The 105,044-nt window shown below is 50.4% G+C and overlaps 21 protein-coding genes across 25 annotated transcripts; 9 read left to right on the top strand and 12 right to left on the bottom strand.

Moving 5' to 3' along the window:
- Nucleotides 1-1,775: 1,775 nt before the first annotated feature.
- On the top strand, nucleotides 1,776-6,901 carry PV10_05308 (uncharacterized protein). The gene is made up of 2 exons (XM_016369960.1): nucleotides 1,776-5,955; nucleotides 6,006-6,901. Exons 1-2 carry the CDS (start codon nucleotides 2,951-2,953, stop codon nucleotides 6,256-6,258), a joined length of 3,258 nt encoding a protein of 1,085 aa, XP_016222253.1. The 5' UTR covers nucleotides 1,776-2,950; the 3' UTR covers nucleotides 6,259-6,901.
- A 305-nt stretch (nucleotides 6,902-7,206) lies between these two features.
- Nucleotides 7,207-8,454, top strand: PV10_05307 (uncharacterized protein). The gene has a single exon (XM_016369959.1). It carries the CDS (start codon nucleotides 7,307-7,309, stop codon nucleotides 8,237-8,239), a length of 933 nt encoding a protein of 310 aa, XP_016222252.1. The 5' UTR covers nucleotides 7,207-7,306; the 3' UTR covers nucleotides 8,240-8,454.
- PV10_05306 (uncharacterized protein) lies at nucleotides 7,662-10,012 on the bottom strand. The gene is made up of 3 exons (XM_016369958.1): nucleotides 9,642-10,012; nucleotides 8,482-9,541; nucleotides 7,662-8,429 (listed from the first exon to the last, which is right to left on the bottom strand). The coding sequence occupies exons 1-3, from the start codon at nucleotides 9,693-9,695 to the stop codon at nucleotides 8,398-8,400; spliced, it is 1,146 nt and encodes a 381-aa protein (XP_016222251.1). The 5' UTR covers nucleotides 9,696-10,012; the 3' UTR covers nucleotides 7,662-8,397.
- Nucleotides 10,013-10,733: 721 nt separating this feature from the next.
- On the bottom strand, nucleotides 10,734-13,952 carry PV10_05305. 4 transcript variants are annotated; one of them, XM_016369955.1, is made up of 5 exons: nucleotides 13,535-13,952; nucleotides 13,289-13,478; nucleotides 12,673-13,234; nucleotides 12,102-12,614; nucleotides 10,734-12,027 (listed from the first exon to the last, which is right to left on the bottom strand). In XM_016369955.1, the coding sequence occupies exons 2-5, from the start codon at nucleotides 13,353-13,355 to the stop codon at nucleotides 11,346-11,348; spliced, it is 1,824 nt and encodes a 607-aa protein (XP_016222248.1). In that variant the 5' UTR covers nucleotides 13,356-13,478; nucleotides 13,535-13,952; the 3' UTR covers nucleotides 10,734-11,345. The 4 variants fall into 4 exon arrangements, with proteins under 4 accessions (XP_016222248.1, XP_016222247.1, XP_016222249.1 ...); XM_016369954.1 differs by having other exon boundaries at nucleotides 13,289-13,952; XM_016369956.1 differs by having other exon boundaries at nucleotides 12,673-13,952.
- A 1,067-nt stretch (nucleotides 13,953-15,019) lies between these two features.
- On the bottom strand, nucleotides 15,020-18,107 carry PV10_05304 (5-methyltetrahydropteroyltriglutamate-homocysteine S-methyltransferase). Its single transcript, XM_016369953.1, has 3 exons — nucleotides 17,875-18,107; nucleotides 17,469-17,808; nucleotides 15,020-17,413 (listed from the first exon to the last, which is right to left on the bottom strand). Exons 1-3 carry the CDS (start codon nucleotides 17,883-17,885, stop codon nucleotides 15,440-15,442), a joined length of 2,325 nt encoding a protein of 774 aa, XP_016222246.1. The 5' UTR covers nucleotides 17,886-18,107; the 3' UTR covers nucleotides 15,020-15,439.
- A 463-nt stretch (nucleotides 18,108-18,570) lies between these two features.
- On the bottom strand, nucleotides 18,571-19,407 carry PV10_05303 (uncharacterized protein; the record flags this gene model as incomplete). Its single annotated transcript, XM_016369952.1, has 1 exon — nucleotides 18,571-19,407. The coding sequence occupies exon 1, from the start codon at nucleotides 19,363-19,365 to the stop codon at nucleotides 18,571-18,573; it is 795 nt and encodes a 264-aa protein (XP_016222245.1). The 5' UTR covers nucleotides 19,366-19,407.
- Nucleotides 19,408-19,802: 395 nt separating this feature from the next.
- Nucleotides 19,803-21,451, bottom strand: PV10_05302 (acetolactate synthase, small subunit). Its single transcript, XM_016369951.1, has 2 exons — nucleotides 20,437-21,451; nucleotides 19,803-20,383 (listed from the first exon to the last, which is right to left on the bottom strand). Exons 1-2 carry the CDS (start codon nucleotides 21,315-21,317, stop codon nucleotides 20,206-20,208), a joined length of 1,059 nt encoding a protein of 352 aa, XP_016222244.1. The 5' UTR covers nucleotides 21,318-21,451; the 3' UTR covers nucleotides 19,803-20,205.
- Nucleotides 21,452-38,840: 17,389 nt separating this feature from the next.
- On the bottom strand, nucleotides 38,841-40,625 carry PV10_05301 (uncharacterized protein; the record flags this gene model as incomplete). Its single annotated transcript, XM_016369950.1, has 4 exons — nucleotides 38,841-39,425; nucleotides 39,478-39,607; nucleotides 40,264-40,526; nucleotides 40,578-40,625. The coding sequence occupies 4 exons, from the start codon at nucleotides 40,623-40,625 to the stop codon at nucleotides 38,841-38,843; spliced, it is 1,026 nt and encodes a 341-aa protein (XP_016222243.1).
- Nucleotides 40,626-42,542: 1,917 nt separating this feature from the next.
- Nucleotides 42,543-45,699, bottom strand: PV10_05300 (uncharacterized protein). Its single transcript, XM_016369949.1, has 3 exons — nucleotides 42,976-45,699; nucleotides 42,844-42,920; nucleotides 42,543-42,790 (listed from the first exon to the last, which is right to left on the bottom strand). The coding sequence occupies exons 1-3, from the start codon at nucleotides 45,406-45,408 to the stop codon at nucleotides 42,664-42,666; spliced, it is 2,637 nt and encodes an 878-aa protein (XP_016222242.1). The 5' UTR covers nucleotides 45,409-45,699; the 3' UTR covers nucleotides 42,543-42,663.
- A 316-nt stretch (nucleotides 45,700-46,015) lies between these two features.
- PV10_05299 (uncharacterized protein) lies at nucleotides 46,016-61,883 on the bottom strand. Its single transcript, XM_016369948.1, has 2 exons — nucleotides 47,927-61,883; nucleotides 46,016-47,848 (listed from the first exon to the last, which is right to left on the bottom strand). The coding sequence occupies exons 1-2, from the start codon at nucleotides 61,610-61,612 to the stop codon at nucleotides 46,310-46,312; spliced, it is 15,225 nt and encodes a 5,074-aa protein (XP_016222241.1). The 5' UTR covers nucleotides 61,613-61,883; the 3' UTR covers nucleotides 46,016-46,309.
- Nucleotides 61,884-63,021: 1,138 nt separating this feature from the next.
- PV10_05298 (uncharacterized protein) lies at nucleotides 63,022-65,605 on the top strand (the record flags this gene model as incomplete). Its single annotated transcript, XM_016369947.1, has 5 exons — nucleotides 63,022-63,132; nucleotides 63,186-64,351; nucleotides 64,421-64,563; nucleotides 64,719-64,997; nucleotides 65,055-65,605. The coding sequence occupies 5 exons, from the start codon at nucleotides 63,022-63,024 to the stop codon at nucleotides 65,603-65,605; spliced, it is 2,250 nt and encodes a 749-aa protein (XP_016222240.1).
- A 223-nt stretch (nucleotides 65,606-65,828) lies between these two features.
- PV10_05297 (uncharacterized protein) lies at nucleotides 65,829-67,955 on the top strand. The gene is made up of 5 exons (XM_016369946.1): nucleotides 65,829-66,384; nucleotides 66,443-66,617; nucleotides 66,668-66,797; nucleotides 66,851-67,475; nucleotides 67,528-67,955. The coding sequence occupies exons 1-5, from the start codon at nucleotides 66,071-66,073 to the stop codon at nucleotides 67,706-67,708; spliced, it is 1,425 nt and encodes a 474-aa protein (XP_016222239.1). The 5' UTR covers nucleotides 65,829-66,070; the 3' UTR covers nucleotides 67,709-67,955.
- Nucleotides 67,956-68,248: 293 nt separating this feature from the next.
- PV10_05296 (uncharacterized protein) lies at nucleotides 68,249-70,223 on the top strand. The gene is made up of 3 exons (XM_016369945.1): nucleotides 68,249-68,785; nucleotides 68,840-69,326; nucleotides 69,378-70,223. The coding sequence occupies exons 1-3, from the start codon at nucleotides 68,416-68,418 to the stop codon at nucleotides 70,084-70,086; spliced, it is 1,566 nt and encodes a 521-aa protein (XP_016222238.1). The 5' UTR covers nucleotides 68,249-68,415; the 3' UTR covers nucleotides 70,087-70,223.
- Nucleotides 70,224-70,559: 336 nt separating this feature from the next.
- On the top strand, nucleotides 70,560-72,122 carry PV10_05295 (uncharacterized protein; the record flags this gene model as incomplete). Its single annotated transcript, XM_016369944.1, has 3 exons — nucleotides 70,560-71,321; nucleotides 71,372-71,555; nucleotides 71,623-72,122. 3 exons carry the CDS (start codon nucleotides 70,560-70,562, stop codon nucleotides 72,120-72,122), a joined length of 1,446 nt encoding a protein of 481 aa, XP_016222237.1.
- A 255-nt stretch (nucleotides 72,123-72,377) lies between these two features.
- PV10_05294 (uncharacterized protein) lies at nucleotides 72,378-73,517 on the top strand. Its single transcript, XM_016369943.1, has one exon. It carries the CDS (start codon nucleotides 72,471-72,473, stop codon nucleotides 73,389-73,391), a length of 921 nt encoding a protein of 306 aa, XP_016222236.1. The 5' UTR covers nucleotides 72,378-72,470; the 3' UTR covers nucleotides 73,392-73,517.
- Nucleotides 73,518-74,013: 496 nt separating this feature from the next.
- On the top strand, nucleotides 74,014-75,585 carry PV10_05293 (uncharacterized protein; the record flags this gene model as incomplete). Its single annotated transcript, XM_016369942.1, has 1 exon — nucleotides 74,014-75,585. One exon carries the CDS (start codon nucleotides 74,014-74,016, stop codon nucleotides 75,583-75,585), a length of 1,572 nt encoding a protein of 523 aa, XP_016222235.1.
- Nucleotides 75,586-76,712: 1,127 nt separating this feature from the next.
- On the bottom strand, nucleotides 76,713-78,632 carry PV10_05292 (uncharacterized protein). Its single transcript, XM_016369941.1, has 3 exons — nucleotides 77,924-78,632; nucleotides 77,310-77,875; nucleotides 76,713-77,254 (listed from the first exon to the last, which is right to left on the bottom strand). The coding sequence occupies exons 1-3, from the start codon at nucleotides 78,493-78,495 to the stop codon at nucleotides 77,217-77,219; spliced, it is 1,176 nt and encodes a 391-aa protein (XP_016222234.1). The 5' UTR covers nucleotides 78,496-78,632; the 3' UTR covers nucleotides 76,713-77,216.
- Nucleotides 78,633-88,457: 9,825 nt separating this feature from the next.
- Nucleotides 88,458-89,359, bottom strand: PV10_05291 (uncharacterized protein; the record flags this gene model as incomplete). The annotated part of the gene is made up of 4 exons (XM_016369940.1): nucleotides 88,458-88,487; nucleotides 88,536-88,692; nucleotides 88,747-89,047; nucleotides 89,110-89,359. The coding sequence occupies 4 exons, from the start codon at nucleotides 89,357-89,359 to the stop codon at nucleotides 88,458-88,460; spliced, it is 738 nt and encodes a 245-aa protein (XP_016222233.1).
- An 8,558-nt stretch (nucleotides 89,360-97,917) lies between these two features.
- Nucleotides 97,918-100,388, bottom strand: PV10_05290. Of its 2 annotated transcripts, XM_016369939.1 has the most exons (5): nucleotides 100,224-100,388; nucleotides 99,830-100,115; nucleotides 99,624-99,780; nucleotides 99,440-99,570; nucleotides 97,918-99,382 (listed from the first exon to the last, which is right to left on the bottom strand). In XM_016369939.1, the coding sequence occupies exons 2-5, from the start codon at nucleotides 100,099-100,101 to the stop codon at nucleotides 98,110-98,112; spliced, it is 1,833 nt and encodes a 610-aa protein (XP_016222232.1). In that variant the 5' UTR covers nucleotides 100,102-100,115; nucleotides 100,224-100,388; the 3' UTR covers nucleotides 97,918-98,109. The 2 variants fall into 2 exon arrangements, with proteins under 2 accessions (XP_016222232.1, XP_016222231.1); XM_016369938.1 differs by having other exon boundaries at nucleotides 99,830-100,388.
- A 510-nt stretch (nucleotides 100,389-100,898) lies between these two features.
- PV10_05289 (uncharacterized protein) lies at nucleotides 100,899-101,523 on the top strand. Its single transcript, XM_016369937.1, has one exon. The coding sequence runs from the start codon at nucleotides 101,132-101,134 to the stop codon at nucleotides 101,459-101,461; it is 330 nt and encodes a 109-aa protein (XP_016222230.1). The 5' UTR covers nucleotides 100,899-101,131; the 3' UTR covers nucleotides 101,462-101,523.
- Nucleotides 101,524-104,497: 2,974 nt separating this feature from the next.
- On the bottom strand, nucleotides 104,498-104,884 carry PV10_05288 (uncharacterized protein; the record flags this gene model as incomplete). The annotated part of the gene is made up of 1 exon (XM_016369936.1): nucleotides 104,498-104,884. The coding sequence occupies one exon, from the start codon at nucleotides 104,882-104,884 to the stop codon at nucleotides 104,498-104,500; it is 387 nt and encodes a 128-aa protein (XP_016222229.1).
- Nucleotides 104,885-105,044: the final 160 nt, after the last annotated feature.

The raw sequence follows: 105,044 nt of genomic DNA, 5'->3' as shown, positions 1-105,044 counted from the left end.
CGAGGAGTTGCGCATAGAATCACCACATTCGATTACATTCGATTCGAGGTCATGCCTGTCCTGTCTAAAGGCGCCAGTACAATACTGTGCTCCTCCCATGACAATGGATAGGTGGATAGATGCAACGGTCCTGGACCCCAGATGACCCTCCACCATCTAGCCCTTAGCCATCAATCCTACACCATATGCTACACCTCTTGCATCTCAAATCAACAATAAACGCAGAGGCCTATGTGTGTCGTTGACCAATTGAACCTGTTCGGTAGTACCTGTGTTGTGTTGTGTGTACACTGTGGCGATAGATACACGCACATACATGGAGGCGATGATGCCACAGCAAACTCCAATACATACTCCGTAGTACCTACCGACTTCTTTGCATCATCAAAATCTGGGACGTTGGAGGTGGACCATGGGAAAGCCTTGTAAGCCACCCGGTGACCTGGCCTCTGGCTCCTTCACTCCCTAGCTCCCCTCGCAGCTGCAGCTAGCATAGGCTAGCGTTCCTCAAAGTCCAGGGCATAGCCCACACGGACAGCACTAATAAGATAATCATCAGCAGGACCTGGGCCGCCTCGGGCCCTGGGCCCTGGGCGTTGAGCCCGCAAGGCGAGACGGGCCCCACGCCGGCCATTTCTCCACCAGGACCCTCGTCTTCGGGGCCACTGGGGCCTGACGATGCAGGCGAGTCCCCACTATACCTACCTACCTAACGCATATCGTCCGCACAGTTGGACTGTCGTGACTGTCCATCATCCATGGCCCACACCCGTTACGGCAGTATTTACATGAGTGGGCAGCATTGAGCAACTGGACCGCCGAGCACCGGGCACCCTGGGTCTCCGGGCCACTGCTGGTATTCACAGCTACGACTGTTCGGCTTTGGAGTCTTTGACCAAACGACCCAGGCACGCCAGGGACCAAGTGGTGACCTTAACTTCCATACCCGCGTTGACCCTAGATCAGGTAGGTACCTACAGAGAAGGAGAGGTAGTCAGCGTCAAAAGGATTCAGAGGACGACCTGGACGTTGAGTGGGCGCGGGTGCGGGCGTGGGCGGTCCTTTTTCTCTGAGTGAGGTACCAAGGTACCCTCCACTTCAAAGTGCTTGGTTAGGTACCCACGCAGCCACGGAATTGAACGCATAAGGAGTACTACCTACCTTGACACTTTGTGCTCGACCATCGCTTCGAGTCGACTCGAGTCGAATCGTATCGTATCGTAGTAGTGCCGACATTTGGTGCTCCAGGCTCCCAGGTCCTCCCGTAGCCAGTCGCCATCCCTGCTCCGTGCCTGTCCACAACCTGGTCCAGGCGTTTTCCGCCTCCCGGCGAGCTGGCTGCTCCCGCCTACCCACCATTCATCAGTGCCACCATTACCGCATCTACCCATCTCTCTACTCCGTTAGTCTGACTGTCTGAGTTTGCTCTGGAACCAACCTTTTCTGGGGCAATAAAAATAACAAGTCCCTAGTAGTGAAAACGTGACAGACAGCATCATCTGGCTTTTCTGGGACCCAATTGAATTCATCCATTCTCACCCATCAACCGGCTCCAATGCTCCAATGCTCCATCGCCCTGTCTTTGTCCCCCATCCCATCCCAGCCCTGTTCTGCCCTGTCCTAAGTTACTCTACTCGTACAAGTTACAGGATTGGCAACTGTTCGCCGCCCAGACCCAGCTTATAGTACCAGCTCGACCCGACTTTTCCACCAGACCCTAGACTCGGACTCCATTCTCCATTGCTCCATTGTCCCTCCTACGGAGTACTCCTGGTCCCTCTTGTCCCCTAGCCCTCTAGCCCTCTAGCCCTCTAAGTTAGCCCTGGCTCTTCTCCGTCCTTACTCCGAATCTTCATTATTCCGACTCTTATCGACCCATTCGTATTCTCTTGTGCCTTTCGTGCCTCTCTCCCTCTCTCTCCCACTCTCCCACTCTCCCACTCTCCCCCGTCGCTGGCGATCGACATCACTTGTCTCCCACTACAGCCTCGGTGACTCCCTCGCCTCACAGTCCTTTGCCCACCGACGATCATCTCCTGAATTAGCCAACTTTGGGCACTCATATCTGCCTTTGATCTCCAGGTACCACCGTGGGCTGCGTCGCTTCCCCACCACCGCCTCTGGGTCAAATTCGACCTTGGCCGACTACAAACTCGACCCTCGTTCTCCAAAACACCTCGAATTTCTTGCTGCAAACAGACCCTCTCGATTTTATCTTAGCTTCAGTCTCAGACCAACTTGCTGCCCAAACCTCGTCCTGCATTCAAGCGCCAGATGCGCCTTGACTTTTAATTCTCTTCTTCTTCCTCTCCTTCTCTGTCATCGACGGCGTCGCATTCGAGCCCCGCGGGTTCTGAGTCGACGGCTTCACCGGCCTGGGCCTGTCTTTGACAACCTTCCTCATCTTCTGGAACCCTGGATCCAGCATCTACACCGCACTCGAGCTTCCTTCCACCACTTACTTAATAGGATTTTTGGGCGGTTGTTTGTTCTACCTAGTTGTCTACCTGGTTGTTTGTCTCGACTTGGACTCGTCGCAATCACCATCACTCGACCCTAGCAGCGGCATTCTCCCATCGTCCTCTTGAAATTCCAACCACCTGGGCCATCCGATTGGCACCCACTCAGCCTCTCAGTCCTGGTCATAATACTGCGTCCCAAGCAATCCGCCATCTCTGCGCCCACTCCGCCCTGCACCTCTCGCGCGACCACATTTTTGAACCGACCGCATTCAATTCTTCACCTCCCTCTCCCGGTCCTGGCCACACGTGAGTTGGCGACCCATCGACCTTCCACCGAACGTGTTGCGTCGCCATTTGCCATGACCGTGTTCTTTGCAAAGGCACCCTTCTCTCTGTACAGGTCATGCTTGATTCCCTCATCGGCGCTTTGGGAATAGAGACGGAAGTATTGGCTTTGATCTCGCGGTTTCGCTCCATCTGGGTCCGGTATGGAGAACATCAGTGACGTGGATGCAAAGCACGACCGGACCAACCATTACGACCATCCACCATTTAATCCTGTCCATCAGCTGCCACCAACCGAGACCTCGACGTTACACCAGTATCCTCCCCGCCCAGGTCCCACCATGCCACCTCCAGCCCAGGCGTGGAACCCCGCCCCATCGCCCTACGTTGAATCTCCCGACCCTCGGGTTCATCACCACGATATGGCGCATCAGCAGCATTATCCTCCACCACCACCGCCGCCACCGCCGCCGCCGCATCCTGCTTCACAGCCATATCAACCACCGCCAACCCGAGAGAGCCAGCCCTACCCTCCACCTCCCGAGCCCTACGGCAGACCAGGAAGTGTGTCAGGTCCTACTAGATCTCCCGCTGAGTCCCAACATCCTTCCTATCATTCTACTCCACATGAACCTTCCTATTATCCTCCAACGCCGGGCGACTATAGAGCGCGACATTCGTATCCTGGCCCTGACAGCCAGTCTAACGGGTCCCATCAGCCCCCGCTGCACGTCGTCACCGGGCATGATATGATGCAGGCTCAATCTCCCGCTCAGGCTCCTCCTTATGGCCATCCTCATTCTGCCGGGCCGCAACCTCAGTCTTCATACCCTTACTACGCCCATCCGGATTATGCTGCTGGCCAGCGGAGGAAGCCTGTGAGAGCGACACAGGCTTGCGACTCGTGTCGACAACGCAAGGCCAAATGCGACGAGGGAAGGCCCGTGTGCCAGCATTGCAAAGACAACAACCTCAAGTGCTTCTATCGTGATATTCCCCCTCAAAAGTCCGAGAAGCAAGCCCTCGCCATCACTGCCCAGCTTGAAGCCATCGCAGCGCAACTCGAAGCCAACAGCAACAACATCAAGATTTTGATGGATCTCCAAAATGCCCAGGGCAAAAAGATCGAGGAGCTTTGGCAAGAGAGACACAGGACCGTACAAGATCCGTCTTATGCGACCCACCAATCAACTCCCAACGAGCAGAAGGATATCTTCCCTGCGGAAAAGCCCACGCTGATGACCCAATCATCGCAGTCCAGCCTCCGTCGAGAAGGCACCTTGGACATGCCACAACCCGGTCCCTCACAACAGCCTTCCTCCGAACAGCCGTCCCGCACAGGCCACGCCTCTGGTCGAGCCACACACCATTCTAATCAAGGCGCCCCTCTCACCACCAGCGCTCCCAAGGCCAGGAGTGCCGAGCCTGAAATGTTTGAACTTTCCCTACCCGTTAAACATACCACAGCGGCGCAAAATCTGGTTCTCTGGCCATCCATCAGACGCTTGATCCCGGCAGGAATCACACCCTCGTACGTCAAGGATTCGGAAATTGAACGCGGCCTCCTCCGCCTGTACGGTTGTGGTGAAGGGGATGACAAAGGTGATGGCCGCGAAGCCGCCGCCAGTCCCGCCGGCAGTGCTTCCTCCGAAGGCCGACGACTGGACGACGATAGTGCAGGATCGCCTCATGGAGTCTGGGGCAATGGATCTTTGTATACACCAGCGGGGCTCAACCCAAGCTCGCACCACCCTGCCCGCGAGCATCCGGGAGGCATTAGTCCATTGGGTGGCTTGATGCTAGAAACAGATGCCATCGATCGCTATTTCCGAAGTTACATGGACAACATTCATATTCTACATCCCTTTCTGGAATCCAAGGTGCTGCGCGCCATGATTCACACCTTTAAGAAGACATATAGCTGGGATTATCGACCAACACAGACCATCATAGGCGCTGGGGTCAAGAGAAAGCGGGAGACGGACTCGCCAGGTGGACTAGAGGAGCAGAATGGTACAACACAGCAGCTGCGGGGACATGCGCGCCCTGGTCACCTCGCCAGTCCCCCGATCGAGCACAGTATTGGCAATGCCATTGTCTTGCTGGTAATTGCTCTCGGAAAAGTCACCAGTCACCGTGATCCCTTGCCTGGTGTGCCATCATCGAGCTTTCTCCGTACCTCAACGCCACACAGCGCCATGTACTCGGACTTGCCCATGGCTCCCACCTCAGCACCACCCTCGCCGTTCAACAACCAGATCCACCTGAATGGAGGTCATCAAATCCACATCTCGAGCCCGGCAAACCCACAAGGCAAGAACATCGACACCGTCCCGGGACTTGCGTACTTCACAAAGGCTGCAGACATTATCGGCGAGCAAACGGGCGGCACAGGCCTCGCCCACGTGCAGGCAAACCTGTTGGCCGGACTTTATATGGGACAGTTGGCTCGCATCGTCCCGAGCTACCACTACATTCACAACGCCTGCATAGCGGTCCAGGTCCTCATTGACTCTACAGAGTACGTCGAGGGCAACATGAACATGTCAACCCGCAACTTGATCAACTTTGCGTTTTGGTCGTGTCTACAGCTCGAAAGCGACATTGCGGCAGAAATGGATCTCCCACCTAGTGGCATCACCCGATACGAAAGTGCACAACACAAAGAAATGCCGACCGAATTCACGCTCGAGCGGGGCTTCAACAAGTCTGGCAATGGTGACCTCCTCCGATTCTATTCGTATCAGATCCAGTTGCGAGTGACCATCAACAGCATCCACTCTACCCTTTATCGGGTGTCCAAGAACCCGGAAACGAGGTCGAGTGACACGATGATGTCCATCCTTGACGAGAATCTCGAGAATTGGCGGGACATGTTGAATGATTGGAACTGGAGCGATGATGACCACGAGAGCCCCGATATCAACGTGGCCCGAATCCGCGGCAAGTATTATGGAGCCAAATACATCATCTGGCGGCCAGCCCTGCATCATGCACTTTTGCAGGTGGGCGAAGGCTCTGTCAAGGGTTCGCGATCTGAGTCACCGAGCGACTATGAGGTGTCGTTGGGAAAGACGGTGCCATATCTGAGTGAAGCGCAGCTCCGAGGGGCCAAGATCTGCGTGAATGCAGCCGTGCGCAGCACCACCTGCTTCGATAAAGTGCCTCGGCGATGGATTGTGACCAACATTTTTGGCACGGCGCACGCGTGAGTATTACAGACAGGATGACTGAGGAGTCGGCTAACTTGTGGTGTAGGCAATTCGGCAATATGCTCGTCTTGTACGCGGCCTATACGGCGCCACATCCTGCATTGAGCTCTTTGATCGACCGGGACACGTTGTTGAGACTCCATAATCGCACTATTAGCATTTTGAAGGAGAACGAAGCGATCTCGCCCATCTTGGCCAAAGACCTCAAGATCCTCGAACATGTGCGAAATCGAGTATTTTCGTACATGACTTCGAATCCATCAGCCAGTCAATCATCCAGTTTTTCGAGCCGAGTCTGAGAAATCATTGAACAAAGAGAATAAGCCGCACAAGCTCAGGTCTGTGCGCACGAGACCAAGTCATTTAACGGCCATGTAGAATTTGTGTCGGGAGAAGAGGGCAGCATCCGGGGCGGTTGGGGTCATTTTTTTTGTTTATTTTCAGCATTACTTCTCAGACAAGTACATGGAGTTTACGAAGTTTCACGGCCGATTGGGTGGTTTACATTCTTGATTTTGCCCAAAGCAGCGCCCACCACGCGAGGATACCATTTGTTTCGGTTACAGGACTCGAGGTGGGGAGATGGACTTGCCTCGACGGTCCGCACCAGCGATAGAGGCCCTGATCGACGGCAGCTGGGATGCGTCATGTATCACCAGAAGAAAAGGAGCGTGCAATTCTAGATCACGGCAGAGGTTGAGGAATAGCCGAAGGAAAGTTGTCAGCCTGAGCAGAGTCGGGTGTGAGAGGGCGATGAGGAGGTGGACAAGGGCGATTGAATATGTGAGATGGTTGGTCTCTGGAGACATGGTTTGATTAATGGACAAAGTGTACAATACCAACCGCAGCAATGGCAAGTTTGTGAGAGAAGGACTACCTCTCTGTGTGCAAATAGAAACCAGCCAATAGTTGTCTAGTTTATGAAATGATTGATCAGTTGGCGGTCAGATATGTATAGTACCTAGGATAGACATCCTGGTCACTGTGAAATCTGTACAAGAAGAATTACCGAGTACTTGTAAGTTGTTAATAATTGTCGATGGTTTGAAGACGCGAAACGTGAACGCGCGTCAACAAGATCAGGTGACTTGGCGTTAGTCACGTGATATAAATCGAGGCGTGGACGCGGTCGCTCTTGCCTTGCTAGCAACGCCCGCCAACGAAAATGATGATGCGTCGTTATTGCCCACTTGGACCAAGGAAGTCGCCCTGACAGTCCAATAACACCCACTTCGCCCTCCTTTCCTCCTCTTTTCTTGTCTTTGCATCGCTCACATCTAATTCCAGAAAGCTCTCCCATGGCTATTGTGAGTGAAGAAGCCCTAGATCTGTATTGTCGTCATCGAGATGCCCTCTCATAACCCACAACTCCCTCCTCCGCCACAGCCCACCAGAGTCTTCTTTGATCCCTTCAACTCTTCATCCACTGGCCACCAACGCGCAGAGAACCGGTTGTCTGGCAGCACATCATGGCGTGAATCTCGCAACTACAAGCTCTCACATCAGTTTCGAGACTCGTCCGGCGCTGGAGGTTCAATGCACCTCTCTGATCTTGTCGGTGCGGGCAGTGAAAACTATGGCAAAGATGGCAGGAAGGACAACGGGGACTGGGAGAAGGGTGCACCTGGATTGAGGGAGGAAGGGTGGCAAGATATTCGGACACTGATGACTGGATGCCGCAAGAGAAGGGTCAACGATGACTGCGACAGTATGAAACGGGCAAAGAAGTTGGAAAAAGGTGACCAACACAACAGTCCCCACAACCTCCATCAGGCGCACAGCAAAGACTCCATCACATCGTTGAATAACAAACATGACTTGAAGGTAGCGACGACCACAATGACTTTGGACGACGACGACAAATTTCAACTCATAACAACTACACCTCCCATCCCACCACCACCACCACCACAGATCTTCCGAAACCTGACCTTCTATTTAAACGGTTCCACCGCCCCCTTGGTATCTGATCATAAGATCAAACAGCTATTTGTCCAGCACGGGGGCAACGCCTCTTTCGCCCTAGGTCGACGAACTGTTACCCATGTGATCTTGGGCAATACGTGTGGGGGCGGCCTGGCATCCGGAAAGCTCAACAAAGAGATCACCACTATTGGTGGTAAAGGGATCAAATACGTGACCGCCCAGTGGGTGTTGGACAGCGTCGCCAAGGGTATACGACAGCCAGAGGCGAGATATGCGCCCAAAGCGCTTGATGGCAGGATCGGTGGGAGTCGGCAGGGGAGTGTCAGAAACATGTTTGCACGCTCCGCCAAATGACCAAAACGCCTAATATAATTACGACCGTCACGATAATGACATATGCCTCGATTCGCACCAAAGAGCCTAACCAAGAGGCCAGACGAAAATACCTACCAACGAATAGACAAGCCAGAGTGTGCATCTGCACTATGCGAATAATTGTAATTCGGCAGAGTTTACTTGTTGTTGGTGCTGAGATTAGGCCATTCTGAAATGCTTGTCAGTTTCCACGGCTGGAACAACTTGAAAAAGAAACGTACCAAACTCGGTCCTGTCGGTGTTTCTTCGCGCGACTTGAACCTCGTCGCCAACTGCAATGTCAATTGCCTCCTTCCCCGGGCCGAGTTTGGCAAGGAATCCATATCTACCAAAGACAGGACTCCACTTCAAGCCGGGGTCGACCCTCCTGTCGCTGTTCAATTTTTTCAGGATCTTGCCGGCCTCTCCTTTGCCAACTTGACCCGTCTCGTAGTCGACGTTTAGGCTGTTACACCTGGCACAATTTTGCGTCAGGACAAACTTGGCGTTCTGTTCTCCAACAACAAGCTCAGCCCAGAAATCCTCCTCCCATTCTGCTTCAGCCCCTTCGACGATAATATTCGGTCGGAACTTGGAAATGTCGAGAAGCTCCCCTGTACCGTCCAGACGACGCTGGGCATTCTCCCAGCTTGTTGAGCTGATGACCAGGTATGGAGCCACATCGGCAAACGAGATGCCGTGGTCTTCACCCTCATACTGTTTGCCCATGACAGAAGTCAACAAAGAATTGGCGGTAGACGTGATACTCCCCAACCATGAGCCAGCAGGTTTTGCTTCTGCAGATGCAGAGCCAGTGCGCAAGCCATCTCGCTGTTGCCCAGCCACAGTCGGTGACACATTTCCCAAGACCTTGCGGGTGCTTGAACCAATATAAAGCAGTTTGACTTCGTGACCAAACCTCAAAGAAAACCAATCATTGACTTGTTTGCCCATATCGTAAGCCACAACAGGACTCGAATGCATCGTGATTTCAAATGGGGCCAAGACCTGCGTGTCTGGCGCAAGATCTATTTCGAGAGAATCACGGCCATCATCGATCTTGACCTCGGGACGGGCAAAAGCATAGTCCTTGGCGTAACTAACGAGCAACTTGGTCGGGGCCGCATTGTCATCGAACTGAGTAGTAAACAAACACATTTCGGTAAACATGGCAATGTGCATGTTTTGGTTCTTGGAGACGGAATACAGCATGAAATGTCGATCGTGGGGGAACCCCTTGTAGGTAGCGGACAGTGAGGGCAGCGAGATGCCACGAATAGATTTGATTGGGTACGTGTAGACCTAGGAAGAGATGGCGGCTTAGTTCAACCAAGTTGAAGTAGATGGTGTCGGGGACGAAGTTGCATATCAGATACCGATAAATGTCCAAGGACATACGTACCTCTTTGACCCGCATTTGGCCCCGCGATCCTCCTTTGCTATCGTCGCCAGTCATGATTTCCCCAAAAAAAAGGACGAACCCCGCGCCTCGTGTTGACGGGCGATTGAAAGGGATTGAAAGAGGTTCAACGACGGAGAGCGTTGATAGAAGAGTAAGACTGGGCACTGGTCAAGGGAGATAAGTGTGGTCTGTCGTCAGGTCGCGATTTTAGACGACTTCAGGAGGTGTGAATTCGTTACAGGTAGCTAGTATCTCCAGGAGTGAGCGATTGGGTCAGTAAAGACTGATTCAGAGAGGAGTTCAAGAAGTATCAAGTCCTAAGAACCTCCATTTGGAAATAATAGACGTTGCGGGATAGATTGGATAACGGGAGGGATTATTATTGGTCTTATTGGGATTTCTACCTGATATACCTAGGCACAGATGCTGGATATTTTTAAGCTTCAATGACTGTCGGACTTGGACGCCTTTCTGTCCTCACATTCTTTTGTCTCGGCAACCTTAGCCGTGAATGTGGAATTACAATAATCAAAGTTTAGGACCTGAAGTTGCAACCTCGGGTTATGGCGGCACTCATCATAAGGATGATGGAAGGAGCAACGCCACTAAGCGAGAGAGAGGGAAATATATGTATATATATTTATACAATCAATGTCATATAACGAGTGACCTTTTGATGTCATCCCTGCGCTGTCAGTACGAGCATGATCTGTCAATCTACGTATACCTGCAGAAACAATCTGATAACCAGGCCTCATTTTCAGGACTCGATGACTCGAGACACGAGACGTGTTTGTTGTTGGCAGGAACTGACCTTCTTATCTCCTTCCTAAAGTCTATACCAAATGTCCTTCGCCCCTGCGGGTATCTAGCCTAGGAAGAGCAGGAAGAGCCTCCTCCTCCTCATCCTCATCCTCATCCTCATCCTCTTTTCTCTCTCTTTTAGCTATTAGACAGATAATAATATTTGGTAATTCTCAGACTCTACCGATTTAATAACTCTTATAAAGATGTAATAAGCTCTCTAGGAATACAAGGCTTTACTTAAATTAGTACTACCCGGGAATAGTATTATATTTATTCTAATTAGGGGTTGTGTTGAGCAGGAGCTGAGCTCCTCATAAAATAATAATCAAATATTGAGCATCCCCTTCAGCCTTTGTCAGAGTATTATATGATAGATCGCTACAAATTACAACCGTGAACTCGACTCGCATCATCGATATTCTGATAGCCTCGCGGTTCTGTCAATCGACCCAAAAGTCCTAGGGGCATCAAGATGACTGTCGTCAGTCAATCTTGTCTTGGTTTTCTCAACCAATGTCCTTCAAAATCACTAGGAACACAGTCATTAGTCAAATTCATCCAACATGAGCCATTCCATCGTGTGTAATCGTCCAATGGTTACATCGCCCGTCATTGTTAAATGCCAACAGGGGGAATATATCTCTGAATACTCAAATCATCAACTTCGTGTCATGTTCGTCATTATTTCCATTGTGCCGTATGCCATGATAAATGTTCCTGCCCAGTCCTCCTCGAAATGCCCAAAGGGTGAAAAATATGCAGATCAACCAGTATGATTGGTCCTCTTGCTCAACAGCAATGATTTGATTGCGCCGATGCAGCCACAAAAGAGCAAGAATAGATTATAAGTCGTGTTCAAGGGTCGTCGTCCCGTTCAGTCGTCAACACCCAGCCAATCTAACTTTGGGATGACGGTCGGGGAATGAACTCGGGCTTTCTCAACTTGGAGACCAGAGGTGGCGGCGGCAAGTCGTCGTAGTCAGGGTACGGCGGTCGATGACCTTGAGACCCATTCAGACGACCATTCTGTGGACGCCCAAGAGGGTAAACAGGTTCGTTGATTGGAGTCTTGGGAGGTCGAGGAGGCGGCTCCGAAGGGTTGTATGGAGAGTTTGGAGGGGGCTGATACTGGTAGAGCAAGCGGTCCTCGTCACGCCGCCGGTACGGTAAGTCGCCTGAAACTCGTGATGAATTCGAGTCTCCCGAGACCACCGAATACTTGTCTTGTCCGGCCGAGGTCTGGTCAATGGGATACGGTGGATTTCCCGGGCTTCTGTGAGGGGGTAGTACTTGTGCCACGGGCGGCAAATGCATACTTTCTTCGACCGGTAGTTCGACAACCCCAGAAGGGACCGATGGAATGGGAGAGCCGTCGACCAAGACAGACTCGTCTCGATAGCCCCAGCTCGAGTCTCGGCTGTGAATGTTGGACATGCCTTGACGGCCTTGTCGACGCTTCAGAATTTCAATCTTTGCCATTCGAGTGGCCGAGTCTCGAAGAAGGTCTTGCACCTCGGGCTTTTGGAGATATTTGCGGGTATTGGTGGTGACGACAGACAAAGCTGCCCATTCATTGGTGCTGAATTTACCATGTTAGTACATACGAGGAAGAGGGTAAGCGGACAGGCATGCCCAGAGCAACAAAGCACTTACCCAACCTGATTCGCCAACCCGGTGTCGACGTTCAGCCGAAAGTAGTTTTCAATAGGCACGCCCCGCTTGGTGAGCTCAGTTTTGAGCATTTTCTGATGCTCTTTCTCACAGTCTTCAATCTTCTGGATTAGACGACGTCTCGCTTCGGCAAACATTCCGAGGCTTCCACCAAGGAAGCCTTCCCACCATTCACTCTCGGTGGTGGTGCTGCTCTCGGGGCGCTTGCCCGTTCCGACACTGACAAACACGCCAACTTCTCTTGCTGGCCATTCATTGTTGGCTTCCCCCAAGATTTGAACGGCAGGGTTGTATTTGCCGGCGCCCTCGTCGGTGAAGACGCTCTGGCCTATCTGGATGGGTTTGAATGCCAAACCAGTCGCACAGGTGGCTCGCCCGGCTTGCCAGATGGTGCAGTTGAATTCAGGCGCAGGTTCTTTGCGTGAGTCGTAGCTTCGCAGCAGAATGGAGCTTCCAGTGCGGGGGTTGGTCCCTTTGTACACGGCGGTTACAGCCCTGTCGCATATTAGACTTGCCAAGCAGTAGCATTCGTGGCTATTGCATGAACTCTTACGTCTTGGTCCTGGTCTCCCTTCCATCGTACAAAGTGGCATTGGAGTTACCAAAGCCAGGGAAGTTGGGAGCAACTAGAGAGTGTCGAGCTGGGGGGGTTGCGATAGATGTTGAACTCCTCATGGACATTGACCGTCGCACAGCCAAATCGCTGGTGGCGCTCACAGGGCTTGTCAGATCGTGGAAATCGCGGGCTCTCCCATCGTAGCCTTCGTCGTCGTAGACAGTGTGCTGGGCGACGCATTCTCGAATTGCTTCTTCGAGCTTGGAGGCTTTGAAGAGAGTATGTTTGTAAGGAATTCCGGCGAATGTTTTGTCTGTTTCAAAGACTCTTCTGGTCATTTTGACATAGACATCCATGCAAGTCTCGAGATCTAGACGCAGTCTGCCGAGCATTATGGCAATCAAGCCGCCCGTACCAGTACCACCTATCAGGTCGAAATAATCGCAGGGTTTTGGGGTGGCGTCTCGACTGGGAGGTTTGCCTTCGCTTTCGACATAGAGCCTGTGCATGAGTTCCTGGAGGATTAAAAGCATCGAGTAGCCACGAACTCCTCCGCCATCTGCGACTGTCAGTCAAGGGCCCTGGGGAAACTGGGGGGAATTGCATGACTTGCCCAATGAGAGAACTCGCAAGGGCGGGCCTCTTGTGGTGTCTTTGCGCCGCAGATCTCTGGATTCCATTGTGGACACGTCGATGCTGAATGAGGGAGAATGTGAGGAGTAAGGGAGGAGGCGCAGATTTCGAGGAAAATCACGGCAGGTCAGGAGCAGCTGCCTGAGTGCAAGGCGTCTGAGTGTTTTTGTCTGTGGGATGTCGAAATGAGAAGCTGGTCGTTGGAAAAAGAGAGCAGTTGGGGTACTTGTGGTTCTCGTTCAACCAAATTGCTCAAAGAGTTCGGAGGAGGGTCGATTTAGAGCGACAGCATGCTCGACAGTGGGAGAAACATGAATCAAAGTCAGGCGGAAAGAGGAGAATAGAAACGAAAGTCTGGGTCGAGAACGCAAGAACGATAGGCGGCGATTGTACGACTCCTCGTATGGCCGGGGTGGATGAGAATGATGGGAGTCTGACTGGTGGAGGCTGGGAAGCGACGAGGTTCGCAGGCTACATGTAGGCGGCGGCAATTGGGTATCTTGCAGAGCCCAGAGAGACCAAGGCAGAGCAGACTGGCCAAAGATGAGTGATTCGTTGCAAGCTGTTTGTGGAGAAGAACCAACTCGTGCCAACTGTAAGGTTCGCATACGTATGACGAAGGCTGATGGCGTCGAGGCTGGGCAAAAAAGTCCCAAGTGAGTGTTGGTAATGGTGAAGTGAAATAATGAGGCACTGAGGTGAGGTGAACCCCTCAAGCCCAAGGGCATCCCTAGTGGCCCGAGGCGCCCCTCGGCCCCTCCAACTGCGTCGCCGTTTAAAGTGGATTGGAAATGTCACAGATTTTGTCAGACTGACTCCGGCGTCTGCCAGTGGCCTTAATTGCCACCCCAAGAGTTTGCCTACGTGCCTACTTTTCAGTTAGACCGTGTCAGACTTGGGTGAGTATATTATTGTCTACGAGGTGTGTCATTTTGTTCCAGGGTGTTGTTTGGGGGCTTTTTCTCTACATACATACTGCAGGCACGACCTACATAATGTCGTGAAGGTCGGAAGGCACCTCGGGTTTCAGTAGTAGGGAGGAAGGTACCACCACTACTCCGTAGGTACTGAGGTTGGATCGTGGCTTCCTCATGTTTCCAGGCTAGCAATTGCCACAATTCGCCACTTCTGCCCACTCGAGTCAAGCCACAAGCACTACTTGGGACACTACTTACTCGTATCTTGTCATGCCTACCTTAGGTACTGAGGCAACAGGATACTATTCTTACACCCAGTCACGCCAGTCCTACTGAAGTCCACTAATCATGCGTCTCCAGAAGTACCTGCATCACATCTTGCGTCCGTTGCATGGTGTACAGTTGATCATCGCCCTAACCGATCATAACCCTTGGCCTCGCTTGGGAACGCCGAACCTGATCTCACCATTCACCGTCGCGACCGTCTCACTCGGTACTTCGTAGGTACTTTGACAGATACACCTCTCTAGTGACTAACCGCCTCCCCTCCTCACCTGTGGCGATACAAGTCACCACTTGATTTCGTCCTCTACCGCTTCTGGACTTGCCGTTTTGTTCCCCTACAATCTTGAGATATGCATGACCACTTCGAGACCGCCCTTTGCATGTATACCTGGTTGTGGCTGAGAGCTTCTTGCTACGTCATGTGTCCTTGGACCATGTGACCTACAAGTTGGTCTCAACACCAGCGATCACTAAAATGTCAATGTCACGTCTCACACAAGGGCTCGTCATATAGTAGACTTAAGATCATTCACATTGTGCAAAGCAATCGGTCTTCCGATCGCCTTATCGCTCTGAAAAACCAAGTCAGGGTCCCTAACGACCTAAATGGGACATGCAACTTGTTGAATCGTCACCAGCCAGGAGCCTCGAAGCACAACCCAGTACTCTAAATTCATCTCATCAACCCATGTCCTTTCCGCCCGAGCCTGTTGTCTAGGGCAAGCTTAAAACGCCGATGTTAAGATCGACTTTTGCCCGCCCTCGTACGATCGTGGTATCATGTTGAAAAAACACTTTTTGAACTTCTCGTCATTCATTCGTCCTGTTGCCTGGACGCCATGTCTCTAGCTTTGATCAGGTTGATTGATTCAAAGCCATGTTGCGGGCATCCGGTCCTTCCACCGATATGCCCCTTCACCGTGTCACCACTACTTTGTGTACTGAGCACGGAACGCCTTGGCTGCGTTGACCATGTTGGTGAGCGCTGCCTTGGTTTCCTTCCATTGTCGTGTCTTGAGCCCGCAGTCGGGGTCGATCCACAACTGTTCAGGCTTCAAGTACTGCAACATCTCCTGGATTCGGTCGTGGATTTCTTGCTGCGAAGGAACCCGCGGTGAGTGGATGTCGTAGACTCCGGGCCCGATGTGGCGTGGATATGCCTCATCCACAAACACCTTGAGCAACTTGGCGTCCGACTTGCTGTTTTCGATCGACAGCACATCGGCGTCGAGAGCTGCAATGGCATAGAAAAAGTCTTGAAACTCCGAGTAACAGAAGTGGCTGTGAATCTGGGTACCATCTTCGACACCCGCAGTTGCCAGACGGAAAGCATCAACCGCCCACTTGAGGTAGTCGGTTCGTTCCTTGCCCTTGCGAAGGGGGAGACCTTCACGGAGCGCGGGTTCGTCAACCTGAATCACATACACGCCGCCCTGCTCAAGGTCGACGACCTCGTCGCGGAGGGCGAGAGCCAGCTGTTGAGCCTGGACCGATTGATGCACGTCGTCGCGAGGGAATGACCATCTCAAACAGGTGATGGGCCCGGTGAGCATGCCCTTCATTGGCTTCTTGGAGATGGAGGCCGCGTACTTGGATTCCTTGACCGTCATTGGAGCAGGGCGAGAGATGTCTCCCACCACAATTGGAGGTCGCACGCATCGAGAGCCATATGACTGCACCCATCCATTGGTCGTGAATGCGTACCCATTCAGGCGTTCTCCAAAATATTGCACCATGTCATTTCGCTCGGGCTCACCATGCACAAAGACATCAAGACCCAATTCCTCCTGGATCTTGACAACATCCTGGATCTCCTTTTCAATGAACTTTTCGTATTCGGCTGCACTGATTTCGCCCTTGGTGAACTTGTTGCGCTGAATACGGATCTCCTTGGTCTGAGGGAAGGAGCCAATGGTCGTGGTAGGAAACAGGGGTAGATTGAGGCGCTTCTGTTGCGCAGCAATACGGACAGGGAACTCAGACTTGCGATTGTGTTGTTCAGGGGTGACGTTTTGTTGGCGCTCCTTGACAGCCTGGTCATTGGTGCGCTTGGACGAGGCGCGAGCTTGCTGCGACTTGGCATTAGCCTCGAGCGCCTCTCGAACTGAAGCAGGGCCTTCAGTAACAGCTTTGGCAATGGTGGCAATTTCAACAGTCTTCTCCGAGGCAAAGCTGAACCAGTCTGCGATTTCAGGGTCGAGGTTCTTCTCGCTCTTGAGAGTATGGGGTGTGTGAAGCAGGGAGCTGGAGCTAGCAACAATGACTCTGTCCTTGCCGAGTTTCTGCACGGCGGCCTCGACCTTCTCAATGGCCTTTTGGAAGTTGGTCTTCCAGATGTTGCGGCCATCGACGACACCGGCTGAAAGAATCTGATTGGGGCCGAGCGCGGCGAGGACGGTGTCGAGTTGCTCGGGGTTGCGGACGAGATCAATGTGGATGGCGTAGAGGCTCTTCAGGTTCTCCAGGACATCAATGTTGTGGACAATGTCTCCAAAATAGGTCGCAAGGACAATCTTGGGTGCGGAAGAGCCAAGGCTGCCCAGTTTCTCATAGGCGGGCTTGAAAGCTGCCTTGACTTTTTCAGGTAGATCGTACACAAGAATGGGCTCGTCGATTTGAACTGTTTCGGCACCTGCGTCCTTGAGTTGTTTGAGGAGGTCGGAGTACAATGGCAGGAGCTTGTCAAGAGCGTCGATGGGGTCGATGGATTGTCCACGATCAGGCTTGCCCAGGTGCAGGAAGGACACGGGTCCGAGAAGGACGGGGCGAGTGATAATGCCGGCTTCCTTGGCCTCGAGGAACTCCACCACTGGCTTGGGGTTGGAATCAAGCTTGAAAGACTGGTTATCTTGGAGGGTAGGCTTGACATAATGGTAGTTGGAGTCAAACCATTTGACCATTTCCTGGTGCGGTCAGTACGAGTTGGCTCATGGGATACTAGGATCACTGGGGACCTACCAAGGCAGGAACATCGACTGCAGGCTTGTCTCCGTCGGCAGGTCTCTGCAGACCTCGACCCATTGCAAAGTACTCATCAATGGGGTCGAGGTTATATTTTGTGTAACGTTCAGGCACGACACCAAAGAGCTGGATTTGGCTCAAGACTTGATCGTAGAAGGCAAAGTCATTGCTGGGGATGATGTCGATGCCGGCATCTTTCTGGATTTTCCAATGCTCAAGTCGAAGTCTTTTTCCTTCGTTCAAAAGCTCTTCCTTTGTGGTCTTTCCTGCCCAGTATGCTTCGGTTGCCTTCTTCAGCTCGCGGTTGGCACCCATGCGGGGGAAGCCCAAGACAGAACTGGAACGTAATTAGCCAAAATTTCTCACCATATGAATCAAAGAGGTGTGATGGGGGTTGACTCACGATTGCACCATTTTGGCGAATGGTTTGAAAAAAGTCTGGGGGATCCTAATAACGATGGGACTTCTGTTGATATTCTGAGAGAAGAGAGAGATCAACGAAGAAGTCGGGGAAGGAAAATTAAGGGATAGCGAGATGGGAAGAGAAGAAAGGAAATGTGAGGGCGGTGAGAAAAGTGTGGTGCAGTCAGGAAAGGGAAATTTTGCTGAGCTCCGACATTATTGCGTGAGCGGGAGCGGGAGGAGGAGGGGGAGGGATGTCTTTCGTGAACAGGCATGGCGGGCGGGCGAAAACGCGAAAATACGTGTTTCACAGGGCAATGGATGCTTGATAGGGTAGGTGGGGTGGTAAATCCGTCAGACAGAATGGGCCACACCCGCACATACCTTCTGCCACGCATTCTTTTTTAGACGGGACACGATGGATACCTAGGTAAGAAGGACACAAGTGTACTCGTACTGCACCTTCCCACGTACATACGAGTACTGGAACTATAGGAACAAAAAACCTTAACCGTAGGAAATTCTTTGCACTATAAGCATAGATACCTACTAGTGGTGCTAGCGTCTAAATAATTTACAGTGGGCTGTTGAGCCGAAAACGCAGCATTTTCGGGCGGACCATGCGAGTTATAGATGCTGACCATGTTGCTACTGCTCCATATTCCAATTGTATCTAGTAATATTTACCCAGCACAAATTATAAATTCAACCAAGGTATTACCCCTGCGCGGCCAGAGACAGCACGCTTACCGAACTTTTGCTCGTACCATTGACGGCCACTGACTGTTCGTGGGAGCATGGTGGCGAACTCCACAATAACAAACCAGAGTGCAGCGCTCTCATACCCCCAGCCCAAGCCCCATGAGCCTCCTAAGATGTAGAATCCAGTCCATTCCAGCCATTCAAAAGCGTAATGAGGGTACAAGATGTGTTTGAACATGCCTTGTGCCGGGGGAATGACATAGACCTTGTCATATGTAATGAGTGCCTTGCCTTCCGACTTTGCTTTGCGTTTCGCCGCCCCCCGCCTGAGGTCAAATAGTCTTGCATCTGCTCGAACATTGCCGACGAAGCCCGTGAAGAAGACAGCTAACCCAAAGACCGCGCCCATTGAGAAGATAGGAGTTTCTTTGAAGTCTATTGCGAGGCTGGTGTAGATAAGCCAACACGCGAGGTTACTGGAGTTGACGAACTGGAATGTTGCCATCATAGCAGAAACCAACGGATGAATTGGAGAGATGCTAGGTGCAAGATACAAAGGTGTGACCAATGCACGGTTGACGTAATGTAGCACATATAAGACTCCCATGATCTCCATCTGAAGAGAAAGACCTGTCCCAAGAAGACTGGAGTCTGCGGCCGGCTCAGGCTTCACTTTCGAGGGCAACACGTAAAGGATGAATAGGAGATTAACTGGACCGATCACTTCGGCAAAGGCCCAAGCATATCGTCCTGGTAAGTTCAGGCGGGATGTTGAGGAAGTCTTGCCCATTGCTTGACGATTGCCTAGAGGTGTCCATTGGAGGATAGATAGCTGCAAAGGAATCGTGTATTAGTGTTTGAAGTGAAAAATGCTATGTTTGAGGTAAAGCATAGGGCGACTGGACGCAACAGTCATATTGTAACATCAACGAAGGTAGTAGAAACATCTGCAAGGAACTGCCTATCAAACCTACTAGTAGAAAGCTCCGAAAGAGGTTGAACAGAAGTTGAAACGCCTGTGGGGATGGAGGGAAGAACTCGGTTGGAGGGATAATGGCCGGCAAAAAAAACACCATGGCGTTAAGGGCTAGAACCAACAGGATTGTACAAGAGTTTGGTGGTAGAAGGTCCAAGTCTCTACAGTTGTGAGAGTGTGAAAGAGTGTGCACGGCAAAACTCTCAAGCCTCACGTGCGAAGTGAAGTGCGAACTCGTGATGAAATCCTCCAAAGCTTGTCACTAATTACATTATATACCTGATTGAACTGGGACTACTTACTTAGGCCCCGCACCACCGTCTGGCCACCCTACGGACAACATATACTGTATAGTTGCTTCCAACATAACGTGACACGACCGTTGATAGAGGGACACTCAAGTCAACACAGTTATTCTCAGATCTATGTTTCGAGAGAAATTAATCGAGAATGTGGTTGCCTCCAAACTCGATCCGTGGCATTGTACGTATAAACAGGCAACGGAGAACTTGAGATGTAGCAGTCATCCGTCCCCTTCAATTGTAGTCTCACGCCAGAATAAAATATCCAAAGGTTGCCCCTCCTATCTACGCCACAGCCCACGGCCACAGCTTGACCATGTGCCTTGCACCATGCCAAGATTCGAAATCGTTTCTAGCCAGGAGGAAGAGTGCTTGCATCGACCACTTCATCAGCATCACGCTGGAGTTCTTCATTAGGCCCATAGAGAGGGGACCTGGGGAGTGCCATCAAGCCGGTACGGGCAGATTCCAGGATTCCAAAGGGGGCGATGAGTTTCATGAAAGAATCGATTCTGCTGGGTTTGGCCGACCTAAGCACATGTCAGTCTCAGGGAACCACCACTGTATAGAGTCGAATACTTACACCTCGACAATGCAATTGTTGGTGCTGATATCGAGGACCTTGCCACCAAATTGATGAGTCAGGTGAGTGATGGCCTCGAGATGCTCGTGTTTGTGGCGCAAAGCCTGGCTGGCAGCGAGACGGCTGGGATGGTAGCTTCCACCCTGGCCAAGCAACTCCTTTGCGCGCTGTAGGAGGGAGGAGTCCTCCGAACTGCGATTCTCTTCCAGCTCTTGCAGTCTGCGGTCGGCATTCTCTTCGATACTGCCAAGTTCACCGGAGCCATGCTCACTTTCCGGACTGGTCATCTCTCTATGATGCTCCATTAGCTCCTCGTACACCTCAGGTCCAAGAATGGAGACTTTTGCCAGCAACAGTTCGCGTTGCACCAAGGCGGCAGATGTGTAGTCGAGCACGGCCCAGACGGGAACCAAATCTTCGAGTTGTCTTCGGGCTTGTTCAACAACGCCGTCCTGGCCTTGTAGAACAATGGTCATCCGTGATAGATCCGAGACCTCGGTATTGCAAACAACCAAGGAATCAATGTTGAAACCGCGAGCGGCAAGGATACCGGAAACACGTGAGAGAACACCAGGCTCGTTCTGGACCAAGCAGTTGAGAATATGCTTCTTGGGGGGAGCTTGAGAGGGGACGGGAGTTTCGTAAAGGATCGAGGAGACAGCGGCGGCAGCGCCATACTGAGGCGAAGTATCCGTGACTGGAAGAGGAAGGGGGGAACGTCGATGAAGGGCCTTGTATGCGAGGGCCGAGGTGGAATTGGTGGTTTTGGTGCGACGAGTGGCAGGGATGATGCTGTCGAGGAGGGAACCAGCTGCTTGCGGTCGTGTCGAGAGCACACGAGTGCGCGAGGAAAGGGACCACATGGAGCGTCGACCAGCCATGGTGGCGGCTAGAAGCTGTTGAGATGCCGGTGCAACGAGGGTTATGGGATCATGAAATGTTGACCAAAAGTCCTAGAATCGCATCGTGAGTCACCAAAAAAGTCCCACACTTGTGTGGTGGACGAGGATAAATTTTGGGTCTGAGCGAGAGGCGGGAAGCGAGCAAGAGGATGGAAAATGAGTTGGGGGACATGAATGCCAAGACTGCAACTGGGGTAGAGCCGAGGAAGACTAGTGTCTACTAAAAGGGTGCAAATGCAGCTCTACTCCGTACTACTGAGAGGACCGAGTGGCCCGAGTGCTACTTAAAAGACCTCTGACTCGGTACACCTACCCTACTAAAGCAGCCTCTAACTCCCCCGTGCGCCCCTCGGCCCACGACACCTAAACCCTGGTACCTATATAATGTATCTACTACACATGAAAAATAAAGATCACCAGATTCTAGAAAGGATGCGTCTTCGTGATATTAACGTATACTCCGTATGCTGGCGTGGAATGATGATGAGTAAATGACGATGATTGAATCTATAAGAGAGAGATAATGAGATACCCACACCCCTGGGCTGAGTGAGCGCTAAACTATAGACTTAGTACTGCAAAAATGGCTCTGGGCCCTCGGGCGCCCTTGCCATATGCGGCACTATCACCACTTTCCATGACATGTGCCCTCATCCGGTTGCTCCTTCCTCCGTATCTCATGAGTTGTTGCCTCCTTCATCCATTATGACCACCCTGATGACGAGGCTCTGACAGACGAGGCTGAGACCGCCCAGGGTAACTAGGTACCTATGTACCTGGTACCTCATCTCAAACTTCGAGAACGCCTCGGTACCTCACCGTTCCATCTCTCAACTTCGACAGCGCTAGCTCAACTCCCTCCTTCGTCATTGGATATTTTTCAATAGTAGGCCTGATGTTATGTTTTGCAGCAAATCTCAACATTTCCTTCAGAGATTGCGAGTGTGCTCCCGCCGACCCGATCACCTGATATCCACCTACTACAAGCGGCAGTGCTGGCACAGGAATCGCCTCAAATGCAATTGTAAGTGGAAAGATTTTGGCAAAAGGCGCCAGGATCGGAATGTAGCTGCATAAAAGGTCAGCCACCAGCAACCTCGTCGAGCCTCAGCACCACTCACAGGGACAGATCAGGCAGGACGGATGCTGTAATCAACAAGGCATCAATAGGCTCCATCTGTTGAAACTTGGAAACCTCTTGGGTGGCGTGGAATTCAGTTGCCCCAAACCTCAACGCCTCATCCTTCTTGGAGTCTGACGTCGAGAAGACGACAGCTTCAAATCCAGCTTTGACGGCAAATTGAATGGCCAGATGGCCCAGACCTCCGATCCCCACGATCCCTATTCGCGATCCCGGCTTGAGGTTGTGCTCATATAGAGGACCCCAAACAGCTGTCCAGTCTTGTTAGCCCAATGCTGGTCCACCTTCTGAGCCGCGACGTATACTCACTAGCTCCTCCACACATCAGAGGTCCAACAGCTTCTGATGGATACTCATCTGGGATCTTGAACAGTGCAGACACATCCCAAACTATCCCAGTACTAAAGCAGCCGACGTCCAAGTTGCTAGACCCAAACTGCTCTGAATTCAAGCACTTGAATTGCTGTCCTGTCAGGCATGGCCTGCAATACCCGCAGAACTTCTGCATCCAACCCATGCCCACACGGTCACCAATCTTCAAGTCTGACACCAACGTTGCAGCGCTTCCGAGTTCGACAATCACACCCACGCCTTCATGCCCCAGGCCTTGATCGACGTGCCGATAATGCTCGTCTGTGAAACACACTCCGCAGTGACTGATTTGGACCACAGCTTGGGTCGGACCGACCTCTCGATGGCCCTTAGCCTCCACAATATTTCCATCTTGCGAGCCTTTGAAGACGGTGAAATCAATCCCCATGCTGAAACAATGGATTTCTGTAGATTTAGGGCAACTCTTTAACGTGTAAAAAAAGTGGACAGTCCCTACTAAAGCTACCTCGAGATGAATGGTCTGCTCGGCATGACATGGCGCATCTCAGTGATGGTTCCTGCTCTTTATACCTGTGCCTGTTGGCACTTTGATGCCAGCGCATGTCCGAACTAAGCTGGTAACCAAGCCAGTCCCGAGTCGACCTAGAAATCCTGATATAACGGACCTATCACTAGGCCTAGTCTTCTTTTGAAAGGTCTATTCATTCAAAGTTGCCTCTCAATGTATCGTCCAATAGCTCCGGGCGTATCAGCCAGATTTTGTGGACCTTGACAAGCTCGCCAAAGTATGCGATGCAAAATTACCCTTAAAGACAATAAGTTGACGTATAGGCGCTAGAGTGGCTGCAGAAATCGATGACAAAGCACCACTGTCTACCCCGCCTCGATAACATATTTTACCTAGATAGTACAGAGGTCGACATCGACATCCATAGCATTGTAATCGTCAAAGCTGCCTGAGTCGCTCTTAAATAACCTCGCATCCTTCAGAGATGTGCCGAGACATGATTCTCGCAAACTTTGTGAATCACGAACGGACACCAAGGACCCAGAAAAGGTAAAAGGTCTAGGCTGTCGAGGCGGTGATCTTTTACAATTTGGCTGGTTGCCACACGGGCAACCTCTTCTCTCTGAATGCTGCCAACCCTTCCTTTGCATTGGCCCCTTTCATCAACTTCTTGTCAAACCGCTCATGCGTAAGTTGAAAGGCACGCTCGACGCTCGCCGTTTCCCACGCTTCCCTCAACGCGGCCCTTGTCACAATGATTGCATCTGGCGAGATGTTCGCGATAGTTGTTGCGATCTCAACCGCTTCCACCATCAATGACTCTGGCTTATTAGAGACGCGATTGATCAGGTGGTAGCCCAAAGCCTCTGAGACTGTGAACCGACGCCCAGTAAGAGCCATATCACTGGCCACCGGCAGGCCTACGGTTCGAAGCAACCGTGGAAGTCCTCCTCCACTCGCGTAAAGACCTCGGTGGGCTTCGGGAAGGCCGAATGATGAAGTCGGCGACGCAATCACCATATCACTGATTGCAACACATCGTCAGCCATGCCATCCTCCGAAGCCTCTTACTCTAGGTTAAATCCTACTTACCAGTTCAGAACAATCTCCATTCCTCCACCAAGTGCCAACCCATTCACAGCTGCGATGATCGGTTTTCGACCCACGCGGCGACTGAGACCCGCAAACCCCGAGTTTGGATGACTTTTCGCCCAGGGACTAGTCGACTGAACGGCAAACTGATTCTCTGAGTTGACCTTATCGATTTCGATCAGGTCAGACCCAGCACAAAATGCCTTCGTTCCTGTCCCTGTGATAATGCCAACTCGCAAAGACTCCTCCGCATCGAAAAACGACCAAAGAGCGTCAAGCTGCCAATGAAGGGCATAAGGTATCGAATTCATCCGATGAGGTCGATCGATCGTGACTATCATGATGTGACGGATTGAAAAGTCCAACTTGCAACCGTCCACCTTAGGGGGTGTGCGGTGTCCTTGATAGTTCGACATATTGCAATGGGTTTACTAGGCAAGGTTCTCTCTGCTTGACTTCCTGGCGATGTACTTCTAGGTGGTACACCAACAATTGGAACGCTAACTCTTGCTTTTGCTCTCTCTGTCGTTTTCATTTGCGGGGGATCCAGGAAGAGGTCAGAGTTACGAACGCCGAATCACTTTCAGTCCCCAAGGGAAAACCCCGCGCGGCTATTGCCCCATGTCTTTAACATGTTGATATTAGGTGGATAATTATGGTATTTTGAAATCTGGAGTGTGAAGACCACAGTTCGTTGTAGAGTAACCGGGAACGCCGGGGTCTCAAAATCTGCTGCACTCTCGATCACAGTTTAGCCACAGCTACTCCATCCTTCTCTGCAATTGTCTCGACTTGATAATAGCGGAGATACTGCCCTAGAACAGCCTTCTCTTCTACAGTATTCTTCGTTTTAGATAGAAAAGCGCTCCCGCCGGATAAGACCCCTTTCAGAGGAATCTCAAGCTTCTTGCCATTGACGTTGTACGGAATTTCAGACACAGCGAATATGCATTGTGGCACATGTCGCCGGCTAAGATCTCTGGTAATTTGGTCACGTATCGCCTTTTCTAGTGTCGCCGAGAAATGGCTACCACTCTGCATGCGTATGAAGAGGAAAACTCGTTCCACTTGATCCGCAGGCCTCTGTTGGGATGCACAGATGCTGTCCAAGATCTGATCAGCAAAATTCCGTTCAATGATTGAGTAAATCTCAGCAGTTCCAAAGCGGACACCAGAAGGATTCAGTACACCATCACTTCGGCCGAGTATCACCAATGATTTCGTTTGAGGATTCTGTCGAATGAAGTCCCCATGTCTCCAAACATGTGGGAATGTTGAGAAGTATGTATCGAAGTATTTAATTCTCTCGGGGTCATTCCAGAAGCCGACTGGCATGTTGGGAAATGGCTTTTTGCAGACTAGCTCTCCACTGATCCCTTCTTTGACAGGTTGACCTGTTTGATCAAAGATGTCGATATCCATGCCCAGAGCCTTGACAGTCATCTCCCCAGCATAGCATGGCAAATTTATCGAGCCTTCGATAAAGTTGCCACAAAGTTCCGTCCCCCCAGAAAAAGAGATTTGACACAGGGGCCCGAAGGTTTGTTTAAGCCATAGCGATTGGGACTCGGTCAAGATAGCCCCGGCTGAGAGAATCATCCTCAATGCAGGACGACACTGGATACTAACATCATGCTTTTGGAGCTCCGAGAAGTATCGAGGCCCCGCACCCAGGGCTGTAACTCCGGCATCCAGTACAGCATCAAGGCATCGTTGCGGCGAAGGCTGAAAAGGAGATCCATCATAGAGTACCAAGGTTGTGCCACTCATCAGAGCACCGATCATAATGTTCCAGAGGATCCAGCCTATCCCGGAATAATGATAATACACGTCTTTGCCAGAGCCAAAGTTCCGGTGGAGGAATGCCTCTTTCATCCCGTTCATAATGACACCGCCGTGGCCGTGTATGATCCCTTTAGGTGTTCCTGTAGTTCCAGACGAAAAGGCTACTAACAGTGGATGTGAGAATGAAACTTGGGTGAATTTCAGCTGTCTCCCACTCCCACGGCTCCGAAAGTCGTCGAGTGCTAACCAGCCATCAGGCGTTTGAGTCGACGTACAGACCAGACAGGCATCGGGGGATCTGTCAAGTTGTTTGTACACTTCACTGACCCTTTTTGAGATATCATGTCGCTTTCCGCCGTAAATATAGGATGATTCTGAGAATACCAATCTGGGCCGGAACTGGCTCATCCGGTCTAGCAGAACCCGTTCTCCAGCATCTGTTGCAAAAGATGAGAATATGGCGCCGATCGAGGCCGTGGCCAGTAATAGAGCTAGCGAAATATCCCCCGTACTGCCAATAACACAAATGATGTCCCCTTTGGCAACTCCGGACGCCCTCATCGCATCAGCAAGCTGGCGTACTGTTTCCCAAAGCTCGATCCAGGTCACTTCTCGCCCTGTCAAGTCATCTTCTGACAGGCATTTCAGAGCAACACTATGGTCATACTTGGCCAGCATATTTTCGGCATAGTTTAGACGTGCTTCGGGGAAAAACTGTGGGAATTGATCAATGGATGCACTTTCGTCTACAGCCATGGTTGGTTGCACGGAAGCCTTGACTGGGAAATAATCCCACAGGGACATCCAGAAGTCATTAGGTCGTCTGACTGAGAACTCGTGTAACTCAGCATACGACTTTATGCCTAGACCATGTCGACTATTAATCCAGTCCCGGTAATCATCGAGGTTCGTCCGAAGTCCCTCTGGTGGGTTGTAAATTGTGCTTGGATTCCCATCAAACTTGCTAGCTTTCTCCCAGGACTTATCCCCCGTGGAGGTAGGTCTGCCAACCAGATGTAGACCCATTTGCAAATTCGATGAAATTGAATGCTACCAATGGTGGAAATGCAGAAACCCAAGTTCCATCCATTTAAAGTAACATATTTAGGGTGTGCTATGCTCTACAAGCTGGGTTTCTTCGCATTTAAAACCCCGCCGCACTTGAAATTCAGGAGAACAGACTCGATGCGGCTGCTTCGAAGGCTGAGGGGTCCAAGCATCTAGCCATTTAGGCTCAAAGGCTCAAGAAAACAACTTGGTCTCAAGGTCTGCGTTCTATGAGCATCGCATATCATATGCCAAAGCCGTCCCTCTGAATTCTCACCCTGTTGAATCCTTCGTTGGGGCCCTGCACCAGTTTGTCTGACACACTGTCTCTCACTCAATCCCGCTCGGCTATCATTGGGCAGCAATGGGTCACAATCTCGATACGGTCTCTAAGCGCGAACGCAAACGACATGACTATGGGTATCAGGCCGAATACCGATTGAGGTGGTATGTGGAGAGTTAGACCCATTGAGACTGTATCAGCTGATTGACCTAGGAACGACAACGACATTTTCGGTCATATGAACAACCCATGCTACGGGGTTTTATGTGATAGCATTGTCAATCAATATATGATAGAGGAGTGTGGGTACACCATGAACCAGCACGAGCAGGCGGCTATCATCGCCAACACATATTTTGATTATTTCGGTTCGGTCAGCTATCCGGACGTAGTAGAATGTGGTTTACGAGTTGTCAAACTGGGCAAATCCGCGGTTACGTACGAGGTTGGTATCTTCAAGAAGGGAGAGATAGAAGTCAAAGCAGTGGGTGGCTCTACCCACGTCTATGTTGGCCAGAGCGGTGGCAGATTGGGCCGACCGCTGAAGGATGGGATGCCTCGACCCATGAGGGAGGGCTATGAGAGATTGATCAAGAAACAAAGCCCCGCATCAAAGCTGTAGAGCTGGAATTTACACATTGGTAATCTAGAGTGTGAATGGACGATACTTTACTAACACTCACATCGTCAAGGGCATCGTCATTTGCTGCAAGGCGGTACACCTCTTCATTTGAAATGAGTAAAGATAAACTTTGCTGAGGCCCTGTCTCATGACTCAACGCAAATCAGGGTGGGGTTTTATGAACTTCTTCTGAGATACCAACGTGGCTACATAGGGCTTTTGCCATAGAAGTACTGTCGCGAAGAGCATCTTGATATTCCCGCTAGCTGATTTCCCCACTGGGTTTGTTTGAGGTACACACGGTCTGCGTACCTAGTATGGCCTCACAGCAAATGCTCGCGCACTAGACAAAGGCTATAATACCCCTGAGAATGCATTTGAGACGAAAACCCTCGTAGAGCCTTTAGCAAAATCAAAAATGGGGTCAGCTGAACCCGAGAACAGCTACGATGTCATTATCATTGGTGCCGGTTTTAGTGGCATGTATAACTTGCACCATTTACGAAAAGCAGGGTTCTCAGTCCACTGCTTTGAAGAAGGCCCAACCCTGGGCGGAACTTGGTATTGGAATTGCTACCCAGGCGCAAGGGTAGACACCATAGTCCCGGTCTATCAATTCACTGGACAAGAGACTTGGAAAAATTGGAATTGGACCCAACTTTATCCAGATCGAAATGAGATACAAAATTACTTCCAGCACGTTGGAAAAGTATGGAATCTTGAGAAAGACATATCGTTCAATACCAGAGCCAATTCGATAACATGGGATTCATTGACCCAGTCATGGAATGTCGCGACAGGACCCTCCAGCGAAATCGTCCACAAAGCTCAGTTTGTGATATTGTGTACGGGATTTGCCTCTAAGCCTTACACTCCTTCCTACAAGGACATCGAACTGTTCCAGGGTCAGCACTTTCACACTGCCCGATGGCCTCAGTGTGGTGTGGACCTACAAGACAAGAGTGTCGCGATCATTGGGACAGGAGCTAGTGGCGTACAGATGGTCCAGTCATGCGGCAAGACAGCCTCAAAGTTGATCGTGTTTCAGAGAACGCCCAACCTTGCCTTGCCTATGGGCCAAGGAAAGGTTGATGAAGAACTGAATCAAAAGATGAAGGAAGAATTTGCTGAGACCAAGAATAAAATTGACACAACTTTCGCTGGCTTCGCGTATGACTTTACGGATAAGATGGGAGCCACTGCGACAGAAACCGAGAAATTGGAATTGTTTGAGGAACTCTATGATGCTGGCGGCCTGCAACTTTGGCTGGGTAACTTCAAAGACATGCTCCAAGATCGGCAGGTTAACGATGCAGCGTACAGGTTCTGGCGCGAGAAGACTGTGGCAAGAATCAAGGATCCTGTCAAAGCGGAGAAGTTAGCACCATCTAAAGCTCCTCACCCATTCGGCGCCAAACGAGTCAGTCTAGAGCAAGGTTTCTTTGAAGTATTTAACCAAGATAATGTCGAGCTCGTGGACACGTGCGCCACCCCTATTCAGGAGTTCACCGCAAAAGGTATCAAAACGTCAGACGGCCGTGAACACGAGATTGATATAGTTGTCTTTGCGACCGGATTTGATGCAATTACTGGAAGTATCACTAAGATCGATATCCAAGGAAAGTCTGAAAGCATTCGCGACAAATGGAAGCGGGGCGTTTACTCACACCTGGGCATGGCAACCAGCGGATTTCCAAACATGTTTTTTGTGTACGGTCCGCAAGCTCCAACTGCTTTTACTACAGGGCCTGCTTGCGCTGAGATGCAGGGAAAATGGATCGTCGAATGTCTTGAGTCTATGCGGCAAAATAAGTATCGAACAATTGAGGCGACAGAGGAAGCAGAGGCTGATTGGCGCGAGCACGTGAATGATGTGGGCACTAACAGTCTCATCCACGAAGCAGAGAGCTGGTACTTTGGCGGTAACATTCCTGGAAAGCCAAAGGAAGCGCTCAACTATATGAGTGGTGTCCCTTCCTACAAGAAGCAAATCCAGGCGTCGGCGGCGTCGGGATACGCTGGCTTTTTGTTGAAGCGGTCTCATATTTCACAATAGTTAAGTCATGTACCTTTCCACAACAGTAACTATCGTCAAGACTGCTAGATTGAGAGTTCTGTGTTCCCTATAACTTGGACTGAGCCTTGAGCGAGCAGCGATTGGGACGGCTAAGGATGAAAGCATAGGCTCCCGACGCACAATAGTATGCCATGAGGAGTGGAATATTTCTAAGTTACGCGACTTTTGTTGCCTTCGTTGCGCCTGTCGAAATACGATACTGAAGCATGTTTCTGGATAATCTGACCCATCCACGAATTCCCACATCTCAAGGCTGTGGAAGAAGGCAACTACTAGGATACTGAGCCTCGCACAACTAACCATTCACTCATTGGATTAAAGGAAGGGGAATTATCAACCCCCGCCGCCACTGTACGTCCTTAGTTCACAAGACCACTCGGTAGGGTAAGGAGACATTAAGAATCTAAACTTTGCACGTCAAATATGGTTTAAAGCTGGAGAATATATGTGTATCACCAGATATAGCAGGTCGATAAGGGGGACGTTAAAACCCCCGCGGTGCCTCTTACATGGAGATAAAGGATACAAGAGCCTTGATCTTGTCCAACTTGTGTCCCAGACAGAACGACTAGCCAAACAACATCTCCACACGGCCTCCAGTTCCAAAAATGCAGCCTATCAAAAGGGCTAAAGCGAACAGGTACAACTTCGCCATTGCGTTCTTCGTTGCGCTGGGGTCTTTCACCTATGGGTACAACTCAGCAATAATAGGTACCGTCATCGGTCAGCCTTCCTTCTATGACTATTTTGGGTTCGAGGCAACAACACCTTACGGCTCTTCCATCATTGGGGCATTGAATGGACTTTACGCCGGAGCCGGCGTGATTGGCTCTTTGAGTGTATTCACCCTGCTTGATGTGCTTGGTCGTCGACGAGCTATTCAGGTTGCAGCGGTTGTCTGTGTAATCACTGCCGCTTTACAAGCCGGGTCGGTGCATATCGCCATGTTCCTCGCAGCACGCTTCTTCAACGGCCTAGGAGTCGCATGGCTGAATTGCTCCGTCCCGACGTACCTCTCGGAGATCTCTCCGGCTCTTCAGCGAGGCCGTATTGTTGGTGCGCATGGGTTTATTCTCTGCTCCGGCTATGTAAGTATGATGTACAATTGTGTATTGAGTTGGTAGTTGACAGGACTAGGCCGTTTCCAACTGGTCGGGGCTGGGTACCTACTATGAGCCGAATGGTACAATCCAATGGAGACTGCTTCTATCCTTACAATGTGTCGCCCCCCTGATTCTAACTCTGGGAAGTCCATTGATCCCAGAGTCTCCGAGGTGGCTCATCAACAATGGCCATGATCAAAAAGGTTTGACGAACTCCCCAATTCAGAATCTCTTTCTCACTTGGCTGATTGCCAGCTAGGACTTGATGTGCTCGAGAGGCTACACGCAAATGATGATGATCCCCACCATGTTGGTGCACGGGAAGAGTTCGTGCAGATACAAACACAGCTTGCACTCGACGGGCTCCAAAAAGTCAGGACCTTCTGGCAGATTATGAAGGTGCCATCATTTCGGAAGCGGATGTTTTACGGTTTCTGGGTTCAAGCATCTGCACAATCGACGGGAGTTCTCGTTATTTCAAACTACATGGTGGGGGTATTCATCTGCTTTCGAACAGTGAGGTGCTAACTAGATGTCGAAGGTTCTTATGTTGAACAATCTGGGCCTTACTGGCTCCCAACCATTACTCCTGTTAGCCATATACAACTCCTGGGCTGCTTTCCTGAACTGGATCAACTCGCTCATTATTGACCGCTTTGGCCGGATTAAGGTAATCGTTACATGCCTGGTAATATTTATTCCTTGTCCAATGCTGGACCCTGCTGAAATTCGACTAGAGTGGATGCGTGATATGCATCATATTCGAAACTGCCTTGGTTGCACACTATGGTGGTATCGACAATACCAACAAAGCCGGCTCTGGAGCGGCAGTCTTCTTCATATTCGCATTTGTAACATTCTATGGTGCGGGGCTGGACGTGAGCTCCTATGTGTATTGCAGCGAGATTTTTCCAACAAACATCCGTGCTAGGGGAGTCGGGTTTTCAGTAGCCGGATTGTTCCTGATGACAACGAGTAAGATCTTTCTACGTATCTGACAGATCCCCAAATGCTGACAAAGACATAGTATATACGACAGCAGCTGGCCCCGCCTTCGTGAGTATTGGCTGGAGATTCTACATTGTGTTTATCGTGGTGACATCGGCAATGCTTCCATTAATCATGTTCAAGTTACCTGAAACCAAAGGTCTCAGTCTGGAAGAAATAGGCGCCCTTTTTGGGGACGAGGTTGCCGTCGATATCACGCATCTATCGGTGCAAGAGAGACAAGAACTTGATGAGAGACTTGCTCGAACTATCGACATGAAAGACTTTGATATGAAGCAGGTCACCGAAATGGAGGACATCAGGATTGACACTGTTGATGAGAAATGAATATGAAAGGGGTTCAGGTCGCACCCTCGGATGAAGACGCAACTTTGGTATGCAAATATGGCCTTTCTGCGCGGTAAAAAGCTGGCATTTCTATATATCTCATTAGGATTGGCTTGGTCGTCTTTGTGTATGAATATCACTGGCAAGATTGTGCTCATGGCACACAAGATGCTGCAGCTTGGGGTGTACTGTCGAGGTTCCGCTAGTCTTGATCTAAAATTGAGGCTGCATGACACAGATTTACAATGCTTGCGCAGGGACAGCAAAGAGTTATCACGGCACCATCGCGTTGATCAAGTCCATTTATGGGCAGTAGAAACGTAATACCAAACTCAGCCCCCTCGGCCCTCTATTGGGCGCTTTTGATGATCTCATACAGAGTTCGTCTTTGTTACATTCAGAAAACCCCACATTGGATGATGGCAAACAATCTGGAGAAATGGCGATTGTGCTTGCCTTTGAGTTTCGCCCTCTCCTCATTGTGATGGTCAAGATGAGAACATTCCGTGGCGGACCTTAGGCTCTCGAGATCACCTATACGTCCGGATCTCACCCACAAATACAAATCTGACTCCTGAACCCCAGAAAACCCCACTCACTCTTCTACAATGCGGGGTTCCTTGGCTAGTTGATTCTTTCTACCATCAAAATCCAAAATCCCCGCCAGCTTTCGCCCAGCTGCTGGGGATCCCCACAGACTAAATGAGAAAACAACTTGAAGACTGATATCTCAAATCAGCCCAAGCTGGACAAGGCAGTATGACCAAAGGCAACATATGTTCGGCATGACAGGCAGTTCTCGAACATCTTACGTCTGCAAGGAATGTGGGCAGATTCTTTCGCGACAGGATCACCTGGAGCGTCATCGTATCACCGCTCACACTACACGTGACAATGTCCAGGATTGCGCTTGTGTTGAATGTGGGCGGAGATTTTCGCGAAGGTAAGATGAAATGAATGAACACGGTCCTAGGCATAATTCCCACTGACAATTGCACAGAGATGTCCTGATCAGGCACCTCCGTGTCCTGCATGGTATCGAAAGTGAACCAAGACCCAAGGGGCGCCCGAAGAAGTCAATTCAGAGAGCGGACGATCACAGGCAAGTTATTTTGAGTTCATTGATCATTGCTGACGAGACCTAGTCCGACAATACGTTCACAAGCGAGATTATCTGTCGCTGCCACCCGTCCAACAGTCGAAGGGCATGAGGCAGGTCCTGAATTATGTGATATTAGTATCCATGAACCACAAACGCAACCTGGACCTAGAGTTAATGCGAATCTCGAACATGTCGACGGCGAGATCATCTCTGACCTGCCTACGATAGACAATGGTCATGGAGATCGTGAACGCACGCCAGCCTCTCATGCACCGGTGCAGAGCGGGTCAGCAATTCCAACCTTTGAAGAACTCGAGTCTGCTACGACGCTCATCAACCCATCTCTTCTCGAGGAAAATCTTCTTCCAGTATTCCAGAGAAGCCCTACCCAAGTCGAGGTTGCAAGTAATCCCATGGATGGTCAGTTGCTCGAAACAACATTGAGTATTTATTGACTGAGTTTGATAGCTTTCGGCTGGCCTAACTTAGAAGGCGATGTATCTTTGCTAGGATGGATGAATGAGGAGGGTCAAGGTTACTCCTCATTCGAGGTTCCAGATATCAACATGACAGATTTCTACATGCAAGGCTTTGAGGACCAATTTACATCAGAGGGAGCTCGGACGAACTCTGGGAATCGTATCGTACCACCTCTAACAAGGCTTGCCACGCCGCTACCAAGCGATTCAAGCCCACCATTGACCTCTCATCCATTCGGGCCATCCGCAAAAGAGTCGCTGCTTTCATCGTCCACACAAGGCAACGATACAGACACATCACCTCTGGAAGAGGCTGCAGACTCGGTTCCAGTAGACAAAGAGGCAGATTCCAATACGTGGCCATTCGAATGGCACTCGACCAAAACTGACAACAAACTTGTTCTCCCCGAACTGCAAACTAATGATATTAGAAGAACGAGGAAGCCGAATCGCCCGGCTAAGGACCATCCGGGTCAACAGAACTCCCATTTTTTCGGTAACTCTGATATATTTGACGCGACTAAGCGGTCCAGCATTATTCAACTGCTTAGCCTCCCGCTCACCCGAACCCCGTGGCCAGAGGATGTCAGCATTCTGAGGGCGATCCCTGGACCAGAAGTTCTTCACCATTTGGTTGACTTGTATTTCTTACACTTTCACGAGGTACCTATATACACATTCGAAGATCCCCCTTAGAATACGCGTTGACCTGGCTAACCGATTCCAAGCTTTGGCCTATAGTCCACCAGCCGACTTTCAACAATGCCGATACTCCAACCATTCAGATTCTCTCCATGGCCTGCATTGGGGCTTGCTTTTCCGGACTCGACCACGCCCTCGATTTTGCCGATGCGTTGGCCGAGCTAACGCGGCGGACATCTACTTGGATGGTATGGTATTCCCCTCCCCCTTCTTGATTCTTCCCAAAGTCTAATAAATGTTGCTCTAGGCTGAACATGATCCGCGCTTCCTTCGTTCGCCATCATATGGAATCTCACTTCTTCTTCAACACATTCATGCGATTGGGTCTGGATCACAACGACTCTTTGAAATTACCGATTCGTCACGCACCCGGCTGGTCAGCATTGGTCGGCACATGATCCACTTCAATGCCACGCTCCATGCCTCCAATTCGGGGCTTTCGTCTAGGAGTGGAGACACCTATGAAAGTTGGCTGGAATGGATCAAACTAGAGCAAGTCAAAAGGTTGATTTGGTTCATATTCGTAAGCTACTTGTTGACACAGGCCTGTACGCTTCACTGACAGCGAGCAAAGGAGTTCGATTGCTTTTACACGGCATTCTCCAAGCAGCCTCCATGCATGAAATTCGAAGAATTGCCTCTCGAGTTTCCATGCGAACAATTATACTGGGAAGCACCCACTGTATTTGCATGGGCGTCTTGCCCTTACCAGTCGCCCCCGCGCGGTGTTCCTACGATGCCCACCCTCCGTGCCTTGTTGAACAAGGAGACAGACATTGCGTCGTCACTGAAACCACTTGACGATTTGAGTAAACGACTCTTGACTCGAAGTCTTGGAAGGTGTTTGGAATCTATTCAAGTTCAGATGGAGTCTGGGGTTTATAATGTCCTGTGGGAAGATAGCAGTGGAAGAGCCGTTACCACCGCTACCAGAGCCCGTATCTCACGATCAATAATGTTGGTCTGCGATCACACGTGGAAGAACGTGTCACAAGGCTCCAATTTAAGATCAGCCTTGCGCATAGCGATCGCTACCCACTACTCCCACATATACGCAGCCGGCAGATTGACTGGTATCATCACTCGCATCGCACGCCGGAGAGCCGCCGAGGCTGACTCCCCATTCGGAGGCAACCATTATAATCTACCAAATACCACAGAAGGTGTTACAAGAGAGAATGCCCACGAGGATGTTTTCATCAAGACAGCATTTCAAGAGGACCCTAGGAATATCCGGGAACTGATGTGGCATGCCACTCAGGTGATATTTCTTCAGCGCCGTCATCCCTTCAATTCCCCACATGAGCCGCTGTCAGTTTTTCTGGCAGGAATTTCTTTATGGGCTTTCCTCAAGTACTTTAACCCAGAGGGTTGCCAACCCGAGGCCGATATCTCGGTGCAGCTCGATGAGCCTTACTTTGGTACTCAGCAAGATGTGCAATATGCACTCCAAGAATGGATCGAGAAAGGTGGTAAGACCTACCTTGATGGAATCGGAAATGTTCGGTCTTCAGATGCTCCAAGGAGGATGCTAGAGTTATGTATTGACATGACCAAACGGCTAAAGGTATGGAAAATGGCCTTAAAGGTCTCCGAAATATTCTCTCGGCTACTACAACGTGAGGACCAAGAGCGTGATGGGGAGAGTACAGCCATGACGATGTATACGTCGTAGTCACAAATGGATCCAGCTACTCAATTTATGAACTGTAATTATACGATTCACATAGCAACCTCCCTTATAATGCCGCGTGACGATGGGGTCTAACCAAATGTGATCCCTGTCTTGTCATCCTTGATGTCGCATACAAGGAATGCCTTGGAGAACATTCCACCTGCAATGATTCTTTTATTATAGGGGTCCACAGCTGCACCGGTTAGGACGCTCAGCTGCTTTCCGTCATCCCAGAATAGAAGCTCAGGAGCATACCCCTTGTCTTTGCTTAGTCGAACAATGGCAGACTCGCAGAGAGTGTCATAGTCGAGTCCACCAGGGCCGAAACCACGCTTGAAGAGGGTAATAAGGTTTGGAAAAACTGTTAATTGGTCAGAATTTGGCAAAAGCAATAGAGATCAGGACTGTAATTTGCCTGGGACAACAATATCTCCGTTTGTGGGTATTTGAGCAAGGTTATCAGGTGTTCCTCCTAGCCTCTGGATGTTGATATTAGCTGGGGTTGAAGGGTCTTTCTCTGCCAATTACTGGGTCTTCACGAAGATGGCTTACCACTTTTCTCTCCAAAATCAAATCTTTAGTGGATGGGTCAACTTCATATATGTTTGTTGTACCCTCGTAGAGGTCGTTCACAAGCAAGGTCTTGCCATCATCCACGAGAAGAACCCCATTGGCATACTGCAGTGGCTCACTAGTAACCACTCGACATGTGGTTTTTGGTCCAGTACCATCACAGTAAATGACATTGGAAGCCCATTTGAACGGCGCGTATTTGTCCTCAAAGTCACGCAGAATACCGTTGTAGTAGTAATGGTCGTTGCTTGAAAAGAAAGATCTGGTTTCAGAAATTGTCAGAGAAAGCAAACTCCAGTCATAGATTCTTGAGTCTTACAATGGCCCTGAAGGAGTTACGGCATTTGGAGTTTTCAGAAGTGGGCTTTTGAGATCTTTGACAAATTTGAGAATGTTGGTACCGATGACATGAGAGAACACCGTGATTGACTCGCCACTGCGCTGGTGATTGACAGCGAAGATGTGGATCTGATGTTAGAGGAGTATGTCAGAGACTGGACCTCTCACTTAACAGAGGCATCGGGGAAATAAAAGGTGGTAGGACCTTTTTAGGGTCGTTCTGAAAGCGCCAAATATCGAGCCCATGGAGAACGAGATCACCATCCCACCCTTGTATCTCTAATTTGGAGGTAACATTGCCCTGAGGACAACCGTTAATCCTTACCCGCCTTACTTGGATGTGGCGTGCTGCTGAGCACAGAGAGAAAGTACCTTGATGTCGTACTTCAAGAAGTATTCACGAAAATCCTTCCTCTTGGATTTTTGATGGTTATTGATTGGTGGGTAGTATTGGGACCGCCCAACCGGAGAGCCACATGCTAAAAGAAGAGCTCGTCAGGCTCGCGGAGCATTCGACGAGCTTCAAGTCTTACCCAGAAATGCAGTATCTGATTCATGATGAATCTTGACATCTTCACAAGTCTCACCAGCTGAAGCATACGTTAGTCGACAGTGATGGAAGCTTGGTTATGACTGACACGGCATGGTCCAGCAATGATCATTGTTAAGGCCTCCGTGTCCAAGATATCTGTCTTTGCGATCTCTGTTCACCGCCCTTCCTCCAAAGCGATTCAGCAGTTCTGTAGGTTTGGCGATAACAATTGAAGTGATCAGAATAAACACTCCTACTAAAGCCTTCCTGAGGCTTACATGTTGTCGTACGTGAACCAATGATAGTGGCATTGTTGTTTGCGACTGCATTTTGATACTGGCTGACATGGTAGCGACTTGTAGTATCGAGCTTGGTCAATCCGTCCGACTTTAGCTCCACGACCTTTTAATTGACGAAAATAAAACACCTGATCCGACTATCACATCTGAAAGGGGTCTAGAGTTTGCCTCCTAAGTGGGGAAACTCATACCAATATCGACAGTGAGATGCCGATACGTAGCCATTGAAACCCCATGGCTCGCGGGGTTTTCAAGCCAATGTGCACCCTAGGGGGAATAACGGAGAATGACAGTAATTGATGGGCGTCTTTTACCATTGTATGTACTGTATTGGGACAAAACTCGATGCATGAGATTAAGAAAACTGCATTCACTTTGGAATCTGGTTGCTAGTAGCATGGATTGTAGATCATACTGCTCCATTGGAAAGCTAGACGGCGTGAAATATGGCCTACGGAGAAGATTGTTGAAACCATCACACGTTGCCTACACTTTCCATCCTCAACAACTCAATAGTCTCGTCGTGAATTAGACCCATATTACTCATGGTTGATCCCGGGCCTGAAGGAAGGGGGCTCCCAACTTCGATTTTTCGTGTTTTGTACTTTAGTGCTTCCAAGACGGTTCCACCCTGATATTCATCATTCTGTACCAAGTCGAGCATGACCATTGCCAGTTCTTCAGGCGTAATTAAGACGTCATCCGCGGTGATTGCTTTCATCTTGTCGGGGTTATTGGTCCACAATGGCGTCTGCACCATACCAGGAGCGACTGCAACGACCTTGATGCCAAACTCATGTTGCAGAGGGGCCAATGACCGTGTGAAGGAAGACACGGCGGCCTTTGAAGCGGCGTAAAGCGGCTGACTGAATAACGCAAACTGGGCAGCGAGTGAAGTGATGTTGAGAATAACGCCTATAGTCTCTGTCGAGCCTCTATTAGCCGATCTTTTGATTTGGTCTCGAATTGCTAGTCGAGTTCCTTTGAACAATGCGGAAACGTTAATATTGAGTGATTGATAGCTGTTTGACTCTGTATCCAGCCAGAAATTTGACCATTTCTATAAGCGATGAGAACAAATGCACGCCAATCAAGCTACCACATGACCTTACTGGTTCAAAAACCCCAGCCCCATTGCACAGGATATCGACCTGTCCGAAGGAACTTCGAGCAAAGGTAAAGAGATCCTCTAGATCACTCCATTTGGATACGTCCGTCTTTTTGAAGAGGACCTTGGTGCGTCTTGGCCAGGATCAGTCTTGTTGGTTCTCAGTGTGAAGGGCACTACTATTTACCTTGTCTGCTGGGTGAGTGTCTTGACCTGTGTGGACTCATCAAGATCTGCTATAACGACATGGGCGCCATGGCTTGACAAAAGGCGAGCGAATGCATGATTGATTCCTGACGAGCTTTAGCAAGACATATGATGAAGAGGAGAAGGTCGCCTGCCTGATGCTGCGCCAGTCACGATCGCCACTTTTCCCTCAACAGAGAACGGCATCCTGATGCTGTTGTTCGCTTTCGGTGATGGAGTCTCGAAGATGAAAGTCTGGATTAGAGAGCGTCATTTTAGTACGAATGGATTATTGAATTGTTATCGTCTTGAATCCCGTGGCATACTGTGGGGGTTTTGGCGTAATGAACGAGGATGTGGAATTGTGTCAAACCTCGCATCAATGCCATCGATCGCTCGATACGGGTCATGTATTTTGGGGTCATAATACCGCTCCTAATCCACGGCTTCTGTTTGGGAGCGAACGTTAAGCGTGCGACCGCATCACCAATGGGACAGAGAACAATTAGAGATGGAGGGGCGATTGCTGCTACATATTGGTGTCGCTATGTGATCTTATTGCGACCTCTCGCAACCCCTATCATTGACTAATGTATTCCCTTACAATGCCTTTAATGGCTTTAACATCTTAGGGGTGGGTGGTTTAGCCAGAACCCCTGAATCTGCGAAGTCTACAAACTCCTGAGCCGCAATGTGCTTTTCGAATGCTTCCCGGCCGGTATAGCGCTCGAATACGTGAAAGTGATCGCGGTCAACGTCATCGCGAGAAATGACATATTCCAAAGTCCCCTCTTCAGACTCGGTCAAACGGATGAGAACTCGAAGATATTTCTCTAGTTGGTCGCCTAGACCTTGTTTGGCAAACAGCTTGATGGAATTCTTAGCATTGGGAGCCTACGAGTTGGGGCTTGAACTTACGTCGGCATATAGGACGAACTCGTCCTCCGGGGGCGTGGGAAGTTGCATGATGGTTCTTTTTGGTAGTTTATAGGGTGTTTTGGACAGGCCCAACCTCAGTTTACTCAGCAAGGCCTATGGCAAAAGACTCCTTAGATATGTTAAATCGCAAATGGATGTCTGGGGAAGTTGGCGGGGGTTCAGGCCTCTCATGGTCATGGCAAATGTGGGGGATTTGGACATCCAGGGAAAACCTGGCGGGGTTTTTGGCAATCCTCGCTTGGAAGAACCAGTCTCTAGGCTTCACACAAATTGTACCAAGTACGTTGAATTCAAACAGAAGTCTCAGGCGATGTTTGTCAGACGGACATCATGATCAAGGTGCGCATCGCACCAAGAAGAGGTTCTACGATGATTTGGCAGATTTAATCCTGTATGATAGGAGCATCACCATAGCATATCTCCTCTTTGTCCATGACAAGTATCTTCCACATGTTATGCCAGCCCTTATACACATCCAAAGCCACTAGATCAGGTGTCAGTATCTGAATGGTAGGGGTATCTATATGCTTACCCATCCACACTCAGATCCACCCCGTTGACGTATCGACTCATTGGGGAGGAGAGAAAAACAATCACATCGGCGATCTGTTGACTGTCAGCCTTCGGGGAGCGGAGTAAAGAATGCCAACCCAGCATACTTCATCTGGCTCACCAAGCCTCCCCATTGGACAATCATCCAAGTATTGTTTCATCCCAACTGAAACTCCGGCCTGTGGGAGTTGTATCATGGGCGTAGCAGTGTATCTGTGATATCATCAGTGCCATGAGAGTATAACATTACATCAAAACTAGTTACCCTGGACAGACAGCATTGATGCGAATGCCATCCTTTGCAAAGTTTCGGGCGTCCTAGGGGCACGAGATCAGTTGGCTGTCCGAGCCAAAGGCAACTCATTCGGTTTTCTCACGTTGCGGGTTAGTCCAATGACTCCGTGTTTGCCTGTGCCGTAGCTGGTAGTGTTGGAGCCGACCTGTTTGCCATAGATGGAGGAGAGATTGACAATGGTACCACGAACCGAACTGAAGAGATGAAGCTAGTAAGGGACTGCCTGGCTGGCGTCTTAGAAAGGTTGTTTCGAGCAGACTTACTTGTGCGGGTCTTGCTTGAGGAATTGTTTGAGCTGTTCGCGCTGACAGAGCCAAACACCAATCATGTTGATATCAATGCTCTTCTTGAACTCGGCCAGAGACATGTCGGTCGATGCTTTCATAGAACCGGCGATTCCTGCGTTATTGACGGCATAGTCGATCCTGCCAAATTGCTTGACCACGGCTTCATGGGCCGAGATGATCGATTGCTCATCTCCGGTGTCAACTTCAAAGGTGCCGATGTCGATGTTTGGATATTGAGATTTGATTTCGCTGGTGATGGCTTTCAAGCCAGCGACATTGATATCGGCGAGGGCAAGAGATGAAGCACCATACTTTGCAAATGAATAAGCTGTTGCCTTTCCTATGCCTTTGTGAAGTCGTCAGGGGATTGCAAATGAAGACTTGGGAAATATTTACCAGAAGCTGCCCCAGTGATGAAGGCGACCCCACCGTCGAGGAAACCAGCGCCCATGATGATAGATGGTTCAGTTCAAGCGTACGGCGTGCGTCAAATTCTGCGTCAAAGGTCTAGAATGTAGAGTCTACTATTGAAATTCGAGAAAGAGGAGAGAAAGTGGCCGTGACAACAGGGAACAACGGTCTTTGTATACCTCGGGTATTTCCCCCACAGAGACGAGTGTAATCCACGTCGCATGCGACCTCCAAAACCTGGGGTGCCGCAAACACGGGGAATATGAAAACCACGGATACGATGCCGCATGGAAAGGCCGCACCAGGCGCACCAAACAGTATATTTCGTTCGCATCAAAGGATGGTCTCTCTTGTCACTTCATACATATTGGAGAATATTGGCAGATGGGCACTCAATAGTTTATTGGTCAATCAAACACTGTCGATGATATTCGCCTCTATGTGTGTATCCAGTCTTCTATCTGCCCCGCATGACTCAAAGTGCAAACAATACATATTCCGCTTGACGTTGGTTTTTATGCTACACGACTTTGTACACCTTTTTGCACCAGTAGAAACAGGCGATGCCAAACAGGATCAACGCCGCCGTAGTGCCCCAGAACCAGTTGAGGTTGTCAATATCCTGGCCGGGGACTTTGAAATTGCCGCTACAACAACGTTAGCACACGACTTGGTCACATATGAAACAGTCAATACGCACCCAAACATGCCCGTGATGATGTTCATGGGAAGAACGATTGTACCGAGAACGGTCAGCTTTCCGAGAACATCGGCGGTCTGTGATTGAGTCGAGTTAGTCCTTGTACACGACATTGCAGGAGTTGAGACTTGCCTTTTCTTGCCTCTCGTTCATATTGATGCTAACTTGGGCCAGATAATTGCCATGTGCACGTGAAAGGAGTGTTTCATAATGTGATAGGTTGCCCGTCATGGTCAAGATGTGATCCTGAATGTCGCCGAGGTACAGGCCGATCTCGGATTTTGGAGCGACTTCCCACTGCTCGTTGCAGCGCTTTGCGAATCCCTTGATGACATCTGCCTTGTTCCCCAGCAATCGGTATAGAGACATGACCTTTTTGCGGCATTCACCGATACGGATCAGAACGTCAATGCCGCTCATGGCCTCTTCGCTCTTAATCGAGTCCTTCTCCGACACCCGCTCTTTCTTGTCCCGGTTTTCGCCAGCAAGTTCGTTGGTGGACTGAAAGGCTTTCAAAATCAAATCGTCGATGTCGTCGACTTGCTCTTCGATGGTGGTGATCAACGGCTGGTAGACATCGGTGATGTCGTCGATGATGGCGTACGAGATCCAGTCGGCACTAAGGATTAGATAGTCTGAGAGTTGTCGGATTCGGCGGCGGACATTGGCCGGGTGGGGAATCTGAGAAAAGTGGAAGGTCAAGATGCCATGCCGAAAGACACAAACATACATGTTGATGGGTTCGAGGTAATCCTCGCTCTGTGGATCTTGCTCAAAAGTACGATAGTTGATAAAGTAATAATTGCGAAATAGTTCGACTTTCTCACGCGCCTCTTGCATCATGATATCTTCCGACGTCAATGCATGGATACCAAAGGCTTTTGCAAGCACTCTCATCTCCTGTTCGGTGGGACTAACGACATCAAGCCAGAAGGTTGGGCGAGGGCCGTACTTTTTGGGTTTGGGGGAATGAACCAGAGGAGTTGTTTTTTTCTGAGGGGTGTGCGCACCTGACTCCCTTTCAGAAGTTTTGCCACTAGGGTCCGACTTTGACTTGATCAAGCCCTCGGCAAGGGTTGAGAGGGCTGCACTGGGCTCTCGTTCCAATTGGCTTTTGGGACTGGCAACAGGGCTTAAAAGCTCAAGGTCTTGCTTGACTTGGAGCTGTTCTTCGTCCTCGGAGGAGCTGCTTGACTCGATAAGCTCGGGAGGATCAGGAATGAACAACTCCCGGAAGGAGGTCCCCGGCTGTACCAGTTCTGAGATGGTCTGTGAATGAATGGTGCTCTCAAACTCTTCGTTGAAATAAGTATAGCGATACTGAAGATCTTCTTGCTGACGATGCCAGGTGGTTTTGGGAGCACGCAGTCTGCCATCAACAAAAACCGGTTCACTGATTTTCAAGGCCCGACGCTCACCTGCGGCCCTTTCTTCCTTTTCGGCGCGGCTGAATTCATCCAGGACCCAGAGCTGTGGCCACTCACGTCTTCTCCGGCGCCTAGGGTGATTAGGGTCCTCTTCATGAGTTCTGGACCGATCAAAGTAGTCGTCATTGGCTTCTGATGCTTCGTCACCTGGAAAGCAGACGTCACCTTCGACTGGCAATGTGACCGTATGATGACGCTGGAGGCCTTCGGGTCGTAGACGGGGACTTGGAGGAGCAGAGTTGGCATCACGATCGTCGTCGCCGTCGATGTCAATCAGGGTGTCGCGCACGATAGACTGGAGATTTCGTCGGCTGTCGGGTGATCTGGGCAGGAAATTGTCATCGCCGACCATGACATCGCCGTAATGGGCTCCGAAAGTGGGACTCGGGGGGACGGATGGAGGATTATTGATATCGACATGATCGGACCTGGGTAGCGATGATCCCGGTCCATTTGAACGCTTTCTCTGCTTACGGGAGCTGGAGGAGACGGTGGACGTGTGAGATTTGACACGGAAAAGACCGTAGCCCTCCCCGGGGCTTTTGTATGGGGTGTCACTTGGGAGGAGAGGAGTCCTATCACTCGTCTCGTCATGATCTGATGCGTCGGAATCAGGCAGACTTTGGCGACTGCGGAGGCGACGACGAGCGGAAGGGGTATCGATGCGAGGGAAGGTGCCACTGCGGTATGAGGCAGCAAACATGTGATTGGGGTTTAGGCGACTGTCTCGACGAGGCCGCATGGCAGGTTGTCCGCGATGGTCAAGCAAGGCCTCACTGTCAAGGCTCTCATGACTCCGGTTCGCCGGGCTGGCTCGATACAACGGCCGAGGGGTGGGGTGGACCTCATCGTCCTCGATCAACGGTTCATGTTGTCGCGATTCATCGATGCTAGGATCAACAGAACCGACTTCAGAGGGGGCAGCGGCAAAAGACTGTCGACGAGGTTTCCGTTTTTTGCCACCGCGATGCTTCTTTCTCTTCTTGCCAGGTCCCTCTTTGGGGGCTGAAGTCTCGTCGTGGCTCGGAATGGTGACGTTGGAAGCACTGGTGGGTTTTGCCAGCTGGCTCTGGTCGCGTGACTGGCTTTCTGAAGGCCCCGAGGGCTGACTCCGGTTCGGAGGTGGAAGAGGATACATTAGAGAGGTTCTAGTGGTCTGGGCCACGTCGAAGAGGGAGGTCTAGGAGAAGGTTGATAAAGCCACGGCCTGTCAGTTCAGGGAGACAGTGTTCAGCAGCCCGTCGAAACTGCGTCCTCAGAAGGGGCAAACAGAACCACAAACACGAGGAAAAGCTTGGACGAGAAAGTTGATGGTGAACGGTGACATGGACGGCGAGTTCCAAATGATGAATGAGAGGATTCAAGTTGATTTGATTCAGTGTGGGCTGTAAGAAGGCAAAAATATGAATGTAGATATGGAGATTGTGAGTGATGTGTTTGATGAATGGATGATGCAGAATCAAATGCTGCATAAATGCAATGACGTGGGGAATTTTCGGAAGCTACGACTTGACTGGACCTGCCGTGGGCCCGTGCCTGCCTGGAGCCACTCGTGCCAGTCGTGCCACTCTGCCGCGCCTGCCTTTATTGACCATTTCGCGCCAAGCGTCTAATTGGCCAATCAGAGGCCCATTGCTGCAGTCCATCGAGCGCTTTCCTTTTGTTGGGTCGCCTTCAAAAATATCAACATGAAACATGAGGTAGTCGTCGTGTATAGCACAAGAGTCTGGGTGATGGTGGGTGGTGGATGGTGGATATGTAGTTGGTGAATGGCGACAGAGGTCTCGAGTCACAATCATACACCTCTGCATATCTCAAAACTTCTTGATCATACACCACTTATCTAAGACCAAAAAGGAACTCGTGAATTCATTAAAGACACCAATACATGCATGTAGCCTCATGCATTAGACTGTGGAGGAAATCCCAGTCATGCCTTGTTTGATCCGGTTCCCATGACCCGCATCAACCAGTCCTGGCCCAACCTCGCAATGCAATCCAAAGGACAATCAATAAGGCTCCAATCCAAACCCATTATCTCAGATCATATTCTCGCTTGCCTCAATGCCACTCATAGCCCCAAGAGAGTGTGTACTCATCGCTCGCAGACTTTTGGAGTCCCCACTGGCAATCCTGCCCGGGCCTCGGGCCTTTTTACCTTTGTCTGGTCTTGCGATCAACACTTGTGCAGGGCACACCACAATCTCATCGTCGCCCTGTCCAGAGTCGTCGCCCTTCTTGACCACAAGAGGAAACAGCACCATCCGTACCACCGCCTGGTTTCGTTCCAATTCGTCATTACTCGTAGTCTCCCCACTTCGCTCGTTCATCAAGCTGGCGTTGAAGTAGACGTAGCGGGCTAGGTCGCCCTTGGTGTCGTACTCGGGCTGCAGTGGCGGTAGCATGATGTATTCCGCCCGCTGGGTGCGCATCTCGATCGACAGATTGACGGCTGTGTTCATCACGCCCCGCAATCCTGCCACAATCTGCCCTTCCAAATTCTGTGGTGGTGGAAGGAACCTCGACAATGTCGAAAAGATCTCCAGCGACACCGCCTCGGCGTCGTTGTCTCGCTGTGCCTTGAATCCCTCTCGTTTTGAGAGCAGCGTCAATGTTAGAGCCCGCCACTGGTGAACCGCACTCGCAGGCCCCACCTCGCCCAGGTTCTTTTCGAGCTCCTTGAGCTTCTGCCGTTGACTGCGATCCATGCCGAAAAGATAACGAGTAAAGACATACTCCCATATCATGGTCATGACCACCGACATGAAGACATCTCGTCGCTTGACACGGTCGAGCAAGTAATGATCCACCTCAGACCCGTCGAGGATGGCATTGTCGAATCTGTCCACGATCTTGTCGTCTCGAACTTCGCTGGTCTTCCGACATACTCGGTTGTCACTGTATTTGGAAAAGCGAAGCACCCATCCCTGCACTTGTTGGCACAGTTGTTGACATGCCCCATCAAAATAGTCCTCGTCCCGTATCGTCAATATCTGGTCAGCCCCCTGCGCCAGGATCTGTGACTGTAGCTCCCTAATCTTGTCTCTTGCCATGTCGAGCTCTTCTCGAAGCACTTGAATCTCGGCATTTTTCTGTTCGACGGCGCTGTCAATCTCCTGCCGCACAATCATCTCCATCCCCTGTGAAAGCTCCGCGTGACGGCCACGCAATAGTTCCAACTCCCGCGAGGACTCGGTCCATGCTGACTCGACTTGATCGTGCTCGGCCTGGATGGCCTCTAACTTTTCTTGATGTTCATGTCGAAGCGTCTCGTGGGTTGCCATCAAATCTGCCACTTGTTGTCTCAGGCCGGAGATCTCCACGTCCCGCTCTTGTATTTGCGCCGCCGTCGCACGTAATGCTTCTTCATTGGTATTCTCTGACCGATTATGCTCAAAATGTGCAGCCTCGAGGTGTTGTTCTGCTATCAGTTTCGCCTCGGCCAGCGCCCGATTCTCGTTGGCCAGCTGATCCAACCGAGTTTCCAGCTCTTTCAATTGTTGCGTGCTCTGGCGCCGCCGTACACTTGCAGGTCGCGTAGGCGATCGAGGGCTACCGGGATACGAGCCATAGCCATCCTGGAACGACGCTGGTCAATAATCAAGCTCCTGACGAGATGGGCCATCCCATCCATCATATTCAAGATTGAGACTTACATATACTTCTGCCATGTCCCGATCAGACAGGTGAGGGGTTCCTCCTATGTGGTCATTGACAGATGTCTTGAGTGGATCAGGCACGGCGACCGTGTCTGTGCTCTGGTGGTGCGGGAGGTCGGTAGTGCCGCGAAGGTTCCGCAGGGACGAGGTTCTTGACTTGGTTCCGCCAAGAGATTTAGCGTGGCTGAAATTTTCACGTGATATTGAATCGCCGCCATCACGTGATGAAACTGCAGCCGCTCCTAATCCCATGATGCCCACCAACGCAGGGCCACCAATGCCCATGGCATTCATAGGTTCTGCCATGTCCTCGCGAATGGTGTTCAGCGATGTGCCTGTGGGACCTGGTGCCTGATCTATCAGTTCTGGGTTGACTTCCACCTTTGCGGCTCGGTCGATCAGATTCGATGCAAGCATATTGCTACCACTCGACCTTGGAGTCGTGGCCTCGTGCTCGGGTTCACGCCCCGTGTTTCTCATGACTCGCGGACTCGGAGAGCTGATTGATTGATTTGAAGGAGATGGCATTGCCGGAGATGATGCAAACAATGCGGACGATCGATCCTTGCTAGTCGAGTCAACGGGTGATGGTCGTCTTCTGGGCGTTTCAATGGGATAAAGAGCCCCTCCTTTGCTTTCACCAGCGCTTCGGGATTCTGCAGTGTCTTCTATCGAACTAGTTGGTGATTGTGGTCGTAGTGGCCTGGGTAGGACATTGCCAGCCAGTCTGTCGTCCCCCTGTGATTGACTGACCACCCCGCCAAAACCGCTATCTCTTTGCGACGAAAAATGTTCTTCGGCGAGAATGGGGGACTCGAATTGAACCCTGCTGTCCCGAACATTGTCCGCCTGGGTAAGACGGTCAGCCACACCGACTCTATTGAACGACCACTCGCTGGACTTTTGTCGTTTCGGTGATGAAGATCGCGGACGAGAAGTTCGACTTGCCTCTCCACCAGATGTACCAAAGCCAAGTCCTGCGGCAACCCCAAGTGCTGTATCCATCAGATCGTCGTGTTCAGGAGGCGGAGTTAGAGACCGTTGACCTGGTAGATCTTCCGGTTCTTCTCCAGTCAAAGGCTTCGGCGACCGCCGGCGTTTCCGTCTTTCTCGCGTTGTTTCGCTTACATCTGACGAGTTGTCCGCAGCTGAGGCGTGGCCATGGCTGTCTAGGTGGCGCTCTTCAGATGAAGGTACACTCAAAGGCATGTCAGGACCATGAACCTCCATCATAGATGAGTCTCGCATTGCACTCAACCCCGCTAACTCTGGATCATCCAAGTTGATGTCTTCTGTCCCGTTGTATTCGAAAATTCTCCTCGACTTCTTGTTGACTTCTTCACTATCAATGTTGCCCCGCTGCACCACGACGTCATCCTCGTCCATTGTATCTGTTTCGGTGACGATGGTGGGGTTGTCCAAGCTAACGTTCATCGAAGATGCTTCGCCTAGCACTCCTTCACCCTGGCCCAGGTGTTCACCTGTTTCGTTGATCAGATCCTCAGTTTCTTGGCTTGGCAGTTCATGTGCAGTGTCCCAAGCAACCTTTACCTGCTTCTTCTTACTCTTCTTCTGCTTCTTGCTCCTCGGTGCTGGCGTCTCTTGTGATATCTTTTCTTTAGACGAAGGCGGTATAGAGCTCGGTGGTGAGTCACGGAGTTCCACAGCTTGAGGATTGATTGTGCGGTCAGCGGGCGACGCCATATCAAGGGAGATGTCCTCTGCCATTATGCCGGACGATCCTTCGCCTGAGGCTACGGCACCATGATCAGAATCCAACAGCTCGGGCCATGTCGCCTCTTTAGCATTCTCAAACGCTTTACTCTCGCCTCCATCAATGTCATTAACAGGCGGGGGCGATTCCAAGTGAACTTCGACTTTAGTGTTCTCTAGTGTCGCATCATCTTTCCATTGTTCTGGCTCCTGAAGAGAGACGAATGGTACTGCAGCATTATCGTCCGCATGCACGGCATCATAAGTCTCATTTTCACTTGCCTTGGGCGCAAACAATTCTGCACTATCGTAAGGGTGCACGATCGTAGCTGGTGGAAACATGCCGGGAAGGACTGGTTGAAAAGACTCCTTGTCGGCCCGTCCGGTGTCTTGCTGTTGTTCTAATCGTGTCACTGATGTGGAAGTGGGGTCCTCGTTTGCGGTGTTCGTCTCTTGGACCGTGCTCTCAAAAGAACTAGGTAGGGTCGTAGATGGCGCTTCCGGGCTCCGTGTAGAATCAACATCAAGTGAACCTTCAACGGACGCTCGAGGCTTTGCATTGTTGTCTTCATGATTCCCCGAGAGTGGTACAACGTGGTTTTCTGCTTCCTTCGACTCCGAAGCACTCGAGTCGGTCGCGTTGGGTTCGCCACCAGAGGACAGCATCGTTGGCTGTTGCGTTGCTGTCATGGGTGTTGGTGTATCAGAAGAATCGTGGTGTCGATCCAACTGAACTCCGTCAACAGCTTGGTTTAGATCACCTGCATCGAGCCTTGCAAGCGTCTCGGCCGACGTAGATGGGTTTTGTAATGGCTGACCAACGGCCCTTCCCACTGGGTTTAATACATCGGCCGGCTGTGAATCGACTTCGTCCTTGCCCTCGGAGAGCTTCCTAGTCATGATTTCTGAGCTTTCCTTGGGCGTTTCCTCTTTCAATTGCGACTCTGACTGTAGATCTGCTCGACCTTTTGAGCCTTTGTCGCGAATGACCGCGGAGAATGTTTCATCGATCAAGCCTAGGTCGGCAGTGGCTTCTCGAGTGGTAATGGTTTGATCTTCGACGACAACCTCCCGCGAGTCAAAGATCTGGTTTTGAGTAGCACTGTCATCTGAAGCGGGCTCGTTATCGACATTTTGGTTTTCATGATCAAAGTCTGCAGGCGTCAAGTTATAGTCATCTTGACCAGTGATCATAGTCCTCTCCTGCGTTTCAAAATCCGAGGCTGTTTGACGACGCTTTTTCTTGTCTTTTTTCGTTCTTTTCTTTACGCTCCACTCATCCTCGGCCTCATCAGCGACCGGGCTAGTATTGGTGGTGACGGGCTCACTAGTGTCATGTTGAATGCTTCTTTCCGTCTCTGCGGCAGGACTCGTTTCTGATTTCTGATCCTTTGTAGGGCCTGGTGCGTTCACCTCTGGCAATCCAGCTAGACGGTCGACAGCCTTGTTCTTCTTTTTCTTGTCCTTCTTCGACTTTTTGGAAACGCCCCAGTCGTCATCGATCTTGGGCGCGATAGGAGGATCTGCGAGTCCACTTGCCAATTCTGATTGATTGAGGCTAGCGCTTGCGGCTTCTTCAAATACAGTGCCAGCTGTGTTAGCACCGCCTGGAGGAGAGATTTCGGGCTGATTCTGCGATACTTCTGCTGCGTGCTCGCTTTCAATGAGCGCTGACGGCACATCAGCAACCGTAGAGGCCAGAGGATCTGAGTCTGTACAGGTTGGCTGCTCTTGAGCAACTTCGGATTCGCCTTTGGTGACATCTTCCTGGTCAATGATATCAAGGGTTCCCAATAAGCCAGATTTACGTAGTTTCCTTTTCTCCTTTTTGGAGCGTTTCATGGTGGGCCAGAGTTGTTCTTCGGCGTCTGCTATCGAAGCATCCGTTTGGAGAGGCCCCGTTACGGCCAAGTTGTCTGTGGGAGGGATGGCGGTATTGAAGGCTTGGTCCGGGACTGGTTCAGATAGGAAATCGGACGGAAATGTGGAAGCCTTCCGACTTTTTTTCTTGTCCCTTTTTGATCGTCTGGTCAACATTTCCCCAGATGCACCGTCAGTCGGAAGACTCTCTGATGCAATCTCCACAGGCTCAGAAATGGTAGTACTTTCATATGAAGCAATCGGTGAACCCACAAGGTCTGGAAAGTCCGAGCCCTCTTCGGAGACAGCGCCTTTGAAACCCCATTCCAGATTAGGATTGAGCAAAACTTGGTCAAGAGCGTCTTGAACTGCATCCACGTGAACGGCGGCGCGGTGGATTTCTCCGATCTCATCATGACCATCATCATCGTTTACATTTCCAATCCGTACTGTGTCCTCCTGTTCGTCACGGTCATCTTCTATCGGATCGACGACAAGCTTTCGATCTTCCAAACTGCCAACATTCTGCGTGCTGTTACTTTCTTCAACGGGCTGCAGACAGTCGAGATTTTCCTTCCCCTGGTCGTCACCAATCTGAATAATGTTAGCTTCGGTTGGGGCACTTTCGACAGTGTCTGGCAATTGAGTCTCGGGTAGCTGGACTACTTCACGGTCCTTGCCATCAGGGTCAATGTCGTAGAAAATATCAAGCGGCTGACGCTTCTTCTTCTTCTCTTTCTTCGATTTTTTCTTGGAACGATCCGCCCATGTTTCATCCGCTCCAGTCTCGTCCTGGTCTGGCAAAGCGCTAGCAGTTGGTGTACCAGTAAAAGCAAGATTTTGGAGATCGTCAGCAGGTGTTGATATGCTGATGTCAAGGCTGGCAGTCGTAGGCTCGGTCACGGAAGCCGTTTGTGCTTGAAAGTCTGGTAAGATAGCGCTAGGCTCCTTTGCAATCAAGGCTTCCTCCTTTTTCTTGTTCTTTTTAGACTTCTTTGTTTTCACCGGCCACATTACCTCATCAATTCCCTCCATGACGACGGCAGCAGGCTCCATAGTAGGCTCAGGCGCAGTGTCTATAGCCATCGCTTTGACGACATCGTCTGCTCCAATCTGTTGTTGCTGAGTATACTCGGTCTTGGTGGATGGCGCGTTCTGTGAATCGTAGTGGATAATACTGCTTTGAATCGCCGACAGAGGAGGGTGTGTTCTATCCTCCTTCGAAATGAGGTCAGGGGTTGCCGATATGGATTGCTGATGTCTAACATCATCTGTCAGAGTTTCTGTGGAATCGAGGGCAGCAGAACCAGTGTTTTCCGCAAAAAAGGGAGAATTCAGATTGCCGATATCTCGTGGAAGCAGCTTTTCTGTTTCTAGGAAATCAGAACCTGCTGTTTCTTCGACTTGAGGAGTCGCAGCTTCGTGCCTCACTTCTGCTTCAACAACGTCTTCTTCGCGAGGACGCAGGAGCGGAGGTGTCCCATCTGTGGGGGAAATGTTGGTCTCGGGTTGATCATGAGAAGAAGTGATAGCCGTAATGCCTGTTTCCTCACCCAAAAAGTCGTCATTGGGCAAAATCTGGGCCCCTGGAGCGAAATCACTATCGCCGTCTTTGTTTCCATCCCAAGAAATGTTTTTCCGTTGCGATTCGGCGGTTGGACTGAGTTGCTCCAGTGTTGGCGTAGGAGGATCATTCTCTTCGAGTGTCTGTCCTTGTCCTAGGTTGAAATTACTGCCTATTAGAGATACAGGATCTTCAAGGATACTAGCTCTTCCTGCAGTATTCTTGTCCTCTCCCGGGATCTGTGCATCTGTAACTGTGATGGCTTCGTCGAGGCCTACCCCAGGGAGAATCTTTTTCACTTGAGTAGGCTCGAGAAACGGACTTGAATCAGCAAGAGGCCCTGGCCCCTCCACCTGGAGATCAATGCTGCCTGCCTCTGGCGCCTTTTCCTTGTTGCCGTTGCCACTATCGTCAAGATTTTCAGTTTCTCCTGCTTGTGCTTCTGCCAATATGTTGACTAGTTGTACGGAGATTTGGGCGGCTTCGGAGGGTGCCTCTTGGGCAAACGGGCCTTTTGCTTGCAATTTACTCTTCTTCTTGTCCTTCTTGTCCCTTTTGGATTTCTTGGATTTGGGCTGCACGAGATCATCGTCGTTTTGCGGGGGGGTTTGAGGTGACAGCGCTTTTGGTGCTCCAGGAAGTGGCTCAATTATATCATCTGCATTTGTCGCGCCAGAGACGGGAGCCGAAGTGTCTGAATTTGAATACTTCTGGTTCTTCTTACTTTTCTTCGTTTTCTTGGTCTTAACAGGGAAGAGTTCGTCGAGATCATTCTGTTCAGCTTCTTCATCCAGTATCATCTGCTCAAAAACCCGGCTCGATGATGTCGACTCTGCTACAGCGGTAGTAGCGGAGCCTCGTCTGGCGTCGAAGGAAGATTGGTCGGGAGCAGGCGGTACTACAGGATTGTCCTTTCCAGTCGTTATCTCGTCTCCGGCTGCATCGTCAAGACTATTTGGTTCGAGCGGTGCGCTCTCGAAACTTGTACCTTCAGCCGTGTCACCAACGGGGACCTCTGCATGTGAGGCATTTATACCGTCACAGGAAGCACCAGCAACTGGACCGACAGCTGCAAACAGAGAACCGTCTTTCTCTTCCATTCTCAGATTGCTGGGCGGCTCTGACACGGCTTCCCCCAGTGGGTCCTCGCCAAGTTCTTTTTGACGGTGCAGAGGCATATCTGTCGACATATGGGCGGAATTTAGTGGATCAGTGAGAGGCTCTGGTGTTTTGATAGGATTCACTGATGACGGGATTCCAGGGTCCTCTGAGTAACCTACAGGTAAGCCTCTCTTTGAAATATCAATGGCTGCCTGTGGGGAGGCACCGTCAATCAATTCTTGTGGAGAGCCCTTGGGGTCGATATCATCGTCGACGCTGCCGCCTTTTCTTCTGTTCTTTTTCTTCTGTTTCTTCTGTTTCTTTGCAGACACGGAAGGCCAAACATTTTCGGGTTCGACGTTCGTTTGTGCTGCTTCCATATCACCCAGAGAGCCAATCAATGAGACTTGGGTGGACAAATCCACCTCGGACTTAGCAGACGTCAACTCATGCCCAGATGGCTCTGCTAGAGCTTCGGTGGGAGTTGCAGAACTCGAAAACCCAAGTTCTGAATCTGGCCGACTGTGTAGGTGCAGGCTTACAGCAGTGGCACGCTTCATGATGTCCTTCTCCTCATCGACAATGGCATCAGGGATTTCATGGATCTTCTCTGATGGGGTATTCGTGGCTGGGCTTTGCGTTTGTAGACTAGTGCTCAGGATTTCTGCAGGCTGGATTGTTGAGAGTTCATGGAAATCCGGGCGATTATCGTATGCTCTGCTCTGAAGAGCTAGCTCTTGATCCTCGAATTGACGAACTTCAGACTCCTCAGCGTGACCTGTTTGGAGAGGGTCGGCCATCTCAGGTTGGCGTATGTCTGCAGTTGCGGGTTCAGAAAGGTGGTCTATTACATGTTCTTGAAGTCTCGGCACCGACGGCGTTATCGGCGACATGTCTCGTGGGGAGTGTGAGCCGCCAGAAATGTCGATCTCCTTTCCAGTGTCATGGATACTGACGTGCCCGATAACAAGCTCGCTGTCCGGAGGATCGTCGGTCATTGGTGTAACATACTCACTTTCCTCTTCAATGGTGCTCAAGGGCATTCGCGTGGACTCAGCCTGCTCACAGCTAGCCTGTTCCGTGAAAGAGGTCAAAGCATCTGTGAGTGACATGTCAACATTTAGGCCGCGAGCTCTCACTGCCGCACCAAAGGCCTTCTCAAGTGCGCTGGCACCTGCAGCTTCAGCTGCTAGGATCTCAGAGGACTCTTGTAGCTGAGGTTGGCTGTCATTGCTACCCGGCTGGGTATCGCCTTCTGCAGCCGGAACGTCACCAGTCAACAAAATAGGCTTTTCTGTCTCAAATAAATCCGCGGTTGAATCTACAGCTAGCGGATCCATTGGTGGACTTGCACGAGATCTGTCTGAAGTGTCGGGTTCAGGAGTCTGGATGGCAGTCTCAGTCTGAGCCAGGACAGAAACTCGGTTCTTCTTTTTCTTTTCCTTCTTTCTCTGCTTCTTAGAAGTCTTCGAGTTCGCGATAGAGATGTTGTCAATGTCATCCACAATATCAACCTCAGCCGATGAGCGCCCCAGAGATGGGGGCGACAAGGGATTTTGCGCCAAGTCAGTGGTTGAAGAATCGGCATCTGGAAGAGCACCGCCCAGGTCCGCGTGGTGAAGGTTCGAAGCTGACTTTCCACGAGACATGGAGAAGAGAGAAAGGTCCGGCAGAGGTCCAGCAGGATCAAATTCATCTTTGTCGATTCTTTTTGACGCGGAAGATTCGCCCGATTTCTGATCTAGGCCAAACGCAAGTGCTGAGGCGGCAGCCGCACCAACTGTGATAGTCGAGACTGCATCTTGCCACGAAGCTGATGTTGACCGTGATACAGAAGCGCTGCGCCTATCTCTACTTCCACTTCTAGCGCTAACTGGAGGAGACTGGCTTCTGCTGCGAGCGCTCACATAGTCTTGATCTGCCTCAGTGCTGATGATACTTGGCAATGGGCTGGCCGAACGGATGTCTCCATCAATGTCTGAATTATCGTATAACAAAGTCGGATCTTGCAATAGCTCGCTAGGGGAATGGAACTCGTACTTTGGTTTGGGCTTTCTGTCGTTGTCACGAGCTCGCTGCGTTTCCCCCGGGACAGGAGTTGCGGACCTTGAATCGAGATAGTCGGGCGACTGCGGACGAGGGTGCTCTCCATCCCAGCGCGAATAGCTATGCCTTCTTGCTCGCTCCCTGAATAAATCTGCACTTATGTGGGTGGGTGTGAGAGAGTAGCCATGTTCCTGGGCTTGAGCCTCGGCCCTCAAATCCTCAACCGAGGGTTGTGACGAGCTTGCAATGCTCGCGGGAAGTGGAGGATAGTCACCCACGATCGGTGATGAGGATTTTGCAAAGTTCGATCTCTCCACGAGGTATAGGGGGCGGATGTCCTTTCCAGTGAACTCAGTTGACCTTGGCCGACCTTGTCTCGTCCGAGGCGTCGTTAGGGGCGAGTTCGGGGAGGCAATCGGTGAGCTAGGGGCAAACCGAGCATTAGTCGGCGATGAGACTGGCAAGCGAAAATGAACTGGAATTGCAGTTGCATTGCTTGGAGTAGTAGGACTTGACACATTTCCGCCCGTACGAATTGCTGAAAGACGTCGCAAAGGAGTTTTGGTACTAGATTCCAAATGCATGAAATCGTCGGGTTCTTTGTTGCTGCTGAGCAAGATAGCATCGTCCATATCATCCATGTCAATGCCAGATTCTTGGTTTCGAGTCTCAGGAGAGTTATACCTCGAAGCATCAGCGCTCCCCGTAATTAGAGGCCCCGAGACACCATCAGTACCCACTGGCATTTCCCTGTCCGTTGGTTGTGGCATATCGGGGCGAATCCCTAAAAAAGACTTGTCCGAAGTGGTATCATTGTGTTGATTTGCTGGGTCGAAAGATTGTCTCAGCGCATCAGACGCGACGGCCGCCGAGGCGACGATAGTTGCGTCTTGCGGTCGGTGGACTTCTGTATGTTTATCACCAGTCACGAGATATTCCAGAACGCTCGAAGTTTCTGGAGGAGGTGATGCCTGTGTGGACCTTGCTCCGGAGGACTTTGTTGTCACTGGGAATGATTGTTTATGGGGCGAAGATGGCGACCCGGATCGGACACGTTCGTGGTCAAGTGACGCGTCTCCTTTGTCTCCCAGCCCTTCGAGGTAGTGTCTTCCATTCATACCCACGATGTTATGGCTTCCTTCCGTTACAGGCGAGGTGCTTGTGTAGCCAGAAGGTTCATGTTGCTCATTCAAGATGCCCAGGTCAGTTGCAGTTTCAGCAAAAGGACTCCGGTATATCGCTTGCGGTGTGTGTTCAGGCGGCCCACGTTCATGTTCAGACGAATCGGGTTTTGGAGACGACAAGTCTCTCACCCTGGGGGTAATCTCAACCATTCTCGGCGATATGTCAGCAAAGCCATTACTTGTTCCAGGAGCTTGCTCATTCTCCAAGTTTTCAGCCTCATCTTCCTCGAGAGTCCATGCACGGCTGATCCCTGGCCTGTCTGTAATCGTTGGAATTTCCTTCTCCAGCAACTCCGCTTCAGAGTCATCAAGGGTCCATGTACGGCTGGTTTCGGGCCTTGGACCATTGTCAGTGTCAGGTCGAGAATTGTTGGAACCTTGCTCTATGTTTTGCCCCTCCTGTTCGTGTGGGGAAATCTGCTGTGCCTGCACTCGTCCATCGCTGGGGGATTCGGTTTCGTAGACACGGTTGTCATGATCAGCTGATGTTGTCTTGGTGTTATCGATACCTTCTTGTTCAATCTGGTCACGGTTGTCTGGTGGCTGCTCGCTAGGATCTGGCTCGCCTCGTTCGCTGTGCGTCCGGCTTGCTGGCGGCGTGGCTTCGATGAGGCCCAGTAATGGGACTGGCCAGGGGTGTGACATAGGATCATCGTCCGGATGCAAGCCGAATTGATGGTAGAGGAAAGGATCAAACGCAAGTCGTGACTTGGTTCGCGAGGAACCTGGAGTAATCTCCAGGATCGTTGCTTGAAGATCGTCACGGTGCTCGGCTTGGTCGTTGTGCTCCTGCAAATGCTCTGCTAGTTCTTTTGGGAGAAAGAAGGTCCTGTAGTCTTCGTACACCGGGGAGGGCGTCGACTTGACCCGTTGCGCGGCCATGCGCGCGATACGCTGCTGCTGTGTCTCTGGAGTGGGGGGGTCTGCTTTCTCATGGACTTTATCGACGGTTGATCTCCGACGCGGTGGAGTTACGGTGCCGCTAGAGGCAGTATTCCCATTGGCGGTGACCTTTGTGACGACATCATCAATATCTGTCAAAGAGGATTGAGGTGCGGTAACTCGTGGTAGGCGTTTGCGATCTCTGGCTCTGCGCTGTTCCTCATACAGCGCTTGAAGTTGGCGTTCAATTTGGGATTCTCGCCCGTTGGGAGAATAAGAGCGATCACGTTTTACGTTGGATGGACTTTTAGCTTCAGAATCTGTCGCACCTGGACCAGAAATGAGCGCCCCCGTCATGACAGCTGCTGCACCTAGGGCAAGAGCAGCATCAGCAGACTTGCGTCGATCTTTGGATTTTCTTCCACTAGCACCCCACAAGTCTGTCCCGCGTACGTCGGTGTCCTGACGGTCTTGGTTTGAAACAATGAAACTCGACGCTTCTGATTTGGCCTGTGAAGACAAGTTCGCCGGGCTCGAGTCTCGCCTTGATCTTGTGCGAGTGTCTGGCATGTCGGAACGATAATCTTGCCTTTTACGAGCTTGTGAAGATTTGCCTTCGCGATGACTTCGTGGAGACGAAAACTCGGCCTCTGGAGATGCTGCAATGGACTTGTCGATGAAAGTCTTGACATTCGACATGGGTTGGGGCTGTTGCAAGGGGACAGATGTAGAGACTACATGTCGAGGCCGTGAAAGAGCGTACTCGGCGTCATGTTGGGCTACATGAGAAGCATCGAGAGGATTTGGGATGCTTGCCTCTGAAATTGGCCGTGGTTCCAGTTGTCTCAGGGGTGAAAGGCTATTATCGTATTCGAAAGGGACATTGTCTTGCCTGCTATTCCTGTTGCCTCGCAGGTCCACCCGTGGGATTGCCTCTCGCGAGAACTCGGGTTTGTTCTTTTCATAAGTGGCATTTTTATCACTGCTCGCGCCACGTCTGAAACGGGAAGTATTATCGGACGAGTCATCAATGTCATACCATTCATCGTCAGGCTTGCTGGCGCTGACGTGCCGTCGTAAAGGCTGTCGTTCTGGACCATAGTCAGTGTAATCACGGGGCTTACCTTTCCGTCTCCTGCGATCACTTTCGCTGGCGAGATCGTTTCCTAATTTTACCAAACCAGCGACGCCAGCGGCAGTCGCCAGGTTCTTGTTTCGGCCCGAAAGCTGTCGATCTGAACGCTTTCTGCGAACAAGGCCAGATCCGTAGCCCAAGTCTAGATCGGTGGAAGAGCTCGAACTGTTGGCGAAGTTGAAGAATCCTTTTGGACCCTTGCCCTTTCTCTTGTTGGCCGAGGGGCTGGTGAAAAACCCAAGAACTCCACCAGATTCGGCGTTTGTGGCTGGAAGATCGACATAGGAGTACGAAGGTGATACGGAGTCGTGAGGCATTTTAGAGGATGGCGAATGACTTCCATCTCTGTGGCGTGAGGAGGTACGGCGCCTAGACGCCGATACGACTGGGACCGCAGAGGCCACGCCTAGTGCCGCAGCACGACGAGAAATACCACGCGACGACTCTGAAGAGCTCGAACCACGGCGGCCAGTACTACGACGTTCATATTTCCGATTGGTCTTGTCAGGCCCGAATTGCTTCCGGTGGTCGTGGACATGCTTACGGCGGTCGGAGGAAGGTGAACGACGCCTAGAGTGATATTGGTGAGTCGGGTGGTCCTGGAAACTCACGCGACTTTGAGTCAAAGGGCGGCCTGTTTGGACAGAATAGGTGTCATCGAAATCATGATTGGCTTTCAGAGCAGCGCGGCCAAGTTTGGCGGCACCGTAACCGGCAAGACCGCCGACAACGACGTTCTTTGATTTGGAACGTTTCCGGCGGTCCTCGTCCGAAGAAGCACGGTAAGCTTTATCGACACGGTCAGTACTGCCATAGCGACTGCCAGAAGACCTCCTTCGAGGCGGATAATGATGCTTGCGAGGAGCATCTGCCGCAGAACTTCTAGGATCAAAGCAATATTTGCAGACGCCAATGGCTTCGGTGTACTGCTCGAATTCGGCAACAGCCTGAGGGTCGCGGAACCATTCGACGAGCTTTCCCAAAGGACCGCGATGTTTATATTGTGGTCTATGTTGCATTTGTGTGTAGCCTGTATTGTATGGACCATTTGATGGTCCGGATTGATGGGCCTGTGAATGATGTTGAGCTTGATGGAATGCAAGTGCCCCTGCCGTCGCTGCTGTTCCCGCTACGAGTGCTCCGGACAGAGGTATTCCAGCAGTGGCGGGAGAAGAACCACTCGGTTGCAACGGATGCGATTGAGAGCCAGAAACCAAGAACTCCGATGCAGGCGGACGTTGGGGAGAGGTAAAATTACCAGGAGAATAATAAGACGAGGCCTCTCCAAGGGGAGCAGAGAGCGGCACAGTTGAAGAAGGGTGTGACGGCTTCGAGCCATGCTTGACAGGGCCCGGACTGGTCCTTGGATTGATGACGGTCTGGTCCTGGCCGTTGGGTCTGGAGGATGGCTTGAGTGGCTTTGAAGGGTTCGAAGGGCCGGCCGACGTGTTCTGATACGAAGAGTCGGCAAAATAACTCGCGGCAGCTCCCAGCTGACCGAGGCTGCTGGGTTCTGGAGGCGGACGAGGGTCGAGTGAGGGTTCCATCAGGTGAGCTTGCTCGGAACTGGTAACAATGCTAGGTTGCGTTGGGCGGACTCCAGGTTGGAAAGCGACAGATTGACCCTGATCGCCGTAGTATTGTGATGCGAGGCCCGGGGGACGATAGGGCTCGGCATATGTGGATGGTATCTCCCCTGGAAACTGGTTCTGTGGGAGAGCTGGGTTCTCGTCGTTGAGCGTATGATCGTTGGTCGCCCGGTTTTTGCGCGAGCCACGATCACTCTTGTTCCTCGACGAGGATTTGTGTTTGTCATTCACGGAGCGGTTGATTGACATGTATTGTGAATCTTGACGATCTTGAATGGAATCTGGAGCGTCGTTCTGAGGGTACGTTCGCGTTTGCGCACCGCTATAGTCAACGCTTGCAGGGTCTGTAGTAAATGCATTGGCATAAGAAGGGCGAGAGGATTCGGCAGTGTTCCGGCGGGAAAGGGTTGTGGTGCTGATATCATCGTCATCCAGGGTATCTTTCTCGTCATCATATGTGGACTTGGGAGATTCGAGAGGGAGGGCTGAGGAAGAAGTGGGATCGGTGCGTCTCTTGTGCCGTTTTCCATCAGCTGTGCGGTGCCGCTCAGCCTTGGAGGAGGAGGTGTATGAGTCGGCTTTGTGCCGACTAGAGGATGATGTTGGCATCGAGAGCGGGTTTGCGGCAAGACTTGATCAGGTGGAGGTCAAGGCGTCGCGCACGGGATGGGTAGAGCCGATGTCAGTTCAGGGCCAATCATGACGATCGAAGGTTGGAGAGGGTCACAGTATCGTCAATGCGCTGGAATTCGGATGAACAGTACCGATGACGATGGGATGTGAGATACATAAAATGGACGGGTTTCGTGCGCAGGTCGAAAACCAAGTGTGGTGGGTGTTTGGATGATCTGATCGATTGCTTTGCTGGCAAATGATGTTGGACATGGCGCGTCTTCAGATTCAAAGTTGAGTGGCTGGGAAGGCGAGGCTGATCTCAGGCTGCACCTTCCTCCTGCCACCCATTGGATACGGCAGGATCGATCAACCCACACAACTCACCCACTGCACCTTCCCTGTAATCATCCCCAGTGCCACCCACTCACGTGGTGCCGTATCCCGTCCTAAGCATCCTCTCACCCTTTCGTCCTGTCACACTCTCCCACACTCGCACTCTCGCATCTCTCGCATCCCTCTAGACCCTTGACGAGTTGAATCCATTTCCATTCATCTCATCATCCTTGGCACCATGTGGCAGGCAACCGTCTAGCATCGTCTTCATCTTTCAGTGCCATAAGCTGACTCTAGACACTTGGTAATTCATTATTGTAGACACGCAAATCTCTGCGGCAATCCTACTTGCCAATCGCCATTTGATTTTGGACTGAAATTCATTTTGGTCTCCTCGTATGTGTTCCGTACAAACTGACCAGATTAGCGAGGAGATGGCCGCGAGGTAAGTTGGTAACCGAGGCGGTGCCATAAGCTCTGGGGCGGCGGCTCGGGGCGGTACCTCCTACTCCGTATACTTAGAAAATACCACTCGTTGGGTTCCAGGTGCCTCAGGTAGGCTAGGTACCTAACGTCATAGCTGGTCCAAGGTTACCTACCTCTAGGTACCTAGGTACTCATGTAGGTACCTAGGTTCCGTTGCCCGTGCTTCTCGCTACCCCGACAAAATATTCGTAGACCCCCATACCAGGGCCCGAGGGCCCCTCACCCTCTATTCCAGATCCCCTTGGTCACATTACGGGCACTTCGGGCACTAACTTAAGCCGAGCTATTCCAAAAATCCGCCCCTCGGCCCCCATTGCCCTCTACTGTTCTCTCATCACTCGGCGCTCTTCCATGTCTGAGGGAGGTATAGCATTTCGTGCAGACAGGCAAGACGCCACGACGCTCGAGGGGCCATCACTCTATCTACTCACCTAAGCAGCTTCAAATCATTACCGCCAGTGACCTGAACCGCTGTTGGTCTCAATCTTGACCTGCTTGATCGACAGATGAATTACTGGTTCAGCCCTTGCTCCTCAACCACCAAATTGCTTGTCAATCCCACTCTTGATTCTCCCGGTCCAGCAATGCCATGGTGTCTCGATCCCATCATGGGTGCGCCAGATGCAAGCGGCGCCGACAAAGGTGTGACGAGTCCAAACCCAGATGTGGCCGATGTGCCCAAGCAGAGACCACCTGTGAATATTTGCTACCCTTGAAATGGAACGGGCGCATCCCTCGATGCCATCAGCCCTCGACAGGCCGCCAACCCCAGCAGCAACAGCAACTACCGTCTACAAACGCCGTCTCTATTGACCCCGCCACATCAAAGCCCTTGGGAATTCGGACAGATCTACCCATACAAGTCCTCTCTCCTCAAATTCTCGAGCTGGATATCTTGAGCTCGTGGACTGCAGCAGAGAAATCTCTATGGAGCCACTACATCACTACCGCTTCCATGGTGGCGAGCCATGTCCAGCTTCGCGACCAGATGTGTCTCCAGATCCTACCCATGGTCATGCATCTTCCATCGTTGCTATATGGTACCTTGGCACTCTCTGCACTGCACCGGTCAGCCATGCTCGATACAGTTTCAACCCAATTCCGTCCTGACGACACCATCTCCAATCTCATGTCAAAGAGCTTGAGACACCTCCGTCAAGAGATAACGAGTCACACCTTCCATCAGAGGCTCATTCTCCTCCACACAATCAGGACATTGTGTGTCTGTGAGATTTATTCAGGTAAGGCAGACTCTACATGGCGCATTCATGTACAAGGTGCCCGGGCCATATTACATTCCACCAATCCCTCACCGCACGTCGGCAGAAGCAGTGAACCACATTGGCTTACCCTCCGTTGGTACAACTCGATGGAGGCTTTGACCGCTTTGACCCATCGAGGTCCCGCACTGGACACAGAGGCTCAAATTCAACGATTCACGAAAAACAACCTATTGGACGACCCTGACGACCATACCTTAGATATTTATACTGGTTACTCTGCGGATCTCAATAATGTATTCAAGAACATAGGACTTTTATCTGCCCAGCGACAGGCACTATTGAAGTTCGGCAGCAACAATTTTGATACTGAGGCACACAAAGACCTTGACAGCCAAATTGACCATCTCGAGAGTACTGTGCAGGCAATGATCTGCCGGGATGGCAAGGACGGCTTGAGATTGCCCGCCAACCTCACCTTGCACAAAGACGAGCTCGATCAGTTTATTGCATGCAATCTCGCTTACCAACATTCAGCCTTGTTACATATTTATCGCAGGTTGCAGAACAAGTCGACGGATTCTGTTGACGTTCAGTCCTCTGTTCACAAAATTTTGGAAGTTGTCACCCGAGTTCTTCCTATGCAACCATTGTCTCCATGGGCTCTCCTTACAACCCCTCTTTTCTCAGCTGGGTACGTCTATAAAGCGCTATTGTCGCAGTTTCCATCACTCTTCTCTAGACCAAGATTGATTGATTTCAGATGCGATGCTCTTGGTCAAGACAGGGTGTTGATCCGCCGCCTGCTTTGCGACCTCTATGCCACTCTTCGCATTCGCAACATCCTGCGAGCCATTGATATACTTGATAGGCACTGGGAAATGCCACCGTTGCCCACCTGCAAGGGTTAGTACGCTGGACCATCTATACAGTTTGCCCACTTGTTTGCTGAACATTAACCAGATGCTGACTCAAATGTAATGGATTTCATTCCGTACTGAAAATGATATTGGTAAGGGTCATGGAGATGTCCACATGTGGCAAAGCTTAAAATTTCAAAGTCTCCCAACCGAGATGGGCTTCCCTGCAGCTCGACGCAAGTATCCCATTGTTTCTCCTCAAATCCCAGAACCAGCTCACCCATTTGAGCAACATGAGCACATCTGTTCGCGCATCTACACGCACAAGCATTCGATGGCCGCCCGCCGAGGCGTCCGAACCTACAGATACACTCGTACTGAGTGTCGGTGATTACTACGTCGACCTACGAGTCGCTCTTATCGACAACAGCATTGACTGGGCCCTCGCAGGACAGCATCATGTTATTTCCAACGATCCAGGCAAGCTTGCAGCCTTATGTTGATTCTGAATTTGCCTCCAGACTGACCAGACGTTAGTCACGGTTAGATTTAGCCATCCATTCGACTCTCATTATGTTTTTGGTCAAGTCGAAGGTCCACCCGATGATGGACTATTCACTGAGCTTCCCAACGGCGATGAGCTGGAGACGGGGGTTATGCCTGCACCTCACCTGGGTGGCAAAGTTCTTCCCTATGAGGAAGTTTGGCACCAGTTGAATCCGATGCGGAATTCTTCAGACGGTGACAATGGCAGCCCCTCCTGGATTTTGGAGAGCGTGGATGGGACCAGATCAACTGATGGAGGGGTGACAGTCAAGTCTTATTACGCCAAAACTGGTCGGTACTATCTTGCTCTACGCCGCAAAGAAGACGCGAGCCGATCGATTCTTAGTTTCTCCGCCGTCCGACAGGATTGGGACGAAGCTCAGTGCATATGGGTCACAAAATATGAGATAGGAGATATCACTGGTATGTTTGTAATCCGAGATGGTGTTGAAAACGAGGAGAAGTGGTTCGAGGGTGACCAAGTTGCCATCGGCTCGGAGGAGGAAGCTTGTATCGTCAGGGCCGTGGCATTACAATCATAGCCAATATTAGCAAAGACAATTCGTTTGATTCTGGTATCATCGAGTCCCGTGCTTCCACAGTGCTATCAGTGAACAGTCAGTGGCGGTGATCTCCATCTCCTCGACTTTCCAGGTTGGGGATAGTGGCGGGATGTAATCATCAATCATATCGATGGGGGTACTCGTAGACCTGCGTGACCTGATAGTATTAATTTTTGTTTGATGGGTCGCAAGTGCAGCCAAAGAGATGAAGTCCGATCTGAGGGCGTGCAGCTAGCAATTACTGGTCAATGTATGTCCTGTTGACCCCAGCTTATCGTACATCTCCTCGAGCTGCCGGGCTGGGGATGGTTCCAAATTCAGTCTCAGGACTCATTGATTATATAGTCGAGCCTGATGCCTGAAACGCCCACGAGCCATAGTCAACAACCGCTACGCTAGACTACGCAATCTAAGTGTGGTTGCACAAAGTGAACATCGCCAGCCATGTGGGGGCTCACAGTTCTCTTACTTGGATGGTTCTTGGTTGTTGTGGTTGAGGGATGTGTTGCGCTTCGCACCAAAGTACCAGGGCCATGGTATAATAATTTCACCAGCATGGTCCTCAAGTATCACGAATTTTCCAAGAATCGCCGGCTGTGGATTCATCATCTTCATCGTCGATATGGGCCGGTGGTGCGCCTGTCGCCGAACGAAGTCTCGTTCGCCAATCTCGATGGCATGAAAGAGATCTATCAAAGTGGAGGGAGCGGATACGACAAGACCGAGTTCTACGATTTGTTCAAGCAGTACAACAATCGGTGTGCTCGTTCTCTCTTGGGGCTTTGCCAGACTTGGGTTGGTGCTGACCTCGCGCAGGACAATGTTCTCAACCCTCAACCGGCACGACCATGCGCGGCGAAAGAAGCTGTTTGCGGAAAAGTATGCCATGACCAATGTCGTCAATTCTGACATTATCCAAGGGATTGAACAACGTGCGGCGAGCGTTGTGGCAAAGTGCACAGAGTCACTGGGCGGCCACCTCGATGTTTATGTCAGGGCATTGTCGGTTCCTTTTGCTCGCATCGACTGACGTGTGACCAGGTGACGCTGCATTGTTATGCCCTCGACTGTGCCTCGCACTTTCTATTCAATCCCGGTGGAACTGATTCGCTCAATAATCCGAATGACTTGAGATTGATGCAGGAACTGTCTTATCATGACAGCATCAGGCGTGAGTCCCAAAGACCTATGCTGACAGGGGCGCACAGCTGATCTTACGCACAGAACGATGGATTCAGCATTACTGGCCTATCTTGGACAGGGTCAACACAATATTTCGCCCTAAAGCCATACCATTGTCGTCCAATTATGTCCTTGGTCAAGCCCAGAACACCAAGGGTCAGTCCTCCTCTCTCTTGTACAAATTGCAGAGCAAGTCGTCAGGGTTGCCTGCCATCAAAATCGCTGCAGAATGTATGGACCACATGGCAGCTGGTATCGACACGACTGGGGATGCACTGTGTTTCTTGATGCACGAATTGTCGCTACCTCGTTGTCAGCACATTCAAAAACATCTTCACCAAGAGATTGTTGACAATCCCGACGTCAAGACCAATGACTTGGTCTACCTGGATGCTGTGGTCAAGGAAGGTCTTAGACTGTTCCCTCCTATACCCATGAGTCTCCCAAGATACGTGCCTCGTGAGGGTCACAACATCAGTGGATACGACATTCCAGGGGGGTCAATTGTTAGTTGCCAGGCCTACACGCTGCATCTGCTCAACCCAGATGTCTTTCCAGAGGGTGACAGATTTTTGCCGGAGCGTTGGTTGGAGAAAGAAGGGGAGGCTGAACGGAACAGGCTTTTCTTTGCATTTGCATCGGGTGGCAGGGGATGCATCGGCAAGAGGTATGATAGAATCATTCACAGGGGCCACGGAGTTTGCTAACATTGTTCCCAGTTTAGCATTGATGGAGATGAAGACGCTGCTGCGGGAAGTGTACGGAAGGTTTATCACCAAGGTGTCTCCACAAATGAAAGGTGACATGTCTATCGATGACCAGATCATCGCCTCAAGACCGAAAGATCAAACATGTCTTTTGGAGTTTGAGAGGCTGGCAGAGATTGTAGAGCCGGTTTAAGAGACCTGTTTGTTGCTACCTTGTGGATGAAGTCGAGTCTTCTCTTCTAGCCACCTCGGAGGTGTGTTTGTTGACCATCATCTCCTTTATTTGCATCATTACTCTCGACCGACAGACAACCTGAAGGGAGGTCTTCAAAGGCTAGGCGGGGAATTGTAGGACAACGCGGAGAATGGTTGAGAAGGAGGATTGCGGAAGACCTGTTGCGTCTATTTATGTTTAGAGTTAGCCAAATACTTAACATACCTGTAGAGACAATACGGAGTAGAACCTGTAGAGACCATAGAGAGCGTTATAGTCATTGCTGGGGCATGTAGATGGATGGTCAGCTTCAAGTACGCGTGTTGAGTTCATTATTGACGTTATTTATTATTGTTTGCACCTGCCGTCCTTTGCTCTTATCCCACGTGCCTTCCTAACAACAAGAAACCCCGCGCCATGCCAAGCCTCTATACAGACTAAACCTCTTTTGGACATAGACATGTGCACCTCGAATTTATCTTACGTTTCTCTTTTTCCTGGACTGGTCGATAGGTCAATCAGCAGCATTCAATCTACCACCATCCCCGGAAATCCAAAGCACAATTTACGGAGGTGACAATGCGATAGTCTCTCGAATCCCTGCAGCCTTCCTGGTAACAGAAGAATGTGACACTCCTGCCAAGACATCGCCTCAACGGCATACCTGAAGGCTTATCAGTCTCGTCATGCGCAAGCCTTGCCATAATTGTCGTCGATCACGCCTACGATGTGACTTGTCAGTCCCAGCTTGCCGAAAATGCTTCCTGTCAGGCCAACAATGTCTGGGCTATGGCAAGATGTACACTTGGAACAATGGAGTGGCCAGTCGTGGCAAGATGATGGGCAAGTCATTTGAAATGCCCGCTGACGGATCAGATCAGGCTCTATCTCAACCGTCATCCTTCTCTCGCCCTCCGTCCACCAGGGCCTCGTCGAACCCAGACTCTGACACAAAGAGGCCCCTGGAGGCAGCGAGAGCATTTCAGCTTGGTCCGTCCCTGCTGGACCCGCTTGTTCAGGATCTCAGCTACTCCCTGCGATATTATCTCTCCCATTGTACGTCATTCTTCCATACTGCAGTTGTTGTACACATAAACTCACAGATATCAGTCTGTAGCAGGCTTTGTCAAGACTTGGTCACATACGACATTCCTAGTCACAACCCCTACCGGAACCTGGTGGCCATGACCAAGGAGCATCCTTTCTTGCTCCAGGTCATCATCGCTAACTCGGCCATACATATCTCTAATCTGCATTCGCACCGACCACCCATACACTCAGCGACGAACGAGACGTCTTTTGCTTCCCCCGGTGTAGTTGTTTCCACCAAATTCAAGCGAGATGCCCTGCTGGCCGAGCAGCTCGCGTTGCAGCGACTTCGGCAGGCTTTACCGTCGATCGATCGCACCGGACAAGATGTCGTTCTAACCGGCATTCTTCTCTTCATCAATTTTGAACTCATGAGTAGCGGCAAAGATGGCTGGAAAGTTCACGTGGACGGGGCTAGACGCATTATTGACGACTTTGATTTCTCCCTGGTGTCACCATCGGCAGAAACCACCATGTTGCATGATTATGTTGTCTCTGACTGCCTCATGTAAGTGCCACGCTTTGCCCCGTGCGACGAGCTCGGCCACTAACAGTGCAGATACTATGTGCTCGGCTCGACCTTCTCGACGCAAGCACTCAACCCCAAGACGCAGCAGCAAGCAATGGAGCTTCTCCCTGTGTTGGAGAGGGCGCAGGTCAACAGCTATCTGTCATGTCCTGCAGAGCTTTTGCAGATCATGCTCTGGGCATCACATCTCTCAAGATCTGAAGTGATCCAGGAGAGCCAGTCCTGGGCCACCGCGGGGCACGACCAGAGTCTCGAACTCATGTCCAAAGCCCGTTCATTTGACGTTAGGGCGTGGGCGGCACGCGTGCGAGGAATCTCCACGCATGACGATTTTGACAGCCGACTGCACGTAGCTTCGGCCCATAAGGCAGCCATTTGCCTCTATCTCCATCGAGCCGTCCCGTGGAGGAATCTTTTGCAACGTCACGAAATCGACCAGCTGACGGCAGACATTATACAACATCTCTCGCACATCCAACCGGGCAACCATCTGCTGAAAAGCACATCGTGGCCCGCGTTTATTGCTGGGGCTGAGTCGAGAGACAGAAGACAGCGGGTGTGGATCCTGGAACATCTATCTGCCCTGTGGGAAATGTTGCCTTGGGGTTATCTCCACACCGAAGTTGAGATGTTGACAAGCATCTGGAGTGGTGAGAAGGATGACAGTGAGGCTGGTGATGGACAGAACGGGTGGCTTCACCAACTCAAAAGTCGAGGCAAAGATTGGATTGTTGTGTAAAGAGATACCCTTTTGTGAGATGAGTTTGTATTCAGGTTGTTGGTTACCGCCCTGATGAACATGATGATGATGAGATGGACGTAGAATTATGTATACACTATACAATATTTAGTACCTGTCAGATGGTAGCTGGGTAGCACTGGAAGATGCTCTGTGGAGATGTATCTACCAAGGCTTCGTGGGGTTGTCGAGGGGCCTTAGTGCCCGCAAAGCCCGCCTGGATAAAGTCATTCCCCGCCCCTAAGGCCCCATCGGCCCTATCAGATAGGCATGGAGCCACCCCTTGGAGCCCCACTGCGGCGACCATTGCCCCTAAAAGCGTTTATGGTAAAGTCGATGACAAGTAAAGAAACGCCGAATGAAGCTGCGACTGGGAATTTATCCGGCGACCATTGATTTTTCCTGTTGAATCTCATACCTCCCGACCATCTTGAGCATCGACATGTCGAATTTGACCCTCATACATATTCAGTATGGCTTTAGGGACGGACAACGTGCCTTCTCGACAGGATATGTCCCCTGCTTTGGGAGAAGATCCTGTCACAGGCCCGGCTGAAGGAGGTCCATCTTCGCCATCAAAAAATACCACGCACCTCGTCAAGCGCATTTTTGGCTCCAGCAAGCAAAGCGACACGACACAGAACGCTAATATAGATATCGATATCGATATTGAGACGCTCGAAATGCGGTCTGGTGCTGCCGACTCACCCGTCCACATCCAACGATGGAATGAACCGAAGGGCAACATCGCCCGACTGGGATTCTCCTTCTTCTCCTTTGGTATTGCTGGCATGAACGATGCCGCCGTCGGTGCTCTCATTCCATATCTCGAGGAGTATTATAATCTCAACTACACACTTGTTTCGTTGATTTTCCTGACGCCCTTTGTCGGATATTCCACCGCTGCCTTTATCAACGCTACCATCCATACCAAATTTGGCCAAAGGGGCATTGCGCTGGCTGCTCCCTTGTGTCACATTATCACCTATCTGGTCATCTGTCTGCATCCTCCTTTTCCCGTGGTAGTGGTGATCAACATCTTGTCTGGCTTCGGCAATGGCTTGACCGACGCATGCTTTTCGGCTTGGGTGGGGTCGATGGAGAGTGCAAACTCGGTCCAGGGCCTCTTGCACTCGTGTTATTCCATGGGTGCACTCTTCGCCCCTCTAATAGCAACAAGCATGATTGTTAGGGCCCATCTGCCTTGGTACAATTTCTACTACGTCATGGCAAGTGTACCCATGTTCCCCGCTGATTCACCTGCTCGATCTGACCCATGGCATAGGTTGCGGCGTCTGTTGTCGAATGGGTTGGTCTTTCTTGGGCCTTCTGGAAGAAAACTGGTCAGCAGTACCAGAAGGACCATCCTCGTGACTCGAATGCGACAGGGAGCCGCACCCGCGAAGCGCTCAAGTCACGGGTGACATGGATTTGTATGCTTTACTTGTTGATGTACATGGGCGTCGAAGGTATGTGCCTGTTGCCCGTCACTACAGCAAAGCAGCATTGGTCGGCTAACAGAGTGGGTGTATTCAGTGGGCCTGGGTGGATGGGTTGTGACCTTTATGCTTCGGGTCCGGGACGCCTCACCATATGACGCGGGCATCTCAGGAACTGGATTTTGGGCTGGCATGGCTGCTGGCAGGGCGAGCCTCGGCTTTGTGACGGAGAGGTACGGCGAGCGGCTATGTGTATCAATCTACCTGGCACTTGCGACTGCGCTGCAGCTTGTCTTTTGGCTTGTGCCACAGTTTGTCGTTAGTGCCGTAGCCGTGGCCTTACTGGGTTTCTTCCTCGGCCCCATGTTCCCAGGAGGTGTTATGATGGCGGCAAAATTGCTCCCCAAGCACATCCACGTCAGTGCCTTGGGATTTGCCATGGCTTTAGGAGGTACAGGAGGCACTGTCTTCCCATTTGCCATCGGCGCCATTGCCGCAAAGAAGGGTGTTGAAGTACTGCAACCCATCATTCTGGCTTTGATCGCAGTCATCGCTGTTTTGTGGCTGAGCTTTCCCAGGATCAGGAAACGGGAATAGTGACGAACTAACTTAGGGATTATAGAATTGAGATTGCAACCACCTTTACCCAATAGCGTAGGAAGTGGAATAGAATGATTGTGTTTGGTCTATAATGGTGCTGCTTGAACTGCAAGTTACCTAAGTAGTGTGGGAGTTGTTTGATGCGAAGTCCTATTAAAGTCGTCGTGGTAATCGACCATGCGGAGAATTTAAATAATTAATAATAATAAATTTGGGTTGCCAATCACAACATCATCATGGCAAAGGTGCTCGCCCAAACCTTTGCTTGAATAAACACCTCAATCTCTGTGCACATGATAGATTCATCTTTGAGCCCCACGTGTATTCCTGTTTGATCGTACAATCATGTTGGTGATGACGGGGACCACAGGTCATCTTGGTTCTCGGGTTCTGTCCTCGATCCTCGACCTCGGCTTGATACCTTCCAAGGACATGGTTATTTCTTCCAGCAATCCAGACAAAGTCTCATCCAGAGCCAGAAGTGCAGGGATTGAGATCCGCCGAGGTGACTTTACTGATCCAAGTTCACTAGAGAGATCTTTTCAAGGTGCGGATGCCTTGTTCCTGGTCTCGTTTCCGTCACCATCGATCGAACGATGGTTGCATCATCAAACTGCCATTGACGCCGCCAAGAGGGCTGGGATCAAGACTATCATCTATACGAGTCTCATGTTTGGTGGGGAATCCGGCCTCGAGAGTATCGCTGGAGTGCAACAGGCTCATATCAAGACCATCGAGTATCTGAAGCAGACGGGGCTTAACTACGTCATCGTTAGAGAAGGCATTTATGCTGAAAGCTGGTGGCTCTATGCCGGCTATCAAAACGCCCACTTTGACAAGAATGATAAAAGTGAGCTGCGATGGGTCATCCCCAACGACGGACCGGTCTCTTGGGTCTCTTGGGATGACTTGGGCGAGGGAACTGCGTTAATTTTGGCAGATTATCAACGTTACAGTGGACAGACACTACGACTGACTGGGCCGAGAGCCACCGATATAAGGGGGGTCGCGAAAATGGTCGAGTCAAGAACGCAACGGACTGTCAAGGTCGAGATTGTGGGCAAGGATGTGGCCGAGAAGTACCACAAATTTGAGAAGTGCAGTCTGCCCAAAGACAGTTTCTGGATGATTGAGAGCTGGGTTGGCTGGCACGATGCACTTGCAAGAGGAGAAGCAGCTACGGTGGACCCGCTACTTCAGAATCTGTTAGGAAGGCCACCCAAAGGTATGGAGGAAATGGCTGATCAACTTTTCCAACCCGTGTGAGAAGCAGATGGACGGAACCAGAGCGAGTAAGGAAGAAGAGAGAGGAGGGAAAGAGACAGAAGAAGAATATATCACGTGTATGTCCATCCTTGCACGTGCACTGCTGCCATAACACTCCCAGACTCGACCGTAGGGCTAAAGGCCGCGTCTGCGTGTGGCGCGTGAGTGTTCCGCCGTGCGAGTAAGCTAGTCCCAAAACAAGACAGGCGTTCCCCCTCACGTCGTTTGTACGCATTAGGTAGGTACGAGTACTCCGTAGATTGTCTGTCATCGACGTTTCTTTGTCCTGACTCCATCTACCAGTCAACGTGCTTCACTTCAGCACGATGTCTTGATCCATCCCTATTCTTCAACCACCCGCCAATTCCCCGCCTTAGACATCATCCTCGCGACATGTTCATCTTCATGTTCGTTCTGAGTTACCCAGGGTTCTCTACCACATGACCCATCCCACCAAGCCTTCACTCCCGAGCCTTATGACATTGAATCCCCCAACACACTGCACAGGACCATAACTTTCCTCCCTGCTGGGTAGAACCCTTGGCTCTTACACGCCGTCTTGATCCTGCATCACTCCTGCTTCTCGGATCGTCCGTTGTATCAGATCTATCTGTGTCGCGTCATGGCAGACCCATCCGACCCGGACCCATCTTCGCGGACCAAGTCTGAGCCCATTAACATTGACAATGGCCTTGTCACAGACCTCACCTCCAACGCAACAGAACCCTCCGACTCCCTCACACCCGGATATCTGTCTTCCACCCCGTCCAGCCCCTACCTACTCTCTCGAAATTCATCGTATGTTGGGAGTCAGTCGCTTCAAGAGGATTGGGATGTTCCCCTTGACAAATTGACCTTTTTTGACATCTTTGACAATCTCTCCCTTCCCTCCAAACTCGAACGATGGCAGGCCACTCTCGCAGCCCAGAAGACCAAGCTAGCAAAACAACAGGAGCGCATCCGAACCAGTGGTAACAACGCCAGAGATCGCGCTGTCGCTGAATGGCGTAAACGTCTCCCGACCGCCGACGAACAGCTGGCAAAGTATCGAAGCCGTATGAAGAAATCTGTCGACGACCTGAATAAGAGATGGAATGATACCGCCACAATTACCCTGAAAGAGAAAGTCTCCTTCATCTCCGCCGTCCTCAATGTCTTCATCAGTGGCTATCTGATTGGCGGCGTGCCCCATTATTTCTATTATTGGTTCACGGTACAGTTGGCCTACTTCATGCCTATTCGATGGTACACCTATCACCGCAAGGGATATCATTATTTCCTGGCAGACTTGTGCTACTTTGTCAACGCCTTGTGCATCTTGTCCATATGGGTCTTTCCCCGGTCCAAGCGCATGTTCATCAGCACGTACTGCCTCGCATATGGCAACAATGCCGTCGCAATCGCCATGTGGCGTAACTCCCTTGTCTTCCACTCTCTAGACAAGGTGACAAGTCTTTTCATTCATGTCATGCCTCCTGTAACGCTACATTGTCTCGTCCATCTCACCCCTGCCGCTTTCCTCAAACAACGATTCCCTGCCGTTTACAGTATAAAATACAGCGAGCCAAGCTCCCCAGAGCATTACACTCTACTTGCTATGTTGGTCTGGGCCACCGTGCCCTACGCGGTCTGGCAGCTCTCTTATCACTTTCTTATCACCGTCCGAAAACGAGACAAAATTGCTGCTGGTCGTCCAACTTCCTTCACTTGGCTACGCAAATCATATGCGAAAACCTGGATCGGCAAAATTGTTCTAGGGCTTCCCGACACCTTGCAAGAGCCTGCTTTTATGTTCATTCAGTACTCATACGCACTCCTCACTATCCTGCCTTGCCCCATCTGGTTCTGGTCTCGCTGGAGTAGCTCCGCTTTTCTCATGACTGTCTTCAGCTGGAGTGTCTGGAATGGCGCCAACTATTACATGGATATTTTTGGCAAGCGTTTCCAAAAGGAGTTGGAACAGATGAAACGCGACGTCGCCAAGTGGCAAAACAGCCCCGGCACAATGGACAGTCCACCCAGTAGGCCTGAGGATGCCACCGAGGGACAAGCGAAACGGAAAAGTATCGATCGTATCCCGCTCTTGGACGACTTGGGAGACCCTTCCTTGTCAACAGATGTGAACGCGCGTACCACGGGGTCAGCCCACCTTGCCGACTTGGATGGACAGGTTAGGACTCGGAAAGATTTGTAAGGATTGGTTCGGATTGGAATGTATGGTAATTGGATTGGTTGTCTGTGCTTGAAATGCATCTTGCGACGAAACAGAATTGTAGTTCTACTTTTATCTCATTCCACCCTGAACTCAGAAGGATCACTTCCCCATTTGTGGACTCGGGCACCATACAAAAGCTCCTGACCTTTTTAGCCACTGTCATTTCAACCTAGGCTGTTGTCAGGGGAAGAAGAATAAGAAGACGCTGACGCCGACACCAACATCGAGGCCGATGTGTTGACCTGAGTTGGGCGCCCGGTTCTCCTGGCCACGATGGTGGAATGAGATGTTCCACGGACGAGGCAAGCTGGCTGGGAATCTTTGTCCCGTCTTGCGCGGGCCTGTGTACTCGACCGTGATGCCACCTCCTCGTGCTCCTCTATTTCCCATGCTCCTTTCGACTCCTTTGCCGGGGATAAGGACAATCCAACAGCATCATAACATGCGCTTGCATAGGACGGCGACACTTGGTAGGGAAGAGGGATGAGCCTCTCCCCGACCGCTCCAAATTGTGATCGACTAAACACTCCTCGAGGCATGGTCTGCCAAGCTCCCTTCATTCGAGTAGAGATGATCTCTCGCGCTCCCAGGGAGGGGTTTGCTTCACACCAAAGTCTTCTGGAAGTCGGTGTGGATTGGTAAGAATTTGAATGCAGAGTATCCCCTAATTGTGCTCTCAGACATGTCGTGCAGGTGTGTCCGGTCATATATGAATGGTCCACAGAGCAACTAGTGTGACCTCGCAGGACCGGCGAACTAGACTGAACGAGACCCTGCTGCGCTGGTGAAGGGTTTTGATCTGTTGACGGGCTGTAGCTTTTATCTCTGTTCAGCCCTCTCATATCTTTCGTTGTTCTAATAGTTGCATCACTCCCGACAGAAGAACATGGACTGCCCGGTCTCTCTCCATCCGACGTTGGTGAGCCAATATGTTGCTGTAGCAGATGCACCGTCATCTTCACTGCCATACCAACCTGGATGTGCAGTGTCTGTAGCGCATAAAGCCCGTAAATACTGATTCGCCCCCGAGCTGACAATGTCTCTGGGTCAACACAAACACATTGGCAGCTACATCGAAAACGCTGGAATTAAAGGAGAATATGATTCTTGCAGCTCCCAAGGTCAAGCTAGACATCTCTTCTAAGTAAGCTCTGGGGAGTGCCTTGAACCAAGTTACTTGCGCATCGAGTATATGGAATGCAACCAGAAGATCTTCAGCCTAGAATATGAGCACGGACCTAGTGAGTTGCAAACGGCTTGGTTTGGCCTCTGCCCCATTGTCTCGTTTTGTTGCATCCTTTGGGAAATCAGCAAAGCCACCATGATTGTGGTGAGAGATCTCTCGGCTGGAGTTTGTCCAGATTGACATCGACTTGGAAGTCCGCAAGCATCACTGGGTTTGGTGTGTGTCAACATCGCCAGCTTGGATCTTTGTTCGAGCTTCATTATGCCCCAACGCCATCAATCCCCTTCCACCCTGCCATTGCTACCGATCATCCCTGAGATGTTGATCCTCTTAAAGCAGAGGAAGTTAACACTTTCCGAGGATCCAATCTGCCCTTGCCCGTCGCCGCAACATCCCAGACTCTCCCGCGTGAGGATCGATCGAATTAGTAGTCCATAAGTTCAAGGACGCCGTCGTAAATCCCTACAAGTTGTAGTCAGCGGCTTGAGCACAGTGATTTAACGTGGCAATGACTTACTCGTTGTGTCGGGGAAGATAAACTTCTCCCACGCCAGTCCAGTATGAGTTGTCCAGCCACCAAGCCTTTTAATGGGAGCTTTGAGATGCAAGAAAGCCGCCTCCTGGATACTGGCTGCTAGTTCGGACCCGACCCCGTAGTTTACCATGCTTTCATGGACCACCATGGCTCTTCCCGTCTTCTTCACACTTTCGAGCACTGTCTGTCGATCCCAAGGGAAGATAGTCCGGAGATCAATCAGTTCGACGCTCAGGCCCGGTGAAGCCTTCTCTACCGCTTCAATGGCTGCCATACAGGTATACAAAGGCCGGCCATAAGAGATCATGGTAAGATCGCTACCAGTCTTGAGTACTTCGGCTTTACCTAGGGGAAGAGTGTATAATTCATCGGGAACTTCTTCTACCGCAGCTCGATATAAGATTTTGGGCTCCATGAAGATCACCGGGTCTTGGGATTCGAGGATCGAGGCAAGTAAAAGGCCTTTTGCTTGGGTAGGCGATCGAGGCACCACCACCTTGAAGCCGGGGATGTGACAGAAGAGTGACTCAGGAGACTGAGTGTGGTACCTTTGACCTTGTTAGTGCAGACTCCGTGCCAAAATGCAAGTTCCTTACAAAGCACCATGCCCGACTCCACCGCAGGGCATTCTGAGGACCATGCCAGCCAGATTCGCGCCTGTCGCACCCTCACGGTATCGGAACTTGGATGCCTCATTCACAATTTGATCAAAAGCCGGGAAAACGTAGTCTGCAAATTGGATCTCGACAACTGGTTTAGCTCCTTCTGCAGCCATTCCAATCGCTGCTCCAACAATACCTTGCTCCGTTATGGGCGTGTTAAAGACTCGGTCGGGCCCGAACTCTGACTGTAGGTTCATGGTGCACCGAAACACGCCCCCAAATGCCACATCCTCACCGAAACAGAGCACCTTGTTGTCCTCTTTGAGCGCAGCGCGTAACCCTGCATTCACAGCCTGGTAAAGATTGAGTTTCGTGGTTTTTCCATGCTGGGGCAGGTCTGGCACATTCTGAAAAGTGGCTGATGTATGGTGTAGCAACGGGCTCTTGCCGAAGTCGACAGGCAGATTCAATCTTCGCTTGCCTGCGTCCCCTGCTGTTGCATATGCACGCGACGGGGCAGAACGCGTCTTGAGAGTCTCACACAAATGTCTGGCACAGGAGATCATTGTTTGCTTCACATTGACGGACACAGTGGGAGATCGCTATGACATATAGGCAAGCCAGAGGATCTCTTTTTGATCTGAGGAGAGCAAGAGTGGCGGTTTGGTTTCAACACTGGGGATCTTGTAGGGGACTAGCACAGATGCAGTTGACAAAGTCTTTCGCATCCATGGCTTTGGCCTGCTTACGGTTATCATCGGGTTCGTTTCGGGCCCTGGATTGTCGTCATGAGTGGAACTCCATAAGGACAGGCTCTGTGGCAAGATCCATGGCATCTAGTAGCCAAATTGGTCATGAGCATGATATGAAGATCTCAGGGAGTCCAGGCTCCGGAGTACAGGCTACCTTATCCGGCCGGTTTGAATAGGTCCGGAGTACATGGATGGATGGATGGTTACTTAGGTCTACGGAGTTCGGCGTCCAGGCCCCGAAGGACTCGCCTCTGTTGCCTGATCGGGGAAAATTGATTGAGGGTCAAGGTCGGCGCAGATTCACATCTCTCCGCGCCGAACGCGCTGTTTCTTTTCCAATGACCTTTGGTGTCAGTTGCTCGGTAATCATTACAAAACGTAGTCATCCAAGTCACTCCGAGATTTGATCAATGAGGGTGCCAGGAAAGCCTGCTCATGACTCACCTCAATCGATTTCAACAAAGCTTGGCCACATGCTAACGAGTGACCTATCTCACGGATATGTGTCTTCCTGGTTCGATGTTCATGTCATTGTGCTGGTTTGGCACAAATCAACCAGTTGCCTCCGTCAACCACAAAGTAGGCAAAACATTCAAGTACAGTTATTAGCTCTCATAGAGAATTTATTCCTCCCTCATAATCAGCCGCATCATACTCTTCGGGATACTTGAGCATGATACGTTTGAGCTCCTCTCGCTGAGCCTTCTGCTCTTCCGAGTACTCGGCGTAAACATCGTCGAAAATGGAGCTTAGACGAGGCTTCTTTTCTTTTTCCGCGGCCTTGAGTTCTTGTAGAATGCTCCGGCGTACCTGCGCCCGTAATTCTTTGTCCTTCTCATCACTCCAGAGGTCCTTGTTTTCAAGCCATTTCTTCAGCCTGAGAATCGCATTGACACTGGTTTTCCAGGGCTGTACCTCGTCCTGCGTTCGATACGCAAAGCTGTCATCACTGGTGCTATGGTGTGAGATACGGTAACTCATCATCTCGAGGAGAATTGGACGTCCACCACCCTCCAGGGCCCGACGTCTTGCTTCCTTGGTAGCTTCGTACACCGCGAATATGTCGGTCCCATCTACTCGAAGGGTCTCAATTCCATATCCAATCCCTCGACTGGCGATTCCATCCCCTCGATACTGCTCGGTGGTTGGCGTTGAGATGGCAAACCCATTGTTTCGACATATAAATATGGCTGGGCAATCTCTCACAGCAGCCAGGTTGAGTGCACCGTGGAAGTCGCCTTCGCTTGCCGCTCCGTCACCGAAATATGCGACAGCCACTCTTGGAGAGTCAGTACCGCTCTCTCTGTCTGCAAGCTTCAATGCATACGCAGCACCGGTCGCATGCGGAATTTGAGTTCCCAGGGTTGAGGCAACGGCATGCTGGAATGCAAAGTTAGTCTTGGACGAACGCTCATCAAACCTGGTTTAGGGGATGCACCAGACCAAGAACCACCTACCACTCCTGTCTTGACACGCCCACTGTAGTGACATGGCATGTTACGTCCTTTCCCTGGGTCATTCTTATTGTGAACCAACTGACTCATAAAGTCTTGAAGAGTGTATCCACGTTGGAGGAACACTCCCGTTTCTCGATATTGACAGGTAATGATGTCTTCTGGTCCGAGAGCGGCAGCAGATCCCACCATAATACCCTCCTCGCCCGTAGAGACCTGTAAAAAAGAAATTATTTCTGGACTTATGTGATGTTGCGGTTGTAGTGGTCAAGACTGACCATGTAGAAGCTGAGCCGTCCTTGCCTCTGAGCCTCGGACATGATGGTGTCAAGAATATTGACTGAAAAATACATCATGCTTAGTCCTATGAATCCAAAAGTTCAGCAGCATTCTAACCTGTAACCATGTTGCGATACCACTCAAGCGCCTGATCGTCTGTAACTTCGATCGATCCGCGAGTTTCGTCTTCTACCTCTCCCTTCATGTTCATAACTCGAAAGGTGGCAATAGGTGGTAGTTTCTGTGGGCTAATGAAGTCCATTTTCGTGCTCAGAGGGCTCGTAGTTGCACCAGGAAACTGAGGTCTAAGATGCAAATCATGTTAGGTGTTTCAAACGATGGAAGTGGCCAACTCACGATGCTGAGATGTCCCCAAGTGTCATGCTCGAGCTGCACCGCATTGAGGGTTGGGCGTACCAATCATAACGGCGGCCGTTGTGCTGAAGGTTTCTCCTTAGAGGCCCAGCAAGCTGTCGCTGGAACATGTTGAAGTTGGTGGCCATCGACTATGCAAGTGTGTGAACTCTTGAATGGCAGCAGATCAGATCGTGGCCCGGCAGGATGACAAGTTATTCATTGACGGACTCCCGATGAATTGTAGCGCGTCAGCTATAGCCGACGTTGAAACTGCAACACAATGCACACTGCCTGGACCTCTTCACAGCCTGTGCCACGCCACCAGGATGCCGTCTTTGCAGATGACAAGCATATAGTCCAATCTCGAAGTCCGGTTAGAGTCCAGGATGATTAGGGAAGGGCCACTTCATTGGTTCGGTGTCCCCGGCGTCAAACACTCCGATTGCCATACAGGCGTGGGCCGCTTCGGGCCCGGAGACATTGTTCCCTCCCCGAAATGTGGAGAGTATGGGGGCGGTCCTTCGCATACTCGTAGATACAGAGTGGCCAAACAAGAATGCATGTTGCAATCTACTGATAAAAAGGGTGTTTGATCGTTCGGAGATGACCCTGAAACCGAGGTGTAGCATCCTCAGCAGCGCCAACGTCGGTTATCTCGGTCATTGTCTGCCGCTGTTGTCTTCACTCTGTGAAGATCAAGCCAAAAGCACATCGCTCCTCTAGAGGTTTCTTGTTATGTTGGATCATACCATCTTCTGGAGCCCACGCTTCTAGAATTCTATTCCTACGAATAAATGTTGAACTCGGTCAAATTTCACACTCTGAACCCTCTGAAATAGAGAATCGTTCCGCCCGCTTGCTCGGTCTAGATATTGCCCGTTGGTCGCGTTTCACCTCACCTTGGTTCAAGGATGAAGCAATTCGTGTTCAGATGTGCATGCAGTGGCAGCACAAGATTTCCACGACGACAGACTCAATCATGCTTCCCTATTCATACCGGCCTTCGGAAGGATTGGCGGCGGCGTTTCCACCAGTCCCCTTCGTTACAAGTGGTTCGACCTTATATTCTAGCAGACATCGGCGAAGGTATATTACGTGTAGCCACAGGGACCATCACATATTAAGTTAATGGAAACAGGAATCACGGAGTGTCAAATAATCAGCTGGTCCGTGAAACCCGGAGATCGAGTTGAACAGTTCGACCCGATATGCGAGGTGCAGTCAGACAAGGCGACCGTGGAGGTGAGGGAGGCCAATTAACTTAGAAATCGTGCATAGAGCTCATGCAGTCTCTAGATCACGTCTAGGTTCGATGGTGTTGTGAAAGCGCTACATTACGAACAGGATGAAGTGGCAATTGTTGGTAAAGTAATTGACGCTTGTTCCACAAATGGAAGACCCTTCTTAACCTTTGCCATAGGCCTTACTCGACATGGATATAGCCGATGATGTGGTGGAAGAGACGACGAGCGGAAAATTTTCTGTTGATGGTGTTGACGAGAGTCTCTCAGAGCTCGATCATGATAACAGTCATAAGAGGGACATGAATGCTATTCTACCAGCATCGCCAGTCACTCCCGGAGCGCAAACCACAGTGACGAACCAAAGGGTGGAGACGGAAGCGGAGCCACAAGTCTTACTGACGCCAGCTGTACGACATATGCTTAAGGAGGCCGGTATTGCTCCTAGCCAGGTTCGAGGAACAGGGAAGGGGGGTCGGATTACCAAGGATGATGTACATGATTACATTGCCATGAAGATAAAAACAGAATCTGACCAGGGAAGACCTTTGGAAACACCTAATGGTTCATCAAAATCCACTGGGAGAGACCAACTCGTGCGTATGACACCCGTCGAGGACCAGATGTTCAAGGTCATGACGAGATCACTTGCGATCCCGCACTTCCTCTACACTCATTCTGTTGATGTCACCTCACTCAATCAATCTCGGACCAAATTCAAACAAAGAGCTAAACAAGTTTCGGATAACCCAGACAAGAAACCAATCTCCAAGCTTTCGGCGCTCCCTATCATCATGAAAGCAATATCAAGGGCGTTCTTACTTCATCCCAAGCTCAATTCCCACCTCGACACAACGTCTGACCCGAAAAAACCTCACTTGATCTTCAAAGCATCCCACAATTTCGGTATTGCCATTGACACGCCACATGGGCTGTTAGTTCCTGTCGTTAGGGATGTCGAGAAGCACTCTGTGTTGTCACTGGCAGCAGAGATCCATCGATTGAGCAAAAGCGCTCAGGCCGGACGTCTGACTCCGGCCGAATTCAAAGATGCAACATTCACTATTAGCAATATCGGGAGCATTGGGGGCGATGTAGTGAACCCAGTCATTGTGCCTCCAATGGTAGGTATCGTGGCGATCGGGCGAGCATGCGATGTCCCGGTATTTGAAACAGATGAAAACGGCATCGAAAAGATTGTCAAAAGACAAAGACTTACCATGAGCTGGAGCGCTGATCACCGTGTCCTTGACGGCGCAACCGTTGCAAAAGTGGCCGAAACAGTGAATGCTTTTGTTGGTGAAGTCGATACTTGGGGATTGGACCTGTCCTAAGTATGTTAAACGTGGTACGGGAGATGAAGTAAATCAAGTTATATTGTACATTGGGAGGATATAGATACCACAGACAATTCTTGTTCTATATTTGTAATATGACGCCTATCATAGCCACGTCTATAGTCTGCTAGAGAGAACTCTTGCAACGTCTTCTTCAGGAACATAAGACAACAACCACTGCCCAGCGCCGAATCTCCTCCACACGAGGGGGTCATTCCCTGGCTGTAAGTCTTTTGAGAGCGTGGTTGGCAATGTAGACCAGTCAATATTGTTTGCACGGGTACATTGCTCCTCAATTGCTGCGTAAGCTCGCATCTTCTCGTCTCGCGCAATTTGTTCTGGGCCATCATCAAGGTGATTGAGCTCTTGCTGCACATTACCGCGATCAACGATTGCGTTTGTGCGTGAGATTCGGCACTTCTCGTATAAGGCCAAGGCTCGGCGCTTGTCTTCGGTGGATGATTGTTTGGTCATGCCCTTCAAACATTGCCCTAATACCGCCCCGTCTTCGAAGGACATACCTGCTCCACTTGCCAGGTAAGGAAGGGTCGCATGGACAGCGTCCCCAAGCAATACAAGAGAGCCACTGGGATGTACCCATGATTCTATCGGATCCCATATGGACAACCTCCAACGAAGGACTGACTTGCATCTTGACAGAAGCCGGCCGATTCTGAGGTTGCTGTTAGCTTCTTGTTCAGAGTTTGTCAGGATTGAACGTTCGAACTTAGATAAGCCGCACGTGGAAGTCTGGATGGGGAGATAAATGTTTTGATCTGTGCATGCAGACTGCATACTAACCTTGGATCCCAATCTTTGAACAAGTTTTGCATCTCATCCACTTGTCCAGCCAAGGTGGACGGTCCATTCTCAGGCATGTCGTCTGGGACTAGTAGCACCATGTTAAGGTGTTTTCGCTGACGAAGAGCATAGGTGACTATCATCCATTAGTTAACCACTGTCACTTGAAGTGAGTCAACACGTAGAAAAAACCAGGATGCCTACCAACATGTGCACCAGGCCCGTACCAATATGTCACGGCTTTCTCATCCAAGATTGGACCCATTTCAGGATCTGAGCGCACCTCGTCTGCGTCTAACAGCAGTCGATAGGCCATGTCACCAGTATGTCGCGGTACTTCCTCTTTGCCTGAAATAAGTCTTCGGCACTGAGAATGAAGCCCATCAGCGCCCACTACTAGATCAGCCTTCCACTCGGGCTGTGTTGAGGATTTAGTGCTAACGATGGCGCCTCTGTTCGCTGTGTCAAACTTGATACCTGTCACCTCACATCCAACGTGTACCTCGGCTCCAAGCTCAATGGCTCGGTCATAGAGAGCTTTGTGAAGGTCGGCACGATGCACGTCATAGAAAGGGCTCCCATATTCCCTAGAGGCGGACTCCATGTTCATCGAGGAGATCAAGTTTCCCCTCCAGTCAAGAATGTTGCAAGCATCTGTCTCACAGATCTTGGACGGGGGAATTTTATCTAGCACGCCCCAGCCTCTGAGGATCTTGCTGCTGTTCGGTAATAATTGAATCCCAGCTCCCACTTCACCCAGCGCAGGTGCAGCTTCAAGCACAATGGCATGGTGACCAGCCAACTGTAAGGCAATAGCAGCGCCGAGGCCACCTAGGCCAGCCCCTACGACTATGATCTTTTGAACTTAAGTCAGCAATGGACAATATGGATTGCTAGATGGACCGATGCCTCATCAATGGCAGAACATCGCTTACCTCGAGAGCCGACATTCAGAGCAGGGGTTATCGCTAGAACTGGGTCATAGAAGATGAGAAGGGGCAATGGTGCCAAATCAAGACCCTAAGATGGTGATCGTTGAAATCGAATTAAAGACATTTAGACAATTCTGTTCAATAGCCGATGCCGCCCTCGAAGCGGCAACCCGCGTTCGTATCTGACAAGAATCGTTGTCCGACACAAGTTGATGTGAGCACCTCCACCTATGACCACCTTCACACTCGTATCGGGCAATAATCATTCTTGGGCATAACTTGGGGTGAGCACCTCCACCTATGATTAACTTTCACACCTGTGCCTGCAATCATCATTCTTCGAGGCGACCATTGGTGACCACCTTCGCCTGCGACCACCCATTCCTTGTTCGTGAGTTTAGATTTGGATAACAAGGTGGGGGATTGCCCATGTTCTGTACAGCGTTTGCTTCGTGTTGATATCACAGAAGACAGTCATCGACGTTGATTCTTGATACCCAACAAGGTTTAGGTAGTCGCCGCTAAGGTCATTATTCCCGGCTCCGGTCCGAACATCCACTTTGATTGGCCCACAAACGATGCACACGGCTCAGGGGGTCCGCCACCTGAATGAGGGTCCCACAGTTGGTCTTTGAGCCTGGACCGCATAGCCAGGAGGTCTTCCCCCAGGTCTTGACCCCAATCTTCCTTACCATCTGAGATATGTTCTTATCATGATAGGCGGGACAGGAAGCCCACATAGTGGAAAGTATAGTTGAAAGCTGATTATCGGTACTGGTCACAGCGCCCCCACTTCTCCCAGAACCGCAGCTACTCCGCGTTGCTATCTGAACGTCGTCTTCAAACGTCGTCTTCTTGGATATTAAACACACGCTGTAGCTGCTTCTCCAAGGTATGCCTAGCTCTTATCCTTTCCAGAACGAAACCAATTCTGTGTCAAACCAACAAAGCCAAGTATGGAATCGAGGCAGAACGAGAAAGCTGTGCCCTCCGACACGCACGACATCGCGGTCCAGGGTGATCAGGAAGATGTTGCTAGCACCACAGAACATCTCAAGGACCAGGCTGAGATCGATACTGTACACAACGATGAAGCAACCCGAGTACTGGCGACCTATCAAGGAGACCCTACATGGCAGCCCAACGAAGAGCGACGGGTCCGAAAAAAGATCGATCGGAGGCTGCTCCCCATCATGTGCATCACTTATGGTCTCCAGTATTACGACAAGACGATGATATCTCAGGCGGTGAGTCTCCACCCCAGAAAGCAGCACCAAAGTCTTCAGTCTGGCTGATGGTGTAAATCTACACAAATAGGCCCTCTTCGGACTTCGTACCGACCTTGAGCTGACGGGGAACCGATACTCGATGTCGTCTGCTATCTTTCACTTAGGCTTCATCGGTGGTGCTTATCCTGCCTCCCAACTGGCCCAAAGGTTTCCAATCGAACGGGTTGCTGGAGGCCTAGTTCTGATCTGGGGCATTTGCTTCATTCTCACAGCAGCATGCTTTAACTGGCAAACCCTCTATGTCCAGCGCTTCTTCCTAGGTTTCACCGAGGCTGGAGTTAGCCCTATCTTTATGCTGATGATCGGACAATTCTACAAGAAGGATGAGCAATCCTTCATGATGGGGTAAAGTTTGTTGTGCTGACATCGTTATTTCATGGTCTGACTTCTACTAGTGTCTGGTATGCAGCTTCCGGCGGAATTACACTGTTTTCTCCTTTGCTCAATTATGGCCTTGGCCATATTCAAGGGGCAATCTCACCTTGGAGGTATATGTATATTGTTGGCGGCTCTATTACGATTCTTTGGTCATTGGTCGTATACTTTTGCATGCCGCCAGATCCGATTCGCGCCAAAGGGTTCAACGAACGAGAACGATATATCGCTGTTGCGCGATTACGCGTGAACAATGGCGGAGTTCGAAATACGCATTTCAAGATCCAACATGTTCTGGAACTCCTCCGCGACGAGAAATTCTGGTTGATATTTGCCCAGGCGTTCCTGAGCATGATTGCTGCAGGACCAGTTAACACGTTTATGCCTATCATCATTTCCGGGTTCGGGTTCAACGTCCTCAATACTCTCCTTCTCACCATACCCGCTGGGGCTGTTGGAGGTATTTTGATCCTTGGAGTGACGTATACAACCTATAAACTCAGAAACATCAGGACATACGCAATTGTCTTCTGTGAAGGACTAGTGATTATGGGTTCGCTCATGCTATGGCTGTTACCTCGCACCGAGAAAGGAGGTCTCCTCTTCGCTGTCTATATGCTTGTTGCGTACAGCGGCGGCTGGGGTGTTATCATGGGTTTAGCAATCGCAAATGCTGCTGGATATACCAAGAGGGTGGTGAGCTCGTCTGCCATACACGTGGGCTATTGCCTTGGTAAGTTCACTCTGGAATCCTTAGACTTACGGGCGATGTTCTAACGCTGTTTCCCAGGCCAATTTGCCGGACCTCTGCTCTTCAAACCAGCCGATGCCCCTAATTATGCCCCTGGTTTCATCGCAGTTCTAATTACTGCGGCCGTGTCGGCCAGTCTGGCGTTGCTATATCGCTTCATTTGCATGTGGCAAAATAAGCATCGAGACCGTGCAGGAACTCTTGAAGGTTACGATCATGCTTACGAGGATGACGTGACAGACAAAAAGGTAAGTCGGTGTTGAATTCTCACTCCTGAGTTTTTCCACATTTTCGAGTATGCTAACCACCATTCCACTGTTCCAGAATCCTCAATTCAGATACGTTTATTAGTCACCAGTAACTGGTGAATGGGCAAGAATGCAAGGGCCCTCGGTGATTATTTCCAAAGAGAGTCTGTTGCCATTCCTTTTCAGAGTTGAGGTGGGTTCTGTGGACGGGACCAAGTAGTTAGAACAAATATTCCACCGGTCCATTGTATGAGCCAGAGGATTACGATGGCGGCTCAATGTCAGCCAACCATCAACTCAGTCTGCCCTTTTGAACTCTTTTCCAGGAGTCAGGCTATCTATGACCTGGAAGGTAGTGATTAGAATAATAATACTGCCAAGATAAGAGAAAATGCTAGATCTAAGACTGTCTACAAACGAGAGCGGATCTGGCTCTTACTGCCTAATGCGTGGGGCTGGAACCGTCTTCATCCACTTAACAGTGCAAGGAAATCCCACATGCAAGGCACACGAATCTCAGAAGCACCTAGCCCTCCTACAACGAGAGCAGCGGCACTCTCCCATTTGGTATTGTCATCGGCAGGGGCCTTCCCGTAGGTTATCACTCATCTCACATGTAGTGCTTCCAGCGACGGATTTCTACCGAGCGCGGATTAGTATCTCTATTGATGACTGTCTAATCTAGAGATTCACAGCAAAGCAATACTCATGACTAGACGCGACCTGCATCGATATCAATGACCTAGAAAAGTTTAGCTTCACCACCAAGTTATGTGGCCTGGAGACATACTGCAGACGTTATAAACGAGCTTTTATCGCTCAGGAGGAACAGTATAACGTTGGCGATCTCAACTGGATCGGCTAGCTTCCCAAGAACATTTGCCTTTCTCCAGCCCTCGCGGATAGACTCTGGTACAGCGCTCACCATGGCGGTATCTGTAATACCTCTGCACGCAAGATAGTCAGCCACCTTTCAAGTTCTACGAAAGCGGAGAACTCACGGAGCGATCGCATTCACCCGAACACCGTGCGGGCCCATTTCCCGGGCCACCGACTTGGTGAGACCGACAACTCCTGCTTTGCTTGCGGCATACGCGGCATTTCCAGGAGATCCAATTCGGGCCCCGATGCTTGATGCGTTTACAAAGGAAGCGCCCTTCGGATTCCTGTGCTGCAGCTGTGCACGTAGAGAGTTTTTGACTCCTCCCAGATTGATAGCGACGATACGGTCCCAACCAGCGTCGGTTTCTTCTTCCAAATTCACCAAACCTGAACCAGACACGCCAGCGAGGTTCGCAGCGCCTGAATGCGTGTGCTAGTCAGTGTGTGCGAGCCTTGGGTATAACATAGTATTTGTTACTGACCATCAATTGGGCCAAATGCCTTAGCAACAGTGCTTGTTGCTGCATCCATCTCGCTTGAAGAGCTTACGTCCACCTTGATTGCCATAGCGGTCCCTCCAGAAGATGTGATCTGAGCCTCCACATCGAAGATGCTGGCACTGACGTCGAATAATGCCACTGAGGCTCCCTCTGCTCCCAACAATAAGGACGTGGCTTTTCCAATGCCACTCCCAGCACCGGTAACGATAATGACCTTCTTTGAGAGCGACATTTTGATCGGCCTAAGTGTTGCTAATCTTGGCTATCTGAGAACGGGGTTTCTGATGGGTGGACAGTGGTTATCTATTAAGTGGTCATTAATCACGCCAATTCAAAGACCGATACCGTTTGTCGGCGAGGTGATAAAGGCCCCTCGGGCTGCACCATGCTCTCTAGGTTCAAGGGTCCACCCGCGCCTATCATTTGGGGTATGTCGGAATGTAAGCCTATACCTGATAATCCCCCACTTTCTATCTCCCGACTCCTTTCCGGTGCTTGTCATCGACTCATGCCATGCGAATATCCATCTCGCATCCTCCACTGCTCATATTGTGGCGATTAAATCCACAGCCGGCAAGCTACTTCCTTCTATTTGAATCTCCAGGTACCCGAGTAGCGATGATATCAGGCATTCTGACCCAAGGCAAGAGTTCAACATGGCACACAACTCCTTTCCCCTCGCTTCAAATGGAACAACAATGATATCGCCGGATGCGATGGACAGACCGAAGCTTACAGTCTACCTTGCCTGCTTCTTCGTCGCCTGCATTACATGGCTGTTGCTTCGAGGTCGCCAGAAAAACCTTCCAGATGGCCCTCGGGGCTTACCCTTCTTCGGCACCATGTTTTCTATGGGTGATACTTTGCTTCATCTTAAACTGACTGAATGGTCACTGAAGTATGGAGACTTCTTCTCGTATATGATGGGTCAATCCCCAGTGATAGTGCTCAACAGCGCTGAGGCAATCAACGATCTCTTCGTCAAACGGGGGTCAAAGTATAGCTCCCGGCCAAAGGCGTCACCTCAATCCGAGCTCATAACCCAGAATGCGAGAATTGTCGCTATTCCATATGGAGATCAGTGGCGTGTAGGTTCAACACGTACTTCGCATCGTCGACCTACTAATTCCGAAACAGAAGCATCGAAAACTGTATCATGAACTCCTCTCCATGCACAACTCGAAAATTTTTCTCCCATTTCAAGAGTACGAAAGCAGACAGACGTTGAAGAATTTTCTGGATAATCCTACTGGCTTTTGGGACGAGTTAACAAGATACTCGGCAAGCGTGACATTCAGTATGCTGTATGTTCGATTTGAGAGTCTTTCACAGAGTCGAAGTGGTTCTAACACTGAAGAATAGTTTAGGTTGCCGATTCGAGAGTGCTGATTCATTGATACCGAAGGAAATTAACAAGAGAATGCTAGCCATGTTCAAGAACATTCGTCCAGGTGCATGGTTCGTTGACTGGGTACCTATCCTAAATTATCTACCAGACTCCCTAGCCCCGTGGCGAGCATCTGCAATCGATATCCGAAACCAGATCATGCCATTTTTCCTCGTCTTTTACAAGACTATGAAAGCGAGGGTTCAGAATGGCACTGCACCCGACTGCTTCTTAGCCCACATTATCAAACAAGAAGGCGTTACGTTTGAAGAAACAGAGCCTCCTCATATCATCGCAACTACTATGGCTGCAGGCACCGATACTACTGCAACAACGCTCCAGTGGTTCTTCAAGGCTGCGATTATGTTTCCAGATGCCATCAAAAAGGCGCAAGACGAGATCGACCAAGTGGTAGGTCGCGATCGTCTTCCGGACTGGGAAGATCGGGCCCATCTCCCCTATATCACTGCGGTCGTCAACGAAACACATCGATGGGCGACGGCAACGCCCTTAGCTTTCATCCATGCTACCAGCGAAGCGGACGTTTACAGAGGAAAGAATATACCTAGCGGTGCGATTGTGTATAGCAACATCTATGCTGTCCACAATGATCCAAACACATTCGCTCACCCAGAAGAATGGATACCGGAAAGATACCTGCCTCGAGAGGACAAGAGGTCTGCCCCCGAAGCCAACCGTGCCGGATTACATTATGCTTTTGGAGCAGGCCGTCGTGAGTGCCCCGGAAAACATGTTGCAGATGCTAGTCTGTACATCGTGATCAGCCGGATCTTGTGGGCATTTAATATCGAGGCGAAGAAAACTCCACCTTCGGGATATTGTAAGTCGTTCCTCGTCTCTATCTAAGGGTATATACTAAACAATGAATAGCGGGAGCATTTCCCGTCTTCGGCCCTGCCAAGTTTGAGGCAACTGTCAAGCCGCGAAGCGCGGGTGTGGAGAAATTTATTCGAGAACAGGCCTCTATCAATCGTCCTGCAGAAATGGAGGAATCCACTGTCTATGATAAATTGCTTGCTGAAGTTGTTTAAGGGATAAGGAGATAGCTCTTAGGCAACATCAACAAAAGAATTAACCAATGTGACTCTGTTGTAAAATTTGGTCTTAGGACAGGGAGCAGTCCTCGGGAGTGTTTGAAGTGAAATGCTAATTGTGCCTTGAACCATACTGTAGTGTGATGTGGATCTCCCTAGACTGGCATTGCACAATGGGGAGAGATGATTCCCACAATGAGGTCAATGTCGTTGAAGTGGTTTTGTACAATCGGCTTAAACCTCTTGTCATGTATTCTTGTCAAAGATTGCGGTGAAATGAGTTGCTTGGGCTTCCTCACTATGAGTGGGAAAGCCCGTCTATCTATAGCTAAAGGTATGGTTCTACAGTGTACAGGGGGGTTGGAGATGTTACCAACCCTTATGCAAAGGTGTTGGCATCCGACAATTCTCGGTTGCTCTCCAAGGGCGGAATCAACTCGTCAAGAGAAACGCAATGCCACAGACACATGTAGACACAGGTTAGGTACTAAACAGGATATTTCACTAGTGATTTAGAAGACTATGCGCCGGGTTCTGTCAAATGAGTGGCCATATCGGCTCCTTGAATCTCCCGAATCGTTCTCCCCATACCAAAGTATGCAAACCGGTTACTTGCAGTATAGGTCAGTTTAAAGTCTTCATAACGAGGGTTCTCTAGGGCTTCGTTGAAATGCCACGTAGAACCAACTGAGGGTCCTATGACGGGGCCGTCAATCTTTCCATTCTTGAACCTGATCATGGTTGTCAGTCAAAGCCTTATCCAGAAATAATTTCATCACTAACCAACTGCGACAGGTGCTGCTCCAAACCATTTCTTTCATGAGAATGTTCCTATAATCGATGAAGTCCCGCATGGCCTCTTCGCTTGGTTCTAGGCTAGATATGCTTTCCGTTTGCATCTTGGTAATGCATTTGTAGGCATAGTTGATCTCGGTTTCGACCCCAGATATGAGCGAGCCGTTCGCGATGGGACTGTTTGGGCCACCAGTAACTAGAAAGTGATTAGTCTCATAACGTCCCACTGTCAACTGGAATCAAAACGCACTGAAGTAGTTTGGAAACCCGGGAGCCGCAACAGACATATAATGTAACGGTTCGTCTTTCCAGTATTCTGATAAGTTACGACCATTGCGGCCAATGACAGGGAAAGGTGGGCGATGTGAGCAGTCGAACCCAGTAGCACAGACAATTGCGTCGACCTCAAAGTGCCTCCCATCCACTGTGGAAATACCCGTTTCGGTCACTTTGTCAATCTCACATGTGACTACGGTCACATTCGGCTTAAGTAGAGACTCGAGATAGCCCTCGCCCGGAGTGAAACTGAGGGTGTGTCAGCCTAGGTACAAGAGCTTGCTCATAGCCTAAAGTGAAAACACTTACCGTCTACAGCCAACATGGAACTTTGGAATGAGCTTTTCACATAACTCTTCGTTGTTATCCAGTCGTTGCCTCATTAGCTTCGTGAATTTTGCAAACGCCTCTTTTTGTAGTTCAGAGTTTTTATAATAAAGAGGGTAGGTTGCACTGCCGAAATTCTGAACGTCTTTTCGATACTGTAAGAAATATTGCTTATCGGTGTTGAACTTTTCAATTTCTTCAGGAGTGAAAACTGTGCCTCGACCGTTTTTGGCAATCCCTTCGCTGAATTCCGGAGTGATCCAGTTAGGTGATCTGTTGAAGCTGACGATAGATTTGCAGACTAAGACATGTTAATGGCACAAACTCTAACTCTCCAGAACAGAGCTTGCCTTTTTGCATTGTCGGGACGATCTGAATACCCGACGATCCAGCGCCGATGACGGCGACGGAGGCTCCGGTATAATCCCATTCCGTATCCCAGCGGGCAGAGTGTAATAATTTGCCTTTGAAGTCGTGGAGACCACGAATCTCGGGCCATTTCCAGTTGCTATACTGCGTTAGCCATATGATGAGAGGGACACGCTGGCATGCCATACTTCAACACCCCATTGCAATTGAGAAGCACATGACAGAAATCCTCCACGATGCTACCATTTGCCAGATTCTCGATCTTCACGAACCACCCTTGATCATCTTCGGACCAACGTGCCTCAACCACTTTATGTTGGAGCTTGATATACTTAAGAATATCCCACTTCACTGCTAGACTTTTGAAGTAGGCAAAGATCTCTGGACGTTCAACATAGCTGATCACTGTGTTAGCGCAATCCCAGGCTCTTGGGTTCGTCTCTCACAATCTAGACCAATTAGGATTCCCTTCCCATGAGTAAGTGTACCCGTGGGCTGGGATGTCACAAGCACACCCTGGGTACTTGTTCTCTAGCCATGTACCTCCGACATCTTCGTTCTTCTCGTAGATGATGAAATCAACATTTTCAAGTTGCCGCTCGTACTTGTAAGCAGCTGCAATGCCGGCGAGCCCAGCCCCAATACAGATTAATCGGACATTTCTTTTCTTGTGAAGAGGCTCATTGATCAGTTCAAATGGAGCCTTGCCCTGAGAGGCAACGCCGTTGACCTTTGGGTACTGGTTATCCGTCATGACGACGTGAAGATTTTAGCGATTTTGATGCCGAGTTGAGACAAGTCTCCAGTCAATAAAGAGCCGAGTTGCTGGGTGCATTCGCCTTAAGAGAGCAGGCAATCTGTACGGGTAGGCTCGGGGGCATTCAACCTCAGCGACAAAAGGCCTCTGGCTAATGGGAAGGGTCTGGAGATGTTCGGCAATTCAACACAAGGATGGGGCTGGGGTTGGTCCGGAGCTGTCCTCGAATCTGTCCATCTATGATGGAAAGATAGGATTCATTACAAGATACTTAATGAGAGTGGATTGTCGAGATATCTGTCCCCATTCATCGAAGCTGCGAATCATGCCAGGGCACAGACACCCCACTTATGGCAGGGAGAAACATGGTTTAATGAGGACAGGAGCCATGCCAAAGGTGGTGCATTTACGATTACGTCTGAAAATCTGCCAGTTCATTGTGGTGTAGGACAATCTTCAATGTAAAGCATACCCAAGGTGGGGAGACCTGACAAGGTTTACTTTCAACCGTGCTCGGGGCGGAGTCGGGATTAAGAAATATCTGGGCACGCCTCGACCCTTCTCAAAGAGCTGTCGACGACTGTTCAACGCTATTGCCGAAGCCCGTTTTTATAAGGCCATAGGATGCTTTGTGAACGCCTCAATTAGTATCTCGACCGTGGACGGTGTCATCGCAATTAGTAGTAAGAATCAGCCGGCTCGCCTGCTACGCCAAGACGAAATTCACTGAGCTCTGTGGCGGACTTTGCTCCGGTTACAAGGTGCGCAAGACCTTTATATGTGCAATAATGTGAAGAGGATGTTTTCAGATGGCAGAACTCTCGAAATCACTCGCCCACCATCCTAAATCGTGGGAACTAGACTTTCTGGAGAGAATCCTACGAGGTTTGCCATTCAATCAGTAGGGTTCCCCATCTCAAGTGCAAGTAGAGAGCATAATAAGCCTATTGTCGATACAGTATCAATGAAAAAGTAGATATTTAAAGGCGGACGATCATCCGTTCATCAAGTGTGTCTATCCTTGGGCCCATGCGAGGAGTGCGATCGGCCATCCATCCATTGGCCCGTCCGCAGTTGAACCTACTGAGAGCAAAATGAGGGGAACGGAATGACGGACTGACCTATTGGCCAAGATTCACTCTTATCGTTACAAAGCTTAGCATTTCGACAAACTAAATACCGACATCAACCTCCCTCACTATCATCGATCGCTCCTTGACAAGTGCATGACAGTAGCGCACGAGCTGTACTGTTCATAATGGATTCTCCTCATGAAACTATCGACCAAAGTGCCATAGGCACGCCCACGTCCCGACGCATCGAAAATCTCATCGGGAAACGACGGCGCAAGTCATTCCCCAAGGCCTGCTACCCATGTCGCTGTCGCAAGGTTCGATGCGATCACAACCAACCTTGTGGAAGTTGCATCAAATACGAGCAGCCAGAGCTATGTATATATCTGGATCAGAACGGCCAAGTACGCAGGGATCCAGACCCAAACAACCCCAGAGGATCAAGGACGTCAAGGAAAGATAGGATTTCTGCCCTTGCGGACCTCGAGCAGCGTATGCAAACAATCGCCGAAGAGGTTGTGAGAAGACTAGGACCTCTTGGTGTTGGACCATCGCAGCACCCTCTGACCCCGGACGACAGCCAGCAACCCCAATTCCTTGTCCATAGCCCTTATAGTGGGCGATCAACCCAGGATGTCTCCTCCGCTGCCCCAAGGCCAGCGGGGGCAAGCCTAGGGGAAGAAACTGCACCTTCCATCTTCGTCGGCGCGAAGTCACTAGCATCTATTCTAGTTGATGTGCTTCAGCCGGTACAATTTCAGGAACAATCCCCACAGACAGATGATCAAGAGGACGATGCCCCGATATCTGCTCTTGACACCATGAAACTCTTATACCTGACTGATACGGGGTCCACGCATCCCTTTGCAAGCCTATGGCAGCCTGGAGCTACAGTCGAAGATATATGCCTTGCATTTCCAGATACTGCCAGCTTCGAACAGTACGCTATTTTCGAGTGATATTTCTACTTTTATCCGCTGACACTAGCGATCAGATGCTTAACTTCATTCTATCAATCAGTCAACTTAGTGTCACCCTCAATTCCTCTCCATGATTTCGAAGATGATGCCAGATCATTTTGGCGCGATCGTGCGATGGGATTGAAGAGGGAAAGTGAACTGCGATCTCCGTCTTGGCTTGCACTCCTATTCATTGTCCTCGCGAGTGGATGCGCTTACAACGACGTACAAGATCACGCAAATGATCTCAACTCCAGGGTGTTTGGTATGGCCTTTTGAAGATATATTTAGTATTCATTTGCTAACACGGGTTCGAATTTTAAGTCTGTTGTGCATTTGAGCTTCTCCGGCTTGACAATTACCTCCTCCATCCTACCATGGACACTGTTCGAGTCCTCGCTGGTCTATCTGGTATACTACGAGATCAGGCGAACCCAGCAGCGTCTTGGTCATTGCTAGGTGAGAGTTCTTCCAGGTCCTTTAGCATTGTATGTTAAAGAGCTAACGGCCATTGCAGGGATGGCAATACGCTCCGCTCAGTCCATTGGGCTCCATTGTGTCCCCGAGCCTACAAACGATTCCTCTGTACAGGATCAGCAGGCCTGGCGTTTGTGGTAAGTCCAAGGCAACCAGCTTAGTGAACCGTCATCACTCTACAACACAATCTAACCGTCTAAATATTAGGAGAGGGATTGTCTGGCAAGATACCACCCTTTCCCTTTGCTACGATAGACCATGTATGGCCTTTGTAGATGGATCTGTTCATCGAATTCCGCGGTCAGTAACCACTGAAGGCTTGCCCTACCTTGAATGTTGCTATGGAATTGTCATGGTCATGAATGACATCTATCATGAATGGACACATTGCCGAAGGGTTGGTTCTGCGACCCTTCCAGCGGTTCGCTTTCAGGTTGCGTCCGAGCACATCCTTCTTTGGGAAGCTACCGCAGCCGAATACCTACGAGACCGTAGGAATTGCACTGATGACACACAGCGTATGCTCCACGATGTGTTTCAGATATTTGTCAATTTTTTCCTTTTCCAGCTCGATCGGCATCATCTCGCCGCCCCTTTGATGTATCTACGCGAGGATTCGTCTCCTGACGCCACATTTGATGCAGAGCAAGAAGAAGGGACCGACCCACGCCATTCCTGTCTGGAACGTTGTGACAGGATCCTGGAACTGTTCCTGTCGCTGCGAAAGTCGCACTCACGGGCCAGCCGTTTGTGGATTCTCATGCACATTTGTTTTGGATGTTCCTTCTACATTGCAAATGAACTGAGAAGGGCAAAGACTCGGCTCGACGGCAGCATTGCACCAGAAAGCCTTCAGTCAAGACGTCAAGTTCTTTTTGATTTGGCGGAGAACCTGGAGCGGAAAACCCCGAATACCATGCATCCGCATTATACGGACAGCTTAAAGGCACTGAGACAGATTATTGCTAGTTTATATTAACAGTGTGAATGTGCTTAAAGATACAGTGGGTTCACCTGCCAGCTCCGTTAACATTTATGATTCTCCAAAAAGGCCGCTCAAATGAGACCGGGCCTCCTTGTTTGTCAAGCATTTGTGAAGGAGCATGCCCACGGTAGGATCAAGTTGAATAATGGCGAGAATCATGCTGGACTGATGTCTGAGTCTAGGGTAGACTAGGGTACGGGAAACATTTCTTCCGATGCCATTTTGGCACGATCCTCCATAAACTACACGAGGTAGAGCCGCACATCGAGCCCTGTTAGATCGAAGTGCAACTGCACAACACCTAGGGCTTGCTTCTGTTTACTGGCAAACGCTGCAGATTGTTGCCGAGGTGATGATTATGTGCCCGAGTGATAGAGTTGCCAGTAATAAAATTCATCGCTACACACGACAGTCTTCATGACACGTCTTCCAAGCTGAGGGTATTCTAGATTACTTGCTCTTTCGACGTCATTGAGTTGCCCTTTTCCACCTATTGTATCGACAAGAAAAGAGTGCTATAAGCTAAAGAACTCTGCCCTTGACCTGCTTTCTTTGCCTGGTGTCGATGGCTCGCCACATCAAGATAGCCGGAAAGCCTAACGCAGTGATTGCTGTCGCTGCAATCAACATAATCCTCTGGGAGTTACCATAGGCATTCTGAATTCCGATTCTCGTCGGATCACCTAAGGGATAACTAAGCTGAACAGTTAGATCACCGGCAATTGTAGTGGCATTGGCTTGGCTCTCGGGAGGTAAGAATCGCGCAAGGTCTGTGGAGAAAGTTCCTCCCCAAACTGCTCCAGCAACAGAAGATCCGACAGCGCCGCCGATGGAAGTGAAGACTGACAAGATAGCCAAGACCACTGCAAAGTATTGATGAGTGGTAGCTGCCATAGCGCCAACTTGCTCCGTAATAACGAGAGTCCCGCCCCCAAAGGCAATAAGTATCTGACACATGACGATATAGCCAATGTTGACGTCTGGTTGGCGGAAAACTATCATCAGCGAGACACCGAGGAGTGTGAGCGGCATTCCAAAGAAGAGGGCTTGCCATTTGAAGTCACCTGTATATCGGAGGATGATACCAGAGATGAAACTCCAAAAGCAAGCACCCATGGTATAAATGTTGAGGACGTATCCTGTTTGCACGACAGTCAATGCCGGCACCACCTGGAGGAACGACGCAAAATAAGTATTCCAGATGTAGAACTCAATGAACAAAATCATAGAGAGCAAAGCACATCCGAGGATGGTGCGATCTTTGAGCAAGTGGAACGGGATGAATGTAACCGGTGCGAACTTCCATTCCCAGATGACGAAGGCCACAATGATAACAAAGCCAACGATCAGCATTGAGAGGACTAGAGCAGACGACCATTGCTCTGATAAAGTGGAGCCCTGATATGGGAAAAGGCTGAACGGCAGCAAGAAAAGCGCCAACCCAGAAACGGCGAGGAGCAACCCAAAAGCATCGCACTCAATGGCGTAGAACCTGATCGACTGTAAAAGGGTCCGGCCTGAGTTCCTGACTGGCACAATGCCCATCTTGCAAGCTTTGTTCTGATAGTAGATTAACAAAATGATCAGGGGCAGGTTGAGCACTGGATGGAGAATGGAAAATATGCCGAAGGCCCAACGCCATCCAGGACCATTAAGCATGGACCGTACAAAGTATCCAGACGTGAATGTTGTGATGAGGTACGGTGAGGCAATGTAGGCAAAAATAAGACCCCGATTCTTGAGCTGAGAGGTGTCGGCGAGAAGGACGCTTAGGATGTAGTTTCGGTTGTTTCCACTGCATGAAGAAAGTTAGAAACCCTGAAACATTTGTCAAAGATTGAGATAGACTCACCCTGCTTGACTGAAGACTTCCGCTGCAGCATACATCTGAACATTCGTGGTGGCTGCCATCATAATTGATCCAAGGGTCATGAAGACTACGCATAGTGCGAGACCTTCGGGGCGTCCCCAAACATCAATTAGCTGTATATCAACGTCAGACCATCTTGTTCATCTCAGTGTCGTATAGTGTATACCTTGGCCAGGGGCAGCCTGGAAAGCCCAGCTACCAACTGAGCCACAACCCCGGTGATGGCAGTTAAACCATGCAAAGAGAACTCGCTGGTCACGTATGGTGTCAACTGCCAACCAGTTGGGCCTTCAAATGCATCGATAAAGTAGATCACCCAGACCCTATTTGCTATCAGTACTGAAGCTCTCGATACGCGCTCAATGAGCTCACCAGAGATAAGTGAAGTATAGCGCCCATTTGGGCCAGACTTGGGCCATTCCCTCTACCTTCTGAATACCTGTTTGCATATCCGTGTGTACGAGCTCATCATGATTGTCAGAATCCTCCGACGCAACAGATTTGATATTTCTCGACTGATCAGCGCTGAGAACCTTTGGTTCGCCCCTTGGTACAGTCTTTTCAATGCCGGGCGAGGTCTCGCTGCGCAGAATTTCAGGCTGACCCGCGGTCGGGTCAACCCTTAGACGACTAAAAAAACTCATGACGACGTAGTCAACTTTAAGCAGCGTGGTATGTCAATAAAGTTAGAGCGGGAGAAGAGAGTAATACTGAGGGCAGCCACGTCTTCTATACCCTGCAAGAGGAAAAAAAATCGGCAACGCACCATGTCACCCTCGACGGGCTGGGCATACAACCCTGATCTTCATAAGGCCCACATAGTATGATCATAAGGCCTGGAGCGACTTGGCGTCCATTCCTGTTGTCGCGCTACCACCATTGTATTTTGCCAAAGGTCAGAATACGGAGTACTGTTGGAGGATGAGGATTAATATCAACGTCGATAGCACTATGTATCTATTTAAGCGCCCCTGTATATATGTCCGGAGATTTTAATCTAGTCTACTGGGCTATATTTACCACGAGACCTCAATGCCTCGTCTGAGCTTCCCAGGTGATGGATCATGGGGTGCGCTTGGCCATCAGTGAACTTTTCCAGTGACAGGGTTGTCTCCAGATTAGATCCAATCAGATTAGATAATGAAAACTCTCGGGATGATTAAAGTTTACATCAAGATGGAAAACATTGATGATGTCAAGGGACCAAGGAGAACGTACTCCGTAGGAGCTCTCTACTGCGTACAGGGTGCACCCCTGCGAGCTGGCCGATATCGGTGTGGGCTTGGCATCACCTGATGGATTACGTGACTGGGCAATTCGTACCGACAATCAGACCTAGCAAACCCCATATAATAACAAGTACCGGCCTTTGATAGTGCTACGCAAATTGAGCCATCTTTGGATGCTGGTGGCTTTGCTGGCCAGGGTAAGTATGCCAGGCTATATAAAGACTGTTTTCTCAGGGATCTCGTGACCTGTCACAACCCACAACAAGGCAGAGAAGCAAGAAAATGGCGTTGTTCACTTATCGGGCGCACTACACTTTGGCGTATAGCAGAACAGGCTCACAGGTGCTAGAAACCGGTGGCCCATGCGCTATGACTATATGGTGCTCCTGTAGGACTTTGCAGGCCTCTTTGTTGAACCAACCGAATATCGATGAGTTGATTGAGGATGAGACAACAAGGAGTGGGTGAAAACAAGTCGCACTGGAAGAGATGTCTTGGTATCCACGTGACCCCACAGGCCAACAGCTGCTTCGCGACTTCCCCTACGCGACTATGCCACCATTTCATCACCGATACACTGGTAGCCAAAGTTGACCTTCCGTCCACCAAGTCTACACTGACTTGTGGCAATTGTGCTGGCCTCGGGTCTTACGACTTTCATAGAGTAAAGTTGTCAGAGATGGTGATGATAAGCTTGTCTGGAAATTACGCCATGGGTTGTCACTCTTGGGTGTTTTTACTATATCAACATTTGCACTACTTTGTTCCCGACTAAAGCGTCTTGAGTACCCCTACATGTTCTCGTTACCTTCGCCATGGATGGAACGTAGCTTTACTTACCTACTGTGCGCTCATCCTCACTGGAACAGTACCACACTCGTGTTGCTGTTGCCTCGGCTCAAATCTTGCTTGCTGGCTTGGGAACAACGACAAATTTTCCCGCCCAAGGACCCGCAGCGCCTCGGTCCTTTTGTCTCATCATCTCTTCTGTCATGCTGGGATCTATCTCAATATCATATAATTGATATAGCCGCGTTAAGGTCAGACGAAGACCGATCTCAGCCAGATGTTTGCCAATGCAGTTCCGAGGCCCATGTCCAAATGGTTTCGCCATAGCCCTCATGTCTGAGCTGGCGTCCAACCACCGCTCAGGTACGAATTCGAGTGGATTTGGAAAGTATTTGGGATCCCGATGAGTCGAGTAAGCCACAGTGGCAACCACAGTACCTGCAGGGACGAACACGCCGCCGATTTGCTTGCCAGGCGACACTCTGGGAAATCCGACATTGAACGGACCCCATAGTCTCAGCGTCTCCTCGATACAAGCGTTAAAATATGTCTGTTTATACGGGTTAGCAGTAGTCATACTATGGAAAGGATAGAGATTCAATCACTAATTGGGATGCTTGTTCGTAGTTCGGCATCTGGTCAGGATTGGGAAACGCACTGCGGATCTCTTCCAGCAGCTTCTTCCTGACTTTTGGCCGACGGCCGACCTCCCACATCAGATACATGGATGTTATCGCTGTGGTATCACTACCCGCCAGAAGGAAGATAATAGTGTTCTCCACTAGGTCTTCGAAAGAAAGCCTGGATCCCCCGGTCTCGTCATCTCGAGCGTCAATCAAGTTCCGGAGAAATGTGCCCTTGGCGAAATTTTCACCTTGCTTCTCAATTTCTGCTTGAAAGCTGCCGACGCTCTTTTGAACAAATCGCACAAGCCTTCCTAGACTGCGGTATGCCTCTTGAATTCGCGGGATTGGAACATGTCTGAGAAACGGAAGGAACGCTTGGACTGGTATAACAACAAAGCTATCATGAATCAGCATTATAGTCGTCGTTTCGAATCAGAAACACGTGGTCAACTCCAGTGGACGTATAGCTTACAAGCAATCCATATCTGCATGGCTAATCTCGCCTCGTCCAGAAAGAGAGTTAAAAGACTCGCCATAACTGAAATGGCTTGAGATATCGAGGAAATTACACATCATCTTGCCGAATATATCAACTGACTGTCCCGACCGAGCAGCAGGCTCAAACACGAGGCGATCAAGCTCATCAACCTTCCTCCGGACGAGTGCTTCATCCTTCAGTAAAGCGGAGAGGGAGAATGCATGCGACAGTAGTCGCCGGACTCGAGCGTGCTCGACCTTACTAGTCGCGTTGAAGACGCTGGTGGCTCCCGTTGCCGTCATTTGATCATAAAATCCTGGTTCCTTCAGGCAAGGGGTAGAGCTTTGCCCGTAAATATCGACCCAAGACTTCATATCGGCGAAGAAAAGCTGATTTGTGGAAACGCGAACTGGACTACCGTATTTCTGAATCATATCATTCTGCCAGTAGCATCTTGTCATCTTGAACATGGCTAACATTGGATAGATATCGGTGAATCTGGCGAAGAATGGTCCAGGGTACTTGGCGAGGGGGTGAAACCAGGCGCGATAGACGAAGACGCCCAGAAGGTACGCCGCCAGGAGTGCCCACAACGTGGTGACCACGCTTTGAGATTGATATTCGATCATTTTGGTGAGCAACGTCATCGTGAAGTTTGCGGCAGTGAGTGATGTACGCTGCAGTGAGACGGATAATTTGTGAGTCGGTTGCGATCCTTTCGTCCTGTCCTCTCTTGATGATGCTCGAGATTTGGCAGACACGTGCCGAGGATATGAGCGGAAGTATTCACGTCTTAGGCGCTTCCGGCAGTGTGTTTCTATGGGTCGTTGGCTCATAATGCATACTAGGCAGAACAATATCCTAGGGGTACCTCCCTCCGGAGGCCTACTCAGCTCAGTGGCAGCGGAAATGCCGTTTTTACGGGGATCTGACGGATATGCCGATCCCCCCGGACTTTAGGCCCGCTCGGCTCGCATCGAGAAGAGCAAACGGCGAGGCCCCATGAGGAAGATCTCAAGCCTAGAGTCGTTGTCCTCCTTACTTAGCACTCGACAAGGCCCACACCGTTGTCGTGCTCCTTTCGCATGCCATTGCAGCTTGGGAATGTGACAACCGACAATTGTATCTCCCTGTACGCTAGTAGACATGCCTTCCCTCCCCGTCTACAGACGACATTCCACCTGTCGAGGTGCATGCGTTGGCTGCCAGTATACTACACCAGAGATAAAGATACAACAAAAGCTCGCCAGCGTTATCCCGACATCAGTTTCTTAATCCGTCATCACTAGGGCGATCAATCTACCCAGACCCTCCCTTCGAGCGGGTACGAGAGGTGCAAACGGAATCACGGTTCGATATTGGACCTTGGGCGGCAGATCCTCTGCTTGCCGGCACTTAGACATATTTTGCTCTTCCAGCTTACCCGTATTCTACGATCAGATCGCGGAAACCCCTCTACCGCGGATGACTCCAATATTTGTCATTGCTCCAGTCGGAATTCGGCTCGTAGTCCGATGCTCGTAGCGTGGATAAGCCAGATTGGCGGGTAAGCCGTCCTCTTGCTCTTATTCTGCTATCGGCACGTTCTCAAGACCGAACTAGGCATCAGAAAATCGACCGGGAGGCTGTGCAAAATCTGACATTCGAATAATTACATAATTCCAGCAGGAGTGTGAGGAATTATTTATTATACTCCAGTAAATGTTTACGTTGGACTGAAGTGTCAATGATTGCTTCGATAGTGTTGTAAGATCCTCGTCCTATTCTCAGTTCTGCTTGTATCCCCTGTTTTTCTTCTCTTAGATGGATGGATGGGCGGCTCATAATGGCGACGTCCTTGAAGAGACCGGTCAACGTACTAGCATCTATTGAACACTCTCTCAACCCTAAGCTCTCTTTAATCCCTGAAGCAGCCCATCTACTTGTGTCGAATCCCGGATAATGGCAGTGGATGCACCGGACCAGCCCAGGCCCGAAGTCTTGCCCCGTATACTTGGATACAAGCAAGAATGATGAAAGCCACAGCGACAACGACAGCCTGCAGTCCAAAGGTGAGGGCATAACCTTGTTTCTCCACCCATGATTCAACAAAGTAGGGAACGGAAAAGCCTGCCCCAACCCGAGCCATATTGATTAGTGCCGAAACCTCGCCGGATGCTGATGAATAACAGTCTAGGGCGAAGGCGACGGTGGCTACCGAGGTGACCATGACCCCGAAGACATTCATGCCCCAACCGAATACAATGCCAGCCACACTGAGTTTATGTTGTAACGTCTCTCCGACGATGATAAGACCGGGCACCATGAAAGCCAGACCTACGTAGGTTGACCAAAGCCGAACCTCGGGGACAAAATACCCTTTGTGACGCTTTCTTAGGGTTAGGGTTAGGGTTAGGGTTAGGGTTAGGGTTAGGGTTAGGGTTAGGGTTAGGGTTAGGGTTAGGGTTAGGGTTAGGGTTAGGGTT

The sequence above is a fragment of the Exophiala mesophila genome (assembly GCF_000836275.1).
Source record: "Exophiala mesophila strain CBS 40295 unplaced genomic scaffold supercont1.4, whole genome shotgun sequence".
NCBI lineage: Eukaryota > Fungi > Ascomycota > Eurotiomycetes > Chaetothyriales > Herpotrichiellaceae > Exophiala > Exophiala mesophila.
The sequence above is the reverse complement of the archived record's forward strand: the minus strand, read 5'-3'. Positions and strand labels throughout refer to the sequence as shown.

Coding starts and splice junctions, on each gene's coding strand:
- PV10_05308 (XM_016369960.1), top strand. CDS start 2,951: ATGGAGAACATCAGTGACGTGGATGCAAAGCACGACCGGACCAACCAT. Junction 5,956..6,005: donor ATTTTTGGCACGGCGCACGC/GTGAGTATTACA, acceptor CTTGTGGTGTAG/GCAATTCGGCAATATGCTCG.
- PV10_05307 (XM_016369959.1), top strand. CDS start 7,307: ATGCCCTCTCATAACCCACAACTCCCTCCTCCGCCACAGCCCACCAGA.
- PV10_05306 (XM_016369958.1), bottom strand. CDS start 9,695: ATGACTGGCGACGATAGCAAAGGAGGATCGCGGGGCCAAATGCGGGTC. Junction 9,542..9,641: donor GCCAAATGCGGGTCAAAGAG/GTACGTATGTCC, acceptor ATCTCTTCCTAG/GTCTACACGTACCCAATCAA. Junction 8,430..8,481: donor CACCGACAGGACCGAGTTTG/GTACGTTTCTTT, acceptor CAAGCATTTCAG/AATGGCCTAATCTCAGCACC.
- PV10_05305 (XM_016369954.1), bottom strand. CDS start 13,355: ATGGAATCCAGAGATCTGCGGCGCAAAGACACCACAAGAGGCCCGCCC. Junction 13,235..13,288: donor CTTGCGAGTTCTCTCATTGG/GCAAGTCATGCA, acceptor TGACAGTCGCAG/ATGGCGGAGGAGTTCGTGGC. Junction 12,028..12,101: donor GGGTTGGCGAATCAGGTTGG/GTAAGTGCTTTG, acceptor TGGTAAATTCAG/CACCAATGAATGGGCAGCTT.
- PV10_05304 (XM_016369953.1), bottom strand. Junction 17,414..17,468: donor CAGTCGATGTTCCTGCCTTG/GTAGGTCCCCAG, acceptor TGACCGCACCAG/GAAATGGTCAAATGGTTTGA.
- PV10_05302 (XM_016369951.1), bottom strand. CDS start 21,317: ATGGCTGGTCGACGCTCCATGTGGTCCCTTTCCTCGCGCACTCGTGTG. Junction 20,384..20,436: donor AACAATTGCATTGTCGAGGT/GTAAGTATTCGA, acceptor ACATGTGCTTAG/GTCGGCCAAACCCAGCAGAA.
- PV10_05300 (XM_016369949.1), bottom strand. CDS start 45,408: ATGTATCCTCTTCCACCTCCGAACCGGAGTCAGCCCTCGGGGCCTTCA. Junction 42,921..42,975: donor TGAACGAGAGGCAAGAAAAG/GCAAGTCTCAAC, acceptor ACTCAATCACAG/ACCGCCGATGTTCTCGGAAA. Junction 42,791..42,843: donor ATCATCACGGGCATGTTTGG/GTGCGTATTGAC, acceptor ACGTTGTTGTAG/CGGCAATTTCAAAGTCCCCG.
- PV10_05299 (XM_016369948.1), bottom strand. CDS start 61,612: ATGCCAACATCATCCTCTAGTCGGCACAAAGCCGACTCATACACCTCC. Junction 47,849..47,926: donor GGGACATGGCAGAAGTATAT/GTAAGTCTCAAT, acceptor GCGTCGTTCCAG/GATGGCTATGGCTCGTATCC.
- PV10_05297 (XM_016369946.1), top strand. CDS start 66,071: ATGTGGGGGCTCACAGTTCTCTTACTTGGATGGTTCTTGGTTGTTGTG. Junction 66,385..66,442: donor TTCAAGCAGTACAACAATCG/GTGTGCTCGTTC, acceptor GACCTCGCGCAG/GACAATGTTCTCAACCCTCA. Junction 66,618..66,667: donor GCGGCCACCTCGATGTTTAT/GTCAGGGCATTG, acceptor ACGTGTGACCAG/GTGACGCTGCATTGTTATGC.
- PV10_05296 (XM_016369945.1), top strand. CDS start 68,416: ATGCGCAAGCCTTGCCATAATTGTCGTCGATCACGCCTACGATGTGAC. Junction 68,786..68,839: donor GCGATATTATCTCTCCCATT/GTACGTCATTCT, acceptor CACAGATATCAG/TCTGTAGCAGGCTTTGTCAA. Junction 69,327..69,377: donor GTTGTCTCTGACTGCCTCAT/GTAAGTGCCACG, acceptor CTAACAGTGCAG/ATACTATGTGCTCGGCTCGA.
- PV10_05294 (XM_016369943.1), top strand. CDS start 72,471: ATGTTGGTGATGACGGGGACCACAGGTCATCTTGGTTCTCGGGTTCTG.
- PV10_05292 (XM_016369941.1), bottom strand. CDS start 78,495: ATGATCTCCTGTGCCAGACATTTGTGTGAGACTCTCAAGACGCGTTCT. Junction 77,876..77,923: donor GGAGTCGGGCATGGTGCTTT/GTAAGGAACTTG, acceptor ACAAGGTCAAAG/GTACCACACTCAGTCTCCTG. Junction 77,255..77,309: donor TATCTTCCCCGACACAACGA/GTAAGTCATTGC, acceptor TACAACTTGTAG/GGATTTACGACGGCGTCCTT.
- PV10_05290 (XM_016369938.1), bottom strand. CDS start 100,101: ATGAGTTTTTTTAGTCGTCTAAGGGTTGACCCGACCGCGGGTCAGCCT. Junction 99,781..99,829: donor CTATACTTCACTTATCTCTG/GTGAGCTCATTG, acceptor GATAGCAAATAG/GGTCTGGGTGATCTACTTTA. Junction 99,383..99,439: donor GAAGTCTTCAGTCAAGCAGG/GTGAGTCTATCT, acceptor TTCTTCATGCAG/TGGAAACAACCGAAACTACA.
- PV10_05289 (XM_016369937.1), top strand. CDS start 101,132: ATGAGACAACAAGGAGTGGGTGAAAACAAGTCGCACTGGAAGAGATGT.